This window comes from Dufourea novaeangliae, unplaced genomic scaffold, assembly GCF_001272555.1.
Source record: "Dufourea novaeangliae isolate 0120121106 unplaced genomic scaffold, ASM127255v1 scaffold146, whole genome shotgun sequence".
NCBI lineage: Eukaryota > Metazoa > Arthropoda > Insecta > Hymenoptera > Halictidae > Dufourea > Dufourea novaeangliae.
Window position 1 is genome coordinate 1,095,469 of NW_015374023.1, and position 140,803 is coordinate 1,236,271.

Below are 140,803 nucleotides of genomic sequence, written 5' to 3' on the forward strand. Positions count from 1 at the left end.
CGAAAGCATCAATTCACCTACGATATTTTTTTACAATCTAAATTCCATCTTTCAATAATACTTTCATCGTTCCTTCAGGAATCACTTCTCTTATTCCAAGTGAGCCAAGAAAGAAATTATTTACGAGAATATACCCGATAAACCAATTCCATACGACAATAGAAATACTTAAATCAATTTCGTTTTTACATTCATATTTTAAAGTCACTATAAAACACCCCCCTCCCATTAATCAGCCAAACTTTCCCCGGATTCCGAAAGCAATCGTCCCCTGAAGAAAAAAAATACCTGTACCGAATGCGACCAAAAAGTCCGCCCAGTTTCACATATACAACAAACTATCCTATTCCTCGACCCCCAATAAAAAAAAAAAAAAAGAAAGAAGCCTCCCGTACTTTTGAGCTATCCGAAGAAAGCAGCGGGGTGCAATTAAGGCAACCTTGATCATCGACTGACGCTCGGAAAAATAGTCCATCGTGCACGGTCCCTGGGGGGTGCAATTATCTTTCGACGAATTTACAAGGCCCCTCGAGGAACGTCTGGTTGGAGACCACCCCGTGGACATTTGTATGCGCGACCAGAGAGGATCGTACGGTGACCGAGGGGGCGGTGGATAGGTGGGTGGAGAGGGCGAATGGTAAGAATCCTGGCCCGGAAGAAAGCACCGTGACGGTGGTCGGATCTGTCCACAATGTAATGACTTTATGATAGGTTCGTTTCTGCCCTCCTTTTGTCCCTGCTGTCCTTTCAACAGGGGTGATGGCCCAATGGCGCAGACGATCACCCCTTGTTCATTACAATTATCGAGAACACGGAGCTCGCATTATTACAGGGAATCGTGGGGCAATTCGGTCACAATACCAAGAATCTCACTGGGTAGATTGTTAATGTATATATATAAAAAAAGGTGAAAACTGCTGATTAATTTAACGACGGGGTCGTAAACGCGCAACACAGGCTCGTGTGTTGCAGCTTTTTCGCGTAGTGTTTGGACAATGGTTTTTAGTGAGCCTCTACGGGGGGTGGGGCCGTTTTCGGTCTGTTTATTGACAGTGTTCTTTGTCGCCCTGGCTCCGAATTGGGGGGTAATAATGGCAGGACTGTTTTTTCTTCGCGATGAACGTTGTTTCGTCGGGATTACGTGTAATAGGGTTTCTTTGTGACCCTGTCAGCATGGGGACTTTGGACAGTTGGTGACGATTAGTGGACGACTGATCGGGAGACAGAGAATTTTATTGGGGCTGTGCGCGTTCATGTCGTACATTTAATATATTTTACATTATACAGAGTATTCACTTTATTGCTGTTCAACGTTTTACTCGAAAATAGTAGGTATTGGAAAAAAGGACCGAGAAAGAAGTTTTGCAGTTTTATATGACGAACATATTGGCCTAGATCAAGTTTTTGCATTTACAATATTTTATAAAATATTGAAAATATTTAGAAAGGGAGGTGATTATTAATGCACAGTGTGTTATTTCGCTTTTTAAATTATTTCAACAGTGCCTTTGTTTTCATTTCCTTATACGATCTTAAAAGTCATTCCATAGTACTTAGATAAATTCATTTTGACATAGGCTCTCATATGACAATAAAAAATAGACAGTATTCTATTAGACAAATGAAAGGTCTCCTTCGTTTCTAAAAAAATATTGCAAATTTAAAAAATTTATGGCGGTACTACGTTTCAGGAAACGTAATCAATTTATGAGTACATAACTTTCCAGTTATTTGATTTAGTCTCTCAACACACAATAAATATTTTACGGAATTTAACATTTCTGTGAAGATCCAAAAAATCTGCCTTAATTCTCATAACGACTGTTCTATCCACGAATATTTTCCTGTAAGATTTTCTTCCCCCATTCTTACCTAATATCCCACACAAAAATTTCCACTATGATGTCCCGCTACCCCCTCAGCATCCAGCCCCCATAACCCAAAAGAAATCGACGCGAGATTAATTTCCAGAAGACGTCCCGTGGTCCACTGCCCCCTCGTCGAAGGGAAGTCCATCGTTTCCCAAACGGTCCGCTCTGTGAGAAAAACTCCAACCCTCCCACGAGATCCCGTAGAAACGCGGAAGCGGAGCGTGGATTACATGGATCACAGTTAGACGGAGGCTTTCACGGAAGCGGTAATAGAAGGAACCGAAAGAAGAAGAGAATAAAAAAAAAAAAGAACGATCGAGGGGGCCAAACACGCAACTGCACCCGCCACCCTCTCGTAAGGGCAGCCTGCTGGCGAGCTGACCTAACGGGACAGCCACGGGGATAACCGCCCTCTTGCATCGGAGGGGTAGTGGATAAAAAAGCAGCCGCGATGAAGAAGAGAGAGAACAAAAAAAAACGAGAGAAGAGTCCAAACTGTGGCCTCAACCCTTCCGCATACCAAGCCTCCTTAGAAAGTACCTTTCACGCGAGATTCTACCTAAGCAACCCCCGTTTCCTATAACCCCATCCCCTCGAGAGCGTCTTTCCCCTGCCAGATTTCATGGGGTCCGTCTGCCTCACGATTTTTTTTCTTCCTGTTCTTCTTGCCAGCCACCGATGGTACCTCTGTATCACGGTTTAGCTACTCGAGAACGATTCCTGCTTGCCCCAGGTGCTGCTGGTTGGAAATTCGTCCAGCTGTTTACCTTTCCCTTGGTTTCTAGTGCACACCCTCACGGGTAACAGTGTCCATCCTAGAATCATCGTCCAAGGGGATTGGGGATCGATGTAACATTGTATCGCGATAAACCGCGGACCTGTGTCTCGATGACTAATTCGATTAAAAGCCGCGATCGTGTGTTAATTGCAACGGTCTCGGTGATCGATCTGTTTCAATACGGCCGATCCGGAGTAACGGGACGCTCGCCGGTTTTTCATCGCGGCCGGAGGCCCTCGCTTCTTGCGTGGATAGATCGTGCATTATCCTTGGTGTGTTTTATCAAGGAATTTGATTAATCCGACGTTTCTCGAACGATTTCCGTCGGACCTTCTTGCCGATCGTCGATTCTTATGCGCTGGCACGATGTAAAGGTAAAAATTCTCTTGGCGGGATGATAAATGGTCGCGATTATGGTGATCGTTGAGTCACATCGGTGACACGTGGCTTCGAAAATAGAAAAAATGTTTGGTATGCGAATAGTTAAGGGTCAAGGGGTGAATTTGGTACCATTGTTTCTGTCGAGATACTTGTCGATAGATATTAAATCGGTAGGAACAGTGTTTGGGTGAGTAATAGTTAATTTACATCGTAGAAAATAATGTGTAGAATCGATCTTGATAAACTTTGTGTCGTAAGGAACATTTGCATCCATAGATACAAAAAATACGTGTATTTTAACTCAAATGGATTTAGAGTAATTTGATAATCACGGTATTTGTGTATCAAATTATTTCAAATACATAGATCTGGACCCCAATGCCAAAATGTATTAAGTCAGACTTGTCAAACTTTACAGAAATCGAAACTGCAAAAACCTCGTTACTTTGGAACCGTTCGGTAAGAATTCAGCGAGAAACAATCGTTACGTTTGAAATATTGAATGTACGCAAGACAAGTCTTAAAATCTAGAACTGTGAGATTTAATTATATTACATTAATTCTCCTATGTATTGACACTATTTAACAAGACATGGATTTAATATCATTTTTCTACTATTACATAAAAAACTAAACGACTTGGAAAGAAATAATTTTCACCACCGAGAAGAGTTAAAAGTTTGATATGGGACCGTGTAAAATTTCATTTTTTAAAGGAAGTGGACATAATACACCTGTGAGGTCCAGAGATTCAATTCTTATCGCAGACCAAGGACAAAGTACTACAGGTACCAGTTTGTCTGTTAGAATTCTTCCAACCCACTGAACACCGACCACAGAATCGAGTACCCAGGACGCAAGGATCGCGCCCCCTTCGTCCCATTTACACCTGTTCCCCGACGCTGTAGCTATCTTCCCAAATCGACGGGCCCCGAGTATTCGTCTCACAGGTGCACTTAACGCGTTCACTCTCGGGCCCCGGTAGGGCCGACAGAAAACGCCGCGGACTTATCTGGCCGTTTATCTTCCTGTTCGTTCGTTCGTTTTCCGGTACAAGACGGAGCAGTGTCATGCAACGGCGACGCGTATAAGGCTCGTCCGTCTTTCCCGTAGCGGTCGAGGGGAACTTCTTCTCCTCCTACTCCTCTGTATCACTTTCGGTTTTAAGGAAGCATCCCGCGGCGTTCGCGCAGGAAAACGTGGTCGCCCGCGAGACTCCGTCCCTTTCACGGTGATAAGATTGGACCGACTTATCGAGGCCTCCCCCCTGGTAAATCCATTCCACCCTGTTTCATCCTACTCGCTTCTATGCCCTCCCCCTATGTTCACTTTTCTTCACCTCAGATTAGGAACGACCATTTCTGAAAATACGAGGATCAACTGTTGAGACTGACTCGTGTTACGAATGGGTCGACTTGACGAGAGTTAGGAAGAGCCTTTCAACCCTTGCTACGGTGTTCCCTATTTCTGTTTTCTTTTGCTTAGGTTAGATGATCCATTTACTCTGCCGTATGTTTATTTCTTCGACGTCTTAGCTTAGGTATGATCGAAAAATAACTTGTAAAAATGTGATGGTATTTGGATATACTTGTTTGAGGGGGAAGGATTGGTCCATGGTAGGACGTTGAGGATGGTTAATTGTTCTTATTATTTTTCAGTCTGTCGATAGGAACCATTGGTTCGTAATTCAGTTAGATTTAGGCTTCTGCGCATAAATATTCTTTCGAGATGATTATTCTAACGTGTCTGTAATTTTTCCAAAAAGACCTGTCCTATAAGGACTACTATCTAAAATAACCTTTGGTTATTTAGATCACCTATTAGTTGTATCATAAAACGTTTTAATGAATGATCTAGCATTTTGAGGGACGCATAGGATGGATAGATTATGATTCCCTTACATCTCATATTTTTTTGAGATACCAAGGTGAACTTAAGTTTCTTTCAAGGTCAATGCATATTTTTTCTAATACCGTCGCGCTGTAGGTCATAGTGATAACCTTGAAAAATCTCAAGGTCACTTCAATACCCCCAAAAAAATAAGATACAAAGAAATCAATGTCCATTATTCCACTAACGACAGTAAGTCCAAAGATTACTAGTCTAGCGTGTCAGAAATCAGCAGGAAGACAAGCATAGACACAAAAAAAAAAATGGCTGACTCTTCTAAGCCTCAGAGTAAGACCTTCTCATTCGTTCATCCCCTTTCCCCCGGCCATTTTCACGTTCCCGTCGGCTCAGACTAGAAATGGTCACTGCAGATTGCTACGAACGGATGACTGCGGCGGTTCGACTCGCTGACCCTTGAAAATATGCGGATAAGCAATGGAATCCACACGAGCATCCGAAGAACCTCGACATTTCGTGACGCATCGATGCCCGACCCTAAGCGCGCGCTCTCTTCATCGGCATGGAACCGCATCACCAGTGAACTGTGGAACGAGCTTTAACACGGGCGCCTTAATTACACGCTGTCCTGCCACCCCCTCCCACCCTTTGCTGCGTTAATCGTCGACCACTTATCTGCTCCGTTCGAAACCCAGGGGGAGGCTGTTTTGTGGAACGCGCGGTTCCGTCTGTTAACACGCGATGGACAATCTAGATTATTTTCGGGGGAAGGGTAATAGATTCTGGAGGAATGTCTGTTGTACGGGGAAAGGAATGGTGAAACGCGTCCTGCGTACAGGTGAGACATGGCTTCTACCCTCTGTAAGGGAGACTGGGGATAGTTGTCACGTTTCTTGACTGACAATTTTTTTGTCTCTAATTTTTAAGTGTTTGAAAATTTTCTTAATGGTAAGAGTGTGACAACTAGCCTCGGTCTCTCCTATATTTCAAATTTTTCACCCTTTTAGTACCATACAATTTTTCTGGGTACCATCTAGAAATATCTTAGGAACTAACGTTGTTTATAAATCAATAATTTCTCTTTAATTTCGTTGCAATGAACAAATTCATTGCGGTTAAACTTGGGAATTCTTCGTTAATCGTTATTTATGAATAGTTCGCAACGGAAGTTATTTTCAATTTGTACTTAGTTTGCGAACGCTAAATATCGTCACTTCGTGAACATCAGGTTCTATTTCGGGGTAGGTTCTGACAATGTCGTTGCCACCATTGTGCATCTTCATTTTATTACCATTCTACGCCTTCTTTTCTTTCTCCCATTGATACTTTTATCGTCGTCTGATTTATTGCTCGCAATAAAACTGCTATTATTACTCCATTTCATTTTCAGTCCCTAAAAGTCACTTGCTTCTTTACACGACTGATATGGCACCGCTGTCGGTTCACAAATAGGGGATGAAACGATCGTTCACGAAGAGGATGCTCGGTCAAAGATGACTTCGGCCAGATCGACCGTGACAATGAGCCGCCCCCTTGGTTACTGGTGGTCCATGGGGGATCGAGAGAGGAAGGATTTACACGGGTGGCCAAGTATTCCATTTAGCAGACACCGTGGCCCATTGATCCGGCGACCGAACGAACACGCGGTAGCTCCTAATGGCCCATTTCGTTTCCGTCTAGACGTCTCCGACCGCTTGATCATCGATGATGATCCGTGTATTGGAGATGAACGAAAGGGTTTCGGGGCATGAATGTACCACACTCAGATGTGATTCGAGGCTATCTTTAACTCGAGCTGTCCGGTTTTTCATACACTGGGTGATTGAATCGTGGCCTGTTACAAGTCAATATCCCAGTAACGACTGTGGATATCGTAAAAATTCGTTGGAGATTGCTTTAACAGTAGGAATAATTCATCATCTATGGCACATATAATATTAATGATATATATAAAACATTAGGGGTTGACACTGGATAATTTTAAAACGAACAATTAATATTACGGAACTTTAAGATGTACCTACTGTGATTACAAGTAAAACTTATCGAAGTATAAAGTTGTTTGGCTGGTAAATTGGAGAAATATTTTTGTTTTACTAAATTCAACCGTTATTTTATATATCGCGTTGTTTTTTTTTAATTTGTCAACGGTAGAAGAGTTATATTTGACGAAGTTGTGAAAATTCACAACAAAAGTGGTAAAAATTTCGCGGAATCGGTGCGTAAAGTGTTATTTGGTCGAACGGTTAATGGATTTAGTAAAAAAAATTGGCAGCTGTAGCTGAAAGTGTTGTCGAAAGTCCTAGATCTGTCAGTAAGAAGGCGTGCATAGCAATTAGGCAATTCATATGGCTGTTTGCATCGTATTTTGTATAAAGATATTGGCTCAAAGGCTTATAAAGTCCAATTGGTGCAAGAGTCGAAGAATTCGGGCCACACAAACCGGGAAACAGTCGAGTTATTGCATCAGAAGTTTCCTGATCGCGTAATTTCTTGTTTCGGAGACATGAATTAGTCGTCTAGATCGTGCGACTACTTCTGGACTTTTTTCTTTGAGATTATGCAAAAAATAAAGTTTACTCTAAATGATTCAAGCACTTGAGGGCATTGTCCGAAATACTATTGGTAAAATAGGGCCTCGGTAAAAAAATTTCGTCGAAAGGGTGGCTCTTGTAAAAAACTCCATGGCGATCATTAGTCAGATATTGTTTTCCACTTTTAATAAAAAGAATCCATACTTAGCATTGAAACAAACTATCACAACTCTTCAAAATAAAACTTCTTTTAAATAATTCATAATAACGGTTAAATTTGGATCACCCATTATATCTCGATGGTTCGTAACTTCGATAGTTCATATTTTAGTGTCTACAGCTAACATTTCACATACATAATTAGGAACCTGTATACTATCATCTTACAAAACCCCGTTAAAGTGTCCACTTGTGATCCTTCCCCTGTAAGCTCGATTTCATTCGAGCCTTTTTCTTCTGTATCCACGCCGGTTTTTTCTATCGCTCCTTCCCTCTCTATTTATCGAGCACGTTCGTCTCTCTCTTATTTTTTCGTTTTATTCTTTTCGTTTCACTTCCTCCCGCTCCGCGCCGCCGATCCCGCACGATTCGCATTCCATCGAGCATTTTTCGAGTCGCGCTCGAGAGATCGCGCGCGCGCGCAGTGGCCGGTTGCGTAATCGATCGCGCCGCGGCGGACACTCCGGAGATAAAATATCGGGCTTCGTTAATGGACCGAGATTGATACGCGTCGTACCGATATACCGTGAGCAATTATCGAGATTTATGATATTAATCGTTGCTCCCCCCCCCCCACCCTCACTACCCACCCCTTACCGCCGTCGGCGTTGATTTTGTGTTTTAAAAGTAAACGAACGGATCTCGAACGGTCTGCGCCGCGCAAGGGCGGACCGGATGAAATTTATTGAAATTCCGCGACATACGTGTCGACAGGTAGCGCCGTTATAATATGTTTCATTGTGGTTGCGCGAGGCCCAGCGCATAATTTCTTAGAACGATTTCTACTGTTTAAGAAAAAAAATTCTATCCAGGGAAAAAATGCAGTTCCCGGATCGGTGCATTGCAACACACTCGTCTCTTTTATTCGTGTTTACAAGCGTTGAAACGCTTGTTGACTTTCACTTTTGTTCGAGGGGGTTGTGAACCTCGCGATGAGCCGTAGGATCGTTAATACGGATCAAGATCCAGCGTGGATAATGTCGTTGGAAAGTTGCCCCCACGTTGTTGGTCCACGTCGATGTCTACCTTGCGAGAGACGGTAGCGACACTTCGGTTACGATTTAACCCTCGTTCGTCCGTCATTTTCCGAACCGTGATTTGTCCCTCGGTGACAAATTGACATGAAGAGTTTATATATTGAAGAGAGAGTAAGGTTAAATTTGTAGATTCTTTAAAATAGAAGTCATGGGTGGCTTTGTTTTCACAAGAATTTACTGACATGACAGTAATGATTGTACCAATCACTATCACCCGAATATTAAATTAAAAAACTTAACGAATCGATGAATTATGATCGACATTATTTTCTATGATTTTTATATTATCTAAAATATTACATTTTATCATGTTACTAGCTCAAATATTACAGTTATAGCCTTTTCTTTAATACCTTGCTTTCCCTTTTAATAGTAAGGATGTTTACAAAAGTGTTACTTTTTGTATCGTACGGATTTCAGTTTTAAATGCACACAGAATTTTTTTTATGTATTTTTTTTTTTATGTTATAGTCTAGGATGACATTAATTCGGTAGTTGTGAATAAATAGGTCCTTTACCCTGCAGATTGGTAACGCATAAGGGAAAGGAAGAAAATGAGAGAAAAAATTTTCTGACTCCCAAACATCGGCACGAGAACAAAGCCTAAGAAGTGTAAAAGAAATTAATGGGGTTGCAAAAGCTATTACAGTTAATGAAAAGTCGATCTAGGTAATTGAGATTTTTATCCTTTGATGATGTAATTATTATTTAAGAAAGAAACACGTATGACAAATCTTTCTTGTAAATAATTCTATATTAACCACCCGTACACTATCATCATACAAATCCGTTTAAAATCGAAGTCAGGGACAGTTAGGGGTTCTTCCCTTGTTAGAGAAAAGAAAAGGAAACCAGCAGAGTTCGTCCTTCCGCGGCAAGGACGAAAGACCGTCGTCTGATCCTTCTCCCTCTCTCTTCCCACACCACCAGCAACAACAGCCTGTCGATCGTTCGATCGCCGGTGGGCAAGGATCGTTACTTTACATCGGGAACCGAAATAAATTCGTTGTCCTTCCGCAACAACGAGAAGTCGGGTATCGATGCCAATCGGGGTACGCGCGCGAGGGTAAGCACCCCTGTAGAACAATGTAAACCTTCTCATTTCATCCTCTCTCCTCAGAAGACCAGCTCGATCTGCGACCCAGATAATCATCCCTCGATCCCCATTTTCCCCCGTCCAGGCGAGAACTTTTTCCGCTTGATTTTTTTCGGAGAAGCCACCGAGACAGAGAGTTCTATGCTCCAGCGGCACCCGATGATTCTTCGCGTTTACACGACGAAAGTATCCATTCGCTTTCACGGAGAGGTTTGGTTTACGAGCAACCCTTCGACGAACCTAAACACGGAGAGAATAGAGTCGTTAGCGGCTGTCAAACCGCGGAGATCTTGCATCATTTCACTTTTACCTGTGTCATTGGGCCGAAAGGTGCTCCTTTGCTTTTTTTTTTTTGTTCTTCTCGTCCATAGCAGTTTTCCTTTCTTCTGTGTGATTCTTTTCTTTTTTTTTTTTTTTTTGTTTTTCGGTCTTGTTCTCTCGCCACTTTCTTCGGACCGGCTACTGCGCCGGTGTTCTCGAGGGCTCGTTATCGAGCGTATCGGATCTCGCGGCGATAGAATTGACCCGAACGGCCGCCGAACCGAGTTTCCTTGCACCTGTTGCTTGGATGGAACGAACGCTGAACCGGGAGGTAAGCGTTGATGAACTTGACAGGCGTTAATTGTTAATCGATATGGTGAGAATACACGCGAGTAGGCATTCTTGTGGTTCGTGGACCTCTGAATCGAATCTCTGGGAACAATGGTTAGAATTTCAGTCGATGTATAAATTCATTGTGTGGATAAAGGGTTTCGAATGAAAAATAACAGGTAATGAAAACAGTAGTTCGCTATTTTCGATTGATTAAACGGGGATATTCCAATTTTTATAATGAAATAATATTACTACTTCAATAAGTGGACACTTGGCAAACAAGTATTTAATCTCGTTAAGTGTTTAAATGTCAGAATGACCACCTTAGATATATTGCTTTTTTTTACCATATATATTGATAATAATAACAATATATTTATTTATAAACGGGTTATCGACGCTTTGGTACAATATACAAGTACATATATGGAAGTAATTTACTACATTTTGTTAAATTTAATCAGAAGCCATTCACAGCCATTTTGAAAAAAGATTGAAGACTAGAAAGACGCTTCAAATTCACACTCTGGTACCAGTCAATGAAAAAAAAATACTAGATCATTTATTAGTGCACCAAACATATTTACCTGCAGTTAACATTTACGAAATACCGTATTAATCATCCTCTAGATAATTATTACACAAAACACCTGTGTATATATTCGGTGCGTCAATTATCCCTATGATTCGAATCATCTAGCTTCCCGAGAATACTGGTTATCGTATCTATAAATACCATTTAAATGATCAAAAAGGTCTTCCGACTGTTGCGATCAGGATTCGATCGAGTATAAGCCTCGAAGCACGATCACCCGGCCCAGGCGGTATGTACAGATCGATCGGTCCGATCGCACAGGATGCGTAACTTCCTGCATTTGTATTCCCTCCGCCTCCTCCTGCTCCACGTGCATGGACACTCGAGGGACCGAAAAACTCTGCCGGGTTCGTTTGTCGAGCCATCGCACAAGCTGCGCTCTCGTTTTTTTTTTCCCTTCATTTTTCTCTTCTTCCCCATTCTGTCTTTCTCTCTGCCGACGATCTGACCCGTTAAAAAAGCTCGTGGAAAACTGGAGATCCATTGTCGGGGAGAGAGAGCACGCAACGTGCGGCCGGTGGTGGTTAAAGGGAAGAGGGTTTTTTGGTGGGGTGTTACGGGGGCTGTAACAGGGTGGCAGTTGCACAACCGGAAGGAAATCTGTAACACAAGGATTCTGCTTCCTCCTCCACGTCATCTCGTCGTGCATCGCTCGGATGCTTCGATGAAAAACGCGTGCGTTTGATGGAAGGCGATTGCGCAATTGGGTTGATCGATGCTTCGTCAGGTTTGCATCAGATCGCGTTTAGGGGAGTTAATTAATTAATTTTTGTACGGATTAAAATGAAAGAGAAATCAGTAAAGGGTTACCATTGATGTTCTATCATGATTTTATACTTTTGACAATATAATCGTTTTAAAACTAGTTAGTTGATTCATACCTCCCTTATGGGGGGATGTTTGAGGCAGATAGTGGGAATAAAAAGGTCATTCAATTTCGTAAATATTATTGTTATAAGGAAATCCATCAATATTCGATAAATATTATAGTTATAAGGACTTAGAAACTATTTTGAAGCTAAAAAATGAAAAATTGAAAACACGATGAAATTTTTTAGAAAAAGGGTAACTCTTTTCAAGTAAAAATTACTAAAAAATATGATTTATTGAAGCAATAGAATGATAAATATACGTTTTTAACACTTTTTTTTGCACACAAGTCCTTATAACTATAACATATATGGATCTGTCGTGAAAATAAAAATTATTTCCATTCTGTTTAATTGTACTAGAAAGTATTCTCAAAATTTCAACGAGATTGGTTTACCAAATTCTTCCTAAAAATTCATTCATTTTTAGCTGATTACACCAGTCTTAATAAACATTTAATGAGATTTCGAATTTATTTCTATGCTTGATAGAAAGATACGAACAAAAGAAATTGAAAGAAATAGATCGATATTTGCAATGCAGCAATAATATGTTATATTTTGAGGAAGTACGGGATCTGGGACACACGTCGTATGAGGAGCGGACAGGAAAGTTCCTCAGTCAGCGGTTCACCCGTACTTTCTTTCGGCCCTCGGTCTTTCACCGTGCCTCCCCACCCCCTTTCCACCGATTGCATAACGAGAAATCGATCTTCGTTGCATCGATACACAGGGGGACGGCGATCAACGTGCGGCTTGCGGTGAATTGCGTAATTTCGTTTCGTCGACTCGTCTTTTCTACAACGGCCGAACGGCCCTCCTCCAATTCATTAGGCATTCCAAAAAAAATCGCATCATCTCGAGTCATTCTCTTTCCCATTATTGCGACTCTATGCCTCTTCGATACGAATAATTAATTTCCTCAACATTGACAACAACAATAGGTACATTAGTAATAGTATAGTTAATTTGATCATTCGGGACTCCAACTTTTAGAGACAATTATCTTTTACCAGGGATTATGGAAAATTGTCGCATCTATTAAATCGATAGATACTCTTGATGAAGGTGAAGATCGACCGTCTTCTCGATTTTCTTGTTACTAGAGCACGCCTCGATCGGTTTGATCTTCTACTCACTGGTTATATTATGCTCTTCGTAATATTATTTCTGTTTTATACAGGTTGTTCAATAAATAGGTACTCAGAATTTGATACTCTATCGATCTATCATACAAAAAATAGATCATTCCATTAAAAAACAATCAAGGTGATCTTGAAACCTCTGAAATGCCTACACCCACAAAAACAGCACGGACCTTATAAGATACGGCCCTTAATGCCATTTAAGTTCCACGTCTCAAAATTTTCATAAAGTGTTTAATTAATTAACCGTTAAATCATTATTCGAGGTGATCAAATTAGCTGAGAAGTCTGTGGTGGAATCTCGTTGCTAGAACGATTACAGATGATCAAAAGTTTTCATGTACATTTATCCAACCTAATTCGATTATTTCGACCATTGCGCGCCGTCCAGCGAGCGGAGGACTCCGCTCGGCGACATTTAATCGGCGTCGCGATATGTGACATTTGACGCTTCCTCGCGCATCGAATCGCGCCACGAACGGACTGCAATGAACTGTATCCCAGCCGTAACTTGCAAAATCGTCTTGAGCAACGGTTTTTTCCTTCCCTACGGTTGGTTTTTCCCTTATGCCGCGTTGACATTTGCGACTGGCTCCGGTTGCCGCGTGGTGAGTGGTGGACGTAAGTGGGACGATCGCGGACTAGAAAGGTCCGAGCTTGACGAAATTTATTCGGAAGCGAAAATTCGAATTCAGGACAAAACTTTCTTTTCTCCCAGGACGAACCTTCAATTTCCTTGCAAAAGTTCAATTAAAAAATATTATGATACTTACCGAATTCGTCTTGAAATCCTCTAACAGATAGGCTTAAAAAAGTAATAGGTGAATTTGCAAAAAAATTAAAGTTGACCTTGAAAAATCATGAAAAAACGGAAGTTGGAAAGAAATTTGTTATAATCACGTTAAAGCTTTCTTGAAACCGTGCTAATAACAGAGTAATTTCTACTGATCACGATTCGTGGTTCACCCAGTATATATTAATATTGCAAACAATATTTCCCATCGTATACTAATTTTTACAAAATTCTACAGACTTCAACACAGTTAAATTGCACCTAATCACACCTGCCTGTATTTTTCTCGAAACTGACTCGCGACACTTTCTTGCATCCATCAGCAGAATGGTCCGGTTGACCCGCATTTCCCTACGAAATTCACGAACGTTGCGTCAGGGCCCGATGATCGCAAAGAGCGTGAACCATGACGCGTTTACACGGTCGAGCGTGCGTTCGCTCGCGGGAATCGGCCAGCGATACGTTAACCGGTAAAAGCGTAAATCGCTTCGCTCGAAAACCCGTGTGTTTTCCCGTCGGCCTTGTTTCGAGTGGGATTATTATATGGGAAAACTGTTGCGCGAACGTGGCAGTCCCCGGGGGCTGTTTAGCAACGCTTTGTTAGCGGGTTGCACAATGTAGATCGTGAATCCGTTAAAATGGGAAACGAGGAAGAAGAACACACCGGAGGCAGTTCGCCTCCGGTGGACCGTGAGAATGTGTCGGCCCGAAAAAAGAGAAAAAAATGAAAGAAAAAAAGACGAAGAAGAGAGAAAAAAAAAAAGAACCACGGGATCGCTTCCTACGATGACGACGATGATTCGGGGTACAAACGAGGCCGCGGCGAACCCGAGAAGGTTTCTGGAAAAAAGGGTTGAGCCCCGTGCTCGGTTCTCCCTTCCGTCGCGTGGAACCGGTCTTTTCTTTCGGAATTCGTTAAAACCCGCTCGGAAAGCGAGGCGATAATCTCCACTTGTAAATCTTCACTTGGGTAAAATCCATCAATTTTCTGGAATAACACGAAACACTCGTAAATCGCGCGTTGTTGAATGTACGGGGTAAAATAATTAGACTGCGGATTTTGTGCACTTATGTACAGAGTGTTCGCGATAATTTGTACCATCGGTTTTTTCGTAAACAGTAAACATTAGGAAAAAACCGAAGAGGAGGCAGTTGTAGCATATTTTACTATTAATATGATAGCATGTATAAGGTTTTTGTATTTTCAATATTTTTCTAGAAATAAAGGGGACCTTAATTTTTTTTAATGGAATGCTACATATTTTTTTACATCATGTGAAAGCGGACATTAAGACGAGTTCAACTATGTAGTATAGTATGGTCTTCAGGGTCATACAAGGGCAGGTAAAATATACTACAACTGCCTCCCCTTCGGTTTTTTTCTGTTTACTGTTTACGAAAAAAACGATGGTACAAATTATCGCGAGCACCCTGTATATACTATGCAGCTCTATAAGTGTATGAAACACTACATTTGCTCTTATCTCTATAAGTCACTTTGGAAAACGGTAATTTTCCATAAAATTCCGCAGTCTATTAAAAACAAAGGGAATGTAAATCGTGGAAAGTGTTATCCGCCTGGGAGCATTGAAATTCTACTGCGTCGATCGCGCTCATCCACTCGTCGAAGTCTCCAGAGACTGTTTTCGCGTACTAATGACGTACCACTTATTAATTCGCGTTTCTTTCCAGACCACGGTATCCACGTATTCAAAAACTATTTCAATACCTTTAATAGACTATCAGAAGGTTGAAAATTCATTAAGGAAGCGCAAACGTGCAATTCGTATTTAATTATTTCTAATATGCGTGGTTGGCTAGTCGCTTATTCACCTCGTCTCGAGGTCTCCGAGCACTTTTTCGCGTACTAATCATGTACCACTTACTAAATCGCATTTCTTTTCGAGCTGTGGCATCTACGCTTTCGAAAGCTATTTTAATACGTTCGTTAGACTATTGGAAGTTGAAAAATTCTTCGAAGAAATTACGTATGTACATGTATTTAATTCAATTATTCGTAATCACGAGGATCGTATTATCGGATCATCGAACTCGAAGATTCTTATTGCCCCACTTTACTAATTGTAATTACTGGAACATGTTTCCGAATGTTGTAGGTGTCCCAATTACTGCTCCCTTAAGATTCTAGCCTAACTTCATTTAATCATTTCACGAGCTGTTTAACATAAACATCGTCTCACTTTGCAACATAATATTATTTAACATATCTTTCATTAAAGAAAAATAATTTTACACATTAAATACGAAGAATTAATTAACAATTAAAGTAATTCATTTTGTGCAATAATTATAAGTCCTTTAGTATTGTTTCGCCACCACTTCCTACTTACGTAGTCATATTTTTGACGCTCAAATTGCACTTTCTTCTTTCAACATTAATTTTTAAATACAGAGTACACACAAGTACGTGTGTTTCTTCATTTTTATGTAAATCACAGTCCCAATTTAATAATACAATTTTTTTCTACACAACTTAGTATACGTTACGTTTTTATTAAGTAAAATAAATAAAATTGTAGTATTAGGGACACTGGCAGTAATAGGGTCATTTACCCAATCGAGAAATGAATTTCGCCTCGAAAACCCCCGAAATTGTTGCATCAACGAGTACTCCATCATCCACGCAACTTCGGAGGGGGACACCCTTTCAGGACAATCCTTTCCACTTTCCCTCGTTTACAGGCGAGTTTATTCCGGCAGGAACGGAAATCCTGCGGTCAAGTGGTGAAAAGGGCTAAGACCCAAAGCGGATTATGTCGATTTTCTTGTATAACGCGGAGGATTACGCTACTCGCGCGTCTCTGTCCCACCCAACCCTTTCGGTCCGTTTCGACACTCGAGCGTTACCTGGAGCCCACCTCGGCGGGCCATAAACTTTTACTGCGTTTACTGGTCAGTGCGGTTTTTTCAGCGGAAAGAAAGGTGAAAGGGTTGTTGTTCCCATACCCCAGGTGAAAGGGAGGATTCGTGCTGCGCGTCGTTAAAGACACACGACGAAAGGGTTGCTTCGACGGAGGGTCCCGTAAAGCTGTTAAACGGCAGATTACCGTCATTCTTTTGTTATAATGGAGACCCAGAGAGCCGTTTTCGGTAGGTATACCCTTTCGGTGTGTCTATATTTCGGAGGATCTTCAAGTTTTATGGGCAGTAAGGAACAGTATTCTGATGGACTTTACTGAAATTTTAATTCATTCTCGTTACGTTTTTATTCTTTATTTTCATTTATTTTCATTTATTTTGTGCGTCAATGTTATTCGAAAATTGTTTTTCCTTCTATCTTGTGAAATATATACGGTGAGAAAAAAGGGTATTGTCACAGAGCCACTTTTCTTTAAAGTAATTTTATACATATATGTTTAATATTTGGAATAGCGTATTAGACACTGGGTTACGAAATGTTGTATTAAAAATAAAATTAAATGTAATATTTAAAATTGGTTTTTATATGTCGAGATAATATATCGAGTTTCCTAGATGCAAATGTGGCGCCATCCTCGATAGGTGTCCTGAAGCTAGTGAAGGTTATTTCGAGGTCTCGGGTGACTTACCAGCTACGAAACGGGCCAGGTAGTGGAGGGACCTGCACCATTTTCAATTCTTGGCACAGTCGGTGTTATTACCGATCGCCTCAAGAAGTAATTTGTTACATACTGTACTGTAGTTTGTTTATTTATGAAGAACAAAAATAATAATTATGATTAATGCAACTTAAATACCGAATTGTGCTGTTAAAAGACACATCATTTTCATTATTTTGTAGGTCATTTTTTTTTGTACATTTCCATGAAAACGACTTAATTCGTCTAATAAGGAAAATCTGCCATTCACTTAAATCAATTTGTATATGCGATTGATTCATAATAATTCATTTGTAAGTGGTTTATTTGAGACAGCCAGACCTGCATAGTTGCAGAAAGTGTGGCATACTCTTTGGCGCTTGTGTTCACTCCTTAACCGCATCAGGAACGAATTTATTAAGACCAGAAACATTATATCTTTCACATTATTTTTATTACCGACAATCAATTGGTAGAATGTCATTTTTTGTTGGGGAATTTCCAAGTGACGATTTAATTACAATTTTGAAATGATGCTTGAATGAAAGGGAAACTAATCGTACACATATGTATCAGTATCCCTCGAGAAGTTAACCTGAATAAACGAAAGTGTACTGATTGTGAGTCTCTTTCTCTCTGATTAACAAAATTTTCGATTAATATACTGTATAAAAATTCATCAGCTATTAATTTCATTAATTACTACGTCAGCAATTACTACTATTTAATTACTATCATATACTTTCATCCCGTCAGGTCTAGGTTATTCATAATATTCACACGAAATGTCGCGATAATTATCTCGACTGAGAAACATTATTGTTCTTATGATCAGGTGAACAGGAAAAGGAAAACGATATTCGTTACACAAATGCTTTTATTAACAAAATGCGAGGGGAGACAATAAATAATCGTGTCGCGGGAGCAAATAAATAAGCCGAGAACTGCCTAAAAAACCGCATGTGCATCCTGGCGCTCGGTGATAACAACAAAAAAACTCAATCTATACACAGCTCCGTATCAACTCCTCGTACTCGTCGTCAATCGTGCCAGTGTATCCTCCTCTCTCGAGTCGTGATAATTTCCTACTGGTTAACCACTCCACCCTCGCGTACACGGGTCGGACGAAAGCAGAATCTAAAGGTGCGTATCCATTTGTTGCGTATCAACGTATCGTATCATTGCAGCGTATCATTATAGCGTATCATTATAGCGTATCACCATACGATACATTTTCATTTGTCCACATTGGTACACAACGGTAATACGATACGAGGATACGCACCGAGTGGATACGCACCTTAAAAGTTCCGCCATCTCGTCGAGATCTCGAATCGAAAGAATTCCCACGACTTTCTACAAAACTGAATCGAATAAAATCATCCGATTTCTCGAACGAACAACACGGAACTTCTCTGCGCAAATGAGTGGTAGGCAACATCCTACAGTCTTCGATCGATCTCCTAATTCAGACCACCGATGATCGACGATCACGTGATACGGGGTTCAGTGTGTTATTTGGCGTGCGTTTCTTTGGTCGTGTCCACGTTTGGGCTTTATCTCTATTTCTCGATCGACATGGTCGTTAGAGAAAAATGAATTAATCGGGGGGTGGATGAACGTTTTGAGTGTTTGAGAGTTTTTTTTAGTAATTCGAGGAGCTGGCCGAGTTCGCTGACGACGAAGAGGACGACGAGGACGAGCCGGAATTGTAGGAGCTCGAGCTGCTACCGGGCGAGTAGTAAGAGTACGCGAGATTCTGGCCCTCCACACCGTTGGTCGGCGTCCAGACACGGGAGTACGGCCCGTTTCCGTCCCACGTCGCGGCTGGGTCGTAGCTCGACGTGCTTGAGGGCAAAGGTGCTCCGTATGCCGGCGCGGCCGGTTCCATCGACATTCCTGCGACAGGGAGTTTCACTGTTTTCACTTTTTTCTTTTCATTTAGTGAAATGGAAAAGTAGTTGCTCGTGTTTCGATCGTAGGTCGAGATTTGGTAACGAATTTGGTACCGAATCGTCGAATTGCCTTCGACGATTTTAGGGAAGGCAAGGAAATCTCCCTCTTCAATTTTTATGAAACTTTGTATGTCTGTTAAGCAGTCAAAAATAAAGGACACGTATTTTTTTTTATCCGCTGAGGCGCGACTTTAAGGGGTGAAACCACCCTTCGAAGTTTCGACCCAAAAGTACTATCTCGATAACTAGAGGAGATACATGAAAACTTCTAATGAACGAGGTTTGCGGTTTTTTATGTAGAATAATATGACGTTAACAAATTGTCCAAAATATAATTTGTTTATAATACAAAAATTTCGGATTGGAAAAACTTCGAGGGGTGGTTTCACCCCTTAAAGTCGTGTCTCAGCCGATAAAAAAAATACGTATCCCTTATTTTTAACTGCTTAACAGACATATAAAGTTTCATCGAAATCGGAGGGGGACACTTCCGTGCCTTCCCTTGTAAGATGGCGCTTTATCACGTGTGGAAGTCGCCCAAGTAATGATACCATTAACCCATTTTTTGTTATGTTGTGTACATGGAATATCTAAGTTATTTATGTTCTAATTATATCAAATTTAGTTCAATTACGAGGAACAACTGCTCGGATAATGATGTTTTCTGAACTTGGGACGAAATGGGTTAATGTCACTTTCAACTTAAATGAACGAAACGAATGATTGATCTAATATTCTGCCACATGACTTACTCTATCGGTTAATAGTATGGAACCAGAGTATATGATTGATGGAACAGTAACTCGTTATTCTTCTAGGATGTAATAAAAGTTAACATAGTAAGTTACATACACAAAGTATTTCCAATTTGACCAGTTTTAGGAATTTACTTTCATCAAATCTTTCCAGAATAATATTTTTCCCTTTCTTTAATTATCTGGAACTGGTCCCATCATTTTCGCCGGTACTGTATTATTTTATTATACCTTAAAAATGGCAGAAATTTATATTTTATGGACTCTCGTGGATAAAATCAAGCTTCTAGACTCCTTTAATATATCCAGAGCCAACACGTGTGAATGTGACGACTACTCTTAACACGAATAAAATATTTAGAGTAAAAAATCGACACTAGTACGTACCCATCGGCATCATCATTCCACCCTTCTTGAAGAACTGTACAGCGATGAACCCAATCACAAGAAGGATAGCAAGTTTCGAGAGTACCAACGCCTTCATCGCCTTCAGTCCAACGATGGCCACCAATATGGGCATCAGCGCCTTCATCTTCAGCTTCAGCAGCAACAAGAACGGCAACAACAGCTTCTTCTTCAGGATTCCACGTGCCTGGCTAGTAGCCACTTCGTTCTCCTTGAACTCTACATCCAAATCGGCCAAGCTCCTGCTGGGTCTGTACTTCAAGCTGGCATCGATGAAGGGCAGATCGATCCCATAATCGAACCGCTTCAGATACTTGAAGGTCCTAGCAACGATGGCTTCGTCGACGGTATCCAGTGATCTGGCCTCGGTATTTGTCCCAAGTCTGTCGTCCAGGTATCCAAGCACTTCGTGTTTCAAACACGTTGTCCATGAATCAGCGGCGATACACTCGTTCAGGGACTTCGAGAGGAAGTCCTGGCTGGCTAGGGAGCCTGCTGCCATCAGGATAATGGCTACCGGTATGAATGTCCTCATCCTTTCTGTCTGATCGAACCTTGGGTAACTTTCGATGGTGGCGCTGCTGCTCCTCCAGCGATGATTTGTTTCTCGGCTGACAAACGTATGAAATGAAAAAAAAGAAAACGATCGATCGTCCACCCGTTGCGTGTGCGAGCGAGCGATCGGCGATCGAACTGCGACTGACGGAGGAGTGGCCCGCCCCTTTTATTTAATTTGCCCCCCGCGAATCTATGTTATTCGGTCGCGCATGCCGGGAATTGACGATCGAAGGAAAATTATTCAAATTTCACTGGCACATAGAAGCGTGTCCTCTCCACCTTCCCTCTCGCGATGGCCCCTCCGCCCCTCCTTCTACTTCACCTTCCGCCCCCTTCCCGCCACGACTACGTGCGTGCACGCGTCCCAACAGCTTGTAGAAGCGTGTACGTACGCGGAACGATTGTCGGTCTCGTGTACACGATGGCATGCGACCGTGGCTCACGATGACCACGGGAAACGGAACTCGCCCCACGTTTCGCGCCGTCTGTCTGCTCTTACTTGGCGTGTTCGTTCTAACGCCCCGTTCTGTCCTCGTGCCGTCGCGTGTACGTATACCATCTACGATCGTTCAGTTTGGAGAATGGGTTAACCGTTCTCGTTGTACGGTCCCCGGCTGGAACGGTAACGCGTATTTGGGGACCCGGGACACTTTTGACGTCCATTCGGCTGGATTTGTTTCGATGAAGCTGTTGTAGGATTGAATTATTATTGGTCAGGCTGGTATTTTGGTCTTTTGTTGTTACTATTGGTGGTTTGTTTGGGTATCGTGATATGTATCTAGACGTTTTTGTTTAGGTCGGTGTTTGACATCCTTTTTTGGATTATGGCTTAATAGAACATATCAACGATCTCGATGCCACCTTAACTTAATGGTCGTTTACTAATTTATTAAACTAGTCGGTCGTTCGGAAGATTTGGAGCGTTTTGAGCACAGGTGTCTTCGTTACCATTTTATTGGAAAAATCGTTTGATCTGGTTTATAGGTATTATTTTATCGACATGAATTGAATGTATTTTTTGGACAAGTTAATCGTCGTTTTTTCTTTGGTTTTCTGCTTTGGAACAGTCACGAAGTAAATTTCCATTACGTTCCATCAAACTGGTAAACAAAATTACAATACTTCGACTGGATAATTTTATAGTATCTACATAATTAATTAGACTCCACCCTATCGGATGATTATTCTTTAGCTAAGACAATGTTGTATATACCTGGAACAATGAAATTACTTGAAAACCGAGAAGAAATTGAAACGAAGTCGTAAATATTCGAAGGATATAGAATGAGTGAAAATCTGCAACGACGCTTTCGAATTACACAAAACCTTCGAAACCTGTCGTCACACTAGAATTTCAACTTCATACATACAGAATATCGTGCTTACAATTCATAAAGTGTCCGGAGGAAAAGAAATGTGTTTAGGTTAAGCGTCAAACTGCAGGTCGCGACGCAAAGCAAACTGGATTTCCATTTTACAAAAGCAAGCGCGAGACAAAGCGGTACTTCCGGTCCCAAACGGAGAGCCTCGCGTCTGATCATTATCCGACGTAATCTCCTTGCAGAACCGGAATCCGTGGATTTAGCGAAAAGACAAAGCGGTACTTCCGGTCCCAAACGGAGTGCCTCGCGTCTGATCATTATCCGACGTAATCTCCTTGCAGAACCGGAATCCGTGGATTTAGCGATAGATCGGAGGGGACAAAATTTCACGTTCTGGACTTTTTTCGACGCAATGGACCGATGGCTCGAGCCCCGTCAATTGAGGAAGAGGATTCGCGACATTTAGTATTGTTATTCATTTGAGTAAGCGTTTATATACCTTTGAGCTGTTATATAAGAGTGAAAATGAAAAAAAAACTGTTTTGTATATGCAGAATTATTGTTTATTAAACATTTAACATATACATCTTATTACATGTTATTTTCTTAGTAATTTCTGAAAAATTGTGCTATATATCTTTCAGCAGAAGAAAATGATTATAACCCATTTCATTAAAACACCATATGCTGTACCAGATATATTTCAGTGGGCTTTTATCTGAATCAAGTTTTTTAAATTTCATATTAAAGTAGATAAAAAGGGCTAGTACTTGACCAAGCCGCGTTTAAAAATGTCAATATTTTACAAAATGGAGGCTGTTTGAATTTAAACTTGTAGTTTCCGACATAAACTTTTAACTTCCTTGGTTATTAAAAAAAGAAAAAATGCAGGAATCAAACATTTGCTTCGTCAAGTACTAGATTTTAGTTTCAAGAATATTCCCACAAAGTTTGATCCAAATTGGTTAAAAAATATTCTACCTATTTCTGGTACCGATTTTGACTACTGCATTTTGAGTAAACCGCTTTTAAATGACAACCATTTTCTTCTGTTGATACATAGATAGCTCAATTTTTCGAAAATTACTAAGGAAATAACATACAATAGGATGTATATGTTGAATTTTTAATAAACAATATTTCTGCATATATATACAACAAATTAAAAACTTTTTTTTGAAAGTAAGCTTCTTGTAATTTTTATTTTTATGAACTGAAAGAGCTCTGAAACGTGAAATTTCAGTTCATTTTTGGATTACGATGTAATTAACCCTTAAATCCATAGTCTTGCTATTTCTCAATATATTTCTTCATGTAACAGATATATAAACAATTACTGCATGGTGTATTCGAATATATATTGTAGTACCAAAGTGTAAAGTATCGACATACGAGAACAGATACTTCTGTCGACAAATAGGACTCGCAGAAGAAGAAAAAAAACCTGGTAGATCAAATATTCAGAAACACAAAGCCATCGATTCGCCAACATATTTACAATCTCCAACTCTGAAAGTGATAACTACGCCCACAATTCAACTTCCATTTTCCTCCACCAACAATTACTTATAGGATATATAATTATTTCAAGGATTCATCGAATTATAACAAGTGATTGCCTACCAGTCCCCAAATCGTAAGGGAATGACCAAGCCAGGTTTAAATTGCAGGTAATAATTTATTAAATAAAACATACAGAGGAGAAACGGAAGACAGGTATTTTACAAAAGTCGCAAGTTAGACGAACGGGACATGTTTCACGACTGCGCGTGTCCGGCATACGCGAGATCCTGCGCGTACTGGGACGACGGTTGGTCCTCCTCGAAGGATCTGTACTGGGCCTGGTACTCCCAGGGTCCGTGGGCGGCGAGTGGTGCCCCGTGTCCGTCAGCGGCGATTTTCTTGCACAGCTGGAAAATCGCCATCCCTACAGAGACGATGAAACTGAAGAAAGAGAGCTGAAGCGCGTTCCAGGCCTTCAGACCGAGGACACCGATCGCCAGGGGAATGAGAGTCATCGCCTTCAGGAGGACGAACACCAGAATAGGAATGACGACCTTCTTCAGCTTGGATTTACGGGCCTCTTCGACGGCGCGACCTTGGCCGAACTTGACGTCGAAGCTGAGATGATCGTCGTCGATGTTCCTGGCGCTGACCTTGACGGAGGAGTCCATCGGCAGCTTGAAGGTCACGTCGTGAGAGGACAGGTAGCTCTGCACGGTGTCCAAGAAAGAGGCCTCTCCACGAGCTGACACCTCCTCGACGGGGTACGCGTTACGAGTCACTTCCACCGTCTCGGAAACCTGCGAATAGGGAAAGTATCAGAATAAGTAACGTAACACCTGGGGATCCTCGTTCAACCTGTTGTTTTCCATTTCGATACGACTTTCGGAACAACAGACCAGGCCTAGTAAAAGTGGAACCTCAAGTTTGAACAATCTTATGATTGTCAATGTCAGACCTATTACGGTTGAAGGCCTTGATTACCTTGAAGCTGTCTTTGCGGAAGATCTGATCGAGTAGATTCAGGACCTTGAACTTCATGCAGGAGACCTCGTCGTTCTTCTGCGCGCACTCGATCTTGGTCTGGTCGACCATCTGGTCCATGCTGCTGCCTTTCCAGAGATCGTTCTTAGCCGGCTGGGCGGCCGCCAGGGCGAACAGGGCGCAGAATAGGATGAGCTTCATGGTTTCACGCGGAGATTGGTCGACTGGTGGTGCCCTTTGTGGGAAGGCTGTTGGTGGTGTGTTTGCTCGTGGACGATTGTCTGGAAACGACTGATGCCGTTGGGTTGGGCGTCCAGGCTATTTATACGAAGCCCCCGTATCGTCGGATCGTCGGCGTCTTACGTCCCCGTACGCTGAGCCACCCAAACGCGCTCGCACACCGCCCCCACTTCCGTCCGGTAGGCCACGAATTTTCTTTTCGTTCAGTATGGCGTTCGATTATCGAGGCCTCGACGCGATCGTGACGGGACTACCATATCGACCGTGGATCTGCGAAGCTGATGGGAAAGCCTTTCAGCACCTGGACGATCCGGCTCTCTGGGGGTCAGGGATGGTGTACCAGCTGCGAAACGCGATCATCTATTTTCGATATTAATGAGCGACAGTTTGCTTTCTATCAGCGGCCTGCTCACTTCCGGCTGTAATCGACCGATGGAATTTAATGTCCACGGCGATACCAGGGGACTTCGTAATTAACTTTGGACTCGTTGGACTTTACGAAGTGGATCGCGGGTGGACATGGAATCGCGTTGGAGGATAGACGTTGGGAATGGTAACAGTAAATTGAAGAATGGACATTTTCAAAAATTTGTTTCGTTTTTTAATAATATCGTAATTGGAGCAACGATCAGAAGAGGGTGATATAATCTACGAACATTTGTGAAAGCAATCTTGATGGATATCCATACTTGGAACCCTTCAGTAATTTATTGACAATTCGTTCTTCTTAGTGACTATTCGTAAAGTATCTCGAAAGCTTCAGATATTCTACGAACTACTATCTTATTTTCAAAGATCACGGTTCCTTCGGAATTCTTGTATTCTCAACTCCAGACGACAGGGTTGAAGTTGAAGATATTGTGTCTTCAACGTGTTCATTGTTATATGGACATAATAATAATAATTAGATCGTACAATACACACTCGTCTTCCACCTTATGCTCATCAGGATGCGAAGACCTTTCGAGTTAGGAAACGGGGTTCAAATTGAATATATCTATTCGGTCGTATTAAAATGCTAGTTATTCCATTGACCCCGATCAGGTTCCCAATAAAACAATCAGATCACGCAATAAGCTGGCCGAAACTTTCAAATATTCGTCCAGCTGTCTTACAGCATCGACGACAGCTAGGCGGAAGTCGCGCGGCCGCCCGAGTAAGAGTAGAAGACCCTTCATCCTTGGCACCAATGGCACCGTAACATTGGCATTGGACGCGATCGTTCATTCACACCACGAACACGGCACTTTCCACACGTCTGCTCCGTTAATGCCTGCATACTCCCCACCCCATCATCGAAATGACCGCCAGAGCCACCCTTCGCTAGCTACGGATGGCAATTTGTTTTCAACCCTCTGCGATTCGAAGTTTTTTAGGTCTTTTACTAAAGCACTTGCACATGTCTCGTGGAATTTAACGAAATTAGAATATTTTTATTGAACAATATATTTATGAAAATTTTTTAAATATTAAGGTAATATTGACGAACGACGCAGTTGTAAAATTAGAAGCAAATGTACCATAGGTGAATGTAAGGATTGACAAATACGTGTTCACCTCGATTTAGGGTTTCAATTGACCCTTCAACACCCAGTGTGTATTTTACATTTAGAAAATCATATTTTCAGGGGTTACAGATGAGGTGCACGTTTTGAGACCATTTTTGAGTTAACTTACAAAAAGGACTTAATGTTTAGTATAGATAATTTCGACTTCAAAATAACAAGGTACAACATATACATCCATCAATCCTATAATTTTGGAATAACGATTTAAGGGTCTGGGTGTTAAAGGGTTGAAAAATCTCGTTAGGAATAATCTACATTCCATTAACAACTGCTTTATTTAATAGTGCACATGAAACTAGTACGTATTTTTTTTTTATTAATAATATTAAAAATCCACTCTCATGAGGTCGTTTAAAAAATTTCTACTGTATGTATCACAAATATTCAAGGGTCGACGATACATCCTTCTCAAACATTTCTAGTGACTCATAACGATCTATTGACGTATCGTTTCATTAACATTCACCCAATTTTTACAACATAGTTGCTAGCTTCTCGATTCCAATCTAATAAAATATTTCGGAGCCAGTTTGAAAGCAATTATGGCTTTCAGCTATCTGGAGTACAGTAAACAGTCTAATTAATTTTTATTTTACATGTAAAAACAAATTTCTATAAATTCAATCGTAAAAATCTATATGTAGGAAGCAATGAAGAGCTCACGTGTTTACTGTCAAATTACTGTCAAGAATCTGTCGAAACTCGCGTAACAACCAGTTTAAAGAGCGTGCACGCAGTTAAAAGGCCCAATTTCACCCTCCGGTGACCCTAATCAAGCCGTCCACGATCGTATCTGACAGAGATTCCACGTGCCGCATCAGAAATGCTCGTTGCGTGCGAGTTTCTCGTGCGAGAATGCGCGCGTGGGGTTGCGACGAGAGACACTTTTGTCCGTTCTGCCCGACTTCCTTCTGCTCGTAACAATGAAGCAAACGGTAATTGGAATTTCGGGTCGAGTTTGCATAAACATTCAGGCCGTAGTGATTGTCGATCGGTGTCGCCTTCGGTCGCGTTACCAGAGCTCTATTTCCCCAGCGTCGCACCTTGCAGTCTGCGCTTTTCCACGTTTTTCCTCTGACACCATCGGGTCGATGAAAAAAAAACCACCTCTAGAATCAATCAGGTTCCTGAATTTTACTTATTCTAATCGGTATCGAATTCTCGACAGAGTCGGGACAGCGACTTTCGAAGGAAATTGTAGAATCGAAGGATCCACTTTTACCGTTTGAAGATTCCAAACAACGATCGACCCAATTCCTCCCCCTATTCCGTGGCCGTTGAATCCTCGAAGTCGATCGTCGAACTTTCTCGATCTCCGAGCACACGCTGGTCGGATCCTCGGCCGATTCTCGTCGCGTAGGTAAATAATAAAAAGGGAAAGCTATGCCGCGTGTTCGTTTTGGCGGAAGAAGGGAGAGGGGGTTAGAAAGATAGACAAAATTTCAGTGAGACCAGGTAAGAAATTTTATTATAAATACGACAACGCGAATAAATATTAAATAGAAAGGGTGTAGGGAGGGTTGGCGGGTGTCATCTTCGTTCAGCCTACTTCCTGTAAGCTCTGTAGGGTCCATGGGGTGCTGTGTCCCAGTGGGGAGGGTGTTCCACAGGTGGGTGACCATAGTGGACGACCTCATAGGCGACTTTAGGCTTGGTAAGTTTGAAAATCATCATCGCTCCGCTGAGGACCATCGACAGGAGACCTAAGGTGAGGGCTTTCCAGGTCTTCAGGGCGATCAGAGCGAGGGCGAGCGGTACCAGGGCTGTGGCCTTGAACTTGAGACCCAGGAGGAACGGTATCATGACCTTCTTGACGAATCCACGGCCTGAGAATACATCAGATTCATCAATTTCAGTCTATCGATCATCGTAATATTTCTATTTCCGAAGAATGAACTTTTGGAAGAACTCTCCTACCTTGACCGTTCGATGAGTCCGACAGAGGAATAGCGACACTCCTCGGCATGGTGTCCACGAGGGATCTGGGCACGATATTTGACCCTACGATGGCTTCGGGGAGTTTAGCCTCCAGCTGGTGGCTGGACAGGTAAGCGTCCAGCTTCTCCAACATCATCGACCTCAGAAGCTCTCGTCTGGCTGGATCGACGGTGTCGTACTGCGAGGGATAGTACTCTTCGATGCTGTCCTCAGGCATGTCACGAGACTTCACCACTGCTAGGTCCTCCGTGATGGCGATCCTGTCTTGCTTGACTGCGTTGCTCAGGTAGGCAAGAACCTTCGGCTTCACGCAGGACAACATCGACTCGTTGTCCACGCATCTGTAACGTTGAAATTAATTATTCTCCTCTCTGTTCAGCATTCTAATCCCTTATTTAAGGCTTTCACTGCTCGATATCATACAGTTCTTATTGTTGAGGCTTTCGGGTGTAAGCCGTGTCCTTGTGGAATTTGTTTCCCAACGATTCGCAAGGGGATCGAAGACACACTGATACCAGTATCATAAAGCTAGCTGGAATGCTTGCGAAACGGTGGGAAAACAATTCCACAGGAACACGGCTTAAACCCGAAAGCCTCAATAATAAGAACTGTATTCTAATCCCTTGTTCTTGGTCAGGTGACGTTGAGGATAGGGTATGGGTAGACGAGGGGGTCAAAAGTGCGCTTAGGTTGAATTGGGTTGGTGATGGACCAAGAAAAACAATTTATACCAATCACCAATCCTCCATCTCGACCAGGATGGTAGGTTTCTTCTCTACTGTCCTTATTTAATCACAGGCATTCCAAACACTCTCGACACAAGATTCGATTACTTTGCTACCCTACTATGTTACGTCCCTGTCAGAAAATTGGAACACTACTTATTGAGACGTCTAACCTCAACCTTAAGTAATATCATTATTGTTATCATTGTTTAATATATTTTCGTTTCAATGAAAGCATGGAGTTATAAATAAGATATCGTTGAATCTGTCGGTCTCACCTGTGATAAATATTTCGAAGGGCCTCAGCTGTGGTCTCTGATTGCTCAGCGGCAACGATGGCCGCCAGAAGGGCCACAGACGCAACGACAGCAAGGAACTTCATGGCGGGGAACCGAGCGAATTGCGTGGCTAAACACCGAATGCCGGTACGAACGAAGACAACGCGGTTTTATAGCCGATGGTAGCCACGTACGGCCGATGAATTTTGATCAGGGTACGTGTGGCCGGGCTGGAAGGAAAGAAGAAAGCCTTCATTATCTAGGGTGCCGATGTTTTCACGGCTCTCCGTCCCTCCGGACCGGATTTTCGTTTCGACATCCACACGGTTCAGGCCGCTTCCGGTTCCCGACACTCTCGACGATTTGTCGAAGGATTTTCTCGATCAGTCGTCCACGCGACCCTGACGAGGGACGTTCGACCGGTGTCGATTTATCGAGCGATTCGTAGGACACGAATCGTCGTGTGAAAACCGATCGTGGTAAAGTGAAATTGTTCACGCGACGATCGTGAGAGGAGAATAGATGAAAGTAAGAATGGTCTATGAAAGGGGAATAATAGTAGCCGTTGGAAACTTGATAGAAAGTGATTTGAAACGGGAATTTAATTTCGGCTTGCATAAAGTGTCACTGATTATATTCTGTCGGTGTAGGTGGTAGTTAAAGTGTACTTTGAGTCAACGAAGAGTCAGTTTTCACGTACCTGCGAAGCACCATGCTTCGACTGTTGATAATATAGACTTGTGATTTTATCTGGTTTACAGTATTCACGGGAATCGGATGAATTTGAATAGTTCTTGAGTACTTGCATTATATTTATTAATCCAGTTCAGTATGTCTGAGAATTTGTTACCTTTTTGGGTACTGTAATTAAAAAAATTCTATTTTGTTGTATACCTTATCGTTGACTCGTTGTATTATTTACTACTGCAGAAGAAACACACAGGATTGATTTTCTATTTTATTTGAACAATTTTCCATAAACTGTAATTGAATGTTGCATGATATATAAAGACGAATTGTCTGGGACGGATGCACAGGCCGAATGAAGGGTCACTTAGACCCGTAGTAAAATTTCTCTTGTTACGCATTGTTCAAGGAAAAATTATGCATAAAATTTTGTACATATTTTCAAGTTCATTTATTACTTTTGCATATTACTACAAGGAATACGATAATAGTCATAGATGGGTAAAACTGACCCTGCATTCAGAGTACGAGGGTTAATTAAAAAAATATGTAACGTCACCGTAGTTCCTGTTTTTACATTTATTCTGTACGAAACAATAATATACATAGAAACTTCGAGGTAGTGTTATCGAAGCAACGTTTCTCTGTACAATAAATAACATTCTCTACAATTACACGGTCTATCGTTAAATATAACAAATAACTGGGTATGGCACCCGAGAATGTAACAATAAATAATGATTATAAATAAGAAAACTCTTATATTTAACATTACATTTCTTTCTTGAGATATTATAATAATATACAATGAGAAATGAATTGGCTGTCGACATATTACGAAGATGTTGAAACATCATAACAAACTGTAACTTATTTTTCAATTTTACTACATGAAATATACACTTGTAACTTACAGAATTAGTTAACAAATGTTTCAGACGAACGAAAAGATGCGAATGCCACGTAAATCCAGCGTATATCACGTCCATTACAGAACCGACGAACCCTATTGCAGGAATTGATGCTCGTCTAATGCGGTGATGCATCGGATTCGTGTTTCAAATAATTTTTCCGACAAGGTGTCAATAAGTTACACAGTAATTGACACTTTATCGGAAAATGCTATTCAATTCGTCGAAAGAATCTCGAGACTTGAATCCACGAAGCCCATACAATTTCCAAATAATTCAGTCAAAAGCTGAAACTAAAATAGTAATCTATCCAGTTAACAAAAATTAGGGCTTCATGGATTCACCGTCGATAATCCATCGTTCGATAACGTATACTAACATTCAACAATAAATATCCTAAATAAATTATATCGATAACACAAGGCATTCGAATTAAATCGAAGAGAAAGATATTCTCTCCTTCTCATTCGATTTAACATTCTATACACTGGACAAAATCAGTATATCTCCACGAGTGCACGTTCTATACGCTCTCAAGGAACATAAAAAGGATTTCGTTCGTACCAAATATACCCTATAAAAGTTTCCGATCGCTCTATTAATTTCCAGAAATCATGTTACATTTCCACAAAATTTATTATTCGATAGAATATCCTTTTTGTATTTTTTCTCATCTACGCTGATTTTTGTAATTATAGAAATCCTGTCAAAAATAATACACTTCGCAAACAATATTAAGGGATCACCTCTGCGAACTTTAAAAACTTCCCGTATGAAATGAAAGTAGACATTACACACTATCAAAGGATTCCTTAATAATATCGATATGACCATTCTTTCCAGAGTAACAACCATTTAAACTTGGTCCCATTTTTCCTAAATTCTTCTGCGAAGTGTACAAATAATCTCCAATATCAGTGTTTCATTCCCTCCCAACAAGTCATTCTCAAAAACCACATTTATCTTCGTAAACCAAACGTTCCGTCTACATTTTTCCTACACGAGAAATCGAGTTCACTTGCGATCCCAAAGATTCTGACAGAGATGAACAGTCTATAATCGTTCAGCACCACGGAATCCCATTTATCGTCGTGTTCGGTGTATAATAATTCAGCACTCGCGGTTCTTCCTGAGTAGACAGCTTCGTTACGTGTCCAAACGGAGTGGACCACTTAAGCCGGTCGTCTCAGCGGAGACATCGACGCCTGGTTAAGAGACCTCAACGCCCGGTCAAGTGACATCGACGCCCGGTTTCTGGTCGCGCAGCTTATCGCGACGACCCTTCGTCTTGTAACCGGTGACAAAAATTTTCATCAGGTTTATTCGGTGTTTATGTGACACGGGTACATTCTCAAGCAATCACCACCGTCTTGACCCAATCTGGCAGCGTTCAGGTATCTGTGAAACTTCTGACTGGACGAGCTCTCGGTCCCAGCTTTTTTCAGTTCCTGCGGGTCCCTGTTAAAAATCAGCAAAATTTACAAACTTGTTAACGAGCCATCTGACACGGTCCTACATCAGATTCGTTCGTTCACCAATATTCGTGTCACTCTCGTCATTTAGCGCACGGCTAACAGGACGAAGTATTTCTCGTCGTTAAACGGTCTCGCGAGAGATATCGCGTTACTTCCTGGCGGAACTAACGATTTACTAAGTTCCTGGGTTAGGATCTCTCGCGATCAGCCGTTATTGTCCGGCTGGGAATGGCCGGGGGCAGAAGAGATGGAAAAAAAAAAAAGACTGGACCCGCGTGAAACGCGATTCGACGTTCCGATTCGTGTGATTTGGGGCGGTGGCCAACTTTCTCTTTGTGATCGATGTCCCAGATGATGGAAATTCGACTATATGAATATACACAGGATGAGTCGATGAGAAATACTATCTAAAATAACTCGTCACCTATTGATTGCGTCAGAAAATGTTTAAATAAATTTTGTAGCATTTTAAGGAACTCGTGGGATGGACACAATTTGATTTTTTTATATCTTATTTCTTGTTTGAGGTATCAAGGTGACCTTGGGCTTTGAATGACGAATTCAAGGACTTATAGCATGATGGTATTAAAAAACAAGATGCATTGACCTTGAAGGAACTGAAGGTCATGTTCACATAACAAAGAAGTATCGTAAAATGCTACGATATTCGTTGAAATGTTTTTTGATACAACGAATATGTAATGAGTTATTTTAGACAGTAGTTAACAGTGAATAATTTCAATTGTTAACATAACGATTAATATTAGAACTACCGACAATTAACCTGTTTTTTTAATTCATCATGTTGGTAAAAGGCAGTAGCCTGTTGAAATATATGGAAATTGATAGTTTGACGAACTTCTTCAATTATACAGGGTGTCCCACCTAACATGACCGGGTTTAGTACTATTTGAAGATAGAAATAAATGTCGGAGAAAACTATTATTTTGTTGGAAGGGCAAATACTCCGATAAACAAAAAATTTTTCCTCAAGGTTATACTTTTTCATACTATATAAATGCATAAACATCCGCAGTCTACTTACGATATTTCAATCATTCTCGTAAGAGTGAACTAACCAGACGTTTTAACAGCTTTGATCGTTCTAGCGTTGAAGATAATTCAACTATTCTCTTTAAGTGCCCAAATATTCAACGAATAAAATCCCACGGTTTGGTGATAAATAATTCCCCATCCCGGACGATCAACCGGATCGTGTCTTCCTTACCTGGAGAGTTCGTTCGAAACGAGATTGCTGTGTGGCGAGTAGACGGTCGGGTTCTTGTACATGCTGCATACGAGCCTCTCGCGGCACGGTTCCTCGAAGAATCTCAGTTGCTTGAAGATCTCCTCGAGCCTGTTCACGATCGGCCCGTAATACTCGTCCTCGTGGGACTGTCGTTGGGTCGTCACTGGTTTCGCCTCTGCTTGGCCGGCCTTCGCGGAAATTTGTCTTGTGTTCTGGGCGAAAACACCGTACGGACTTTTGACGTTGCTCGTGATCGGTAACGTTGGTGCATTCAAGCTGTTAGGGTTCATAGGAACGTTGACTATGGGATGATTGTTGACGGTGGGGCTGGATGGTTGCAGCAGTGGTCGACGATTGTTGTCGACGTAGGCAGAGTAGGCCAAGTTGTGCGCGGATAGAGGTCGTTTTTCAGGGAACGTGGGTTGAATCGGTTGAGCGTTCGGCGCGTATTGTGGAACGCCATAGGCTGCTGGATAGGCCTGTCCTGGAAACGGTGCTGGTAGCACACCTGGCGGAGTACGAATGGGAACTGTGCCGGCGCCAATGGGCACGGTTGGGTCATCTGGTTCCTCGTAGGGCTCTATACCCCATTCCTTTAGCTCCTCGATGTCTTTTCTGTATTGGATATGGGGATGAGCGTAATCGTAGGTGTCCAGATCCTCGTCCTCGTGATGGTGATGATGGTGGTTGTTGTAGTAGGTCGGGATAGGGACTGGGACTGGTACGTGATGATGATGGTGGGCGACCTGGAAGAAGGTTTAATAGAATTTTTCGAACGAACTTCTTATCAGCTTTCTGGATACGTACCTGATGATGATGATGGTGGAACTTCGTGGAGTGGGCGGAATAGTAGCTAGAGCAGAGCTTGAAGACGTGCGCGAAGGCGGGTATGAAGAAGAGCAACAGCTTCAGGAAAAGCTTCTTCGCTGTACCAATCCCGAAGAGGAACGGAATGATGAACATAAACTTGAGTTTGATCAGCTTGATAATTAGCAGCAATGCTAGGAAGCTTGTCAGCAGTTTGTTCTGTATGAACTTCCCTGAAAGAAGAAGAATTCTAGTTAGTATAGACTAACTGGATGATGAAGAATCACTAGTGCAACAAAACATCGTACTTATTTTCTTGAATATTCTGCCTTGACTCTCCAACCCACGCTGACCGAAATCTATCCTGACAAGGGCGCCATTCTCGTCGACCTCTTTGGGGCTAATTTTCACTGCTGCACCCTCGAAGAAGAATTCAGGCAGTTGGATTTCGTAGTCCCTGGTCGCCAGGAATTTCACCGCCTTCTTCCCTACAGCGTTTGTCACTTCCTCCAAGGGTGACTGTTCGTCCTCCATCCCTCTCCCTTCTTCCTCTTCACTGTTCTCGTTACATCGATCCTTGCCCGACTCTTCGACCAGATTCTCGTCCGACGAATCCTGGTCCGCCTTCCTGCGGCAGGTCCCGTAATCCAAACTGTTCCTCTTCAACGTCAGACCGTCGAACACGGTGATATTCTCCCGATCCACGAAAACATTGTCCAAATACGAATAAGCGTTCTTCTGTATACACGAGAACGTGACAGACTGATCGCAGTCCCTGAACAGCCCGTTCCACAGTTCGTTCCCGGTCTCGTTCTTCAACATACCATCCACATTGAAGATCCTCGCGTACGACTTCAGGCTCTTGAAGCTGAAGAACCCAGTTCCAGCGTTCACCATCGAACAACACACCAGAAACACCACTATCCTCGCGTACATTTTCGAGCAAAATATCAAATCACTCTTCACGATTCTCCGCACCAGTCAGGAGCTCAAAGATTCCTCGATCCACAAGATACCAGAATTAACGAACGTGTCCTAAAAACGTAGATCCGTTTCGGATCTAGACCAACTCACCCAGCACTGGGACACGACGGTGCACTTCGAAGTTTATCGAATTGACACTCGACCACGTGGATGTTCCGGTGCTTCCGTTTGCTGTCCCCACCAAATAGACGTTGACCTCGAAGACTCGATAATTTATAACGATTGTCTGTCGATCACTTGACAATATTAAATATTCTAACTGGCACAGTTCCGTGTGATCGTGGACTCCCAAAACCGATCCCATCCGACGTTCTCCGTCAGCTGGTCCGCATGCTCACGTCCTCATCCGGCTTTCTTCTCTCTCTTTCTCTCTCTCTCTGTCTCTCGAGAGACGCGCTCCGCTCGATCTCCCGCTCAAAACTAACCAACGAGGTACTCCGTTCCCGGCTACAATTCACCTGGAGCGTCAAGTGTGTCAAAGGCCCTCCTACTCCGTCCGCGAGCGGTTCCGTGGAAGGTCATTATCGTCTCCTCGCCGACTGCAACCGGCCAGCTGGCTTACACGCACGCCACTGTCGAAAAACGTGTGGCTTTGCGGCGTTCGTCGGGGAATTTTTGGAGGCTTCCTATGCACCGTGACCCGTCCGTTTCGGCAACCCCGTTTGGCTTCGATCCTGGTGAAAGCGGACGGAAAACCTGCCTGGACGACAGAGTTTATAACGTTTCGCTTCCGATTTGTTTCGATCGAGGCGATCGTGTGTAGACCGATGCGGTTTGCAGAGAGGCTTTGAGGACGAATATGTTATCGCGCGATGGAAACTCTACGACCGCAGACTTTGGCTTTTTTTACGATGATGCTGGAATGTAACGAGTGGTCTGTGGATGTTCCTGGGTTCGAGATGGTGAGATTGACTGTGAAGTATGCATGATAGTCTTTGTGATAGTCGTTTTTACGGAAGTTATTATAACGAAGGATTTTTTAATTTATTACATTACCACAAGAGACATTTAGGTTGGGGATTGTTGGGCTGATAATTTTATAAAATGTGGTTTGAAATTGTAGTTTGGGTCCATGTTTTAAAATGTTTTTTTTTCGCACGTTTTTATTGCACAAGGTTGAATTTAATTTGCGAAATCATGGGTCTGATTTGCAAGAGTTTGATTCGTAAAAGGGTGAATTTTTAGTGCAAGGACCGTGTATACATGTAAGAAGTTTCAGGAATGATGGTTGTAAATGGTTCGGTGAGAAATTGAAGAAAAGACGCGATGGCGAGACAGGTTTGTGGATCTTCGACTGTTTAAGAATGTGAGATTGACTAAAGTATGCGATAATCTTCGTGAAATTTTCATTAGACGAAGTGGGTCTCTAGTTAATCCTCATTAAAATATGAATTTGCATGAATATCCACGTTAGAATTATTGTATCTAATTGGAAGTATAGGAAGAATATAATGCAAAAATACCTAGAATGTTAGATAAATATTGATTAATCGAGATAGATCAACAATCTTGAAAATAAAGGATACGATATAGTCTCCTCGAAAAGTTAATGCTCCCCCTAAACTGTTTGAATTTAGGGAAATGATGAACGTCGTTTTTATTTTCATTTACTGGAAATTCATCAGCTACTCCATCACTTATTTTAGCAGCATCTTAACAAAGTATTGCATTAATTTATGGTTAATCATTAATATACTTTCCGAGGTTACTGTACGTCATAAATAACAGTATAAAAACAAAAGAAGCAGAAACAGGAGAGAGTAGTTTTGACTCACATTTAATATCTTCGAGGCGATGCTACTTGTCACGCGTTGAAGTCTCCAGAGATTCCCAGTATTACCGTGTTAATAACTTTCTTGCATGAAAACTAGTCACGCCATCGATTTGAACTTTTTCTCTCCATAATATATACTTCAGTCTGGATCTTCGATCTACAGCGATGCGGATGGTTTCTAAAAAAGAAATAAAACGAAACACTCTTTCCGTCTCGAGTGGAACCAACGAATAGGAAGACTGTTTTGCAGCTCATCGAACCGGTCTGTTACGATCTTGCAAGTGATCCAGCACGATCGTCGATCGATTACAGACGTGAAACATCCAGGAATTTCCGTGATCTTGGAAACAGGTCGTCGTCGACTTTCGACGAATCCGGTCCGAACGATTTCTGAATTCGCGATAAAAGAAGACGGGAGAGAAAAAAAAACAAGGAAGTGGAACACGAGAGTGAAATTCGAAACGATTCGTCGGAGAACAACGGGGCAGAAGAAGACTACCGCCCCGGAATATTAAGTAACTTCATCTAGTCGTAACTTTCTGTATCGAGGTTAATTGTCGTGAAAGACGTCGCGAGGTCTGAGATTCGCCGACAGCAAGTGGCCGATCTTCCAGCGATTTGAATGCCCCAAGAACCGTGGCTAATTGGAATCCATATCTGGAGCAACGCTGATGCCTCGAGGGATCAGAAACGACAATTCGGTGGATAATTTTGAAATCAATTTTAAAATCAATTTTAAAATCGTATTGATTCATCTCACTTCTCGAAGAGTTCTCTTTTTATTCTCTTATTTTGTTTGTACCAAGACAAAATTAAAATTTTTGTGTCATTTTTCTTACACTATGTCTCTGTATCTTTTGTACAAAGACTGGCCACTTTGATATTAAGATATACAGAGCAGAACGAAAAAAGGGTTCATAACTTTCGGGGTAGTTAGTACATGGGTGGAAAAATTAATATGTTCGAAGTTATAAACAATTTTTTGTTTCGGTTATAGCGAGTAACTTTCTCTATCGTACCGTATTGAAAAAATGAAATACTTTGTCATTTCTTCTTCTCCTGGTTAGAGGAGATTTCCTATAATTTTGATTAGTTTTCTTACGAAGAAAATCACTCGCTATAACCGAAACAAAAAATTGTTTATAATTTAGAACATATCAATTTTTCCACTCATGTTTAATAGGATTTTTTTTCGTCATTTGAAATGTTATATATTATTTAGGGAACAGGGAACATCGTTTTTGTCAACTGCTTGTTATAAAAGAGGAATATTAACATGCCACTAATAGACCATCCTTTGACCATTACGAAATAAATTTATTTTCCCGCTAATTTCGTATACCTGCTCGCTAACCATAATGTACCAGAGGAATATTTTCGGTTTGTTTCTTTGGAACCACGTCCCCACCACGAGGCCTATAAACACAAAATTCACCTTTGTCTTAATCATTCCTTGTTCGTCCCTTGGCGAAACAACATTCCCTCTAACGTGCTGAAAATATAGAAGCTTGCAGTGATTTCAATTGAAAACGGTTCGACAGTGTGTGTTCGTGGTTAAGGCTAATCGATCGGTGATATTGCAAACAAGTCTGTGTGGAATATCATCAAGAAAAAAACGACGGATGGTATAACAAATAGAAAGTTCTTTGTGTTTTACTAAACCAATTCAGGCGTTCGAATACTTTTGAACGGTACTGTACACAAAAGGACAACGAACCTGGTAAACGTTCAATTTTAACCACATGTATAATCCTCGGAACTTTATTTCAATTGTTAAACCTACCTTCCAAGAAATCTCCGTAGATATTTAGCAACCTAATGAAGCAATTACAGTCTCCATTAACGTAACATTACTTTCCAAATTTCTAACACACTTGCATGTATGTATATAACATAAATACCCTTTGCATGAAAATCTACGTTATAAGATAACTTTTTCAAAATTTCGTAAAGTGATCTAATAATTCCCGTGCGTCTGCTAGATTCTGTCCTTTTGTGCATACACTCCTGAAAAGAGGAAGTTGTTAGGAGCGTCGGAAACTTTGTTCAGCTACGAATTCTCGGACATCCACGCCTCGGGGTTTTCACTAATAGATCGTTGGTGAACGTGTTCTCATTACACGGCGTGGCGGCTCCATGGCGTTACACCGGTAACCTACATTCGCTCCGAACGAACGATAAGACGTTATCTCGTGGCTCCGGGCCTCGATTCCTCTCGATGGTCTTGCTAAACAAACGGGGAGAAATGGTTTCAGTGTCGTTTCGCGATCGGCAAAATTCGTCCTTAAAATTGGCCTCTTCCGTATGGGTCGATGACACCGCGATTGCATGATTCCGTGATACTTCGCAAGATTGAGTAGATCTTTACTGTATATTTAAATCTGTGTTTGTTCTCGTTATTGCAATTTGGGACCTTGTGGGAAAGGGAATATAAACTCACTGATAGAAACTCTTGTGAAATTGTAACTCTTATGGAATTGTAAATCTTATGAAATTAGAACTCTTATAGAATTACAACTCGTATGGAATTATAACTCTTATGGAATTACAACTCTTATGGAATTGTAACTCTTATGGAATTGTAAATCTTACGGAATTGTAACTCTTATGGAATTAGAACTCTTAAGAAATTAGAACCCTTATAGAATTACAACTCGTATGGAAGTACAACTCTTATGGAATTATAACTCTTATGGAATTATAGCTCTTAGAGGAGTATAACACTCGTGAAATTATAACTGTTGTGAAGTTGTAACTCTTGTGAAATTGTAACTCTTGTGGAATTGTAACTCTTATAGAATTGTAACTCGTATGGAATTACAACTGTTATGGAATTATAGCTCTTAGAGGAGTCTAACTCTTATGGAACTACAACTTATGGAATTTCGATTCTGAAAATTCCATCTCCCTGCATCACCAACGCCACTACATAATTTCTTCAAGGCGCTTACTTTAGTACAATATATAAATATACCAAAATTAACTCGTAAAATTTAATAAGCAAATTTCTTATACTCTCAATAACTATGTTAATGAATAGACAACTCATCATTTATCTTAAACATTTCGTTTGTTGAATAAAAACATTCCGAAAGAATGACAATTTTTTAGGGCTTCGCAATGGCAAGGCCCCACAAGGAAATAATAATCACTGGCCGTTTAGTGCAATGAGAACAGAGCGAGTGGCCAAGGTCGAACGTCATCGCGAACAATGTTCCCCCGTCGACGACAGATTCTCCCGGAAGAAACGGGCGGGTCGACGGGGGGAACTGCGAGCGGTCGATCGCGTGGCCCGTTCGGATGAATTCTATTGACCTACTATCGACTCTGACCGGTGGATAGGCAGGTAGGTTGAGGCCCGCAACCGGCTCACCGCGGCGAACGCCGAAAAGCCGATCCTTGCGTGTGTAGCCGGTCGTTCACGGAAACGAAATTTCATGCGCGAAGAGCCACCTTCGGTGTGCATCCCATCGTCCCCGGGCATTTCTCTTTTTTACCGCGGGCCCTCGATACCCATGGAGGAACAAGAGGCGCGATACGTTCTAAAACAGCCTAGAATCATCGACGTACGGAGATTGGCCGTCTCGATATAAATTAAATCATTGTTCTTATTCGATTCGCCATCGTCATTTCTACGAATGCTTGCGAGAGTTCCAACGTTCTGGGGACATTTTGCAAGGCTTTGATTTAACCCCACTTGTCTTGAAATGAAGATTATATTTCAGGAAGGTATTGTGTTTTTGAATATTTGTTTTTAGTACGTTTGGGCCTAAGATTATATTTCAGTAGGTATTATGTTTTTAAATATTTGTTTTTCGTATCCAATGTACTTGAATTTTATGTCTACTTTCTGTATATTTCCCATTCTATGAGAATAAAATATTTCAAAGTTTGAAATAATTTTATTCGAAGGATACAGACTCAAAGAATAAATGAATAAAACCGCAGGGTTGAAGGGAAATATTTAGGCTTTGCATTTCGTTGAATAAAACCATTAAATTAAACCATTATTCTTATTCAATTCACAATGGTAATTTAACAAGTTCCAATTATCAGCGGCTATATTGCGTGATCTTGAATTCAAGAAAAATATTTATTTTAATAAGTGAAATAATGTGTCGAGAGTGTAGAATAAATTATAACCGTGTTACGCTTCGGTTTTGATTAAATAGGTGATGAACGCACAATGTGTACACGCATGGTTGAGCTCCATTTCGCTCGCGTGTCTGTTCATCACTGGTTGTTTCCACTTACGCCATTATTAGTAACCGCTGTCAGTGAACTGTTTGCAAAACAATCATGGTACAATTATTGGACCAAAAACGACTAATATTTACTACAAGTAGAAATAGTAAGCAATGGCCAGACACGGTACATTTTATTTAGAAGCTTTATTAATCGTTGCTAAGTCTTGCTATTGAACCTTATTAATATCCTTATTTAGAAGCACGTGTGATCGATGAATCTTCAGATTCATGTCAAATTATGTCACTAATATACATACCTGTTGTACCTTGTTATTTTGAAGTCGAAAATATTGTTTTACAGCAACCTATTTAAATAATTTTTGTAAATTTATTTTTTACTTTTTAAGGCCCCAACATTTCTTCCAGGAAAATGAATTATTTCTCGCGATTAGTTAACTCAAAAATGGTCCCAGAACGTGCACCTCATCTGCATTTTTACACCAAAACCCCTGGAAATTTTCTTCCAAAACGAATCTTAAATCGTAAATTTCAAATTTGCAAGTACGCTAGATAATAAGACTCATATCCTCCGTTGCCATTAACCCGAATAATTCTTACTAAACCCGAATAGTTTCGTTATTATTAAAAATAGAGTAATTAGATCGCATCGATGTGATTCCGTTAGATACCCATAATCGTACCTCTATCGTCCTGGAATCAGAGATAAACACGACGTTCACCTGTTCGGGGAACCTTGAACCGTCTAATTCCGCTGGAATTCCCTATGGAAATTTCTGTCCAGTCGAATAGATTCTCACGCGCAGATAGAGAATTGATTATCGAGCGCTCGATCGGCGACACATTTAAATTCCCGTGTTTCCACATCGAGCAACGTATCCGTGTTAATAGAAGATAATGCCTGTCCGGCCAGAAATTATTAAGCGTTAACGAGTCTCGGTGTTAAACAATCTTGTGCCGAGGTACGGTTAGGCAGGTGGATGTAAACAAAAAAGAGAAATCCGAATGTCTACGAAGTAGGCGAACGATCTGTGTCAGGTTTACACGTCGAAGGTTACCGAAAACCCGTCGATTTCGTCGTCCCTCTGTGCTCGGCGGAATCGGTAGTCGAAAAAGGCGGTGGTTCGAACCGAGACGCACACAGTAATGCAAGTGGCGCGGTTGCATCGGAAAACTGGTTTGCACGTCCCCGAAGTGAACCAAGCAACTGGGACGCGTTACATATTCGGCGAGGAAAAAGATACCCGTTGATTGTCACGTACTTGAGCCAACTTCCCATAAGTGTCCGGACACAATACCTGTGTTACCGATATTGGAATGTTTAGGGGAGAGTGGGTAGGTTTGGGTCAGTTCTCAATGGATTTGTAGTAGTGATCGAAATGAAAGAGAAACAGGCTTTAAGTTTTGAGAATTATTATCAGTGAAATCGATGTTCCATCATGATTTTATTTTATTATTCCAAAGGAATCTTTAAAAATATAATGGTTCTAAAACTAGTTAATTGAACTGTATCTTCCTTATAGGTGGAGGTTTGCGTTAGATAGTGGGAATAAATGGGTCAGTACATTTGGGAATTTTTCTTTTTGAGACTTCGTTCTCGAGAGAATCGACCTTGGAAATTTATTTGAAACGAGTGCCTTCGTGGATAGGAAGTAGAAATGCAATCTTCTGGAAAATGAGGTATTAAACGAAAGAATTTTATTCTACCCTTTTTTTAGGATTCATTTTTGTATGTAGAATCTCACGTTGCTCTGTATATATTGAAATATATTGAACTGTAAACGACGAGTCAACTCGTATTCCCCGATTAATAAGCCAAGAAACCAAGGAATCAGAGGTCCGAGGTAATAGTTTGGATCGTCCATAAAGTGGCTGAAGCCAGTCGAGGCGGGAGCAAATGAGTTTGACACAGATTTTCTGAACGGAGGAAGAAGCCGTAAAATCACGCGTGTAAAAGAGAACATATAAAGAAAGGGATTTTACCAATAAAATAAGGAACAGTTTGGTTGACTGTACCCGCAGGTTTCATGCAATTCTGGCACAGTTCGATGATCGAACATTGTAGATATAACAAACACTTCGATAACGTTCAATATTATATTTATTCCCTTTGGAATTCGATCGAATAACTTTAAGGGATACTACACTATACACGATCAGGATTGTCTAACTGCATTTTTTTTGGTATCTTGTACAAAAACTTACGTTCAAAAATTCAAGAAATAATAGTCATTTTACGATTATTTAACGTTAGAGACAGTCGAAGAAAAAAATTCATACAGAGTTGATAGATGCTTTTCCAATTTTTATACAAATATTTTTTATTCTTTTACCTTCTTTTTCTATAAACGATGTATTTGTTCACGATGAATAATGGTACTAGTAGCCACAGTAACACAGTTTTTCTAATGTTTAGATGTCATTTAAAGAAGGTTCGTACTGTCGATCGTCCAGAAGCGTTCGAAATATTGTCACTAATTGTAAGTTAGCAGGTTACCATATAAACAGCTATTAACCAAAATTATCCGGAACAATAAAAAACAGGAACAAACGGAAAGTGTTTAACAATAATTGAAACTAAGTCATTGATTACCAAGTGATAGTTGCCCCTATACTGTCATTACACCCGCATTAGCGACGGAAAAATGGTCGCGTGCACGGAAGGCACAGTTTCCCCCGGTCATTAACTCATCGTGGTCTCTTCGTTTCGCGAAATAATGCAAATATACGGTGTCATCGCTCTACATTCCTACCAGTTTCCCGCTTTCGTCCTGATATTAACCCCTTGCCTTACGATTTTTTTTTACTTTCAAGCATTACTTTATCGTTAATAATTTCCCAGATACAAAAGTAAAATTTTATTCTCAGAACAAGTGCATCATTTACTCGAAATCTTAAACATTAATACCAACGAAACAGAATTTCATTTGGACTCAAAGAAAATGAATAGCATACATGTTTATTAAATCCACTTTGAAATCGTCATCACGTGTCTGACTCGATGTTACAAGGCAAGGGGTTAAAGAAGAAAAAAATTATAAAAAAACACCACGGTAATTTCCATTACGTCAACGTAAATGGCGACCGAAGGATCAGGTCGCGGCGCGTGCTACGCGCGTTTGAAAGTGAACCGATTCGCGAATCCCGTGGCGTGACACGTTCTGCCTATTTCTGGCACGCCAGGCGAAGCCCACTTTTGTTCAGCGACACGAAAACTTTCACCGATTTTCCTAGACCGCCCCCGCGACCGTTCCACCGCCGACCGATGGATCCGTTCGTCAACCTGGCCGATTAGGCCTTTGACACGGTCGTGGAACGCGGGAACTCGATTTCCATGGAATTTTATCGGTTCGAAACTGAACACTGGTTACGTAAGATGATTCTTCTTATTGTTAAACGACAGGATCAGTAAGAATTTCCTTCGACATTTCGCAAACTTAAGGGGCTATGCTAGTGTGACGGCCGTATAATAAGGCAATTTTTGGGAATTTTTTAAAGAAAAACTGTTGAGGTTATTAATTTGAATAATATATATATTTATTAAATGATATTTGTGAAGTATGCTATATTTTTATAAAGTAAAAACAATGTATTTTTTCGAAGTTACAATTCGTTTATGAAAGCATCTTAACGAAATTTCCTTTTCATGGCGGTCATAGTATAGACTCTTGTGGTTGTGTGAAATAAAATAACAAATATTTTTTTAGTTTGTATGTGTGTTGCTATAGCTCGTACCAGAATAATTTTAAAAATTTGAGGAATAAAAGGTCGGCGTCTTCCCAATCAAAAGGTTTAATTTGCTTGCATAAAAACGGCTGGTTTTTTAACCCGCAAAATTTGTAATTTTTAATATATCGTCAAACTCGTGGAACGAGCTAAAATGACACACCTGACGAACAGATATGCCAAGTTTGAACTAAATCGATCAATTAGTTTTTAAGTTATTGAAGTTAAGAAAAAAAGAGTTGTTTAAGAAAAACGCGATCAAAGTTTCAAGCACTGTTTTAGAGCATAAAAAGAGAAATGTTTCTCTTTTCTAATTGCAAAAAAGAAAAATCCGATATTCTGAAACCGTCGCACTAGCATAACCTCTTAAGAACATTTTTGAATAATTAAGGATTTAAGCGTGAATAATTTCCGAAACGTTCCTGTCGTCTCGAGGGTATCAATGCTCGAAGATGTTCGTGACGGATGGATTTGCATGAAGGAAGAAAAGTTGTACGAGCAGTTGGAAGCAAGACTTGTCCGGTCGTCCTGCTTGAAAAATCGGACTGCCGTTATTCCTTTCAAATCAGATCGCGTTGTCTCCGAAAATTCTATGCGCCATGAGTATCAAGTAGCTATGTCCCGGCAACGATGTGGGTCAAGCTATTGTGCAGGGTCGATTCTAAGACGTACAGTGAGGCACACATTTCGACGTGTGACTTAATTCCGACGTGTATACAGTTACGGCACTCAATTAAGATGTGCGTACGCGATCCATTCGTACGACAGTGTCACCTGCTCGTATATTACGGTCATCGTTAAGACAGCGGATGTTTATGTAAATTGGTAGTTTCGAACGGTAATGTACGAGAAAAACAAAATTGCAGAGAACATTGTTTGCCATACTAGGCATTACACTATATCCTTGATGTGTGTTGAACATGAAATATTTCAGAAAACAATGGCCATATGCGACTGAAAGAAATATCATTGGCATCAGAATAGGAACCTCTATTACTGTGCTAAACCTCATTCGAAAGTCAACGTTACACCTGGGAATTACTTGTCAACGCCGAGGAACCTTATAACACTCATTGAGGATTTACTGTACGACACTAGAACTAACCGATGATAAAGGTGTATTCTTTTATGTTGGATTGATAAACATAAGAAACTTTTAAAAATATAGAAATTTATTAATCGACTCGTTTAAATTTATCGAAATTTCATTGCTGTACGATTTTAAGTATCGATAATAGAATATAGTTACTCATTTCGATTGTTTTGGTAGTTCTAGCGTTAGCACATTACCTACCGGTTGCTGTGTAATAGATTTAGTAGATCTAGAATCTCTTATTAAACGGTTTAATTATAGTAACAAATTATATTCATGAGAAATAGCAAGAACTCTAATATAATAACGTGACAATTTCTTCTTTAAATGAATAGGCTTCATATCAATGAGCATTGGAATTTAAAAGACTAAGGTACCGATCAGTAAAGTGTTAATATGTTAGTGATAGTACATAAATAGTACTAAAGTTCATTGGAATCTTTATTTTTCTATGGTTTTGAAGATCAAGAAGCACTATAATACAGAATTCATAGCGATGGAACCACTCGACACCCAGGAAGCAATTAGTGTCTTTGCGATGAAGCACGAGTTCCCGTCTGTTCCGAATGGTATCCGGTGAATCAGAAATGAAATCTCAATGTGTAAAATATTCGAAGGATACGTGCTTATAACGACCCTGAACTTAATCGTGGCAAGTCGGTCGATGGCCTTGGAAGCCTAGTAGTGGTGTTCTTCAACTGGACGCTCCCCAGTCGGTAGCCATGAGTTCAATTTCACGAGTTCAAAGTTAAGGTTCATCGAAAATTTGTAAAACCCTTATTAGTTCTCCCATAGATTCACGAAATATTGTAACTTATATGCCGCAAATAATTCCCTCCTCTGTAACTTGCAAATCTTCCGTACCGTGTTCAAAGATTCATAAAGATTTCATAAGTATGATGCCGGAATTTTCATTGCCGGTGGCATACGATAGACGTGCGTAATAATTTGCAATAGTCCTCTGCCGGATTAAATCTGTTGTTATTACATGTGGATTCGGGACAATGAACGGTAGTGAAATGGCTTGCATCAGTGCACAGTTGTTGCTCGTACAATTCTCTAGCTCGGTCTAATGTTGCTCGTGCAACTGTTGAATTGAGACTGACGCTTGTCCGTGTTCCCGTGAACAAATTAGATAATATCCCCAGCAACCATGGCAGTTTCTGCAGATACTCCTACAGTCCAAGTTTAAAAGAGGTAGACAGTAGATAGTTTTTGTAGTAAGCCAGAGACTCCGTGCGGTGAGACGCGGGGTCATAGAACCCCCGATGGAGGCGCCAGTGACCATGCGTGGTGAGATCGTGGGGTCATAGAACCCCGAAACATGGGTGAAGCCACAGGGCCACGTCAACCACTCCATGTTTACTTCATATTTGGACAGGTCTCACGACCGTATATGGACAGCATTTGCTTTGACCAAGCACACTACTTGTAGCTGAAAGAATGTAGATTAATCTCCTATCAGTGGCAATAACAATAAACGACCAGAACACTGTTAAAATCACATTTATTGCCAACGGTAGACACTGTATCTCGTCATGCGTACCCCGGTTAGTTCACTTTGGACAGCTCTTACACCGTTATACGGACAGCTTTCGTTTAGATAAAGCACTCCATTTGTAGCTGAAAGTACGTAGATTAATCCGCTATTATTCATAATAACAATTAACGACCAGAACACTGTTAAAATTGCATTTAATCGCGGAGTACCACTATTTTTTTGACCGGTGGCGACACGCGTGGCAATTCGCTCAAACTGCTAGCCAAATAATACCGACAGGAGAGTGAAAATTTCTAGCGATGGAAAATTACGAATATCTGAGTAATTAAGCGCTTAAAATGAACGTCATTAGTCTCAAATTGTCCCACAGGACTGAATGCATGGACCTAATAGTGCAGAACCCCTGAATAGTAGAAGTAGTTATGCCTGTATTGCCGTAGCCCCTTATAGGGCGGCAACCCTATTTGCGACCGATTTCGATTACATTTACACCGTTGAACAGACATTATTTTTCTTCATCACGCATTAAATTTGAAGTTTAAAGAACGTAGAATAACACTCTCTAACGGCTGGGAACCAGGAATTACAAGAACATTGTTAAAATCTCAATTGTTTGCAACGGTTGACACTATCTCGCGATGCGTACCCCGTTTAGTTCACTTTAAATAGCTCTTCCAACGTTCTATGGACAAGTTACGTCTTGAGCAAGCATTCAGTTTGAAGCTAAAAGAACGTAAATTAATCTCCTGTCATTGAAAATAGCAATAAACGACCAGAACACTGTTAAAATCGCATTTAATTGCGTGATACAACTATTATCAAAAAATAGTGGTTCTCTGCGATTAAATGCGATTTTAACAGTGTTCTGGTCGTTTATTGTTATTATCAATCACAGTGGATTAATCTAAGTACTTTCAGCTACAAATTGAGTGCTTTATCTAAACGAAAGCTGTCCGTATAATGGTGTAAGAGCTGTCTAAAGTGAACTAAACGGGTTACGCATGACGAGATGCAGTGTCAACCGTTCCAAATAAATATTATTTTAACAATGTTCTTGTAATTACTGGTTCCCAGCCGTTAGAGAGTATTATTCTACGTTCTTTAAACTTCGAATTTAATGCGTGACGAAGAAAAATGATGCCCGTTCTCACAAGTACTAGTTTCTAACTTCGTTTATGAAAATACAAATTCGAAAATCTTCTCGTGCCACACATCTAGGGCAGTTCTGTTCTGAACTTACGCACAAAACGTAATTAAAATCATTTAAATAAAATAATAAAATTTCATATTTCTCATAAATACTAAGACGGGGTTGTTGTTTAATAATTTATGATAAAATACAAATTATTCATTTGTAAAGCTTCATTACAAGATCCACTAAATAATTTTCTATAACATTCAAAGTACTAGACATTTTTAGAACACTGAATCTCATATCGATTTCTAAAATAATCCTAGTTCGATGTAATATAGAACGTGGTTTTATGAGATAGATTCGAAGTTCGCAGCCATTGGCTCGATATTGTCTTCAGTTTACAGTACTTTACCGATGACGATACCGATTGCCCAGGCCTCACCACGAGGAGGTTGCTGCGAGTGGAGGCCCAAGGCAAGTAGATGGAATCACAAGTTCTACATCTACCCACCTTTCACAATAAACCTTATAAATTACTTAAATCTTAACTATATAATACTACCGATACTAAAATCCCTCGGCGGATGACTTCTTTCTTGAGCCTAAACCTATAAAAAACTAAGTTCCCTCGTCGGTTGTCTTCGTTCTTCAGCTTAGAACTAATATTATCTTAATATTCTAATTAATACGAATTAATGCTAGTAATACGAAATAACAAATTTAACGCAATGTAGTCGCTAATACTCAAACGAAAGAGATAGACGGAATGGAAAAAGTTCCATCGATCATTTCGTTTACGCACCTAATATACCAAGCCAAAAATTAATTCTACGATGAACCACGTTAAACTACAGTATGAACAAGTATCGCGATGAAAGTGTTGCCAGAACCTGGTTTAAGAAAATAGGAAAGACGGGCGCAACCTCGCAAACCCGAATCCATCTCTCACTTTCCAGGCCCTTTGGGCTGGTCACCTACGTACCAGACCCGAGCACAGGTCATGACCAAGTATGGTAGTGCAAGCGAGATCCCCTGTAAAACAGAGTCCTTTTACGGAGCAGACTCCCGACTACTCCGTAGGCGGGTACGTTGTACCCAGGCGCGCACGAGCCTTTACTCCAAATCCTACTTACCAGGCAAAGACTAAACACGTCCGATATCTGGCTTCTCAATAGAAACCAGAGGGATCGGCAAACAGTCTTAGTGCACAGGCCCACTGCCCGTACCATAATAGGTACAGACCCACTGCCCATACCCCAAGTCTGTGTAGAGAAATCAACGAGCAAAATGAATTAATAATAACTTGGTATGCACAATGGCTGATCACAATTTAAGTCTATTAATAGATAGACTAAAATTAATAATAAACGATGTGATGATGAATATGAATATAACAATGAATATCGAATTATGATTTAAGTTTAACTTACAGTAACTTAACGCAGTGGTAGACGCACGCTTTGAAGATGTAGACGTTGATCGATGTCTTCTTTCGATGGAATAACTGTTTGGAAAAATATTTTTCATTATACAATACACATAGAATACATAATATGCACAGTAAATAAATCACAGTAAATAAGAAAATAAATATCGAAGCCAATGGTTCTCGAACATCTGTAACATACAAGGGATTAGTAACAAGAGAGGGGACACAACAATATGCACAGTAAATAGATTAATAATATGCACAGTAAATAAATTAATAATATGCACAGTAAATAAATTGATGGTTGTCGAATGCCTGCAACAAACAATGGGTTAGTAACAAGAGAAAGGACGAGTATGAGACGCGCGCCCACCCTCCGCGACGGCTCACGAGAAAGTGAGGAAGCTAACGCCGTTATGTATTGGGCGTACGCAGGTTTGTTCGTGTTGAATTGTTTTTGCCGGCTTGAACGACCTTCCTCCTTGAACGACCCAAACACCAGATGGTACGGCTAGGTACAGCCTTGGTAGACAGCGTACACGGCTAGGTCAATAAACTGTGTGACGCAACGGCGTGTTGGACCGACAGAGAGCACCGATACCGCGGCACGCTTTACCGTACTCTCTCGCTCGCACACCTCCCCCCATAGACCTCCGAAATTCCTCGGCACCTGTCAACACCGACGGAGAGCACCGATACCGCGGCTCGCTCTACCGCTCTCGCTCTCTCCCGTTCGCCCGCTCCGACCATCTTCGGCATTGTTCGGTACGCGTCGACACAGACGGAGAGCACTGATACCGGCGGCTCGCTCTCCCGCTCTCGTTTATTTATGATATTCATATTCCCCAAATAAATATCATTTTTAACTAATTTGTTTAAACGACATGTTCCTTTTAAAGATTTAACTCTCCAGTATAAATTCCTAAGACCGTTATTTATTATTCATTTCATATCGTTAAGTATTCGTCAACGAGTTTGTTAAGTGTTACATTCGGCTTTTAAACTGGAGTCGTGCACACATTTTTTCCCGCCAACTCGATTAGGCGGGAACCTACGCTCTGACCTGACCAATCAGGTACTCGCAATCACCCGAAGATAGCCGAATGAACTGCTCGAGACCGGCCGAGTGTAACCGAAGTGTCATTCGTCTCGGAGAAGTGACGCACTAAGACGTAGAAGCCGTTTGCTCGTGCTAAAGTGAATGTTTGATATTTATTTTTCATCTTTATTCATATATATTGATTACTAGTACCTTCATTAGCTCTCTATCGTTACTGTCCTTCAATATTTATTTAATATAGACTAAATAATCCCAAATTAATTCGATTACTTTTCGGTTTCACTGTGTACCAATTAATATAATGTTTACGTATTTCTGACTCAATTTGTAATCTTTGCGACACACCATGAGTTCAATAATTGTTCATTTCTAACGTAACTATTCTTAACGTTGTGTATTTAGTTAAAATACATGTATATTTTCTGTTTCAGAGTTTCGGCTTGGAAGTATGCACTACCGTCCTGAGTATCGTTGAGTCCCTTCAAACGGAATTCGGCGGGAAATTGGTGAACTCTGGTAAGTTATTATAACATTTATTATAACATTCATTATAACAAAAAAGTGACACTTCATTATATATTTTTATATTGTTTTTGACCGTAAGTAAAATAGTCGCGATCTTGTGGTTTGTTTTAAGATCACATGAGAATTTTTTCAATTCATTTATTTAATTGAAGCATTCAAAATGGCTTCCTTGAATGTTAAAAAATTTAAATGACAATACTTCGAGACATTGAAATTGGATATAAATTTTTTCGGATAGAAATTTGATTAATACAAGCTGTATAGTTTATCATGCTTTGTATCAAAGTATGCGTAACTAATGCAATTTTGGTACTTGTAAGGATTTTCTGAATATGTACAAAAGCAGGATGTGGATAAAATAAAAAGCAAACATGCTTACAGCATAGTTATGTATTATGCTACAACATAATACATAAACATCATAAACTAAATAATGAGCATGTAACATTTATCAGTAATAATAATATTGAGTATAACAAATTTGTCTTGTCTTTTTGTTTTTAGTCAAACACTTAAACGGACATCCTACTGTGAAGTTCCACCAGCAATGACTATAGACCCTTCTATCATCGGGTGAGTCTTTGCATACCTTTTTTATTCCTCCAATGCCTAATCATGTCATAGGACAATTAGTCCAACATGGCACGGGCAACTGGTTGTATATATGCTAAATTTGGCTAGTACAGTGAACATGGGTATGCTATCATACCTTCGAGTAGTAATATTGATCAATTGTATTTCTTAGCTAGGGTAGGGTCTTCTTATACATAGCATTTTCTAGTACTGATACAATTAATAAACATTTTATAATTGGATAAAGCAATATTAATACTCTTAATACTCAATATGTATTCTTCAGTGCATTGTATACATGAATCTCTGTAGGCTAGAATATATTGAATACATATATGATGAATGAAATGTTAGTGGAGGAATGTGACAACCTCAGACTTCCTCTTTGTACAAACCAATATAATCACACAATGATAATATAAAATGGTATCCAATGAGAATATCATTGAATAGCTTGATCTAATTTCATATTTTGCATGATTGAAAAATTTGATACTTTGCATTAAAAGAAAGTGTTCCATACACACATTATATTAGAGATCATGTATAAGAAGACATTTTGTTAATACAAAGTTGAGTGATGGTTGTTGCAAACGAAGTGAGAACCAATGAGAACATATTAGACCGTTAGAAGAGCAGAAACTAATAATTGTTTTAGTCAGGATTTTCAGGATAATTATTCCGTGTTCGTTGTTCAAACCCTTTCACGTGCCCAGGTGCTACTTGATTGGGCGAGAGCAGCGGGCAACGATTATTTAATTTCATATATAATAACAATAACATGTATATGCGACTGGTAATGCGTTAATTTACCGTGCACGACGTATTTTCCACTTGTGTGTGTGGTTGTTAGGCAGTGGAATTGCGTCGGTTAGATTTCTATCAATTAACATTTCATGTGTAGTTGTTCCTTGGAACAATTTCTGACAACTCCGATATTCGTCGTACATATACCTTTGCTTTATATAATGCTTATAATAAAATTTCGGATATTTTTATTCCCGTGAAATCATATAGATACACTCAATATGAATGGAATATATAACACTTCATTTGTGCTAATAATACTCAGAATTCGTTTTATCGGTAACGTCGGGTATTGACACTAAAGTGGTAAGGGGGCTTCTGACGTTCTCGAAGCATGGGACAGATAATTACATTGCATGTTAGGTCTATTCTTATATCTCGTCTGTGGTGATACCAAGTCCCATAAGATGTTAGGTCTATTCTATATCTCGTCTGATTCTGCACCGCAGGTACATTTACCTGCGAACAGCGTTGGACGATTGTTCGAAAGATTGCGCCACTGCTTTGCGCCGAGATCTTTAAGAACAGAGATACAAATTATGAATAACGCCAGGGATTCCTCCGTTTCCACTAAATACATAAACACCAAGGTGTATTATATACTTTGTACCATGTTGTACAATTTGGTCGAATATTTCTTGTATGATACATTTCGCAATAACTTTAACAGCTACTCTAAATATATTAGATGGACTGAATTAATTCCAACTCATACCTTCGATTTACCGATAGGATAAATACACTAAACAAAAATGCAAACCGCTCCATTTTTATTTTCAATACGAAATTTATTTCAAACTGGTACACCACTAGGTTCTCCGAAGTAACTTCAAATACCACGCAAAGAAGTGTCGTTGGGCTCCAAATGGCTGGCACTATTACGCACATCCTTCTTCGTGTTTAGAGGAGAGACTTTTCCTACGGAAGCTTTCCATTCGTCCGCGTAAACCGGCATGCCTGCGTTCAACGCGTAATTATTTGCAATATAGTTCGCAGAAGCAACACGATTGACGCTGTTCGCGTGGTCACCAGCTAGACTTGAATTGGTATTATACTCCTGAGAAGCTGCATTCTGATATGGATCGTTATCGATGACGTAGCTATTAGACCCTGAATGAAGTAGAGGCTCCATAATGGGATTTTTTCCCACGATCCTACTATTATTATTCAAATATCTCTGCTCGTTATAGTGACTGGAGTTTAAAATCGTGGAGGTTAAACTGGAATTCATTGAAGGACTATTCCTATAGTTACGATTGTCAATTGTATTGGCAGACTTTTCTATTACGAGGGACGAGTTTGTTGGGTTGTTGACAGTACGATTGTTACTGTCATATTTCGAAGTTATGAATCGTCTACCAAAGCTGCGACCCCAGCCACCTCCATAACCGCCGCCACCACCTCCACCACCTCCACCACCTCCACCGTAACCACCTCCCCCTGATGGAGGGCCGTAACTGTTCGAAGGTGGCGCACCATAACTGTCTGATGGGCCACAACAGCCTCCACCTCCTCCACCTCCACCACCCCCACCACCTCCACCGGATTTTGTGAGCAGAACGATCTCTTTGTATTGACCTGTGGACGTTGAAGGAATAATTACTCATTTCATAAATTTACCTTGAAGCGATCTAAATTAATTTGTGATTCTAAATATTACCTCCACCTCCACCACCACCACCATGCTGGCCTCCTCCACCCTTCACGAACTTGTGCATCAACATGGCCATGGAGATCATGAGAGACATGCCCGACATCATCATACCCTTCACCGATGCTATACCTGTAAAGTCAATCCATAAGTGAGCTTGTTTATGGGTAAAAATTCTTTGAATGAATATACACCCAAATCTGTTTTTGATAAAATTGGTGCAGAAAAATATACTGTATCTATTGAAAAATAGAAGATTGGTTCCAGACCTAAAAAGTCAGTATAAATAATACAATAAACCATATGAAAATTCATGTTAAAATCTTGTCACTTCTACGTGCTTGCACTCTTTACTTCGTCGTCTTTTTGCTCCATTGTATTTAATGACTTCAAATCACGTTGGAACTTCCCATTTCTTTCCTCATTAGGATCATCTTTGAACAACGATTACCCAATGTACTGACCACTTCAAGATCTTTCATTAAAAATTGTTTCTTATAAATCGATCGTGTTAACTCAAAGCAGATCGTGTGAAAAGAGAATGAAAATTTTTGTAGGAATAGAACTGAGTGTATTATGAAAACGAAGGAGATAGTCTACCTATTATCTTCATTTTGAGCATCATTAATCCGGCCATCATCATCATCTTGCATTTACCGCCTCCACCTTTGCCGCCACCGCCACCTCCTCCTCCGCCTCCGCCCCCTTTCCCTCGTCCTGTGATAAACGTACCATTCTTAGTACGATTATTTAACCTTTATTTATTTAAGTACCTTCCTCTTTGTATACTAACCTTCGGACAGAGCAGTTTCGTCGAACATAAGATCGATCTGATTCTTTTCCCGTCTGCCGTTCCATCGTGGCAACGTGATCCTCAGGGCGAACGTGTCGAAGAAATCATTTATGCCACGCTCGATCCCGTCGTTAGTCTCGTTTCTGCTGTCATCATTTATCACCCGTGTTTTCACCAATTTTATTTCTCGACCCATCAGATATATCTCGTTCAGTTCGCCAATAGACTCCAAGAATCGACCGAAACGTTTCTTCGCGCAGACCAAAGAGAAATCAATGATACAACGGCCTATGTCTTTCGTGGGAAATTCTGGGAAGTTGTCGCTATCATCGGTCGTTGAGGAATCATTTTTCGCAGCTGGCACCACTCTGACGTCCACACGGAAACCGTTCTTTCGGAAGTCGAAGATTTGACGCTCGGAGCTGCCAGAATTAAAATTTGATATATAAAAAGGCTGATTAAGTTAAATACAGTAGACTATTGGAAAATAAAATTTTCAATTCACTGAGGTCACTATTTTTCACGTAATATAATCGTGAATGTAATAGTGTAGCGAATAGACTCTTGGTGATTTCAACACATGGTAAGCAATATCTACTCTGGAGAAATATCAATGCGTGGTAATATAAGCTTCGATTTAGAGACATCAATGCTTGGTAAGATTTGCTGAGGCAAGATATTTATGGAGATTTCAGTGTGTGGCGTGACAAGTATTTTTTTTCGATAATATACAATATTGTAACTCCGAAATATCCGACAGAGGAACATGTTTACAAAATGGGTACATGAATCAAAATGAGAATTAATCCGAAACAGGTGCACAGTACTGTTGTTTGGGGCTGGTTCCGATGAATTTGTAAGGGTCCACGTCCTTGTGATCCTCGACGACCGCGGTTTTGTCGTTCCCATGGCTCCGAACGACGCTCAGAAGCAATACAAACACGACGAACATTAGTTCACGCACCGTTTCCGACCGATCCCCGAAATTAATACCGATTCGTTGATCACTAACGACGAGAGAGAAAGATCGAGCCTCGTGTCTAGGAAGTACAAATGACTGATCTCCATCGACACGGAATCGTTTATATACAATGGGATTTATGTCATTCGTAGGATTTCTTCATCGTCTCGTCACGATTGTCATTTCGTTGCGATCCAGGGAAATATCGTAATAACAAGTTTGGGCTTACTGTGGTCGGCGTACCGCGGGAAATGAACAGGATTCAGCGTTTCGAGATATCAGGGACAAGTTGTTAACCCTGGAATCATTATATTTCTTACATTACAGTACGATATAGAATAAGTTTTTATTGCAACAAATAAATAGAATTCGATAAGTATATAATTAAAAATTGTATTTATTGTTAAAACATAAATATTATAATGAATAGGGTAAACCAACCATTGAATGACCGAATTGTCGAATGTATTTATTTAGTAACAACAATATAGCTGTTGAAATTGCAATTAGATATTTGTATATAAATAATTACTTATTCTTACCGTAATTTCCAACAAATTATTTATAAAGTTCAAAACATGTTTTCAACTTTAATATTTTTAATAAGAAGAATGCATCTTCCTGCATGTCTATTTTTGATTTTGTTTCTATGAACTTTTACGAAGAAGCGATAATAGGGTTTCGTAATTAAGGTTACAAAGTGACCATACAATTTTCGGCAGACTATAATGTAGATTAGTTTCGGGTAGATATTTGGGCCCCTTACCCTCCAACTATTATTGCCTTGATAGATAATTCTAGACGTCCCTCTAAGACGACGACCATTAGTACATCTAGGATCGACTGTCTGAAAGAAAGTCTAACACACGACGCCGTGAAGGGGACGACCTTGTTTCGTATCACTCTAATTGAGTGATACATTCAACCAGCAATTATTACCGCCACATGCAATTTCCATGTCAGAAAACCGAAGCAGAGATGTAGCCTTTACATTATACGCTATCCCCGTTCCTCCGCTCGAGAAACTTCCGAATCGATGGAAAACGACGTCTCCGTACGAACATCAGAACCAACAATTTTCACCATTGTGCCCTCATTTTCCCCTGGAAATAAACCGAAACGAACTGCAGGTTTCGCATCGGTGGCCTAATCCTCTGAAATTTCGCGTAGCTCCTCTCGAAGTAGTTCTTATCATCGACGGGCAACAGACCAAGGCTCTCACGGAGGATTTTGAAAAACGTCCTTTATTAAAACTTTACAACGTATTAAATATATAAATAACAGGGCGGAAATCATGTACATGAAACTCGAAGATAACGACCGTCCGGGGCAAGGGGCCACGGGGATTGTTCGCAATAAATACCTACGAATCTATGGGGATAACTGTTAACCGGTGATGAAACGCAGGGCGATGAAATGAGACCAGGCGAGGGTGGGGTGATGTGGGGGAGGGAGGAGGTTGGTTTAACGGATAAGAAGGAGCTAGCGAGAAGAAAGCGAGACGATAGGCGTCGAAAGGAACGGACTCGGGGAAGTATAGTGGAGGGACGGTGTGGATGGTGGCTGAATCGTGACGATTCCGTGAGGTGTTCGACAGAAGAAAGACAGAGGAAACGAAGGTGATCACGGTGAGGTAGAGACGTGCTGCTACTGGATCTCTATCGCGTGCCGTCAGCTGTGTTTCCCTGGCGGCTCCCCCGATGATAATGATGGAATGATAACAACGACGGGGGAGGAAATTTAATTCATCCGGATCGATCGACGGTCCCGCGCGTTTCCGTACTTCATGATACCCTGATGAATGGTGTCCTCTACGGCGTCCAACGATCTACCGTATCCAGAATGACCGTAACCGTGGCCATGGTGCTCCTCGGCGCTGTGGGTGTGGGAGCTTGAGTACACCGGTTTGCTGACAATCTCGTAGGTGGTCTTCTTCTCGCCGCCGCCAGCCAGGGACTTGAGACCGATGATGGCTGACAGCATGAGAGCCATCAGACCGGTCATCAGGGCTTTACCGGCGAGTAGAGCGAGGGCACCGAAGCCCACCGCGCCCAAAGTACCTTTCATCATCATCAGACCTGCCATAAGACCTCCGTAGCCACCCTTGTCCTTCTTACGTCCTGAATATCAAATAGAATGTTATTAATACGAACAATTGAATCCACGAATATTGAGAATTCTATGACAAAGCTCACCGGTTCCAACGTTCTGTCCACCACCCAGACCAAGCTGAGCCAGTGTCTCCTCGTTGAAGCTCCTAGCAGCCTCGAAAGTCCTAGGGTCGAACAGTTTGATAGAGATAGAGTGGCTGTTCAGATAGGACCCGACTTTGTGCACCAGGTAAGCGTCGAGCCTCTTCTCGACGTCATTCGGGAAATCTCTGGCCAGATTAGCTACCACTTCAGAAGCCGGCATGTTCGCCGAGCCGTTCTCCTTGATCACGGACACCCCAGGGAGAATGCTGATGTCCTCCTGCTCGGAGAGCCTGTCCAGAAACGAGACGACGTCCAGCTTCAGGCAGGTGGCACTGTAAGACTTGCCACAGTCCTTGCTGAGGGTCGAGGCCAGGCTCTCCGGCGACTCCTCGACCATCTGCTTCGAGGTGCGTCTCTCGATTTCGCAGCTGGCGTATCCGACCAGCAATAGAATCAGAATAGGGTATGCCTGACGCGTAGTAAACAGGACCGTGAATCCCTTCATGGTGAACTGGTGTCTGACAAAGATCACTTCGATCCTAAAGATACTCCTGGCCAGTGATCCTGTTCTGGGTGGTCCAAGCGGCGGCTTAACGTCGCGGAAACGTGACCTGCCTGATGCGTGTAAAGCGATGCCAAGGACTGTGTTCCTCGAAGCTGACGGACGGGACGCGTACCGTGCACTGGACATACCCTCGGATAGTTGCAGTATATATAGAGCGAGTCACCGGGTAGTCCTTTTTCCTTTTTGCCTTTCGGCCGTTCCATACATTCTCCGTAGTCGAGAGCACCGGGCAACGTGCTCTCTTCTTTGCGGACGTCGGAAGAGGAGGCGAGGGGCCCTCTCGCGCGGCCTGCCACCGCCGCCGACACGGTGAGCACGCGGCGAGAGGGAGCGTCAAATAGAGCGGAGAATTCGAATCTCTGTCGAATTTGTTGAGCAGGAAAGGCAAAAGAATAAGGAATACCAGGGGGGGGGGGTTATCGACGGTCTAATGAGAGCGAAGCCGTCGCACCTGCCCCTGCCCAGGACACAATACAACGGTGTGTCGACAGGAGGGTCCCAGGCGAATTCGCCACGCGACACACCGCGGGGGACGTAACTTTCTTCCACGACGATTTCCGTTTGCTCCAGAAACGAATCGATCGAACAGGCGCTCGTGAAACGAACGCTCGAATACGTTCACTGCTGCGTTTGTATTGTTTGCGAAACGGGGCTGGGTTCGTTTTGTTCTTCGATTTCGGGAGAATCGGGGTGGAGCACGGAGTATTAAAGGAAATGGAACCAAAGTAACGTGGATGTTTGCTTCTTTTGGGAATTAATGTTATGATTGGTGGAAAGTAGTGAATTACTGGTGGTAGATCGAATATTGGGTTTGTTGGTGCAGTTGCGTTGAATTGTGCAGGATTTAAACGGATTATTAAAATTAAATATGCGGTGAGTTAGTGTAAATTATTAACACTGTAATTATTACCACAGTACCGTGGATGTTTGCTTCTTTTGGGAATTAATGTTATGATTGGTGGAAAGTAGTGAATTACTGGTGGTAGATCGAATATTGGGTTTGTTGGTGCAGTTGCGTTGAATTGTGCAGGGTACAATCGGATTATTAATTGTGCTGAATTTCGATTTCGGTCATGGTTTGGCACAGTGATTGAGTTTGGAATTCTGAAGCCAATGGTATCTGTTTCAGCTGCATATGACCATTACTTTATGAAATATTCAATGTTTACAGCCTTCGAACACTCATCGAGGATTGACTGTACACTGCAAAGAGGTTGAAACATTTAAATACCGTTGAAAATTTTCCATAAAATTAGTATCGCGGTATAATTCAAGATAATTCAAACAGACTAAAAACAAAATAAATTCTGTCTGACTACGCACGGCCTTTTTCACTGTGGTAATCAAAGTGTCAATACTTTCAAGAAATCTGTAAGATTGCCAGAGTCTCATGAAGTATAACCTGTACTTCTATCGTTGAAATAAAATAGATCATCTTCTAGAACTCTTACCCCTCAAAGATCTACGATAATCTAACCAATCTATAAATTGATTTTCATTTAAACGCTCACTTCCGACCAATTCAATACAATGTAATAAAAATGTTCGAAGCAAAAACTACTAAGTTACATTATCACGAACGATGTCAAACACTCGAGGGATAATCTAGTTGACGAAGGATCGCGTGTCGATCGAATCTACTCATTAATTACGCTCTGCACGTTGTTCTGTACAGTGATTGACCAGTTCCGTGTCTTATCTACTCGCGTCACGATCACACGAGATCTATCATTAATTACAGATTGGCAGGTAAACGAGGAAAAATCATAGAACACTCTACAAGGCTCAGACTTTATAAAGGTGGCAATGTGTCGTTGAAATTCTCATAAATCCCTGATCGATCAATGACGAAGGTCACCGACCCCGCTGCCTGGGGAACCACTTTCGATCTCGACGACGAAATCGAGACGGACTCCTGGGACCGACAGACCACCACGAAATCTGGAATCGTGCAGGAAAAATTGTGCGAGGTTTCACGTAGACGACGACGACGGGTGGAAGACGCATTATTTCCCTCGGCTGAGCGAAACGAGACTGCGCAGGCCTACTTTAAATTAGCCCAGTTAGCTCCGGGGGAGATCGGATTTTCGCGCGCCACGCTCGAACGACGGTGCCTCAGACGGATCTGACGGCGAGAAAGTGCGCTCGGCCAATTTTCACGAACGCCTCGATGAACGTCTAACCAGGCACCTAACGTCTGGATCACGCCTTGAAAATCGCGTGACTGGTTGCGGTTTCAGTCGACTCGCCAGCGTCTCTTTCTCGATCAATCTCTGGTTCGAAATTAAATTAACCCTTCGGGGTGGAGCCTGGTGAAGTTAAAGAACGAATTTTTGGGAATTTATTGTGGAGAAAGTATTAAATCGATCTCTTTGAAAAATTGAGGATACTTTACTGTATAATTAAACGGAATACAAAAACGTTCACTGCCAATTACAAGACAACTCGTGGTTCAAACATTGAACAGAGGCTGGATTATTTAAATGCCATTAGAAATTTTTTGCGTGAAATTAATATCGCAATATAATTTAAAACAGGACAGACTGTCTTTATTAACTGCACGCATATATTTTCAACGAGTTAAGACTTTAAAATCGAAATGAAGCATGTCTGACTACGTACGGCCTTTTTCACTGTGGCAGTCATCGTGTTAATGTCTGTGGTTAATGGTTAAAATTTTTTCAATCCAATACAAAAGATAGTTGCGCTGGTTCGAGCCAAGAATCCCAAACGATAAAAAATATTTTGTGTTTTAAATACAACTATCACCTAAGCCACTGATATTTCATTATTTGCACATTTTCAGTAGCGATCCTCAATGGTAACATCGAAGAAGACAAATGTATACAGTAAAGAAGATGTTATAAATTATGATAAATACAAAATTACATGGTCGACGAATGTTGAACAGAGATTCAGATCTCGGTCCAGTAACGATTAGTTGCATTATACAAAATTATTCTTCACTTCGACCGTTTTGTTTCCTCACCTTCGTATCGCCGTGCTCGTTTATTCGGTTGTGTACTGCCGGAATTCCAGGCTACGCATTCCCCGTTCGAATTCCATTTAATTCAACTCGGTTAGCCAGCGCGCGTATGTTCGAGGAATCATAAATTCATCGACGTGCACCGCGCTTGAGGCCGTCAGGTATTTCGTACAGGCCCAGACCGATGCGCTCGCGTGCTCGGTCAGCAGGTGTGTCGGAAAAGAGCGGATTAGCCTTCTTCTACGAGAGTATCTATTTCGCGACTTGTTACTTCCTTTTACCGCAACGCCTTCCTTTCGTTAATAATCGTACGCTCTCCAACCGAGCTGCTCCTGTTTCGCGAAACGATCCAGCCCAAGAGTCGGCCAGTCGCTCGATGGAACACGTATAGAGGAACGTGGAGACCGTTCACCGTCAAATTTCCGTCCTAGGCTCACATTTCAAAATACAGGATGAGTAAATAAAAACTACTATGAAAAATTACTCATTGGCTATTAGTTGTATCAAAAAATGTTTCAATGAATTATATAGCATTTTAAGAGACGCATGGGATGGATGAAAGTTCATTTCATTATATCTTATTTTCTTTTTTAGATATCAAGGTGACCTTGAATTTTTTCAAGGTCAATATATCTTTTGTTTAATGCAATGTTGAATGAAAAGATTATTTCGGTAGTCCACAAGGTTTCTTCAAAATCTCAAGTCACTTGTTTCGATGAAATTCCTACCAATAGTAAAATGACGAGTTTTTCCGGGTGTCTCGATCGATCGGCTGCGAATCGTGCCGCGACTGAAGCGTGAATGGGTGTGTGCTCTTCTTGTTCCCATGTAACTGTTCCACGTATATACTGTTACCACCCTTCATCTATATTCGATACGTAACTCGACCGATCGTCGCCCTCGTCGATCCCCTTGAATGACCTAGCTGTGAAAAACGTCACTGACTGTCGACGTCGCACGGCCACTCGACTTTCCAAGGCTGCGAAAGCGAAAATCGAAGCGTTTCGGAGCGGACTTCATGGCCGATTTGCAATCTCTCGTAAGCGTCCTTAATTCGATCGCGGCCCGTTTTCACCGACGACCATCAACGGGGATGATATAACAAGAATGATCCTCGCCGGCTGTCGATCGGTGATTCGTGGGAACGACTGATCGAAACTTAAGGGGTCTCAAGACGTGTGATTTTGTTAAATTATTTCAGGAATTCTTTTTTAAGAACTTGATGAAAGATTTTCAGGCTGAACGTTTCTTGCGTGTATATTTATGATGTCTTAAACTATAAATAAAAATGTTGTTAGGTTGGGAATATGATCTACAGGTCGCGCTGCAGCCCATGAAAGACGACCACCTTGAAAAAAATTGCTCGATTTGTCGCCATGATTCTGGTCGTTCCGTTCATTTAAAATTAAAACAAAACTATAAGATTCTTTAATTATTCGGGCATGGCTATAGCAAATACCTGATACGGATTGAAATATTCAAGATTTTAATAATGGCAGCAATTTGAAAATTAAGTATCAACTTTTTCCAATTTTTTTGTTCGTCCTTTTTGGACTGTAAAATTACAAAAGAAATATACTTTGATTAATTCTGGTAGGGACGACAGCGACACATCTCTTGAAGATGGGTGCTCAAGACATCGTAGCAAATATTTTCCAAAACACAATTTTGAGAGAAACATGTTTAAAGTTTGCTGTGTGAATTCTTCTATAGGTTTAACAATTTCATAAATTTCGCCTTAAGATTCCAGATCCATCGTTTCAAGGCTCCAAGCAAGAAGAAAATGCCAGAAAAAGCAAATCGATTTTTTTCACCAGCTACAGTAGAAAACCACCTTAATCGTCGTCTTAAACCGGGTTAACGCGGCGCCGTGCTTTCGACTTCGTGGACACCACACGACGCATCATCGGAGAAACGTGCAGGATCGACGGAAACGATCCAGGGATCGATCCATTCAGCGGCGGTCTACGATTTTACGCGACTGTCTCTGTCTGCGCCCGCAATCAGGCCAGCCCGCGTTCCTGGGCTGGTTTCGTCGTTTTGCGTCGATTTTTGCTCCCGATCGCTTGCGGATCCGATCGAGCCCGTCATATCTACCCACGTATTACACATTCGAAACGGTGAACGTAATTGTACGGTGCTAAGCATTAGACCAGATCGCGATGATGTCCCTGGCGTCGGACCGCTTCGCGTTCACCCCATTTTTAAGCCGATAATTGACGCGTCCGCGTGAAAGTTACGTTTATCCCGACAATTCAGACGGCTTCCCCGGAACGTGGAGAGGTACCTCGTTGAAAATCGATCATTTTCCTGGCGTTACAATGTGGTGGAAGTATGTTTGATTCGGTGAATTGTGTCGCGAGGGAGTTCGGGAGGGATGTGTCTGACCATGATGGCTGATTCTACTGGGGAAGTAAGAGTACCTTAATGGGTTAGGTTTTTAGGCAGCCATTTTGTTCTGTTGATGGATATATAGTTCAATTTTTCAGGAATTACTAAGGAAATCACATAGAATAAGATGTATATGTTGAATTTTTAATTAACAATTATTTTGCATATATATTTTTATTAATTCTTAACATCAACTTAAAACCTTAATACATTTGGTTTTAAACAGTTTTTAATTCTCTATCCAAATATATGCTAAATACGTATGAAAGTTGATGTTAAAAATAATGAAAATAAAACAAATCAGACAAACAGGTGACTTTTTTCTCCGCCACTGTAATAACCGAATGTTATGTTCGAATGGGGCTTGAATACCAAAGCAATTTACAAGTCTAATCGTTACGCATTCTTCCCCACCTTTTTGTTCTCTATTATGGTGAAAATCGTATCATCTTTAATAAAGTTTCTGAAATCAGGCCTGGGGAAAGGTGTTCGCATGCTACCGTACGAATTCTCGAATATCGAGGCGTTCATGCTCGCCTGCGTACAGCCAGTTCGCGCGTCTGATATTTCCGCGACGCATCGTTCGATGCAAATATGCATTCGCAGTTTCATCGAGTCCGTGGTGGTCCGGTGAAACGAGAAAAAGAATCAGGGTGGCGACCAATCCCGGTTAGTGGCCGAGTGGCTGCGTAGACCTCGTTAATTCGAGAACGAGCATCCGTTATGCGCTGAAAATCCATCCATGGGCGTTCATATTCCTTTCCTGGACGGTCGTATCGACGGTCGAATGCCCAGAATTCCTTTCCCATACCATTCTAGGAACAAAGGGCCATCAACGATGATTGTTCACTCTGGTTCGAAAGAGTTTAACAAAACAACGAACTTAGTCCTCGTCACATGGACGTTGAATCATCGTTGAAAGGGACCGCTGATTTCCGCGGAAGCACCTTCGAAGAGGTGCCAATTTCGTTGAGAATCTACAGTCCCTTTCGATTGATACAATTTTCAGATTAAAGCAAATTTTGCCGTCAGTAGCTAATATGGGGTTCTAAATACAGAATTAAATAATAATTGTGGTAATAATAAGATTCTTCGATATACACTAGTCTATGGGTCCCTGAAATTCTCTATAGAAAGAAGACAGGCTAGAAATCTACTTCTCAAGCTGACTAGGGCTTCCTAGAGGACCCCCTTCCTATTTAATTCTATGAATACAAATTCTATATTAGAATTTAAAAGTCATTCAGAATGTCTACCAGTAACATAACATAATTGAAAATAGTAAGGAAATCAAGAAAGAAAGAATGAAACAAGATTCAGGTAGATCCTATTAAAATTTCTGAAGAAAATATTTTGTAAAACTCTGAATATTTTCTAAAGTTTATAGAACCCTAAAAGAAACCTCGATCGTCGAGGACCATCATACATCAGACTGAGCGCGAATTGACCGTTCCTCCAGCGATGCGCTGCGGCCTTTGACGGTGCTGTCCTCTCGATCGGCTTGTATATATTCGAGAGTTCTTCCCCCTCTATCTGAGAATGTCCCTCTACATGGTCACAACCGATCCCGTTACTCGATCTCCCCACCTAGAGAGGCCAGTGATCGTGAGTAGAGAGTCGGCGGAATAGTGGGGGTCCACGTGGAGGCAATGACACACTAACCTTGATCGTGAGGATCCACCTTGGCGGGAGAGGGAAACAGGACCGACCAATCGGAGTCACGGTCAACGTTCCTACCTTTCCCGTCACAGTGACCCCGTTTCCTTCCTCTTCCTATTCCCCACCATCGCCATACCAGGTTTCTCGGCTCTCCCCACCAGCGGCTGCATTCTCTCCCGCCAGGAGTTACCTTCTATTTGGGTCGCTAACCTTCTCCTCCGGCCCCTTCGAGTAACCTGCTTACCGCGCCATTATAGATTTCCAATTATTTGCTTAACGATTTTTCGGCGATCACGAAAGGGACACGTGACAGGGAACATTTGGCGATTTTGATGGACGCACCTTACGTCGGCGAGGATTTGGGAGGACTGGAAAATTAGAGGATCTTAGGGCAGGCGCGTGGAGTACCGAGAACTGAGGGATTCATTTGGACTCCCTTGGATAGTGTAAATAGATGTTAACAGTCCTCTTGAATCCCTTTGAAAGAAGTCCTGTTTGAGATGGTGAAATTGAGGAGGGTCTTTGAGGCTGTTAGGCTCAGAAGATATGATGATGTGGGACCAAATAGAATCTTCTAGTTAGTAGCTTCTACAACAGATTAGATTCCCCTAAATCTTCCACTATTGGATAAGCCAAAACGTCGATAGACTCATAAAAAGAGACATCAGCTGCCGAATTAAACTACTGTTCGTAAAAAAGTAAGCACGACGTCTTTATTCAGCACAGGAGAGACAATAAATAGAATGAGGGTATGAGGGGTGACGAATGGCGATGAATCTACAATGGCGCGTCCTGGTAAGGGTACTGTTCAGGGTTGAACTCCGGCGCCCAACCCCTGTACGGTTGGTTGACCTCTTCCTGCGACCTGTGCCAATGCTCGTGATGAACATCAGGCTTCACGATCCCATAAGTAACTCTGGCAGGATACGGCGGAGGAGGTGTCAGCAGTGACTTCAAGGCTACAGCTCCCGATAGAAGCAAGGACATCAAGCCTGCGCCGAGTCCCTTGATTCCGATCAATCCAATCAGAGTGATGACGATGGGCAGGACGATGATGGCCTTCAGTTTGAGGGCCAACAGAAGCGGCAGGATGATCTTCTTCAGCTTGGTTCGGGCTGCAACGAAAGGGAAACCTTTTAACTCGAAAATCTAACACTTCCAGCGGAACATCATCATCATCCCTGCGATGATTCACAAAACGTTGCGACGAATCGTTCACAGCTTCCTTCATGCCACCTATTAATATCATTATGTCCCTGACTTCTGTCGATGTGTGTTGTCCGCGAACACGAAGCTTTCAATGGATTAATTGTAAGTGAAATTCGTCACGGTGCATTGGTTTCGGTGGCTGGGAGGATTTTCTAGGAGCCGCTAATGGCCGTCCAGCCGCCGCGTCTACTTTCATCGACATGTGGCACTCTCGTTCAAGGTCCTTGTTCGGCGTGTTCTCGCGTCGCGCGTCCCAGAAACCCGGAATCCCGTCGACGGCCCACTTTATCCCGATCCGTTCCCCACCTCTAGTCGCAACCAAACGACGTTTTCGCGGATACGGAGGAAGTGGCACGCGTCTCCAGCGGCTTTCTACGCCCGGGACATAACATGTCCTCCCCCCCCCCCTCAACGCCGTCTGGCTCGCAGCTCGAAAACGCGCGGATAATTCGCGCGAACCGTCGTCCCGATTCGCGGAGGGACGACGAAAAAATCCGGAGGTAATTTAGACGGCTGCGAAAAGAGGCCGGAGGAAGAGGGACGGGAGACAGTTCGCTAGTCAGGCCAATCGGAACACAGACGCACCGGAAGTCCCACTTTCCGGCCAATCGTTCGCTGGCTTCGTGGCTTACTTTTACGTTATTGGAGGGACTTTAGAAAGGCGAGGTACTATAAGTTGCTGCTCGGACCGTGATCCATTCACAGGCTGATCCACGGTCGCAGAACATCGAGAAGATTTTGCGAATCCCCTAAGCTTCTAGGCTTCTAGGGGATTCTGCTGTCCTGTGGGACCTTGCAAACCATGAGTAGAATATTCTTTTTTTCAGTGTTCAGTGCTTTAGAGCATCTAGGGATTAGATGATTGACTATTCTAACGGTCTTCGGGTCGTTAGTGACCCAGTAGCTTCTTTTAGTTTGAACCTTGCTATGATCCTGGCTTTTCTGTTCGATATGGCTGTCTTTTCCGGCCATTTTGAAAGAATAGGAGGAAGAGTTTTACTGGTATGTGTGTTTCTTGTATGTCGGCAGGTGTGTTAACAGTAGAACTACCAACGATAAACGCATATCTTTTTCGATCGATCGATAAATATGGCAAACTTTATGTCTTAAATAGGTACAGATCGTTTTTAAATTATTTTTCTTCTGAGAATGTTCCTCCTTTTGTTTCTACATTCATGAAATGCTTCGAAGCAATTTTTATCTTCCCAATGATCGTGTCTGAACCTTTTCCCCTATAGCACAACGACTCAACGTACAAAGTTATGAGTAGACTGCGGATTTTTATGCAAAATAAAATTTCATAAAATCATTCGTCAAGATAAGAACAAAAGTAGGAATTTCTATCTTCGCATAAGTATGTTATTGAGTTAACAATAAAATAGAAAGGTCGTTGCAATTGATGAAAAATTTGTTTTTTATTGTATTTCACACAGCTCTGGAGTCTATGAATGCATAAAATCCGCAGTCTACTTATAATAAAGATACCAAGATTAATATGAAAAACGTCCTCGTAAGGAACCTCACCTTCCGAAGCTCCTTCAGTGAGTCCCCTAAGCTCGACCCCGACGTCCTTCTGTCCCAGAGCGCGTCCAAACATATCAGCCGGTGATCCATCGTTGGGGAAGTGGATCTGGAACCTGCGAGTCCTCAGGAATTTCTCAATTCCGCAGACCAAAGTGTCTTCGCTGGCTCTGTCAATGGCGACGTCCTGGTCGACGTCCACTTTCTCGAGCGTGAACATGTCACCGTAGATCTTGATGGTATCCCTTCGGTTCAGGTCGTCCATCGCCCTGGTCAGCCTGGTCTCCATGTTGGCCACGGTCGCCTCATCCTTAGCCGTCGCGAACACGGCGAACGACAAAACGATCAGCAATTTTCCGTTCATTGTGGTCAATACAGTTCAGTTCAGTTGATATCGCGAGGCTGAAGCGACGATTTTGACTGTTTGCCCCCTGGGGCTATTTTTCTTTTATATGTCGGACCCAGTTCGATGGTGGGGCCAGTTTGAACCATTTGGCAAGCGACGTGCAAGGACCGCGGCGTCGAGAATTTTAATTCGCTCGGTTCACCTGCGACGCGTTGCACGTCGACGTCGGTCTAGTGACGTAGCGTCTGTCGATAGAAACTAATTTTCCTTTTACCCGGGATCACTTTCGAGCGATCATGATACGTCGATTCTTGTATCGGAGCTTGGAGACTGTATCCTTGAAGAGATCATTGATCTTGGAGAACTTTGAGGATGATTTGGAAAGGGGGATTGGTAACTGATTACTTCTTTCTTCGATTAGACGAATCTTTTAGGTTAGACTGTCGTTGGCGAAACGTATTTCCTGGAAGAAATTATAAGTAATAGGTTAGACAAACAATGAAAGAAATTAAAATTAAGTAACTACCTATATTATGGTATTAGACTAATTTACAGGTAGTTATAATTGTCCAGAGAAAATAATGCTGGTATCTAAGAGTTTATCTGTCACGTCTGAAAGTTAATTAGATGTCGAGTACTTTGTAAAGGTCAAAAGGAAACGAGACCACGGGTCACCGATGGAAAGCGATAAAACCGTGACAGGTGACACAAAGCACTACCAAAACACAATGGAGTTCGTGCTTCGTGAAGAAGAAAAGGGTGAAGATCGACGGCTAGTCCTTTGTCGTTTACAATACCAAGTTTCCACAAAGAGAGGCAAAGATATTCAAAGAGAACTTCGACAATGGCGACTATGCTCGCCTGTGTCCCTTCTACATCCGTCATATTCACCAAACGGTGTGTAATTAGTGGAATACTTTATGCACTTATCTGTAAACTGCACTTGTACATGACTCAGATTTCTGTAATGAAAAGTTTAACGAAAGTTCGATTTCATTCTGCCATCATTTCATTTTATTCTTAATCCATGGAAGAAGTATATTTGCATAAACTGCCTCAGTAGGCAATTAATTCTTAACACTAGAATTACCAAGCCAGTTAAAATGTTATAACAATAGATTTTCTCAGATCTTTTGTAACTTTTATTACGACATGACATTAAAGAAATTAGTTAATTTGTAAATTAGGAAATTTTCCAAAGTTTGCCATACCTATCGATCGATCGAAAATGATATGTGTTTATCGTTGGTAGTTCTAGTGTTAAATGAGTTAGATCACTTTGATGTGGTGAAAAAAATATCGTATTTTTTTTTTAAATTATTTCTAGCAATAAGTGACGAAGATAAGTTTTTTCCATTAAAATTTTTAAATACAAATTTTTAAACAAATTTTTCTTTAAAGACAGATATAGCAGTCGAAAGTGTACCATGTCGTGTACGTGATTGCTGATGAGCAGGTCTCAGAAACAAAGCTTGAACAATGGAATATTAAACAACTCTAAGTTGTCCATCGTCCGACGTAGGATTCTTTAGACATTTTAATTTTTAACCCACTTGTGCGTAAATAAACGGTTATTTTCTCGCAAAATGTGAACATTTTATTCGAAAATTCCGTCATTTTACAACATTAGATGTGTTTAATATTCCATTGTTAAAATTTTACTCCACAAAACCTGCTCTTCAGGACTCACTGTCCAATCTTGCACACCACGGTGAACTCCTAACCTCCATAATACTTCTTAAAGAAAAATTTAAAAAATTGTCCTCTATTCTTAAACGTCGCTGTCTTTATTAAAAAATGTCGAACGTATAAAAATATTTTCTGGTCGCTTAGAAATAAATTCGCAAAAATACAGTGTATTTAGGACCTATCGGGATGGTCTGACCGTCTGATCGATGATCCAAACATGTCTATCGATCTGGCTTGCGTAAAACGGGTCCTGGAAGATCCTCGCGAAGGTGATAAATAATTCATAAAATTTATTTTTCCTCTTAACTATCTTATAGGGTTCATACTAAAACAGAGAAAGCATTAGAACCGATGAAACTTCCGTTTCGTATTATATTTCACAGAGCCCTATGATCTACAAATGCATAAAATCCGCAGTCTAGAGATAAGTTTCTGGTGAAAATTAGATTTCCATGCCTGTTCCGCGTGGCACGGAATGGCATGCAGAAGAGAAGCCGTCGTTGTGTCCCGAATCTTTCGGCGTGGCGAGGACAGAGCGAAATGGAACACGATCGTCAGGCGGGCGGGAAGGAGAACGCGAGAGAAAAGAGAGTATACGAGAGAAAGAGGCCTGGCGGGAGTGTGTGTGCAGACGTGGGTATGTCCCCTCGTGTCCGAACGGAATCGCATATGAGGCAGGGCACGGTCGGTCCGCGGCACGCGATGAAGGCGTCGATATATTCCATCGTCGCTCAAAACTAATCACGTACGACGTGTTTTCTATGCACCTTGGTGGCTCGGTGTGGGTCCGGACCGCGCATAAATAATTTCCATTAAATTAGAAATCGTGCCTGCTTTCGAACACGGGGCCAAGCTAGGGGGTATAGACAGTAGGTAGGTGTAAAGGGAGTCGGGATGTTAATTATAAATAATTTAGAGCATCTAGATGATCGAGTAGCTTCTTCTAGTTTGAACCTTGCGAGGTGAAATATGAGGAAGACTTACCTGGTATATGTCTTTCTTGTACGTCAGCAGGTGTGTTAAATGTATGTTTGAGTTTAGTATATAACTGAGGGCCGTGGCAGGGTTAATTACAAATAATTTATTATCATTACAGCAACGAGCTTGTCGAATAATTTAAATGGTTCATACACGGTCAGAGGGTATACAGTTATAACGCAAATACTAGTCTAGCAGTCGTGAGCCTAGAAGCCTGTAGGGGCGCATCGGGCTCGAGAGATATGGCCTATTCGGTCACCGATACAGACGGTGGTTATCGAGATCGTTTCGAGTTAATGTGCTTCGTTGGTGGACGGCGCCTGGGCCGAGTAAGCCATCGCATGAGCGTCCTGTTCAGCCTCGAAGCTTCTCTTGTAGTAGCCCTGCGGTTGAGCTACGGCACCAGCGGACCAACCCTGACTGCCACTGTCCGCCCATCCTGATGCTGGCTGTGCGTTCTTGCTGAAGAAACTCGCTGGGCCCGAACTGCCACCACTGGAGAGCTTCTGGAAGGCCAGGACTCCGGCCAACAGAAGAGCGATCTTGCCGACGAAGAGCGCCTTCGCGACCAGGAGACCGAGACCACCGAGGAGAATAGGGACCAGGGCGAACAGTTTCACTCCGACGACAGCGATCAAGGGCAGGATCATCTTCTTCATCTTTCCGCGACCTGAAAATGTGATGCTAGACGTTAGGAAGTGCCTTCTGGATGGGTCGATGATGTGAAGATGAACGGGAATGATTGAGTATAGGGTAGACAAATCTTTTCTTCCGACTTTTCCTTGTTATCCAAACCCTCGCGCATTATTCGGTTTAATTCGACCCAAACGAAGACTTTCACTTCTAACCAGGGACTTCTACCGAAACGAAAAATACCGGTATTTTACAGGGACATATAGTATAGTTCACGTATACAACAATAATACGATCTGTATGTAGACTTTCATTGTTTGATTTTAGCTCACCATGTGAACCCTTTAATTCAAGTGCATAGTAACGCCTCAATTTAACACGTTGACTGCCAACTACGAGATAACTCGTATTTGAAACATTGCAAAGAAGGCTGGATTATTTAAATACCATTACAATATTTTTCTGTAAAATTAATATCACAGCATAATTTAAAACAAGACAACCTACCTCTATTGACATTTTCAGCTATTTATGACTTAAAAAACGAAATAAAGCGTGTCTGGCTACGTACAGCCTTTTTCACTGTGGCAGTAAACGTGTTAAGGACCAGTGCACGAGAGTCGATCCTCTTGTCAATTTCTCCCAACAGAACTAATCGATTCTCCGAAAAACTGAAATCCCAATAGCTCGAAGCTGGAGTTCAATCGTATGAGCAGGTTCTCCGTGGCTTAGTAAATAGGTCGCCAATGTGTACGTGGAAGTAATTTCCATCCCACGAACGTCGCGGCGTTGCTCGACGAGTGTTCAGGCTCTCGGCAAACATTTCACTTCAAACATTCAACGAAGGATGTTTGCACATCGCCAGCGAATTCCTGAACTACCTGGTGAATGAACGCGTTCAGGACGAGTGTCCTTTCCTACCAAGCAACGGGGCTACGGGTGGTTCCAGGAGGAAAGGGAATCCGTAGGAAACGAGTTTATCCGGAACAGGTTGCCGGCAGGCGCGTACAGAGATATCACGAAGGTGAAAGGCTCCCCCCTGGTTTTATTCGTTCGTTACGGCCACGGTTGTTCGCCGTGACGATGCCCGTCCGGGGGACCGTCTCGCCACGGAATGAGAGGGAAACGTTACGTAATGGGCCGGGGCTATCATAGCGGATAGACGGATGAAAGTTTTACCTTCGCTGAGAGCGCGCGAGATCGAACCGTCCTCGGGCATGCTCAGCTTCAGGCTGTGCGACTTCACGAAGGACATCGCGGACTCGTAGAGCATGGTCGCTAGCTTAATCGCCCGATCAGAGGCGTCTCTAGGCAGCTCGTTCATGATGTCCATCTCGGTCTTCAGGTCTTTACCGCTGCGTTCCACTGGAATGAGTAATGGTGCACACATATTCAGATTCTGTGTCAAGTCTAATGCTCTTTCACCCGATGCGTGACCAAGACATTGGGAGGATGTTGATTTCCCCCTTGAATCGGTCACATTCGTCATTGGGAACACGAATTTTCTAATGGTTTGTCGAGATGAACTACTTGACCGTTTTGGACCAGGTGGGAACGAGGGTTGGGAGAAATTCTGCGGAGTTGCATGGTATCGAGGAGGATATTATAATAGTATAGCGGTATATTTGTTGGGTGTTTGAGCAGTCAAGAGTAAGTTATGATAGACGAACTATTAATAGTCCGAGAAATTACTGGAATTAGACACTGGAAGTGTGCTTTATATTATCTGTGGAATTCGTTGATTTTACATCACTTTTAGAACGGAACGACAGCGTGACATAACTATTAAACCAGTCTAAAATTTTCAATCCTTAAGTATTGCGGTTAAAATAAAAATTAAGCACTTTTTTTCTAGGGTATATAATTTATCCTGTTTTGGAGAAACATTATTTCTCAACGCGATTTCAGACATGGTGTACTTCGTTTTTATTTTAATCCTCCTCAAGTGTCTTATTTCATTTTTAAAACGTGCACTAAAATTTGTATTACCCTGAAGACCATAGTATCTACATGGTTGAACTCGCCTTAATGCCACCTTTCATATGATGTAAAAAAATATATATCATTCCATTTAAAAACATTCAGGTCACCTTTGTTTCTAGAAAAATATTCAAAATACAAAAACTTTAGATACGCTATCATATTACTAGTAAAATATACTACAACTGCCTCCACGTTGGTTTTTTTCTAATGTTTACCGTTTACGAAAAACACGATGGTACAAATTATCGCGAACACCCTGTAAATCCACCAAAATTACATGTCCCAACTCACTTGGCGTATCCCGTACGAATGTCACCCCATCGATGATCTCGATATTGCTGGACCTGGCAGCCCTGTCCAACGTGCTGACAGCCTTCACGAGCATGCAGCTGAACAACGAGTCCTCTTGCTCCAGGCAATCGAGGTCCCTGTTCACCTGCACGACGTTAGAGTCCGGCATCGGCACCGCCATCGCGGACCCGACCAGAAGTCCCAGAATCACTAGCTTGTTCATCTTCTCACGAATTCCTGTATATCCCACTTGGACCGAGTTTCTAGCAAGAACACAGGCTAGACGAACGGTTAGACGCACCTTCCTTGGAAAATTTTCGGGGCAAAGTGTGATCTGACCCTCCGTGGCGTCTATCTTTATAGGTGTGCACCAGCAACAGGGGACCCTCCCCAATATCCCCACCTCTCTGTGTGCTCGATGACGCGTATGACGGGGACAACAGGCGCACACAACTCGTCATCGATGTTAGGTTGTATACACACCTCACCTTCGTTGCCCACCTTCGTTTCCCCGCGGAACTTTCTTCGATAATTTTTTAAACAAACCCGCCGCTCCGACTCTTCCGTGAGTCGACGACGCTGTAGGAGCTGGGCGGACCTTAGCCTAGGCGATCCCTGATATTGGTGGACCAGCGTAGATCCACATGGATTTGGGTCATTATGGGAGGTGACCGTTTCCTGGGTGTCCGGACCTGTCTGGGATTTTTCGATGCATCTTGGAGCTGTTGCATCAGACGCTATTGGAGGAGAGGACTTGGGACACTTGTATTATTTTCATAAAGGGAATACGGATATAAGGAACAGTCCAGTGACCGTTCTTGTGGAATTGTTGTGGGTAAGACAGGCTGAACCAGGCGTTGTCACCGAAAATTGGAAAAGAGTACAGCCTTGTCGTTTACTTGTTCAATATAGTATTCCAACAATTATTATATTAACGACTTTCTGGTATCTGTAATGGACTGAAGAATATTTATGGAACCTAGGCAAGTTTAATTTTTTAAATATTACAAAATAGATTTTCTATATTAAGAAATTTTACTATTGACATGAAGTTGACTCTATCCAAAAGCTATTGTTTTTAATTTTAAAATTATTATATCATACGTGAAGTACCAAAAAAGTATTGTTTATCCTAGTGGACATTGGTAATTGACAGTGGTTCACGCACAGAACCAGGCATTGAGGTCTCCGCGAATCTGTACCAAACGTAAATTCTTTCTCGCTTGTTCGGTATGGAATTCCGAAAAAAAAGTATTATAGCAGCGACATTCTTGTGTCCCTAATAAGCCACGGAAATACTTACGAATTCTGCATAAATTCTATTTCCAACAAATTACAAGACGAAGTCTCCATATTTATGTCCACGATTCCATAGCCGGGCAGAGGCTGTCACTCTTCCGAAACTCTCTGCCCGGAAACCGCCTCCTTAATTTAAAAGTCATAACCACGTGGTTGGTCATTTGAAAGGTATTAAAGCCATCATCATTTATTCCATGGTATTCATAGCTCGCATTCCAGACAGTATCGTCGAGAATCTCCGCAGGTTTCTACCAGCTAGAAGAATTCAATGGTAGTGGGGCGCATTTTATACTGATTAATTAAGGTCCTTTGCGAATGCATTTATTTACCTGCAATAAATAAACCATACATTTGCACTCTTGGTCGTAAATAGTAGGACACTTATCGAATATGTGGTAAATGTTAAAGGACATTACGAAACTGCCGATAGACTGAAATAAATATATTGTTTAGGGGATGTTATAATAGAATCCTATGCATAACCCTATTTATTTTTTAAACGTCTTTTGATACAACCAATAGGTAACCAGGTTCGTCGGTATCCCAGAACGCTATTCCTTAGAGCATAGAATCGAAAATCACCCATGGTTGGTGCATACATTCAACGTCCACGTGCACTGAGCTGTTCACCTTGACCCAGAGACATGGTCAGCAGCCGCCTCGAACCACGGATTACATCGGCGATCTCTGATATAACACCTATTCGAACAATTTCCCTTTTTCTTGTTGTTTTTTCATAATGTTCACGGTGCGCACCTGTTTCCTTAGTTGTCACGCGAGGATCAGTATAGTTTGTATACTCACAGGAACATTGCATCGATCAGTGATCCATGTTTTTTTTCCTGGGAATCGAGAATCTACCTGTAGCTTCTGCATTTATCACTTTCACATGCACTTAGATGCATAGCAAATTATTTACAGGTGTAGAAGAATTTTCAAACACGAACTTATTTGTTCGAAATTAATCCCAATAATATTAGCTGTGCTAATAAATAACTCACTATTTCTTGGTAAATTCAGTACTCACTTCGAGAAGGCCCCCAATATTCCACCTACATTAATAAAATTTCTAGTACCTTTTCACCATCCAGGGCCGTTTCGACTGAACGAAAGATCGGCCGAGTATTTCAAGAATTTCAATTTGGCAGTAACCTCACTGCAAACATGGTGGATTATTTATTGGCACACCTAAAAAATGTCATCCTGACTGGAAAGTCAGCCGAAATAGGCTCACATCGGTGAACGTTGTTTAAATTGAATATTTTCATATGATCGTGATTCAACGACCACCAAGAAGTAGCCCACGAAGAGTCAGCCCCTCCCTCCCCCCCTGGAGCAATAAATGTACAACAATGCGTATATCTCATCGGGGACACTTGTCGAAACGGCAACCGCCTCGGAATGGCAACTGCCTTATTCGCGCGGCATGCCGTTCCATTGTCCTGCGCCGGGTCTCTTTAAATATTTAACAGTCGCGCGGGGACACTGTCATCTCTCCGTTAACGGTATACGTCGCGGCGAGGCGACGGATTTTCGCGATTAATTTTCTAGGTTACGCCCGTCCCCAACGCGCAATACTTCAAAACGTTTCAACAGCTCAAAATCTGAATTGTTCGAATTCGAATTTGGCACCAAATCAGTACCAGTGACTCCACTGATCCAATGTTCCTCTTTTATTAACAGTTTAAAGTAAGATCGATCACAACCTTCGTGCAAAACTTTTGAATAATAAAAGGATTTATTCATTGTTGCTGAGCAATTTGTTCTGCAACTTTTCATCTACATAGGAACAAATAATCATTTGTAAAAGTCTTTCGAAACATTATCGTGCTAAACCTCAAAAATATTTTATTTATCTAGACTCTAAACACATTTTTCTCTTATTTAAAATTGCCAGGTACGTCAGCAACTAAGTAAATATTATTTATAAATTTTTTCCAAGAGTGCACAGTAAAAAAGGTTCGCCAGCACTGTCGTAAAGCATTGTTTTGGACCACTGTGCGACATTTTGGTTACTTCCGATTACCTTTCGACAGTCGAATGCTCGTCTTCTCTCGTGGAGGACCGATTTATCCCGGAAACGTGAACGGGGCACGGCCGTTTGTAGAGGAATAACGACGTGAAGACAGTGAAACGTGGATGGGGAGGGGGATCCAGAATGCTAACAACGCGCGGGCGCTAAACGGAGAAACTTTTTTTTTTCGCTGCTTTCGACGATGATTCAATTCTGACTAGCGTTGCGTCTGGATTACTTTCCTCTGATTATTCCTTTCCGTGTAATTCGACTCACCATCGACACGGTTTACGGTTGTTTTGATGTAACTGGCGGGACGCGTGGGATTAATCCGGCCGCGGTCCAATAAAGTAATAACACATTCCGTGCTGTTCGTGATATGAATGTAAAAAGAGAGTGCTAGAACAGGAGAAATAAAAGAATTTCATAGGAGTTTGAGGAAAGTAAAACTGGATGTATGCTGCTGGCAATTGTGTGGTAGCGAAAGGCATGGAGAAAGAACTGATATTAACTTAATCTTGATTAAAATCGCTGAAAGAAAGGTGCAATTTTGTATTTTCTGCCAGTGATATAATAGACTGACGATTCTATACACTTATAGAATAAAGAACGTAAATATTACAATACAATTTTTTAAGGTTCTAATAATACTAATAATAATATTAATATATATTTTAACGAGAAGTACCGTTTGGTAGAAAGATAGCATAAATATAAACAAGAACACATGAATAAAAGATGGACTAAAATTGAAACTAAGAAAGTTAAAGATCTTTAGATTTTTCTGAGTTTCATGGTATCTTTACTAAAGAAAAAGTTTCTCTTGCACGTTCGTTCTTACAACTTTCAGGCCAAAACTGAAGATTTGTGTAAACAGAAATCACTAAATCACTGGACTGTAGATACAGTAAATAGGAGACTAAAACACACATACCTCGTACATACTTTTTTTATTAACAGTTTATTCCATATGAGATTAAAAGGTTAATCCCGTTTTCCCGCGTTTTTCCGAAGCAAGAGATCGCGAGTAAGCGTTTGATCGAGGGACGGATAATATTTACAGGAATTCTGGAGAACGGAGGACCTGAAGGATTCGGGTTAACGACCCAATAAACCTGTCTCGGGGACCAGTTCTAGGTTCATTTTCATCATTTCTGTACTTTCTTTCACCGTGAGAAACTACATTTCTCCGAGGCAAAATATTGCAATTTGGACACGCTGTTAGTTGTAGGGGAGAGTAGGCAGGTTTGAGTCTGTTTTCAATGAATTTGTAAAAGTGATTAACATGAAAGAGAAACACGCTTTAAAACTGAAGAATTATGATCAGCAAGGTCTTACCATCGATGTTCCATCATGATTTCATTTCATTATTTCGAAAGGATCTTTAAAAATATAATAGTTCTGAAACTTATGGGGGAAGGTTTTGGTTAAATAGTAGGAATAAATAGATCATTGAATTTTTGTATTGTTTTTGTACTAAATATAGAAAACTTTAATGTATGTATACAAGTAGTAGCGTATGTAGTAGCGTAACTTGTATGTATGTAACAAATAATAGCGACAACATTCCATTACTTATTTCTTATTTCGGTTAGCAATTTGTATTAAATTTACCATGAAAATGCATTCATATTTGCACAAGACTAAATTTGCAGAGTAATAAACTGCTTAAATTATGAATACTCCTATTAGTGCAACAAGGGTGGGAATATATTAACTGACGCAAACCTCCAACGCCCCGAACCTGTCCACTGTCTCCTCTAATTGTTGATATGAATACGGGCACGTTCACGACACGGCAATAAAAGTTCAAGGCCCGTGGCTCAGCCACGCGAGTTTATAATTCTCGGGGAATTTGAAATGAACTTTCTCTCAGCGCGATTACGTAACAAGTCCTGGTCGAAATTGAGACGGCTGAGGACATTTAATTGTACGTATTGTTCGCTCACCGATCCACGAGATAGATTAATTAACGCGAAAATATGATCACTGGAGAAATACTTTCTACGTTTTTTATTTTCTTATTTGTCCGCGAGTTTCAATCTCGATCATGGTGTTTGCCCAGGCGATTAACAGTACCACGAGCGATGCTAATTTCGGCGTTGAATTTCGCAACGCTAACTGGACGCCAGAAATAGTTCGAGGCTTATTACTCCACGGAGAAAACACTCTTCCACGGGCGAAAGTTCTTTTCTTTCTGGAATTGAATTAAAGTTCCGTTCGACATGATGACTAATTCGCATATTTATAGGGTGAACTCACCGATGAATGAACACTAAATGTAGGTAATTATATTAAAAAGAAAAAATACAGATTTCACCGATGAGTGAACTATATTAAGTAAATTAACATTTCTGACCATTGGCGCGAAAATTAATTGAATATAAAACAAAGAATTAAAAAAAATCAATATTTAATCATTTGCTTATTTTAATAATGTTTATTTACCTATTGATGCATTGACCCTATGATCCACTGTGAAAATATTTTGTTATCATCAAAATTTTGTGTCGAGTCATTCAAGAAAAAAGTACTATTTCAAGAGCAAATATTATTCACTTTTTTGGACGAAGTTCTATTCTAATCTTCTATCGTTATTCGAAACTCTTTATCCAGATAATGACTTTACCTATTCCTGGCACCATACCAGCGAGTACACGTTGAAGAAAGTAGAATGGAGGAAAGGAACGACAAAAAAAACAAAATTTTTTGGAAACAAACACGAGTCTTATTTACTTCCTTTTACGTCGTTCTCCATAATATTTATACGGTTCCGATTCCGGCGTGTCCTCCGTCATCTCGAGCATGTCCTGCCGTCTGTATTTACCGTAGGGCACGTTGACCACCTCGTAACCGCCCCCGGAATGACTCTGCGCGACCTTTTTTAGACCAACGATAGCCGCGAGTATCAGGCTCATCAGGCTCAGAACAACAGCCTTGCCGCTTAAAATCGCTAATGTCTTCAGCGCGATCGGCAAAAGGATCGATTTGATTAGCATGAACCCAACGATCAGGGGTATGAGGTATCGGTTCAGCTTCAGCTTCTTCTTCTTGCGCGCTGGAACAATGGGAATTCACTCGTGGATTACCAAGAACCTGTCTAACCAGATTCAATTTACTCGATTGGATCAGCAAACAACCGTCTGTCCACGTTTATTTATAATCTCGTGCACTGTTCGGGCCAATTTGACCCAAATTATGTCTTTAATTTTATTGTATATTCTTTATCAGAGAAACTTAATTAAATTTGACACCAATAATTATTTATTTCATGTATCTTAACATTTTCTCTGTCAGTCTATTGATATTAATTATTATTTACTAAACTGTAAATACCATCCTCCTCAAGATTTTTTTTCGACGTAGATCATATAAATCTCAATTTCTTCACTACTTTATTCAGGGAACTTTAGATGCATCCCGTGCAATAATAGCATCAAAGGTCTAAAGAAATTACGATGGATATTTAATAAGCGGTCAGATAAGGAGGAGTTTTTTGGAGCGTGGCATGTCGTGTTAATTGCGATTAATGCGATAATTCCGCCTGCGATGCGCCATTTAATTGCGAGGCATCGGAAACAAAAAGGAAGTGCTCTTTATTGGCTAGCCTCGCGAAATGAACAAGGTAATATAGAGTGAACTGGAGTGGAAAGTGCTTTATGGATTTCTTTTGTGTGTCGGGTAGCCACGTGCCGTGAACAATCAGGTATCGCGCTATAACACGCATTAGAGACAGGTATAACAAGAATCCGTAATTATACGGGCCTTTAGAGACGCGCGTCGTTCAGTGATGCAAATCCTTCGAAACGATCGGAATCAAGCAATATAAAAGTCGATAAATCTTCCCACGATTGATAGTAATTTCCTGCGCGTAAAGAAAGAAAATATAGTAATTAAGTGCACGAGGAACTAGACCACTTGCTGAAATGAAAATTTTGAATAACGAGTGAAAAATATTATTTGTTGAGTAAACATAAGAATTGTACGTAAATGTGGGCTTGGATGGTAATATTTATTCATAAATTAAATTGCGAAATTTATTCTAGTTTCTTTGAAAATTTTTACTAACACTGTTCATCTTTGTGCATTAATAATTGTTACACTACCACTGATCTGAAGTTGAACTCGAAACAGGGAGTAGATCAAATTTACTCAAAAAAATATTCAAGGGTTAATAGTAACATTCCTTCAAGCTTCCAACTGTATTCCTCAAATGGGAAATGTCACTTTTTCTAAGGTACTCTAAGGGTCCAACTTTCGTTCTATCTACCTTCGACAGAGGTGCGCGATACAGGAAGCACGTTGTCAACGACGTTCAGGATCCCATCACCGGTCCAGTCCACGGTGCTCCTGGAGTCCTCCAGCTGCAGCCACGATCTATCCTGTATCATGGTGGGCTGCGTGGTTTCCGTGGCCGTCAGCAGAGGCAGGAAGAGCAGCGGGAGCAACAGCTGCATCCTCCTGTCGCATCTGACACTGTCGTTCACCAGCTTCACGCCAGAATATCAGCGATAATTCGTGATTACTGGTTACACTTACAATAAAAAAAAAAATTTACAAACACATTACACAGACGAACCCCAAAAGAAACTCTTCGTTTAACAATAAATGAACACGTTAAGTGCCATGTCGATCGTCGATGACAGATAGTAAAATTTCGGTTCAGACTTTATCGTTCACAGATAATGAATCAGTATGAAATATGAAGGAAATAATTAATTATTTGTATCCAGTAACGTTAATAAGTGCAACGCAATGATTAACGGACGCATGTCACGCAAAGATACACTTCTACAAAATCTTATTACGTTGGTAGTCAAATAATTCCAGCACTTCCCCACCAAAAAACGTCCTTCCCACGAGATCGCGCGAAGCAGAAGTGTCACTAAAATCATCTCAGCACTTAACGTGTTATATTATATACAAGGAAAAGAAACATTGGCTAATTACGTGTACACCCAGTATATCTCGCGGCGAAAAGGCTTCTGTCGAGGATGTAAACTTCGTCGTCAAACGGATGGAACACGAGTCACACGTAGAACGAAGAGGAGGGAAGTGCACTTCGTGACCGTTCCGAGCGTAATAACAACCCAAGCCTCGGGATTGGTCCTCGACCGTTGGGAAGAGGTAAGAAAAAAGGGACACAATTGGGGAGGACTCGAATTACACGACCGACGGAACCAGCCTGTTGGCAAATCGAATGTCAACTGACATTCGTCCCAGCTCGGACCATTAGTTTATATACCTGGCGGTGATGTTTAGAGAAGGAGACCGCCATCTAACTTGGTACTGACGCGTGACGATGGATTCGCCTCGTTCATCCACCACCGTCCTCGGTCCTCGCCGATCATTGGACGTCGTCGGCCACAGGATCCAGCCCCCCCGAATTCACGTTTGTCGATCCCATCCGCAGGACAGGAAGACAGACAGAGTTCCCGTAAAAATCGTGTAGCTGGAGATCCGTCTCGATACACTGATCCCTGGTTCGTTTCACACTCGAGTAATCCATTGGACGAGTTCATCGGAGAACGCGCGCGCGGCCTCTTTACCCACGGCGCGGACCGTGTTTCGTTAGCTCGAGAGATGAACCGGGAGACGGCTGATCGAAAACGATCGCGAAAGGAAACGTCGCTGGCGATCGGTCGGACGTGGAATCAATGATGTCTACCGGTGGTTTCGTCTTCGAATCGATTTTTTTTTAGATTTGTCGAGGTCCAATTATCGGTGACGATGGAGTTCGAAGCAGAGCTGAATAAAGTGCTAGATCATTTTTTTTTTTTCATCAAATCAAAAACTTTGTCATCTAAAATTCTTTACAGAACCATTGAAATTAACTCATCTTTAACTTATCGGTACAGTCACAATGATCTCGCCCATTTTATAAGAAAGTAGCCCCTCCTCCATTTACACCCTACAATTTGTCCCATAAAGAACCATCCCGTTATCGCGGTACATGGAAAGAAAAAAAGAGAATAATTGTTACAACGCCCGGTATTGTCGTTAATTACCCAATTCATCTGCTCCAACCGAACTAACGGCTATGATCGTCGTGAACGTTTCAATTAACATTCGCGAAACGTTCCTCTAATTACCTCTGCTCACGTAACGAGCAAACGTTCATAAATCTTCTCGTTGGCACGTCGCGTTAAGCCTCGGAATAATTACGGTGAAGAGGATCGGTGTTCGTGATTCCGGCCATAAAACGTTCAACGTTCTGGCGTGTTTCCACAGAGCCGTCTACTGTAATTGGTTATTTATCAATGGCCGCCAGTTCCTCTTGGCCATCGGTCTCAGGAACTCGAGAAGAAGAGAAAAGTATTTTGTTCATTTTCTCATCGAATGTATTATTCTGACGGACTCGACCGATACTGTAACTACCTTGCTGACTGATAGTGAAATGAAGACACTCTGAATCAATTTTTACATACAAATCCATATCTGAGAAATATTAGTAAGTGACACTATTATACATAGAATTCAAGATAGTAAGCACCTACGTTTCGATTTCCACAATTCTACAAGAATTTTTAGTCACGGTTAATTCAAGGGTACCGATTTCACAATAGATTAAGTACTCGTAGTTGAACTTCAGAAATCGATTTGATGTTCTTAGGTAAAGAGAAGAACGTTCCATAGATGTCTGCAATATGAACGATCTACAAAATGATTCGTGTTAAGATCGAAGTACATTTCGAGCAGTTTCGATAGCACTCAAGCACGAAATGTAATAGTCGACAATCGGTAATTTTCTTTACAATATTGTTTTTATAGAGGCTAACGTGGCTCTGTCCCCACTGGAGCGACCGAGAGCCCAACCGTTACTTCTTTCTTCGGAAACGAAATAGCAACATCGATCATTACGACGACATGCAACCCACTGAGCAGTCGAAACAAAGAACGAAATGGGGGACTGTAATGATGATAGTGATTTAACAGGTCCCCTCAGTGTTTTCGTTCTGTACCTTCTGACCACCGTCATTGCCCCCTGTACCGTTTCACGAGCAATTATTCGCGTCCCCGTGGTTTCACGCAGGAAGCAGCGAAATTGCCCTTAGCTGCCACCGGGAACGAGACAATGCTCTTTCAGCTGGCACATGAATAAAACTGCCTGCCAGGGACATTTCGGTTCCGCGCTTCATTCATACACGAGAGATTCGTGTAATGTCGACTGTCATTTCGGTTCAGCGAGGATACCACCGAAGGATCGAACATCATATTCTTCTTGGAGTAATTTATAGTCAGACGTGTAACGCTAGAACTATACGACTAAATAATTGTCATAACTTTCTAAGATTGTTCGGAAAGTTTCATAATTATGAAGACGGCAAATACAGGGTGGGTACAAGTAAGGTCAAGGAGGTAGTACGATCCAAAATAAAACGAAAATCAAAAATAACTAAATTGCTTTTAAGATTTCGTTTTCGAGATACATACGAATTTTGGACTACCCTGTATAAATAAACGAGCTGTATACCTTCGTCAATATACATATAAATACTTACGTTTATCTTCGGTAATTCTAGTATTAAAGAGAAATTTATATTTCGTAAATTTTTAGGTCCATCTAGGTTTCCAAAATGGGCGCTAATTAGATCTGGGGGCCCGTTCTAGTTATTTTCAATTTAACTATTTAAGATTGAAAGATTACACGCAGAACATCACCTGAAAATTTTGACAATAGAAATAGTGTACTCGAACGGGACGCCGAAAAGAAAAAAATTGAGAAGTGGGTGTGCCAAAAAATATTGCGAAACTATGATCACCCTCGATTCACGTGGTCATCGAACCTCAGAAATTATTAGCGCATGTTTTATCGACTGTTCCATTGTATCCGCCTCACGCAAAGTTTATTTGCTCAGGGACAATCGGAACAGAGTCTCGAAAGTGCTGGATCGAGGGTAGAACCAGAGGATATACGCGACGATCACCGATTAACTGAGACCGGTGTAGAATACGATAAGAGGGCGGTGACTTTCCATGAACGAACGGAGGAGGTTCGATTTTGATAGAATGCGGGTGGTTCCGGGTACGGCGATAAATCGTATCGCGTGCAACGTAAAATCGTTTCTAAACCGACATCCGGGCAGGAACGGGGGCTGTGTTTTCTAACAGATCTAGAAACTTCGCGCTCGATCGTTCGAATGGAAACCGACCGACTCGGATGAAGAAAAAGATCTAATAACTGAAAAACAATCCACCTCGAGATCAGCCATATTTAATCGAATCCACTGTCGGTCGGTGGAAGATGTTTTTTCGCGGAATTTGCGAATTCCAACGTTGGCCATTATTGCACAACAAAAAATGTCGTGGCGGAAATGTCGCATTATCCGCAGGTAAAGGTGATGAAGGCACCTGAAAGTGAGTCGGAACAGAATTTTTCTGAAAAAAACAAACTAATATTAAAAAACTGTATTAATATGAGTGTATAGTATTGCGAAATAATTTTCTATAATAATTCTTTTATAATAATTTTCCTGAATACATACTTGTTTGTTCCGAGAAGAGGTTTAATTAAAAATTATTGCACAGTGGTTGGATTGCAGATGTTAGCTGGACAAACTATTTGTTTTTCTAGGAAAATGAATTACGTATTTTTTTATTCATTGGAATATTATTTCGAACAACATGTTATTTTATTTTTCATCGTTTGAAATAAGTCTTAGAAATAATTGTGAAATTGTTCTCCGAAATTATATCAGGCGACTAGGTCTAAATTTGGTTCATTGACATTTTTCTGAAGAGTAACATCCCTCCTTCCATCATCCACACCCCAGTGGAATGATTATTTTCATTCGTGATGAGCCCAAGCAAAAATCTGTCACGAATGAGCTTTTCGAATAACGGGTTCTGTTTAAAACAAATTACTGTAAAGATGTCTTAAAATAGAACTTTTTTGTTGCCTATTATTTTAAGCATTACTTCTTTCGCCAAATTTGAAATACAAAAATAACAAAATAATTCATTACTGGAAATAGCTATTATTTCAAATGAATCGATACTATTATTTATTATCAAATAACAGTATTGAAAATAAAGTCCCGAAATAAATAATTTAAAAATAGATAATTCTTAATTTAATTTCAAATAAAATTTGCCCAGTTCCGCATCTAACAATCGCTACGCCCCGCGAAATTCAAAGCATTAACAACGATCTACTTCTTCACTCCCTAATCATCGAATACCGCCACATCGAACCCCACCCATACTCAACATCGAATACTCCCACCGTTTCGTGCTTTGCTCCATCGATCCACCCAGATATCCCAGTAATCTTCGGTCTACAACGACAGTCGTCTGTTATCGTCCCGGTTGCCAGCTGCACCGTAACTCAAAAATCAGCATTTCTTCGTCATTCGTCCCATTGTAAATGCGACTGTCTCCCACCCACATCTCTCTCTCTTTTCTCCACACGCCACCCCTGCCGTCGACCCCTCCCCCCTTTGCCCCAACAGTCGTTGCCTCGTTTGCAAATGAACGACAAGGGGGAGTCCTTGCTGTACCGTTCGACAATATAACCTGACATATATATCGCCGGGTACAATTTGGATCACAGTACTTACCGTACGCATATATTGCCGGCTCGTCGCGCGGTGCTCATTTTTCACGGACTGTCGATCCACCTGGTAACTGAACCGTGGCCCGGCGTGGTACACCGTCCAGCCCCTCTCGGGTCCGCCGCGAGGAATCAAGAGCGGATCGGTTTAGTTCACGGTCGCTCGCTGCTCAGTCCGTTCCGTCCTCGGTCGAATACGTCATTTGGAAAATACGCTGGACGAATCTGATTGCCTGCAGGTGATTTATTCTTTTCGATTAATCGTTCGGTGAGCCAACGATTGACACGTGTTTGGGACAGTTGGTGCGACCGCTTCTGGATCATTTGTAAGTCTGACGGGGTCTCTCGAGTTCATTTCTTTATGGTGCTGGTAGAGCTTGAATGTGGACTGATTGATGAATGGGGTGGTGAGTTTATTTCATTGGTACATAGCGATGGTAATGGGTTCTTGTTTGTCGTCTGTTGTCCTTGGGAGGATGTCTGATCAGGCCACGTGGATCATGGTCTAGAGAGGAAGACATACTTTACTTGAAATTAATTATAATGTAGATGGTTTAATGTATTTGTGGGAAGTAGCGATTTTAAACCGGAATACAGAGCGAATTAAGTGCCTCGTATGATAGTGTGAACACATTCATTGAATAATTTCAGTGTCCACTGCAAGAGGTGTGCTGCAACAGTAGCATTCTGAGATATTAACCTTGACCCTTGATTACCTAATTAAAACTTTTATAAAAAGTAGTGAACAGTATATACATAGTATAATAAATGTATACATATTCATACATCATTCTTCAACTTTTTGTACAACTCTTGTACTGGACACCTAAACTAGTATTAATCGATATTAGGATGTACAGTAATGCTTGCTTAAGCATTCTAATTTTTTCTCAAATTAACGTCCGTTCTTATTCCCACCAGTTTCTGAAGCCGCACTCCTTATATTTTTCCCTCAAAGCACATTTTTCCTAGTTTCGAAAATGTGATGATTCTAGGATAATTAAGGCTTAATAAAGGAATCTATGAACGTATGATTATCTCGAGTCTCTTGATGGGTTAATGCAATAACTGATGAGCCAGTTGTTTATTTTTGTCAGTAACATCCAGGGGTGGGATTCGAAGAAATCATGTAACACCACCTGTCGCGATCACCTGAGGAGGAAACGAAGCGAAGCGCCCTGTAGGCGGATGTGTTTGAGTATCGTCGGGTCGGAGAACGCACGGTTGCCTCGAGGATGTAATTCGTGATCGTGGGTGATCGTGGACAGTATTCAGGTGAACCATCCAACGGGAAGATGCGATCGAGGGTGAATCTAGTCGCGATTCTGTTGACACTGAGCTGCGCGGCACGACTGCTGGAGACTGCCAAGTCCGATGTCAGACAGCAAGGTCTGACGAAAGGCGCCCATAAGGATAACGGATCCATTGGGAAGAAGATCTTCAAGGGAGCACAGAATAAGTTATCCCCGATAATTTTGGGTCCACCATTATTGGAGCACAAGACGACGAGTGCCAAGACGCAGATGAAGAAAGTCCAGGCTCTGGCGAAGGATTATCTGATCGAAAAAGGTAACAGGGAAATGAATTAGGACATAGCCGACGTTAAATCAGTATACTAGTGATTTAGAATTATAATCCTCATAAGTTTGTGTACTCTAGAAAAGGTACACTTGTCAGAATTTGAAAATGACAAAGATACTTGAATAAAAATTACCTTTCTAGTGACAAAGAATAGTCGATACCTACGGGGTCACAGAAGCCCTTCAATTAATTACAAATAAAGTTTACAAATACCTTTATTAATACAGAATCATTAGTTAAGAACGAAGTACAGATCGTCGAAGCATACTTCGTGGCGCCAGTAGTGTATCGATCCGAACGGGTTTTCAGATCGTCCACGACGAAAGAGACGGAAAATGGATCGCACGATGATGGCTCTACTGATGGCTTACAAGATGAAGTTCGTCGCCCTGGTACCGACCTTGGTCGGCGGTCTGATCCTCCTGAAGGCGACCGCTCTCCTCGCAGGATTTTTTTTCGCCCTGTTCGCCGCGGTCCTCGGGCTGAAGGTGCACTGATGGGAACGTTTTTCGCGTCGTGTTCTCTATGTGAACGTCATTGGGATCTCAAAGTGAGGCTGTCATACCGTTTTTAACTCGTGAAAGCATGGACGGAGCCACACACGGTCCCAAAGGGTATCGATCTCGAAGGGGATTTGTTTTCCGGTCTGTTCCTCGCGTGTACCAGGCGATCGAGGCGTATCCGTCCGGCGATCATCATCACGAGACCCGATTGTAACATATTATGTGTACAGTAGAGTGAAACAGTATGCGAGAATCACGGTGAATCATTAAAACATTTCTGTTCTTCCACTGTTCGATCTCTGTGCTCCCTATTTATTCGTATCGTCTACTGGCGCACGCTGGACTGCTGGCGATGCGCGAAGGCGAGAGAGAGAGACACGCTTACAAGTAAGTTCGTGACAATAAATACCATGGCGTTCAGTAATAAATATCGTTTAATCGAGCCTACGTAACTAATATATGAATATAATGTGCGAAGAGAACCGTGGATGAAACGACCTGCAAAATTCAAGGTTATTGGTGTTCTTGGTTACGATCTAGGATCTCTAGATCCATTGAGTATTGTATTTGCTGGTCGTTTCGATCATGAACGCAACTGCTTCGTCCTGGTTCCGTTAGAAACTAGCGTGCATGGAAATTCTTGGCAACGCTATTGATTCAGTTATTCGACTATGGGGTATTCAAATTTAAATTTGGCGGGCTAAATTCGAACGGAAACTGAATGGTGTATATTTGAAGTTGGTAGCTGGAACTCGATTTCGTATTTTTACATCGGAATTCGAGTTCAGCGAGCAGAATTCTGATCCATGAATTTAGAGAAAGGAAAGCTTCGTTGTATAATTCCGTTAGGGATTCGCGTGCAGGAAACTCGAAGCATCGTGATTATCCCGTCGTATAACTGGAAACCGAGTGACAGCTTAGTCGTTTCATTTGTCGCGTTATTCGAACGAATACAAGACCTTATTATTCTAACGATGATTATAACTTCTCGACAATTCCTTTCGGTGATTAAGAATCGATTTCTGAGAACAATGTATTCCATCTTCTATCAATATGTCTGTATTAACTATTACAAAACGTCAGATTTCCTGGGGGAAAATTAAAACTGACAAGGAACCGTTAAGGTTCCATCGTAGAAAACTCTAAAAAAATAATTAACCCCTAACGCAATCCAGGGTACTTTAATAACTCATCCTCTAAGACTGAAATACCAAATTGTACACGTTTTCCGGTACTTCATTCTCGAGTATTCTACGATCGATAAAGATTCTACTAGGTCGTGAAATTGGCGTATTCACTATGGATAAACAGTCTATTCAATTCAATCCCGTATGGATCGTCGTCATCGTCGATAGATCATCTCTCGATACAGCGTTTGCAAACGGAACCCAAGGACCTCCCGTAGCCTTCCCAATTCTATCTCAATGAAGATGTCTCGCCGAGTATGCCAAGTTCTGCGCGTACTTCATCGTCGCCTCCGTCGTGGAGGACATTTCAGCCGCCTCGGAAATAGTCTTCAGGCTCCTGTCCCAGCCGCCGCCGCCGCTCTGCTGCCAGCCGCCATGATCGTGGCTCTGTTTCTGGCTGAGAAGCTTCTTCAGTCCAATGATCAGTGACAGGACCAGAGCGATCTTGCTGATGATCAGCGCCTTTCCAGCCAGCAGGAACAGCACACCCAGGGCGATGGGTATCAGCGCCGCCATCTTCATGGCCATACCCATCATCATCATGCCCATCATCTTCTTCATCTTACCCCGCCCCTCCTCCATGCCCCTCTTCAGCTCGCCAGGTGTCGTTTTAGGCAAACGTATCTGAACATTGAAGCTATTCAACAACGAAGCGACACGGTCGAATAGGATCTCGTTCAAGATCTCATCCTTGCTAGCAGCATTCCTCCCGAGACTGGTCTCCAACTCCGTCACAGAGCTCTTCGGCGCCTCCTCGGTGGTTCTGATCAGCTCCAGGTTCTCCGACAACGGCAACGTGCGCATCCTGCCGAGCCTCTCGAAGAACGCGATCGCTTTCTTCTTCAGGCAAGGCGACACAGCGATGTTCCGTTGCTGACAGTCATCGTAGACCCGGTACATAGCCCTGAACCCTCTATCCACGAGGGTGTCGTCATCCTTTGCGGTGGATGTGGTCGCGTGGACCAGCGCACTGCAGGCGAACAAGAGAAACACACACTTGGCAAGAACCATTGTCTCGATCCTCTCTGTGCACTTTCCTGAGGGTATAATCCTGTTTCCTCGAGGATAGATCGGTTACGTGATCTTGGTCCACCGCGACGGAAGGAGTTCACACTTCAGAATCCTCGACTAGAGAGAACTGGCGGCAGGACCAGGTGTCCGGCCCGATATATACCATCCAGTGTGCTTCTATCCTTCCACGGACGGGGGTGAACCATCTCCCACGTAAGGAGCCTGGCAGAGAACCGCGGATGTGCCGACGGTACACGTGACAATATCCCCCCGCGCGCACACTCACCTTCTAGACCCCAGAGGCGAGAGCGACTCTAAACAACCGTCTTCTGTCCTTCGTTGGTTCACTGTGTTGGCGCTCGCTCGATCCTTTATTCCCCGTCGACAACGTCTCTCCCTCTCAGCGAGGCCACGCGGGGGGACCGTAGGATTCTCTCATAGAGGCATGTGACCCATCCTGACACAGAGACCCACTGAGCAAGCCAGAAAGGTAGAACGCCTATGCGCACCGTTCGCAGTCGTTAAAGTTTCGCTGATGCTACCAGGGGAATCGCTCTGGGAAACGCGGAGAGAGGGGAGGACAGGTGTGGAGGATGCGCCGGGAAGCATCCTATTGGCGTGCCTGGCACCGTGACCCAAGTGACCTTTCTGGTATCGTCGTGACGGTTGGAAGTAGTTTTAGGTCGTGGACGGTCCGCGTCCTTACTCTCTCGAGTACCACATCGAGTATCCCTTCCTCGTGTACTCGTATTATTACGATCTAGATCTGATCGAGTGTAAAACGATCAGGCGGTAAATGAACGATCACGATTGTCTCGGGGATTTCACGAAAATCGCTCCCGAGAGGCGGCGAGTTTCACCGTCGATCCGGTCGCTTTGTTTTCTGTGTTCAGGTCAGCATGATCGTTCTCAATCGAGTTGAAAAACGATGGATTCAATTTTCACCGGTGAAACTCGTGTTGGTCTTTTGTTTTCTTTTTTTATTCATGCAGTTTTCGTCTTCGTGGGGCGATTATTCTGCACAAGGTTTTATATTTATTACAATCTTGTCATTACACTTACTTATTAATAGACATTAATAACGGGATTTACATCTATTAATTGTCTCGAAGTTGTTGACGCCCTTAACCAAGTCCTCCTTGACTATGACATCGTTGGTGTTATTGGTTGCCAACAATTTATACATTTCCTGGTGATCCATGAATGGGACCTTAGGAGAATTCATTGGAGGTGAAGTTATAGCAATTTTTAGCCAATCCATCCGCAGTCTCATTACCCTCTATGTATCCCTGTGTGGTCCAGTATCCAATAAAACTGAATTTTGTTGTCTAAGACTTTCAGTGAATTAAATCAGTGAATTTAATAAAATTTCGATAACGTTTGCTTAGGGCAATACGAATAGTTGTTTTCGAGGGACATTCATAAGGGATACATCTCGTAGTGATAAATGCATCCGAGGATCGATCGTCGAGTCAGAGTGACGAATAAGTTTGCGAGTGATTTAGAAAAAAAGGAATTTTCGCCGCGAGGATACACGTGACGGCGCGAGGTGGATTACGTCTGGCGAAAAGTGAACAGATCTACGGTTGCAAGGAGTTCTTCTTTTTCCGAAGCCCGCCGGGTGTGTCCGTGTCGATGAAAACAAACGCGTCGACTTTGCGGATCGAATTAGCGGACTGGAACGTTCTCTTTCAAGAATTTACCATTCGTGTGAGTGTCGTGAGTACACTGCGGACGTTCATGCATTTAAAGGAAATTTTTAAGATGCAAAATCCAGTGAAATAAAGATTTTAATAAAATTTAATGACATTTAGTTGTATCAAAAATGGTGTTAATGAATTCTCTAAATATTATTTGGATTCTATTTATGTGAAAAAGTAAAAATCAACGAAATTGCTAGTTGTTCGTTTGTATTAAGTGTACAAATTAATTTGTGGTCCCCACGATCAATTATTGTCTCAAAACCGACATCATTTTTTCGGGACAGGATTTGCAAACTACCCGAAAAATGACGTAAATGTGTAGAATGTGATGGGGAATATGTTTAAGACTAGACTGTATTCCGGTTTCTTTTCGTAAATAAACAACAAATCTATAAAAAGGAAGCCACGAATTAATCTGTACACTTAATACTTTGCTGCCGTTGATACATAAACGTAACACGTTCCATGACGGACCAGTTTTTACCGTGACTTTCCATTCGCATCACGTGCGAGGTATATCTACACGTTGCGTAGCTTCATAAATTATGTTAGAATTATTCAATTCACAGCTATGCTTTCAATCAAAAATTTGTTATAAATCTGCAAACCGTAATTTCCAGAGTCTGGTAATTCTAGATGATAATATAATAAAACAATATATAACATGGTAGACCTATAATTAACTCTAGAATAAAAATGAAACATTCTAAATTTCACGAGATCCCTCAGACTCCATCTCGTCACTTAAGTACTAAATGAAATTTAATTTGCAAACAGACGAAATCCCGTAATATCAAAGTTCCATTTCAGATTCCGTGAAAGTTCTGAGAAACCTGGGGCATGAAAGGATACATTAAAACGAGTAACGTCTTCATTAACCCAAAACCAGTGAGATATTAATAATAACTACAATGGTATTTTGAGTTCATGGCCCGTATTCGTACCAGGGAATTCGAAAAAATCGTGTTACGATCCATAAATCAAAGGGGACGTGATTTTCAGTCGCGTTGCCCGCAGGCAGAAGAGTCGCCGCGGCGTATTCTTTCTGGTAAGTGAATCCATCACAACAGAATGTGTCACTGTGCCGATCTCACAATCGGGGAACGCGTTACGTTGGCTGGTATACACGCTCGATCGAGGTTAACGCATCTCTAATGCAACAAGGATGCATCCACGACGGGTTGCTCGCCTACTTCCTGATATTATCCCATACTAGTCGTGGACGGCGCGAAGTTGTTGAACAGTGTTAACGTGCGTGCCACATTCACGGCCACGCGAAGTTGTATTCACACGAGCATGCGCGCCGCGAGGCAACCGATTTCACGATGAAAAACAATACGCGCAGGAAACTGGTGTCGCGGCATACGGTGGTTCAGATCGGAATCTTGGGTTACATTTGTACAGTAAATCCTCGATGAGTGTTGGAATGATCCTCGGCAGTGAACATTAAATATTTCATAAATTAACACCTTGCCCATTCAATTTGTATTTAATAAACATTCATATAATTCGTTTTCTTTAAGTCAAAGTGAAATACTGTTTCGCTGGTATAAACAGTTAAGATTTAAAGTAAATGTTACACTCGCCATAAGAATAGAATTCTTTTGGTATCTGGGAAATTATTAACGATAATGTAATTCTTAACAAATAGTAGGGTAAGGGGTTAATGGATATATAAACAAGCATCATTGGCTTCAGAATTTCAAGATCTATCATAAACATGCTAAAATCTCATTATAAATGTCGGCGTTTTGGTTCCAGGAAGAATTTATTGTGTTAAGTAGTTTCAAAATCTTACTTTCTTCAATTAACGTTTGTGAAGGAACATAAAAAACTTTCTACCAAATGTAGGTATCAACAATCGGTTCATGAGAAAGATTTCTAGGAAAAACATACGTTCTATTTAAGACATTACTATTCAATATTAATAAAATATAATGACAAAATATAATAAAATATCAAGGACTATTGAACCTCGCTAATAACGTTGCAGTAGATGCAACGTAAAACCACTATTAAAAAAACAATTTTCAAAAACCCCCGTCTCTCGATTCAAGCTCCTTCGAAGTGACACTTTCGGTCTTCCTCATCGACATTAGCACACCTGCGTTTGAACGGCGCGCATGCCTGCGACAGGTCCCCCAGCGGAAAAGTGTTTCCCCTTACGCAATTTCAGCGGAAACCCCCCTGTGGTAAACGGAGCCGTTTCCGGCGTAATGGAAGCGTGGCAATGGGTCAAAGCGGCCGGAAAACGCGGGCTCCCATTCGCGGCTGATGCTTTTTTCTCTAGATAAGCAGCCAAGACCGCCGTTTTCTCTCCGTTATTAGATTCAGGTCACCGATCCGCGACAGGTGGCCGCGCTTTAGGTTCCGACCTAGCTCATTACCGTGACTCCGGAGCAACGAATTTATGCGCATCGGTGAACGCAGGAGCTACCGTTCGGTTTCGCTGCATCGTGGATGCGCACGCTAAATCATTATGTCGTTATTGCGCGTCCTCGTTCGCATACACGTGAAACACGTGGGAGGATGGTATCATTCGTCGACTGCTAAAGGATCCTTCTTCGAGGTGGATTTTAGGGGTCCCAATTGCTGTCACATTAAGATTGCAGCGTAATTTTATACAGGGTTTAGCAAAAGTGTAAAATGGGTCATTCGTGAGGTGATTTGGAACAAGTTTTTCCTTAGCGAAAATTTTCTCCGAGGCTTCGTTAACGAGATATTCACGATAAACCTCGAACCAATCAGAGCGCGAGTCTGCCGGCCGAGCACCTGCGGTAGCGTTCGCTACGCGCTGTGATTGGTAGGGTTCAGGTATTGGTTCAGATTTCTGGGAAAATTACGGTACGGTTTTCAATATTTCTTTTTTAATAATAAAGTTTGTACCTTTTACAGACTCCTCTAGATTATCGTCGTGCTTCTACACGATTATTGTCAGGCATCATCCTCATCACTGGTGGAACCTGTCAAGCGCATGCTTTCTTTTTCTTCTCTTCTTTTTTTCCCGAGCTTCGAGCAAAAAACGAATTTACGAGGGTCTGAAGCATTTCTCCCTATACGATTATTGTCCTGATGCTGGCCCGAGTTCAGGACGCTAATCGAGACGAGTCTGTAGAGGTTACTCGTGAGGTTGACCTTGATAATATATGTCAAAGTCAGAATCGTCGTGTGTGGATACTTTTCAGAAGTTTCTCTCAAATTGTCCACTTCCGAAACTGTTGTGAGTTTGCAGGATGATAGCACACAGACCTGTGGTAGTACATACCTCATTGATTTTAGAAATATTATAGGGGAAAAGGAAATTGGTCGATCGTGTACCGGACTGAGAGCTCGTAGCAGGGTTTTTCACTTTCCGGGAGACTGGTTTGACCAACTAACCTACCCAGGCCAGCGAGTTTTCATTTCCTGGTTCATGTAATATAAACAAAGACGGCCGCTGCGTTCTATGGCTTACGATACTAATGATTAAAGTTCATTGACACTTATAAACGACTCACTGACACTTGAAAGAACTAATTCATATCTTTATTTCGTTAATCATAACCCTGTAAATCAACATTAATTAATGGGAACGAGTCGAAATTTAAAACCGTAATAACTGGTCACGTAATTTAAATTATTTGCATTTCCAAAATTATTAAATCTTTATGCTTACTATTTTACAATCATTGGAACAAGATTGCCATGCCAGCTTTCTCGATCTACCGACATTCCAGGCTGTCAAGCGTTGCGAGGACAGGCATGTTCACCAGGTGATGTTAGGTGTCAAGCAGTTGTCGCTTCCTACATTTCGCGGTTTCCACGGTTTCGTGTTCCGTGCAGTCGGCGACCTTCGACGGCTATAATTCTGCATAGTTCGAGGCGGTTGAATCGAGGATGCTCGATCGGCCCAGTGGCACAGAAAGCCGTCGAAGAAAAAAAATACGCTGCCTTTTAGACCTTATTCTCTACTTCCCAGCGTATGGAGGAACTGGAGAGGTGGAACTAGGGGAGGCTGTTTTCAATGTATTTATTTAGTAATAACCTTAAACATAATGTGGAAATGAATCATTGTTGCGATCGTGAACATTCTTTCATACGAAATTATTTGGTTGGTTTGAAAGTAACGTTTTTGATAGTTTAACACTAACCCATAAAGTTAACTATTTTTCGAAGAAAATGCAAAACAATTTCGGAGTATTATTTTTTTTTAATCGAAAGTCTACTGTCGAGCATCAATAACAGAAATTTTTCTTACACTGTTAATATTCATGGACAATTCATTTTTACCACAGGACTGTCAAATGATGCGGTTTCTTCAAGATAAGCTCGCGATTTATCACTGCTCGTTCAGAAGTAACATTACGAAGTTTATTGAAAGATGATGTGAATAAGGATGTTGATGTTATATGATTTGCAGTAATTTGACGCAACTCGTTAACACACATAAACTTTAATAAATGTAATAAATATAATTTCTGTGTATGCGTGTGTACTAGTTGTGTTTGCTCTGTATGATAGATGTGCTCTCTTTGACCGTTGAATGTGTTCTCCGTGACTGTTCCATGCGTGAGCACTCGTTAATACGGATCACCTTGCTGTGTGTATTTTTATGATAGTGGAAATGAATCTTTTGGTTATATGTATTTTTATGATGGTGGAAATGAAGAATTCCAGTCGGTATATTTTACGTAGGTGTTGTAATGCGTGGAAAAAGAAGCGGAGCACAGCGTGTGTATTTCCTTTTCTGGGATTCCTGGAACTCACCGCGGGGTATAATGAGTCTGAAGATGTTTATGCATTTATAGCGTCCGTTAACTTGGAAAATGCAATAAAATATTAATATACTTTCATACTGTTTATTATTACTATGGTTCTAAAGCCTCGTGCAATTCAAGTATTCCTCCAAAAAATAAATGAAAAAAGAAAAATAATATATTAATTTGATATTTTCGACTGCAAAATAACAAAATATAATATACCGAGTGAATCAATGGGATATATTATCTAAAATAACTCGTTACTTATTGATTGCATCAAAAAACGTTTTAAACGAATTAGGTACCTATGTTGTACTTGAAGGGACTTATCAAATGAATACAATTCGATTTTTTATATCTTATATTTCCTAAGATATCAATGTAACCTTTGAATTTTTTTCACCTAGACACATATAATTGCATTTAAAATACTTTTTGAAACCACCAATAGTAATTTTAAATAATACATCTTATTGGCACACCCTGTACACCAGTCCCATAATTGTAAAATAAATATTTAATGATCCGGGCGTTAAAGGGTGAACGACAATTTTCAATTTTCCGCGTGCACCCGCGACTGGCCCCAATTCCTTTTGATTTCAATTGCATCGGGACCTGCCGTGCCCGTGTTTCACACTCGCTGCGCACCGCAATTACCAGCGACCGTGGACCGTGGATCCACGGAAGGTTCGCGTAACATCGTGTTAGACGGACGGCCGTAGTGCACACGCAGCAGCAGCGGGCCTGGCGTCTAAGTCCGTGGACGATCTATAATGACCGATCACGGCAAAACACACACCGGCTGGAATACCGCATTCACGCTCTGTATGCCGTAACCGTTAATTACTCCAGCCCCTATAAAAATGGCCACCGATCCACCGGGCCAGTCCGGGTCGAACATGCTTCGACGTATGTTCGTCGTTCTGCCGCTGTGCGGTGTTTTAGCGATTTGTAGCTGCACGATTATCCGTCAGGGATCGTACGTCGGTGTCAGACGACAGATCGATTGCAGGGAAAATGTCAATTCCACTGCTTGCGGAGCGAAAACAGGGGAGATCGGTACGGGACGCGATCCGGTGACGGTCAGAGAAGCGAGGACGATCGAGGGTGCGGTGTCTGGGGAAAGTGGCGACGGAGGGGTGGAAGAGGGTGAGTCGTGATGACTTTTTTTCAGGGGGTTGGAAGATCTTGTTTGTTGATTTATCCCTTGGTTGTGGCGGGTGTTCGTTTGCGGTTGGATTCTGGAGGAGATTGAGCATACAGTAAATCGTCGATTAGTGCTCGAAGGTTCTAACTGCCAAGGAGAGGTCCTCAGGTGTTCGCTGATTTTTGGATCGAGTTTGGGAAAGTGATACAGCTTGGAATTAGGAAGTAGATCATATTTGTTTCAGCTGTATACGGTCATTAGTTTGTGAAATATTTAATGTTCAGTGCTGAGGAATCTTCGAATATTCATCGCGGATTTAGTGTATTTGAGGCGGATATCTTGTGAGGAGATCGTTGAGACGGAAAGGGTCTGTGTTTGGTACTGTGGTAGGTGTGATCTGAGGGGGGTGTCAAATTGATTAGTATTGTTTTTAATACGTTAATTGGTTTGTGTGTGTATAGGTTAGTGTGTATTTTAACACTTTGCTGGCGGGGAGTTTTTTGTTTGCGAATATGCAACGTTCAGGTGTTCGAAAAATATTTAGAAATTAGTACTAACTTACATATTAGGAACATGGACCGTATTAGATACCTTCACCCTATGTAATTTCATGTCAATCAAAAGAAGTGTAATAAATATGGACTGATGTGTACAGAAATAACAAAATGGTACTTGTTAGAACTGCAAAGATAAGGGAAAATTATACTTGTGATTAGTTACTGAGAAGAATTGGTAGGTTCAGGTCAGACACCCTATGTACAAAGTTTTCTTAATTTTACTTACTATTTGTCACGTCTAATCTTAAATAAATGAGGAACACTGCGACAGAAATGGAATACAGGTGTGTAACCCATTGCTTCGGTTTTAAGTAGAATGGATGTGTCATGATCAGACCTCCTAAAAGTACTATTCTACTAGGTACATTATACTTCCGCACTAACCGTATCTGTGACACCGACCTGGGCAAATTTTATTCCAAATAAGAAAAAGAAATAAGTGTGTGAAATAATTTATTTCGGAATTTTATTTTCAATACTGTTATTCGAAAATAAAAGCAATTTCAAATAATGAATTATTTTCTTATTTTGATAAAATAACATGTTATGTCAAATAATATCATGTGAAAAGTGCCCAGGTCTACTGTCACAAAGATACAATAATACAATCATATAACAGAAAAACATGTCTTACCATTAATAATCTAATTTTAAGATGAATTGGCTAACATTGGTCAGACTTTCTGAATAGTACATAATTCCCACTAAAGATCAGCCTATTAAAATTAATCTCTGTTTCTAATGTTGGACAAGTACAAAAATTCAACAAAAATATATTACCAGCACTTTTATATTGTGTTGTTCTCGTTCTTCGGTAGAAGTCAAGATCAGATAATGCCCAGTAAAGAAACGCTCCTCTATCATTTAGAATACGGTTTCTTAGGAAACAATGCAGCATTGTTGTCCTTGTTAGCAGCTAATTATTCAATTACCAAATGATCATCATTCGTCGTTATCTTCGCAAAACGATCGCACAGGAGAGTGTTCTTTGAGCGAGAAGCACGACAACCAGTGTATCGCGTGACAAGGCATACTTTTCGTTATTCTGTGTTTACACTTCGCCACGAAACGAACGTCTGTGTACACAGAATAAGAGTTATTACCGAAGTGAATAACAAAAAGTCGTACTTATATCTTACAGTGAGCTCACGGAAGAAGAAGGGCAAAGGATACGGGAAGTTGTTGATGTACTTCCTGGGAGCAGGAAAGCTCACGATGCTGTACGTGATCATCAATACTGTCGCCGCGATCGCTGGAAAGGCTCTGGTCGTTGGTAAAGTCGCGCTCGCGATCGCCACTGCGCTTGCGTTGAAAAAATCATCTGGTACGTTGAATAATTTAAGAAAAATGATAAAAGATTGATATATTATTGTTAATATTAATAGTCGGTTCACGTATCAACGTTTTAGAATAGAAAAATTATAGAGAAATACGTATGAACTGAAAGGGACAGCTCGATGAAAAAGAATGAGATCAAATGATTTAATAATTACCAAAGTAATATTTTCTTATATTTCTGTGTACATTGCATGGCATATAAATGATTCAAAGGAACATTTTAATAACTGGAAACCGTCCAATGCGACTGTTTCATTCGTTGCTAACTTTTTTATTTTTATCGCAGTTATACAACAATAATTTCCATTATAACGTTATTATACATAATGTGACCCACTTTTTTCTTACCTTCGATCAATAAACCCTCTCGAAATATTTGTCGGAAATTAGAATCTTGTAAGCTACTATTGTCTTTGTAACAATGCTCGACGCTTGAATTTCATCAAACAAAAAAGACAAAGGACCAATAATGTCTTATTATACCGATAAGCTTTTAAATTGCACGTTCAAAGTGCCATGTCATCCATATAAGGCTAGAAGAAACTATTATACACTCACAGATATGAAACAAATACATGATACTATAATTTTATTTCGTAATTTAAAGTACGTAGCCATGTGGCAATAATGGGAACGACACGGTTAAGTAGGATTAAAAACGACCCAAATAAATACAATGAACATATTAATGCTACGAAGAATGTATCCGTGGCAATAATGAGATTTTCAAATGGATTATATGCAAATACTGTGGAATTTGTTTTGATTTGACTTGCAGAACACAAAGAGAAAGTGTCGTACGAGATAATCAAGCATCCACATCACACGTACGAACACACGCACAGCTCCAGCCTCGACTACGATCATGGAAGCTTCGGGGAGAATGATTTTGGTTACCGGAAGCGACGTGAAAATTACCGGTAGTCTTTGAAAGTACCGTCCGAGATCACCAAGGTGTCTAAGAATATATGTCTGTAGTACAAAGTATATGTATTTAAATGTGAATTATTGTCAACAAATGAGACGAATTTTGTCTGTAGGAAATAAAGTCTGAAATCGTATCTAAATATACATAAAAAATATATCATGATATGACAACATGTTCATTTTATTCCAATGTTAAGGAATAACATTAACATTAAAGCCTACAAACGTATTTAGATACGGTTTTCATATATTTAAATATATGTTCTTTAATTTCGACGAAGTTGTCTGAAAATATATTCTTATAGTGCAAATATATATCACAAATAGATATTACTGTTGAGGAATAAGATGGTCATTGAAGCTTGAAATCGTAACTAAATATTACGCCTTTTAATTTTAACGAGTGCTTAATATCACTATAATCCAAACTAAAAGTATAATCCCTTTAGTTTCCTTTAGAGTTATCTATTCCCAATTAGTACATAACTTCTGCGTCACATTACGTACATTTATTTTCAAGAATCAGAAAATAAAATGGTCTGTTTATCAACCTTTATTCCTCGGCCATGCTCAGCCGTCTTTACACAATATACATGCACAAAACACACTTCTTTATCCGTAAGAAAATATAAATAAATATTAATTTTTGGTACAATACAGCTTAGCAATCATATAAAAATGAACAATCAACTACCTTGTTGTCTAAGTTAAAGATCACGTTTCTAATTAATAATACCGCGATACATACATCACATTACTCGGATCAGTTATCCCAGTCGACCCCTAACGACAGAATTATCGTTCCACATACTTTATTTTACACGTAAAGTTAATAAAAAAAATAAATAATAAACCTCATCATGCTCCTTACGCTATATGGATCATTTTTATTATACCGAGTCGACGATTTAATGCGATAAAATTAACCTGAAATAAATTAAATCTTCCGTTCCGTTTATCTCTAACTGGATTCGTTTATTAGTTTCAAGTGGGAGGAACGCCTTCGATGGTTCGTTGCCATCCGCCACCGTAACCGCCGCCTCCACCGCCGCCGCCGCCGCCGCCGCTGAAGCTTCCATGGTGTTCCGATCCGGTCGCATAGATCACCTCGTGACCGCCGCCTCCCTGATTGGACACCAGCTTCTTCAGACCAACGATAGCACTCAGTACCAAGGCGATTTTCGCGGTAAGCAGAGCAGTGCCCGCTAGGAACGCGATTTTACCGTATGCCAACTGTGCCATCATCGCTGGAAAATGATTTTTCAATCAGAAGTTTTCCTCAAAAATTTCCTCATAGTTTCAGATAAAAGGAAACTTACCGCCCACTGCAAGAGCGCCTATCATGAGAGCACCGTAGCCTTTGTCCTTCTTCTTGCGACCTGAGGAATGAACGAAAAATCACGATTGAGTAAGTACTACACTTGAATTTTAACTAAATTAGATTGTACTATATTCTGAAGACCGAAAAGAATGATCTGTGGTGCTCTATATTCTTCAACTATTGCATTATCGATGATAATTATTAGAGGTAAAGAGAATTGCTTCGTAATCGCTCACCTTGAAAAGCATCGCCAGGAATCGTGAGTTTCACACTTCTGGATGCCAAGTACTCATGGAACTTGTCGTCCAGTTTCTCGTCCAGCGTCAATTCGGTCCCATTTTCGTCCTTAAATGATCGATCGCCACTCCTTGCGACAGCAGCTGGATCCCTGGCGATGGATATGTAATCGTTCAGCACGTACACCGAGTCGTCTTTCGCTGCTGAATCGAGGATCTCCAATGCTCTCTGCTTCAGACAGTCGAACGCGTTCTTCTCGTTCGCGCAACGGTTGAACAGCTTCGTGTATACATTTTTACCCTCCGTTAGAGCGATCAGCGCCGTCAGATGAAGGACAAGAATGAAATTCACGATCCAGTTCCTCATCATCGTGTTAGGTGAAAGATCTATGTTAACCTTTTAGCCGGCTAAATCGTCCCTCCGGCAATGTCTTTGATGGCCGGCAAGACCGACCGCTTGGAAAATACCACGAACTAATTCGAATTGCTCCGTACCTGGCTCTTTTATAAAGGTATTTCCAGGGTTCTCCCTACCATCGGTCACGTCCTTACGTTGTCCAGCTCACACCTGATCCACGCGCTGTTTAACGCCTCCTCCTATCGGGAGGAGGGATTCCTGAACCAAAACATTGTTGTACAGCCCCGTAAGTAAGTATCCCTCCGACCTGGTTGCTAACCGAAGCCGAAACCACTTCGGTTCGGCCCGCGAATGGGAATCAAAGGCCGGGCAGAAGCGAGGATCCGAAGGCCGCGACAGGATGTCCGTCCACTGCGTTTCTCGATCATCGATCGGGGGCACCGAAACAGAGACCAATTGACTTTGGATATTTTTTGTAATACGATTTTGGTAGATCTTATTTCTGTCATGAACAGTGGAGGATAATTTCAATTTTGTCACATGAAGATTTTAATTATAATTTTGGGGGACTTAATGCGCCCTGTTTCGATCATTTTTTAATTCCATTTTTATTTTCAAATACAGACGTATGTCTTGTGCCTCGAGTTTCGATCGTTTCTATTTTTTGGCATTTTCGTACCCTTTAGTCAATCTCAGTTCTATCCTGAAAAATGGAGGAAAATTCTTATATTCTAACGTGAAGGTTGTATGTATAATTTTGGGCTACCCAGTATCTCCAATCTCGATCTATTTTCTAATTCCATTTTCGTTTTCAAATACAAACATAATGTATGACGCCCCTCCAGTCTCGATCGTTTTTATTTCTCTTACTTCGACGTTTGCGTGACGAAGCAACTTGTTGCATTTTATTTCGCAGCGAAAGTCAGTGGTTGCATAAACCACATTGATGCTCGTTTTTTGTCTACCGCAGGCCCGTAGTCACGCGCGTTAAATCACCGCCGCCGCTGCGTATTAATTAATTAATGCCGCGTAGATACTGTTAATGCGACACAGATTACGGACCATGACGCGCCAGATACGAAAGATCGTCGGGGGCAGCCGGGTGCACAGGAATTATTCTGAAAAAATTGTCCACCGTCCGTGGCCGTTCGGTATCTTGAGATCCAGGGCGTTGATCCTTCGTTCCCCGACTCGGCCGTTCCCATGACCAGCAGCCAGTGATCGCGATTACCCTACTTCGCGCGTAAAGAACACCTCTAATAATATTATCTACGCAGCCTCGGTATAATTGCATAGAAATTTCTTAATGTTTAGCCTCGTGAAACCACCGAAGTAGGCATGAGTCTAGATCTTGAACATTTTCCGGAAAATGTTCAAGAGAATTCCGGAGAATGGAAATTAATTCCATTCGGTAATGTCGGTTCAAATGAATAATTTCTCGATAAATTATCACGGTACACGGTCTTCAATAGAGATTAAGAAAGAATGTAAAAAAAAAAAAAGAAAATCGAACCGTTGGAACGAATCGAACGCCACGCATGTTCGACGATGGCGAACGAACGCTGAAGACGAAACGCAAGATGATGGCCAGACAACTGGGTTTGGCAGGGGCCCATGAAACGTTGGAACGGAAAACGAGCAACTTTTACGGTCGACTGTCCTCCCCACGGCTAATGTATGCTCACCTTGATTGATACACCCTGACACAACGTGCTGGTAACACACGACGGAACGAGGAACCACGGGACCGTGGAGCCTCGCTACTATTACCATTTACGATCAGCCAGACGCATTTCCCGGACGCATTTCTACTCACTCTGCCGCGTGCGCGAGGTTCCACCTTCTTCCGCGGAAGGAACCTGTACAGTTAGACGACCGAAAGAGAGGACGTCGCGATAATGGAGTGAGACTAATGGACTCGCGGAGTGAAAACGACCGGGATAAATGGGAACGGATACGGGGAATATTCGAAATCGATAGTGACGGTGCTAGATCTGTTTTTGGAACGCAGAATGTTTCTGGGCGAGGGTTGATAGTCTTGAATGGGTCAAAATTGGGGCTTCTAGGTTACTTTAATAAGGTGTCACAGACTAGAGATGGGCAAACTAATTATCTAGATAAAAAGTTTCTAATAACGAATAAAAGATAAAAAAAAAGTATTTCGTCATTTTTGATTGTTTAGACGTGGAAATTTCAATTTTTATATTCAATTACTTAATCTCATTAACTGTTTAATCCAGTTTAAAAACCTTGATATTGTGATTTTATTTCTACGCAGGATCATAATTTTGTAGTTCTAAAAATTTGATTATTGTAAATTACGTTTGAGTTAAATTCAGGTTGCTTGAAAAATGTAAGTCAGGTCTAAATAAATTATACGAAAAAATAATTGCATCCACGATATGGCACCGTATCTTCTATGTACCACTAAATTTTGTAAAAATATTCATTTGCTGTTTAAAGAAAATAGTGGTCACGAGGATTTTCTTTTATTCCGACTGGTCGTTGACCTGACATCAGACATTCCCCCCACTTTGGGTTCAATCGCGGACCACAATGGCTATCTTTAATTCGTCCTGTATATAGGCCATTAGTCGGAACATGTGTTTTCCCGCGGAAGAGAGTAGAGAAGTGGACGGCCAATGGTAGGGAGACTTCTACATAATGGAAGCGGAACAATCGGTGACGGAAGAACGAAGTAAAGCGTGGTTGTGCACTGATTGTGAGTCTCTCCTGGAATTTCAATTTTATTCGAGAACGTAGTAGAATCAGCTTCCAAGATGTATCCTAATGAACAAATACCTTAAATCTCTATAATACATGAAGGTAAAATACTGGGTAATAATACTTCGTCTCTCACTAACGTGTGACATATCTTTGGATAGTAATAACAATCTGTTATTTTCACATTGTCACTTATATACGACTTTAGCCTACACTTTGAATTAATCACAGTTCAATTAAACGTTCATTATTCCCGTCAACTGGACTTCATCCAAACGAAGTTCTTCCCACTTCGCTTATTCTTGGCATCATCCGCGTTATCGTACACGTCCACGACTTCCCTGATCACGTGTTGAGTGTACGGCCCGAAGTCACCGGTCTGATATCCTCTGTAAGGTCGATGCTGGAAATTATGATGATCGTAATGAGGATATCCACCGATCGAAGACTCTTGGCCATACGTATGTAAGCCATTGAATCCCCCTGTCGGATAGGATGTCGTGGCTGTAGAAAATAAAGAATTCCAGCCCAGCAAACCGCTGATGAACAGAGCTATCTTGGTCAGAATCAATGCTTTCTTCGTCAGCAACAGAAGGAATCCGAATAGCAGTGGAATCAGCGAGGCTAGGTTGAACTTAAACCCTAGAAGGAAGGGCAATAGCAATTGCCTCATCACCTGTCTTCCTAAAAATAAAGGAACACGTTCGTTTCAGTTCGAATTTTTTTCCAACATCTACAAATCATTACTAAATAATAATTTTATTACTCGTTCAAAATGAAGTGAACGAAATACTATAAAATTATCGATTAAACCCCCTATGAAATATATAAGTCAACCAGACAATAAAAAGAGTCAGTGCTAGATGTTAAGTAAAGTTTCAAAATTCGGTAATAAAATAGATCGAAGAAATCGTTCGTCTACTTCACATTTCCTTCAAACGTGGCAGCTGTTTAATATTCACGAACAGGAGCATACATCTGTGAATACATATTTCAAGAAAGAAAGACACAACTATGTCGAAGTTAACATAGTTCGTTAATAAATGTCTACGAATCTAGACTCTCGATCGTATCTCGAATACCAGAGTCCCCATAAATTCTGAAACGTTCCACGAGCTAAAAGACCACCTCCGCGAGTGGCCTTGACCGTGCTGCCTGCTGGAGGTAATTCCGGAAAGCAACAGGTGGCGAACGCCTCAGCGAAGATGCGAACCCTGACGTACGCGATGGGTTCGTTTCCAGGCTGACGCGGCCAGCACACAGTTCCCTCTACATCATTAGCCTCAACTTCGATCTTAAAACGTGATATTAATGAAACCTACAACCACCAGAGAACTTCGTTCTATCAGAAACAGATCTACCTAATATTCCCAAAAATTGGAACACACAAATCGATAATCACCACGAACGAACTCACCTGGGCCAGCCTGTCTATCGGCGAATACCGTTGGCCTGTCGTTCATCACGAACTCTAGAATACCATTTCCGTTCAGCATGGGTCCAGCCCGTAGCTGGAGACCAGGATACAGGTTATCCAGATTCCACTTCAGGCTTCTACGTTCCATTAACCTGGTCGCTGCTGTCACGATACTCCCGAAATCTTTGGGATCGTAGTCCCAATCCAATAGATCCCTACCATAGCCGTCAGCCCTCTCCAGATGAGCCTCTCCGAATTCCAGATCGTCTTCCTGATTGAACGACTGTAGAGCGCTCAGAGCCCCCCTGTTAACGCATTCTAGAGTACCGAACTCTTTTCTGGTCAGGCAGCTACCGAAAGCCTCGGTGAAGCTAGCTGGATCGTCAACGTTCAACACGGGATCCTCGGTTGGCTCCATGATCACCGTGATCCCAGTGGAGACGAAGATCAATAGACAGAGGCCTCTTAGCTCCCGTTTCATACCGATCATCGGGTTGCTCAACGCCGGATGAGAATAATGCTGAGGATGATCGTCGGAGAAAGTTGATAAGGCTCTGTGTTAATTGCGCCGCGATGAAAGTTCCGCGGCAGGAAGGAGGAATGCGTAATTAAACCGATCGCTTCGCTCTGGGAACAGATAATTCGCGGTTGTATGGCAGGTGAGAGAAGGGGAATGGTTTATGGCTGCCTGGAGGGGGAACGGGGAAACGTAATTAGCCCGAAATTGAAGTTGTTTTTTTTTAAATCTATCTTAAATCTACTTTGTTCATCGTACATTCGCGGTAGTTTATGTAACTGCTGCAGCATTTCGATTCTTTCGATTTGGATTGCTATTTTGATTCAAGAGTTCTATAGGAAATTGGAGTATTTTTTTTTAAATCTACCTTTGTTTATCGTAGATTCGCGGTAGTCTATGTAACTGCTGGAGAATTTCGATTCTTTCGATTTGAATTACAGTTTTGATTCAAGCATTCTATAGGAAATTGAAGTATTTTACTTTTCTATTGGGTTGAACGGAAAGTTCTCGTGTTTCTACAGGATGTTACTGTACCATCCTGTTGCATAATTCATTGGTAGTTGTTCTTTTGTCTTCATCACCTAGTATTCTCTCACGTACTTTCGCCACAATTACTTTTTGAGCTTCCCAGTTTTTTTTTCTCTTTTTGTACATTCACCACATGAAGATTCAATCGTCTAAAGTAAATTTTCATAACATTACAATGAAACATTCCTGCACACATAATTCTACCAAATCGAGACACTTTCCTTGCTACCCCTAAATCTTATATTTCACAACGTTTTTAGGCCCGAGGTATGTCACCCACGTTTCCTATTTCCCTATCCCACTGTCACGCCACCATTCTCACCTAACAAGGCCCTTCCGCATTTTTCCTACGATCCACGAGACTCACAACCGAAGATCACACGTCCGATCATCGAGTCACCATGTCAACGGATCGCTCACGAACAGAAGAAAACCGGCCGAGTTCTGAAATGATACTGTTCATCCAGCACTCACGATCACCCGGCTATATAGGCGTCAAGGGGGCGTTCGCACACACGATGGAACAATCGGTTTCACTCGACGGAACCTTCGTAGCCAGCGAAAGTACCGTCGTCCGTCTGTACAGGTGCCTGGATACACCGGATGCACCCGAATAAGAGCGATCCATCGTCTGTGGTCCGGTGTTCCGGGTCTCGTTACCCCGTCAAAACGTCCAGGTGTCCTAGAAATGACGAAGAGAAACTCTTGCATACCCTGTCCACCATGAACAAGACTCGAAAACTAACCGATATCGATGATATACTAGGCGGCAAAAGGTCTCTCCAGGTCGTCAGTAAAAAATGTTCAAACAAAACTCACCGTCACAGACAGGTAAACACCAGCAGGCGTTAATGTGATTACTATCGGTTAACATGTTGCAGGTGAACGGAGCGAAGTGGAATGGTAGACACCGAAGTAGGATAACAAACATCGACAGAGGCGTTCGTTCATTATAAAATTAAGATTTATTTATAAATAATTGCGATAAGTTACATGGCAGACCCCCAGGCCGGGGGCGATATATAAATAATCATTGGAATTAAATCTGGTGGACCTTGTGCAGGTACTGACTACGAGTCCGAGTGCGTTCGAACCCGGGATCTCCGTGTGAGATCGCACCGAAGTGTCGACCCCTGAAGGGATACCGCACTGTGCAGGGGTGGGATCAAGGGTGCGCGACTACCACCTGATTCACTTGTTCCTAACAAAAGTCTGTCTGTTTCTGATCACCAGGTGAAAACAGTAAAAAAACAACCCCCATTGGAGGTGTCCCAGGTGATCAGTAGCGTCGAAGCTGTACAGTGTCCCATCCGTCGTCGTTAATCGTCACGGTTCGTGTCAAAGTTCGGTCACTGGTCACGTAAACGTTCGTCTTAATCAACTAAACAGGTCCCAGTTGAGTGGTCGGTCTGTCTGTCGGTCCGGTCGGTACGCCTATCCGTTTGTGCACACGGTGCGACGGTAGATGTAGAGGTCGTCCTCGAGGGATCGAGTCGCGCAGGTCCCCCCACCCCTTTATTGGTGATCGCCAGCGGTTGGACGATCACTTTGGCGAACGAAGGTAGAGAATGCAAGAAGCGCTTTGCGTGGATCTGGCCCAGGCGTCGATCTTACTCGGACGGTTTGTACGCGTTGTACGCCAAGTCCGAGCCAGCCGATCTTGCCCAGCCGTGATGATCGTGGTGTTCCTCGTGTCCGTACGAGTGGACAGGATGGGCGACTACTTCGTAGCTCTGGTGCTTGTTGGCGAACAGCTTCTGGAGCCCAATCACGGCGCTGATGATCAGAGCAAGCTTGCCGATAGCCAGAGCCTTCAGGGCCAGAAGAGCCAAAGCGCCAAGAGCGATCGGGATCAGAGCAGCGGCCTTCAGTTTCAGGAGCAACAGGATGGGCAGCAGAGACTTAACGATCCTCTTCTTCTTTCCACGAGCTGGAACGAAATCGTGATCACAGTTAGATCCATATGGTTCTAGGTAGCAAAACGTCTTGTTCAACGTTCAACGCGGGTCAAGATGTGTTACCTTCGTCGAACGAGCGGGAGACCTCTTCAGGAATGCTCAGCTCCACAGTATGGGTAGAGAGGAACTTGGCGGTTCTGTCGAAGAGAGCTTCATTGATCGCGGTCTCCTTGGCTTCGACTTCAGTCGGCAGGGTACTTTCGATGTCATTCAAGGACCTGGCGTTGTCGGCACGACTGGAAAGTAAAATCCACGCGTGAGAACCTATCCCCTCTCGCGAATCGACCTTCGTTCCATTGAATTTGAAACCATCGGCGATTTCACTTAGCAATTCAATGAAAACACCCTAATATCACTTTCTCTCTTACCTGTTCTTCGCCTCTTCAGTCTGCACGATCTTGAACCCGTCGACCACGTCGATGTCAGCGGACCTGGCCGCACGGTCGACGAAACGCAACGCCTTCAGCTTCAAGCACACCGCGAGACTCTCCTCGCTGGAGCACGACGCGTACACGTCGAGGGCCTCCTCGAGGATCGACGTCTGACCGGCTGGATCCTGGCCGGCTGGCGCGGCGATAACGGACGCGGTTAAGACCGCAACGATGACCACGTACTTGAACATATTCTCCTGCCGTGGGGCGTTGCCTCGAACGGGTTTATCACAAAGTTACAAATGAACAAAAAATAAAGAACCAACGAAAACGATGGCAATCTTCTCCGTCCACACGACCGTCCGGTGGTGGTGGTAAACTCCAAAATTCCAGGAGGGTGGCGAATTGGGCGGGGGGAACTTAATCGGCTCGCGGCACCGGTAACTCGAACTACTGCGGCGATCGTATCGACACTGACCGAAAGAATCACGATTGCTGCCTTTTATCCTCGTCGCGAAAGGGGCCCGCGTACGTTTTTGAAATTTTGATGGCCCCCACCGAACGGGCCCCGATGGACCCCCTCCTCTTTCCCCGCTGGCCGGACCGCCCGACCCCGCTGGGTTACAACCCATACGAGCTATTGGTTCTCCTCCTTGGTACTGTCTCTCGCGTCCCCGTGGTTCCTCTCTGTCGCGCGCGCGCCTCTCGTGTCCACGTTGGCTCCACACGCTAGTGTGCCGCCCGGTCCTTCCTCGGTTTTCTCTCCTCTCCGCGCATCGTGGTCCGCTCTCGCTCCCGTCCGCCAGGGACCAGCCCTGTACGTGTTGGTCACACGCACTCATGCGAACCGGGACCGTTCAGGTATGGGTCGAGGGGCGAGAGAGAGTGGAAATTGGTTGGAAGATTCTTGCCCACGCGTACAGTGCCCTTTTCCAGCCGGCGGTGATTCGGGCATCAACGGGGGAGACGAGCCGGCGCGCAGGTCAATAGTCACCTACAGAGGACACCGAGAGCGTCGGCTGGACTGCGGAATACGGGCTGCTGCAGCCGTTTCCGGTAAGAACGGACCAATACGACTGTGGAGGTCTTGCTGTGAGAATGGAACCTGGCTGTCTTTGGATTTGAGACTTGTGTGGTTTGGGTTGGTTTTAGGGAATGTTGCCATTTGTGAGACAAAGGGAATGGAAGGTTGAATTTAAACGATTAAGAGGATTTTTTTGGCGGTGGCTTTTATAAGTGATCTGTTTTAATGCGGTAGAGTTATATTTGATTGGAGACCGAGTTAAGGAGGCTAGGCTTTAGTAGTCTATAGATGGCTAATATAGAATGAGAGCTGTGCAGAAACGAGGTGTCTCGTTTCGGTCGAAGACACGTGGAGAATATTTTAAGGATCGGATATTCAAGGTCAATTATATTCATGGAGAACTGTTGACATTGAAACCGAACCCCACGGAACACCACCGTGGAGCACCGACGTTAAATTTGTATTTGATTAAAAGGACGTTTGGCTTTCGTGCTTTTTGTGGGTAATATTCTGTACGTTCAGTCGTTTATTAAAAATCACGATCAACTAACAGTTGTTTCGAGAATGATATGAAAGTTAATAAGTACAATTCCTATTAAAAGTATTTCAGGAATGTATCAGTCATTTACTGAGCATTCACACGTTTTGCACATAATAAATAATCCTTTTAAAATCACGATCACAATAAGTAATTCTTTTTATAAAAACATCAAGAAACATAAATGCAATAAATTGCTATTTCAACAGCTGTTTCGTTGTAATAAATAAATACATCTGAAACGTCCATAAATTCAACAATTCGGTCCATTTACTGGTTGGTTTGCCCTACCAACATTCCCGGAGGTTTCCCTCGAAAACCGTTCCCACAGTTTCACGCATAATTTCGCCAGTTTCCACGGTCATTTCAGCGACCAAGATATCAAGGATATCCGCGGCGGGTTTCGCTTTCAACAAGCCGTATAATACCTGGCATTATGTAGAAGATACTTCAATCTCACACGCCTCCGCAACTTTCCTCGTCACAGCCGCGGCCTATCAAACAGGATTTCGCGACGTTTTCGCTCCCGCAATGTCGGATAAATATTTCAGGGAATCACATACCCGAAATTCCTTCGTTCTTTTTCTGTCCTATAAGCGAGGGGGAGGGGCTAGATGAAATCTGGTCGTTCGATTATTCAGAACGGTCCCGTGGAGTTTTCTCGCTAACTGTAATTCGCAGTTAAGCCGCATTACCCGTAGATCTATCTCTCCTCGTCTGTTCCTTTTATCTTTCCTCGTTTTCTGTTCGTTTCTTCCTCTCCTTTCAATTTTTTTTTTTTTTTGCCTCGAACCTCCCATTCATCCCAGTCCGAGTGTCATCGGTTATTGGTCCTCCGCGACCGTATCCTCGATGAAATTAATATATTCGCGCGTGTAACCGTCCCCGCGCGGAACGTTTAACGGTTTTTCATGGAATGTCCACGCGGACGAGTTGGGCCCGCGCCAGACCCAACTCCGTGGTGGACACGGGGCCGCGCCTCTCCGCGTGACCCCGAAGACGTCTCATCGCCTAGAAAAAAAAAACACACGGTGAAAAGAAGGGAGAGAAAAAAAAATGACGGGGAGGGCAGGACGAAACGCGACGGCGGCGACGAGGAGGAATCGTTTCCGATCGTGGCCGATGCGGGGAAACGAAACGATCGCCGCCGCCGCGACTTTCTCCGCGCGTCGAAGATGGTAACACGAGGTTACCTCGAAATTCCACGCTTCCTCCGTTGTCGTTCTCCTTTACGTCTCAATTTAATTGAGACTCGTGCTCACTTCGATGAGCAGCTCTGGCTTTAGACAACTCTGATTAGTGGTTCGACGTGGACGAACCGACAGATTAGCCGATTAAAACATTGCCTTATAACATCGAGTCGGACTCGTGGTGACGATATCAAAAGGGATTCAACAATCAGAAATATTATTTGTTTTCGTTGAGTCAATGCGAAATACTAGTTTGCTGATATTTATATTTAAGTTTTAGTGTAAATGTAGAATTGCGATAAGTACAGGAAGTCCTTTTGCTTCTGGGGAATTATTGATGGTAACGTTATTCGGGAGACTGCTGACATCAAGAAAATCGTAGGGCAAGGGGTTAAGGGGTCTTGCCACTGTGAAGCCCGGAGAAATTGCCATTTTTTGGGGAATATTTCTTTTACTGAATGAATTGTTCAACATAAATGTGTCTGTTTATTAGGACAGTTATTGAGAGTATACAAATATTTTGTTTTGAAACTTTTAATAGTTTTATATATATATCGCACTGAAGTGAACGCATTCGGACAATTATGTAATGCTGGCGTAGGTGATACCAGACGAACGAAGCATCTATCGTCGGAACGAAAATTACTTTGACCACTGAAAAATAAAGAAAATGGCGAAGGTTGGAAGCCCAAATTTCGAAAGTCGGAGAATTTATTTAGACATTTTGGACTGTAAAAAGTATAAAATCAAAAAGGTATTTTATAGCCATTGATATGCTGAATAACATCAATCAGAATAATAATGAATCACAATACTCTCCACTTGTATAGGTTGCTTAGAAAAAATAATAATTTGACATTATTAGGTTGAAAATTACATTTATTCTCTTATCTATTTACCTCTTCTAAAAGCTTAATACCTGTGGTCGTCGACGGATTAAAGGAAACCTTTTTTTAACTTTCATACCTGCAATGTAAATTAATTTATATCTTCATGTAATAGGAATCGTTTTTACGAAACAAAATCGTAAATAAAGAGTTTTACGTAGATACAGATTAACGGTAAACGGCTTAGAGAGTGCGACCTGAAACATTCTTGCAGGAGGCACGAATAAGTACTATTTCATCATAAATTTATAGATAGTAGAATATATATTTATATCTCTGTAGATTCGAACTTCAACTCTGAAGTGATAATTCAGCGAGGTCGCCGTTGCTGTTCCTACCACGCGTTGAAATCGCCAGAGAGCAGCGTCTCTCTCACCGCGCGTTGAAATCACCAATGGCTGGCATCTCTCTTACCTCCGCGTCGAAATCACTGGAACACCAGTTGTCCTCACGTCCGCAGAATTTATTGCATCCTACATTTTTATTTCCACCTCCCTATTATCCTATACAATTTCTTTTATCGCTGCTTCTCCAATTTTCTGGTCGTAGTGAAAGTAAAACAACATCGAAACCAGGGGAGAAAACGAAAAATCCATCGAAGCTGCAAACCAGTTACAATACGTACACATAAATTCAACTGAAAATCCAATTACAACATACGAATGAATTTATTTCAATATAAACATTATCAATTGAGTCGTCGATTGAAACGCAACTGATGACCAAAAGAAACTTCTCGACCGCGAACGAGTTCTAGAAAATCATCTACACGTTGAAACGAAAGTGTCTGAAAGCGAACGAAACGAAAAAGAGACCAGGATAAAAAAGGAAGGAGAGAATCGCGGGGCGTTACATCCCACAGAAGACTTTCACTTTATCTCCGATACGTAGGCAGCTAACGAATCAGTGAACTTCGATTCGTTTCTTTCGTCTTCCTCCCTGTTGTTCAACGGTGGGCCCACTTCGTCCAACGACCAGGCTCATCGGCGAACCGTGTCACGAACTCGCGTGTGTGTGCGTTCGCCAGCACGTGACCACCACGATGGAATTACGAGGAGTATATACTACGTACCCACTCGAGGAGTGCTATTCTCGTGGACCAAAACGCTAATCTCGATGGGACAGCCAGGCGAGCTGTACGGGGCTCTGGTAATGGAACACTTTCCTCTCGACCGACGCCGGCGAGAGTGAACTCGACCGAGGATCGAGGTCAGGTCAAGGCCCCCACGTAGCGAAGCCAGGAGCTCCTCGATCTTCACTCCTCTTTCCTCCGTCCGACTCGAGATTTCTTCTCTGATCCTCGTTTTGGTCAAAACTTTGATAAACACGTATTTCTTCGTTCAATTTTATACTATTTCATATTTATCTTTTGTTCAATTTCTTGCAGTTCACTTGTCTTCAGGTTATATTGTTCAATAGACATCTGGACTTGTAACATTCAATAGTTTCTTATGAATTTTTATGCCCTGAATGTGGAAACGGTTTTTTGCCAGGGTCCTCAGTATTCGAAAAATTTGTAAATTTTCAACTTTGAACATTTCTTGTGTTTAAACAGTAATAGTTATTCGGTTTATTGTTGCATCCATTTATTCTGTAAACTTTCCCAGATACTATGGTATGTGTCGTTATTGCTAATGAACATTTAAACAACTCGAGAACTATAGAGAAATTCTACAAGAGATGGCTATTGAATGTTAGAAGTCTGAGAAAAAGTTAAAATTTGTTGAACGGTATTATTGTCATAACCTGGTTACTATTAGATTTTGCTCGAAAAATTCGAATAATATTTTCTCCAGAAAAAGATCGATTGTTTTCTAGAAAAAAGGTGGTTGATTTTAATTTTAACCACAATGTATAGGAATTGCAAATTTTAAGGGTTTTATAGTTATGCCACGTAGATGACGTTCATTTCCCTAATTTATCATGTTTCTTGAGCAGTTGTCATTGACAATGGTGTTCTTACAGTTGCTCGATGAGTCCGCTTATGGCAAGGAAGCCTGTATACCACACAGGTTGCGAAAGAAAGTGGTCAGAAGTGGGTCTTCCGTGATTCGCGAACGAACAGGTGCACGAACGTCTGTGTTTCGTGATTCCCTATTAATCCTGCTGTTAAATTCCACAAACCGCAAGAAACTAAAAAATCTATCACACAAATCCGTGGTTCCCTAACATTTTTCTTGTGCTTTCATTTACCATTTCCTGCTCTGCAAAATCAAAGTGACCCCGTGCAATAAAAAAAAAAAAGAAACAGATCCAGGCAACTTTCCATATACGTTGACAGCATGATTCAGCGATGCTTCCTCCTCCGTCATTTTACACTTCAAACACCTCGACTTCTTTCTCATCCGTACTATCAACATAATCCCGAAACCAAGTATCTATCGCCTAAAATAAAATAATAAAAGGGGACTCACCGAAAGAAACGGTAAATACGAAATTAAATAGTCGACGATCGATCAAAACCGTGTCGGTGGGTGTACAGTAATCTCGAATATACATATATGTATATACATACCATACGGGTTGTCACGAATTTCCCACAAGATCTACGAAACGAAAGCGGGCGTATCGGTCGTATTTCCATCGGAACGATAATTACCACTAAGCCCGGTCTGTCCCACTTGACGGCCGGTTCTGTCCTACTTTCGGATCGATCTTAACCGAATCGACGACCAAATCGCCGTGGCTAATTAGCAAGCTTATCCTTTCCACGTAGACACTTCCATCGTAGGATGATCAAAGGTATAGGACAACTTCGTGGCCATTGCGAAAAAGGAGGTGAATTATTCATAGGGCTCGTGAACGGACTTTCGGAAGTCGGAAAGGGCCCCAGATGGCGGCGTCATCTTCGGAACGGGACCACCTGACCCGAAGGTGTGTTCGAGGATCGATGAACCTCGACGCTGCGCCGGCGCGGTAGGGAGATCGATCGACGACGACCATGAGGAGGGGTGATGAGGGGACGAAACGACAGAGGGGGAGCAGAGAGACCACGCTCAGCTTTTTCTCCAGGATGGTAGAGAGTGTTAGGCGCACCTTGAAAAGGCTCTCAGCGCGGATGCTGACTGGCCTGGTCGGTCTCTGGTCGGCCTGGTTTACTTCTCGAGCCAGACGTGTGTCCGCCGTCTCGTTTGTGTATACGTGTGCATATACGTGGCGGACGCATACACGAGCAATCGAGCCTCCCAGGTTCCCAATGGCAAGTGCGTAAGGTGCCAGCGCGTTTCCAGTATGTAGGTAACGCGACTCTCTGCCTCTTCTCTGCGTCTCCTCCGGCTGAGGAAGAAGCCGGAAGTGCTCTCCTGGCCTGCATCCAGCGCTGCTCGACGCTCGAGATGCCGATCGACCCGTTCGAGATCGTTCACCGGCAAATCGACCTTTCTAATGAGGTCTCGCGTGCTCCGTTGAGCGTTACTTTCAATGGAGCTGCAAATTCTTGGGGCTAAGCTCTGATTCCCCGTGCTTCGTGTCACGGAGCATCATCTAAAGCTTGTCGCGGATTTTCACGGCGAGCTTCACACCGTTTTAATCGGTCAGGGACCGGAACTACGGTCCAAGAGTGGAAGTACCTCAGGGTTCGGATAAGAAGAAGACGATTGTGAACGGTACAAATGTTAATCTTAATATATTTGCGTATCTATAAATATACATGGCTGCGACGCAGCACCGCGAAGAACAATAATAAATAGTGAGGATGACGTGGAACGGGCGCTCGCGATGATCTTTCGATGGGGTAGGAGGATAGAGAAGGATCGATGGAGAAAGGAGGAAGATGAAGTGTCGGATCGAAGTGAGGAAGATGAAGGACGATCGAGGAGGAAAGCGACGCCCGTGCGGTGGGCGCTTCGTGAAAGCGAAGTGCAACGAGATTCTGATGTAGACTCGCGCAAGACTTTGTTTTCCTAGGGGGACGATGGCTTGTAGGCGGAGTAGGCGAGGTCGTGGCTCGATCTTGCCCATCCGCTCGATCCGTGGCCACCGGCGACCTGAACGACCTCGTGGCCGTGATCGCCGCCTCCTGACACGAGCTTCTTCAAACCGATGATAGAAGCCAATACCAAAGCCAGCTTGCTGACGATCAACGCTTTACCGGCCAGAAGGGCCAGTGCCCCGAGTGCAAGGGGCACCAAGGTACCACCGATCAACAGAGGTATGGCCAGAAGACCGCTCATATTCTTCTTCTTCTTACGACCTGGAAACGACAATACGCTTAATCAGATTCGGCCAGCGAGGCGTGAACAATGGAATAATGACTGGTATATCCGTCGAATTCCGTTGGAAAAGAGTAGGCTATACGGTCTACTGAACCGAGAAATGGATTTCGGTTGATTGGCTAGAATTAACCGGACCTGAAGACATTTTTCCCTTCGGACTTAATATTGTAAGAGATAATATTTTCGGCTGAAAAGTTTTGCACACTAAACAAAACTAAATATCGAAATGAGGCAGAAAATAAATAAATGTTTGTGTTTCTCACCTTCCTCCACGAGGCTACGTTGCAGATCCTCGACATTGGGTAATTTCAGTTTCAAGGTATGACTCTGGAAGAACTTGACGACCTTGTCGTAGATCATCGTGTTCAGCGCGTCCTCTTTGTCGTCCAGAGCCCTGGGCAAGCTAGCCTCGATCTCTTGAAGTGACTTTGAAGGTTCCTCCTCGTTCACGACAGGATCGTCGCGCACGAAGGTGACACCCTCGGCCACGTTCAGTTGGACGCTCCTGTACATCCTGTCCACCGCTGACAAGAGTCTCATTTTCAGACATGGGCTGAGCTCCTCGGCGGAGCATTCTTTGTAGACTTGGTATATCTGTCGGAGATCGCCGAAGATATTGCTGTTGGCGGGTGACCTTGCGGTCTCCTCGTCGATCGAGTTGGTCGTCGGGTTGGTCTCGGCCGACCTTGCCGAGGCCGTAGCCAGCAGCACGGCCAGGCACACGTAACGGTGGGCGAAGCGTCTCATCGTGTACGAGCTTGAATTATTCAGAAACATGAAATCAACATCCATTAAAACTGTCTTTATTAAATACCTCTACGACACCGATGAAACGTGAACTCGGTGCAAATAATCTCGTGTATACCCTCGTCCACGAATTCTTCGAGGATCCTCTAAACCAGGAAGATTACAAATGGTGGATTTCGCCATAAAATTTCTCAAATACCGAAAACCCATATTGCCCTATTTTCCAACCCCAACCATGAAAATAAGAAGGTAGAAAAGGTGCCCGAGTTGTATGGCGCATCTGAGCTCGTATGTGAAAAAATTGGTATATAAAAGGGTGGCCACCACTGCTCTAAACCCAAATTAGAGGATCCATAGTCACTTTCCAGTTACGGAATACCTACCAAAATGGATCTATATCCACGCGATCCGATCGGAATCAAGCACCTCGTCTTCGGTTCGCCTAACGTCCTCGTTCCCTCCGATTTATCCGACGATATTCGAACGATATTCAAACCACCACAACTCGTTTGTTGCCCACGCCGCGAGATGCGTGCGTACAGAGAGCACTGTAACTGGACTGTCCGTAACGGAAGCCCTGCCCTAGCTCTATATATCTGGTCAGGTGTACCTCCTGGTAGACGCTAGCGATATTCATCCCCACCGTGGGGCCCCCCTGTACAGTGGACAACCATTGTGGGAGCAATTTTCATTGCCAAGGATCAGTTGGAAGAGCTGGTATTCGCGCGACCAGAGCAGCCACGGAATTCGTTCCCTCCTATTTCCCCGTACACCCCACCAGCCCAGACCGATAAAACCGGCGAACCCGACGAATCGTTTCGCTACTCTCCAACGGACTCCCTCGTCGTACACCAATCGCTTCTAATCCAGTCTAACCGGATCACGATGACGGTCTCTCTGCATAGACGCCGTGGCTTCCGCTGCACACACGGCCACGTGCCTAGTGTTTAGATACGCGAGCTAGCAAGCGGAAGCGCGCTAGCGATCGGTGTCCTTTTGCCGTGATTTCCCCTCGTGTTATCGGTGAATCTCGATAAGCCTGAAATCGAAAGCGACCTGATGATTCCTGATCAAGTCTGTCGATCTATCTTACCTTCTTCCTAGAGTGATCGATAAGATCGAGGATCCTTTCTTCCGAGACGATCCGTGTCGATCAATTGTCCTTCTAGGGTAAACGTTTACCATTTTGGATTTATCAATCCTCGATTCTACGAATATGGTATTTACAACCGGGCATTAAGTATCACGCGTGAATGTTTCACGATCAAGTGTAAATGTATCGATTAGTCTCGAAATGAGCAAAGTGAAACCCGCCGATGCAAAGCGTACCGTTAACCGATCGCGCGCTATCAGCCGACCCGGTTAGCTTTTCCCCTTATCCACGTCGTCCCCTGGAATCCTTTTGCCGTTTCTCGTCCTGGACGCCGTCTGGTCTAGGTAACCAGGTCACCGCCAAGTGAAACCACGTTACCCGCGTAGACAAGCGTAGGCCAGAGGGTAGCAGGAGGGGGAGTTTGTAGGTGATATAGTTCTCTCGATGTTTCGCGAGCGCTGAAGCATCGAAAACCACCGAGGCAAGATCAGAAATTTCGGTATAGAGAGGGGAGGTTGGCCCTGTTCCGGTTCGATTTCTTTTCCCTCTGTCTCATCAGCCTTCCTCGATCACGATGAATCAGCGACTCGCCGAGTTCTGTCAATCAACGATGATGCCAGGACATCGCAGGAAGGATCTTAAAAAAGGTTCTTGGCTTTGTTCGCAATCAGACTTGCCGGATCTTCGGCTGCATTACCGATTTCCCGGCCGTGTGCGTGGCTGTGGAAATGATTCACACGGCGAAAGCTAGGAGAGTCTCGCGGAATCGCGTGGACCAACCTCGTCCTGTGTCCAATTTCCTAGCAAGAGGAAGAGGGGGGGGCAGAGTTTCCGGTTCGACAGGCCGCGATCTTCGACGCCGGTCATTTTCTGCATCGCGATCCATGTTGATGGTAGCCTGGTCACGCGTCACTTGCTCCCCGATGAAAACGTCGTTATTATATCTGGCCCCGACGATTCGACGTCGAGACATTAGCCGCGGAATGCAGGTTACCGACGTCCGAAGTTTCGCGTATCCGGGGCTATGCCTTGCTCGCGTACCACCTACCGGTTATCTATGCAGAGGTAATGAAGGTGTTTTGCAAAAGAATAACTCTCGGCGTGGCTTTTACGAGCTATCCGTACGACCATGGAACGGGACTGGGTCAGCAGTGACACAGGAGGATTTTTCCACGATATGGTTTACGAGGGGACGTTTTCGTGGAATGCAAAACCAATGGAATACGATTTCGAGGCAACCGAAGGCGTCACGGGAACGACGATGAGGATCGAGCTCGTTCTCGTTCGTAAAGCTTCACGGTTCGCTGCGCTCTTTGTGGTCCTCTTTTCTGTTTCCACTTGAAAATAAAGGATAGACCTTATCAGGATGTACTTTCTACGAGCTGCTGGAAGGAATCCCCGTGTTTACGCGTCGCTCATTAAAGTCGTATCTGGTTCATGTATCAATGGATACGTGTGGTTTATATATATGCTACTTTCACTCGTTTTCATAAATATCAGCCGCCACTACAGCGGCTGGTGTATACAGACAGCTCATGTGGGAGAGGATATTTTTCTTTCGTCTGTGTGGCACACGAGTGCAACGATAAAGGGTCGCATCATTTTGATTTCTTTGGGACTGGACGCCTGCCAGGCGCACGCCATCACTTTATTACAAAGAACAACGGAGGCAATAACAAATAGCACACGATGGTCGAGTAATCAAATAAATACTAAGTCGTGTTAGCCGCAGGGGAATAAATAACAAAGTCTCGGGTAGCAATGTTATACATTGTGAACGAGTATCCCGACGAGGCACTGGTTCGTGGAACAGGAAGACGATAGAAGAGGATTAGATACGAGGTACATGGAACAATGAAGAGGACGAGAAAAGAGGATTAAACAAGAGGTACATGGAACAGGAAGAGGGCAATATAACAGGAATAGGTAGGAGAGTCTAAAACGATAGGAACAATAAATTAGTGTATAAAAATAGATAGTAAGAAAGGGTTGGAGAGAGAAAGGGGGGAGAAGATCAGACATGGATGAATGCTAGAGAAACGAAAGGGAAGAACGAACGAGGACCAGGTGAAAGTAGGAATGGGGAGAAATATTTCTATCGGACGCTTCATGCTTGTGGTTGTGGTTGATGGGCGCGATAGGCCATCTCGTGAGCGTCCTGCGGCAGACTTCTAGCCCAGCCGTGTCCACTGCTGCCGCCTGAGTAACCGCCGCCATAGTCAGCGCCACCACCACCGTAACCACCGCCACCGTGGCCTTCGTCGTGGCTGACTACGTGGCTGTTGCTGTGATGGGGATGCGAGACGACCTCGTAGGTCACGTGCTTTCCGCTCGAGCTGAGCAGCTTCTTCAGTCCAATAATGGCGGAGATCACCAGGGCGATCTTACCGACCAGCAGGGCCTTTCCAGCGATCGCGGCGATCGCCCCGAGGGCCAGGGGCAACAGGGCTGCAGCCTTTAACGCCAGGGCCATCATCAGCGGGCCGAGAATTTTCTGGGCCTTCTCTGTAATCGTTTCAATTAATCGTTAGTCGAGTTGTACCCCACATGGGAACAGGATCATTCAAGGGGATCCTCTACGGTCGATAATTCAGACTCCTAGAACCGTTCAACATGAAGTGTCCAATTTACGCGAGAAGCTACTTGCTCCGCTAGTCGCCTCGTTCCAACGCATAATCCTCTTATACCTAATTTACCGCTCAAACGCGTGCACGCTTGGCGTACCATAGCCGCGATTTCTCACCGATTACGGTCCGTATAATCCATGCATGACTGTCATTTCTGACGAGGAACTGTATATGTATGAATGAGGATTTCTCACGAAGGTGCCGGTGGAACGCGCTGCAGGAACACGACCCGACCTTTCTCAGGATGATGGTGATGATGTTGTTCGCTGGGTTTACGAGGGAATCCTCGAAGTGGAATAGGCGAAGGTCAAGAAGATGTACCCCCCGCGCGCACGGGATGGAAAGTATGTCAAAAATCTCGAGATATCTCTGAGAGATCTATCGCTGTCTCTGTTCCCGTGTAAACCCTCTCCACGCGTCGCCGGAGGTGTTCTCAAGGGGAAGCGGAACCAGTTCCTCAGTGGGTCAACGTCTCGCGATCAGCTTCCCCCTCCTACCCTCCCGGGGTCGTCGTCGTCGTCGTCGTCACCGTTGAATAGAACGACGACGAACACGGTTGACACCGACTACGTGAATTCCAGTTACCAGCCCGTGAACGAGAACGTTAATTACTGCCCCGGATAATTGGGTGATTACAATGCCCCCCATGGGTCGGAAGTAGCTACATTGTTCCTGGATCATTCTGATTGTTCCTGGTTTAATTGAGACGAATAATCGTGCGAAGTAATTGAACGTCTTGGAGAACTATGGTGAGAAATTGCCGGTTGAATTGATCGGCTAATGATTCGGGGATTCGGAATTGTTTAACCTACTTCATCCTGTTATTACAGTAAATTATCGATGAGAGTCCGAAGGCTCGTTTGACAAGGAGAGATCCCGAGGTGTGACGCTGACTTTTTCATGAGATTTAGTACAGTGATAGAGCATGGAATTTTGAAGCTAACGATTTTTCTTTCAGCCACATATGGACATTAGTTTATGAACTGTTTAATGTTCAGTGTTGAGCAACCTTTAAACACTCATCGATGATTCACTGTAGTTCGAATATGGTAAAAGAAGATTCTACTTGGAAACTTGGAATAATGTTTTCAAGCTTTGGGTTTCTTTTCGGATAACGATCGAATATTTATACTCACTCTTTTTGCCACGGCTTTCGACAGCGTTGTCGGTGATGTCCTCGAAGCTGCGACCAGCAGACTCGATGGCTCCGAGGATGTCGGTGCCTTTAAGATCGACCTTGACCGTGTGTGTCCTCAGGAATCTTCCCAGTCTATCGAACAACAGCGTCTCTAAGTCGCTGGACTCGATGGACCTGCAAAAACGCAATTTTCCATTAATATTAATACTTCATGTACCACATAATACCGTCAATGTCAAAATAGAAATATGCCAGTAAAAGAAAAATATCTAGTGCACACAAGAAAAGTATTCTATCCCAGAAAATCAAAAAGATACGGTCAAACAATAATTACGACACGTGTATTCACGAGTGTTGCGAAATAAAAACCGACCTAGGCGCGCCTTCCTCGGCGTTCGATGTCTTGACCACCGTGATTCCTTCCGTGAGCGTGATATCCTCCTTGTCAGCGAGCATTTTGTCCATGTACGAGAATACTTTGTACTTGATGCAATTGATCGACTCCTTCTTCAGACAGTCGCTGTAGATGGTAGCCATCAGGTCATTCTCGGTCCCGCCGGGTTTCTCGTTCGCCGGGAGCGTGAGGGCCGCGGCAAACACCGGAAGTAGCCAAAGAACGGTCACAGTGTACTTGGTCATGTTGTCCGGTCAATCGATATCACCGGCACGGTACGATGAAACAGGTGCGAATCGATGCGCCGATACTTCCTCGTCGTTTATCCTTTGACGGTGTCCTCTATTGGCTCCACAGGCCTGTTTGTCGGCTGCCTCTGTCTGTTTTGCGGCTCGGTGAACGTGGACGCCAGGATGCGTCGATCGAACCTCGTGTGTTACATCCAAAAGAGGTTGCATTGCTTTTATACCGAAGTATCGCACGAAGGGGAGACCTCGTGAGCCACGGGCCACCGAGAGTTCGCGTTCGCTTGGTGCGCGCTCTCTCTCCGACCGCGCTCTCTCCCCTCCCCCTGTGTTGTGTCTCTGATGCTCGTCTCCTCGCCGCCTCTCTCCTATCCCTCTCCGTGTCGACGGGGTCCTCTCAGGGGTCCCTCTCTACGATGGGCCCTCCTCTCCCTTTCGGGCATCCCTCTCCTTCGTTTGAACAGGCATTATTTCGGCAGGGCAAAAAGTTCCCGCTCTAAGCGACCGCCACGGCCTAGGGAGGAAGGGGAGGGAGGGGGACGGGCCCTGAAGAGATGGGACCGACGGATGGGAAATAGGAGAGGGACGCACTTGCATTTTCTTTCTCGTTCTCCTCGTCTTCCGCTCGACGGACACCTCGTTTCCCTCTTTCTTACCGTCGCCTGCAGCAGACCTACTTCGGGCGTCCATTAAGGTCCGATGGTAGAAGGGAGACCCCCCATCCCCCCTCTCCGGCCGCAGGGGCCCGCTCCTCGAATGAGATTCAATGAGGGAAATCTACGGCTGAGGTCGTGGGGAAGGATATACAACGACGAACAGCTCCCTTGTGATTTCTCGCACGACTTCCCGCGTGTGTCTCGCGAATTGCCATGCTATTATTCACCATGAGAGTGGTTTCCCCGTGGTCCCGGGCGACACCCTTTATTTTCTTTCTTTCCTCGTTGCTTCTGCATTCGACGAGCATCGCGGCCGTAAATTCGCGAGGTCGACAACGTGTGGCCATCCGAGGCAGGGTCACGACCGACGGGAGAATTTTTCTGCGGGAGTTGTCATCGTTTTCTCCGGAAGGAAAACGTTTCTATAACCTGTTTCTTCGTTCGAGTCGTCCCGATAATACGCATTTCGCGTTGAATTACGTTCTGCTCTGCGATCGCGTGCCGATGTTTAACGCGCGGGGACTGATGCGACCTCCTCCTCAGCACGCGTTCAAATCGTCGAAATTACCGGAAATATCAATTGCTTGTAATTATGTTTCACGACTTTATTACACCGATACTGTAAGTACTATCCATTTAAATGTTGTATTCCACTGTGTTATTTACAATTCTGTACCTTAAAAATTTGAAACTTCGTACAATCTTCAACTCAATTGGAAGTGTCCACAGAGTCTTCTCAAAAGACCTCATCAAGACAACCTTTCGGAGTATTTATTTTGTGTCAACTGAATTTTACTGCATCACTAGAGTACCATAAATTGAGGTATCTTTAACTCAGTTAGAGGTTTGGTTCCAAATTCAAAAAATGATTATTTCCTATTTCCAAAATCTTTCGCCGGTATTTTTAAATGAAATACCTTCTCACATTTAACGTAACAATTTTCAATGCTGCAAATTCGAAAACGATCATTTTCCAATCGAGTCAAAGTTACCCCAACTTGAGGGTACACATAAAAAAAATAAATCCCATCAGCAAGAACCTGCGAAGGTACATTGGTGTCCGCTATAAATCGCTTGATCATTAATTGTCGCAGGCACATCGACGCGTCCAAAGGAAAAATTCGTCGGTAGATGATGGACGCGAGGATATTATCTCGTAAACGGGGTCGCTCACCCATTTACAACTGGGTCGAGCGTCGGTCGTTCAATTTCGGCTCCCCTATCTCTCTTTCCACCTGCCTCCATCTCCCCTCGATCCATTCCATTTTTTCGATCCTCCGTCTCTCTTCTGTCTGACCGCCAGATAAAGAGAAGACACGTTTCCCCCGGTCCCCTCCAAGTTTCGGGGATCAAGATCGTGGCCCGGGTCCACGAGAGCGAACGTCGCCCCGGGCGGAATCATCCACCTGACGCTTCGACGCGCGTTTTCGTGGCGCACATACCTGTGGAACAAAAGCGAAACGCTTCGTGTCGTCTCAAAATACATGTACACTTAGGAGCAAACTCGACTACCACTAGGGGAAAAATTGACGTAGAAGGGCCTTCTAGCACTTGATAAATTTATTTCAAGTACTGAAATAAATGTTAAAATGCATGGTAATTTGGCATCAATTTCAGGAAGTTCCGAATTCAAATGGTAGAAGGCCTTTTCCCTACGCAACGGTTTTCCCTGGCGGAAGCCAAGTTTGCTGATGGGTGTACACTTAGGAGCAAACTCGGGTTCCACTAGGGGAAAAAGTGACGTAGGGAAAAGGCCTTCTACCATTTGAATTCAGAAGTTCCTGAAATTTATGCCAAATTACCATGCATTTTAACATTTATTTCAGTACTTGAAATAAATTTACCAAGTGGTAGGAGGCCCATCCACTAGGGGAAACAGTGACGTAGGGAAGGACCTGCTGCTATTTGGTATCGAGAATTATTGAAATATGATTAAACATTTATTTTAGTATCTGAAATCAATTTACCAAGTGTTAGGAGGTCTATTCCCTACGCCACTTTCTTCCCTAGCGTAAGCCGAGTTTGCACGTCAGTGTACACGGTCGAACCTGAGATGCAATTTACGGGGAGGGTGAGGGGAATCATGGATGGGAAAACGGTTTCTAGCGCGGCTATCGGGGACGTTTTAGTTAGAGATCGACGCAAACCAGCAGAGGGGAATCCGAAGGTTAAAGAGCTCGCCGCCAGCAGAGAGGAGCAGACGCGGCAGGCACACTTTCGGGCCGATCAAGAAAGTCGCCGAAAGTTCGAAATGCTTCTCGAGCTCATCGAAAGTTCCGTCCGTCGGGATCGCGCACGTGTGCGCTGAAATCGACGAAGAGAGAGAACGATCGTCGTGGGGATAAACCTGTTACGGGGTACAAAGAGCCCTTTCCTGGTCGTCGAATTAGACGTTGATCAGATGGACATCGACGGGGACAAGAGACAGACCTCGGCTGAAACGCAACGAATTACGGGACGCACGATGGCACGGAATAACGGTCGGTTGGATGATTGTTTCGAAACGCGCTCGTTGAAGTTCAAGGTGTAGCCGTGAATCTGAGGCACCTCGTGATCCGGGGACAATGTCGCCGCGGTGAGAGTCACCATCCTGTCTGTGCACCTTGACTCTCTGAACGAACGGGAACGTTTACTGTTTCTTTGGATGTTCTTTCCTTTTTTTTTTTTTTTGGTAGAATTATCTGCAATCAGAATGCTAGTTATTCTGTGAGCCGATGTGCTCAGTTGACCCTCTAACGCTCAGTGTTGCAACCGATGAGATACTCATTTCAAAGGTGCGTCGATTTCTGTCGCTGGTTAATATTCTGTTAGCGAGAATCCGTAGTTCCATTCGAGTGAATTATGTCACGACGTTTTTAGTTGAGATATCCAAATATTGTATAAAAAAATGTGAAAAAAAAATAGATCTGTCCACCATGTTTCTAGATCATCCGAAGTTAATCTTAGGAACATCCTAGAGATGTTCAAAATGGACGTAGGATATTCGGGGATAAACTGAAAATGAAATGGACGTCCTCATAATTTTGAAATAACGATTTAGGGCCTGGGCGTTAAAGGGTTAAGTATTGGATGCCCTTGGACCCTCGATCCGCCAGCCAAAAACAGGTGGATCTGGGACATTTTTGACCCACATTGAAAGTTTAAATACTAGAAATCATCCAGTATCGATTATGACATTGGACCAGAAACATGGGTCAAAGGTGACCCGACTCGACAATAACCTTGAGACTTTAACCTTGTAGCAGGTCTGTTGGCCATGTTTCTTCAGATGAAATTGATTTTAAATGTAATTTCCTGTTATTACACTTAGAAATGATCTATTTATAACAGTTCTATTTCAACACGGCAATACTTACGCGGGAAACTTAGAATTCGCGGTCGTCAGTGGATTAATTAGCCATTAGAGGACGTGGTCTAAATATGGGCTGCCACTTTTACTTCAGGACTTATTACCACATCTGTCGAAGACTTTAAAGATGTAACACTTCAATGTATCTAAACCATGTTTGCTTTATGATATGGAATTAAGATGAACTTCTTTTATTTTCGAGTCGTAGTTTTGCATTACTAATGACGAAGCACCTAACGTGACTCTATACAGGGACTTGCAGATTTGTTCACAAGTTACTTTCAATTCTACCATTCGTCTATAACAAATTCCCCTGAATTTTAAATCAAAATTTACGGTTCGATATATGTTTCGCGAGTAGATTCAACCAGCCCATGTTTAGACTCCAACTATTTCGACCACTCGAAAATATTCGAGTACTCGAATGTTCTCAAGTGAACTAGTATTCGAATTTCCTCAACACAAAATGTCAATGTCGTGCGTGGGCGGTCGAATAAAAAGAAGAAAAAAAATAATAATTCGTCCGACTTCCAATCGCACGACCGGAAAAGGACGGTTCCCCGGCGATCATCCGTCGAAAGAATCCGTGTCGCGCTTTTACCAGATTTTACAGTGTTGTATACATATGTATATATCGTGATTCGAATCGCCTGGCGATCGGGCACGACGAACGGAGGGGGAAGGCGACTGTCGATGTCCACCGGTTGACATTAACCACTATCGAACCGGCTGGTATGCCGGCTAATAAGGCACTAGGAAATCCAAGCGGGCGGACAAAGTGGTAGGGAGAGTCCAAGTAACCCAGTGACGCATGAGAAACCGTCTTGGAGTCTAATCGTGACGTGAGAACCGTACCGAGATTTAGATACGAGCCGTAGAAGCCAAGCTCTCGTTCGGCCCACCGTCGCTTTAACTTTACGACTCTCTAATAATGAGATACGGACACGGTCAGCCCGCGCTATGAACGTTACGAGCACGGTGAAATTCCGCTTTTGTGAATCCAAAGAAAGCCTCTCTATTCATCCGCCAACGGATCCGTGACGACGGGGCGCAGCGCCAATTTTCATGGGCGCCTCTTTTTTATTCTACCCTCTCTGTCTGTCGGCCCAGTTTTACTTCGGGATTTTTAACGGTCGTTGCATTGTTCTGATTTTGTTTGTCCGTGTTTTCCACGACGTTAGATAGAGAAAAATTGGACGATTTATAGAACTGGTTGCTTATGGAATGAGACTTCCAGCTAAGGAGTTCTCGAACGCATCATTATGTCGTTACTACAGGAAATAATCGATGAGTGCTCGGAGACTCCTCGGAACTGACAAGAAGAGATACCCCGCTCTAACACTGACTTTTTAACACTAGAAGTACCCAACCATATTAAAATGTTATAACAATACACTTTTTTAGATCTTTTACAACTTTTATTATATGAAAGTAAAGAAATCAGTTAATTTATAAATTTGTAAATTTTCAAAAGTCGGTTATGTTTATTGACAGATAGAAATAGGTATACGTTTGTTGTCGGTAGTTTTAGTGTTAATGAGGTTTGGTGATAGAGCTTGGAATTCTGGAGCCAATGATATTTATATCAACCGCACATGGCCATTAGTTTATAAAATCGTTGGATTCCGGGTGATGGAATCTGCACGACAATTTTTAAAATAAAACTTCAACAGTAGTCATTTAACAGGTGGAAATTCTCGACCGTATATCCAAAAAATGACCTCGAGTAAATTATTAAAAAAAAAGAAAAACGTAATTAAGGACGTAGCTCTGATATTGGCGCAGATTGTTAAAACGCGTGCAACCGTAATTTCACCCGAATCATCTTCGTCATTTTCACTTCATTGTTCCTGCAGAAGGGTTAACGAGAAATTAACGAGCACGAGGGGCAAGTATTCAGGTTGCCAGAGGATTCGTGTCGACGGCTCGCGCAATAAGAGGCCCGGGTAGATAATACGACGAGACGCAACGAGACAAGTCGCCTGAATACCGTAGTCGCGATTAATGCACCGTGTCTCCCCTGCCCGCGTGACTTCGCCACCAACGAAAGTCCTCCTCTTCCTTTCGAAATAATTCCGCGGATGTTTCTTTTTCCCGCGGGATCCCTCAGCGATCCTGTCGCGGCACAGGCTGCAAGTAACGAGCCGTGACACTCGCGGTATTCCTCTCTTCTCCCCTGATTCGTTTCACCTTCGTTCCATTCGATATCGCGATAGCTTACGCGCCCGTTAATAAACATTCCCGTTTAATTCTGATTGTGCACCGTTTTTACTGTGCCAGTAATTTATCGTCAACTTTGAAAACAAAAATCAAAAGCTTAATATATATGGGGTGTGGTCATAATTACGGACGTTTTAAGCATATTACTACATGAATTTCATATTCTGAAAGTCAACATCTGGTGCTAAACAATTTCGTTTGTGTACAGGAAATTTTTTAAACAAAAAAAATTATATCTTTGTAATGTATTTAATTAAACAGAAATAGAGGTTTTTGTTAGTATTACGGAGCACTTTCAGTAGCTGAAGATGTGCCCTGTATTATTGTGTCTTTAAATGTCGGTTCTAACCTAGCTTTTGTGAGGTTGGGCTAGTTTGTTCCAAATATTGTTAAATTGTAGTATATCATTTAATTAAAAAAACAAGTAATTATGTAATAAATTTAATTGATGTAATATTACTGTAATTCACTCTTGGTTTAACGAAAATTAATTTATGGGTAAGACCCACGGAGGCTTCGTGTTACGGACAAGATTGAAAATGTTGTTTTACAGATTTTACTTAAAAGAAAAAATGAAAATATTCGTAGGTTTTCTACACAGTTTTATTATATACTACTGCGCGATGGCCCAGAAACGACGATGCAAAAATCATTTTTACTGGCAGCAGCATCATCGCCGAACGGAAGAAACCGGCAGTTTTACGCCAACCTCCTTTCCAAACCGCTTATTTTCCCTACTACATCGTGACTGCAGTAAGGACATCGGTCGCGAAAGATCAAGAATGACGAACGCGAGCCTCGCGACCTCCCGTCGTCAAACAACACACCCATCTTCGCTCCGACCGGATATGCACCTTGCCGGTGCACTTTCCCCTCGAACGGTGCGATTCTCGTTCGACACGACGATTTTCCATCTCGTCGACGGCCGAGATCGTAACACGAGGAAGTTGACCGGGCCGGTTTCGAGGCCGCGCACTTGAAATTTCGCCGGTGAAACAGCGAAAAAAGAAACCGTTTCGGAGGTTCCTGGAAGGTTGGAAAGTCGGCGAACCAAGCGCGTGATTTCTCTTTTCGCCATGGATCCGGGAGGATTTTCGACTTACGGTCGAGCCTGAATGCCTGCTATCGATCCTTCCATTTAATCGACTCACAGATTACTTACAGGCGCAAAATACATTTCGAATTGTGACGTTTTATACGGAAATCAGAAAAGATTTTTTACTGGTAGCCTGGGGCGAATACAGCTTATTGATCCTTCTATTTGTTTAATTAACTTAAAAATAGGTACTATCGTTTTGAATACAAATTTCAAATCGTGATGTTTATAAATCAATCCTGGTGGCAGGACCCTTTTATTAATCGTTTTATCTGTCTGTATAACCTAAAAATAGCTACTATCGTTTTAAATACAAATTTCGAATTGCCAACGTCTATAAGAAACTGTTGTGCACGTTGTAAGAATGTCCGAGGAGTATTTAACGATAATGGAAATACAGACTTGTAGACAGTAATCGCATAGAGTGATGGAATGTATATTATGTCGGTGATGGATGAAACGTGAATAGTGAGAAAGGAATGGCAATTAATATTATAATTTAGTACCATCTTACTGGTGACTTTAATGCTCGGGGAAGCGACCGCGGTGATTCCAACGCCTGGAAAACGAGCGCATGCGGTGACTTCGACGCGTGGACGGTCGTAACCGCGATGATTTCAGCCGCATGTTGGGCCTAATTTCGAAGAGTAAAATGGAAAATTGGTAGACTGGTGAATGGAATTAAAGCTTCTGTTATTTTTCTAAAAATTGTATTTTCACTGAAGAATCGGTGTTACAGAGCATTCAGTGAGGAGTATTTGAAAGGGAGCTTCGTTTAAACCGTACTGGACTAGATGGTCATTCAGTTGCGATGAGGGGAGCAAAGACAAAAAAAAAACAAAAAAAAACAAATGTGGTTTGTTTTAACGTTGTATCATATCGCGGGCGGACGTCGTAGCCGCGACAACGATTTCTGTTATACACTGAAAAGAACGGTATTATTACGTTGCGACTAGCCTCTGTGTTTTCATTTTTGATTCTGTATACGTCGTTTTCTCTGGTCTCGTTCTATTCGTACACGCATACCTCGACGATTTTACAATACGTATTATTTACATCGGTCCGCGGGCTAGCCCGCTTACTATTAGAACATGATAAATAAACAAATAAATATACCCTACTGATCGGAATTGGGGAGGGGTCTAGGGGATCCTCTCGAGCGATTTAGCTGACGATCGGAGACCAATTGAATGGAACATCGAGACTTATAGATCGACGAGAGAGGGAATGAAGAGAGAATAAGGAAAAGGAATGAAGAAAAGGGAGAACAGAGGAGGATAACAAGAATGGGAGAACAGTTTACATTGATGATACTCCTAGGAGATTAATGATGGTAGCCGGAATAGGCTTGGCTCTGCGCGTAGCCGTGACCATCGTCCCAGGAACCGCCAGATGACCATCCACCTGATGAAACAGGGGCGGACCATCCACTGGAGGACGATGCTGGTCCGCTGCTCCAGCCGTGATACGGAGTGACATCGTGGGATCCTTTCGACCAGAGGGACTTCAGTCCAATGAACGCAGAGATTGCGAGGGAGATCAGGGAGACGACGATGGCCTTCTTGGCGATGAAACCAGTCACGAAGTAAGCCAGGGTGGCCAGGGCTCCGATTTTCGCTTTCGCGGCGAGCAACAGCGGTAGCAGCTGCCTCAGCTGCTTCTTCTTGCCTCGGCCTAAAAGACATCGAACGTACACATTAGTTGAAATATGTCTGAGAGGAACATTATCAAGTACTTTATAAAAATCATTCGATATGATCTTAGAGTCGAGCAGACCATTACTTAACTATCTGCTACTATCTCTATCCATCCTTCAACTCCAACTTTACACTCTGTAATAATATTATCAATCTTGATAAATTAATTTACCTTCGACAACTAGATCGACAGCCTCGCGAACCTCCTCAGGTGCAGCCTCGCTGATGGCCCGAGCTGACGTACCGATTTTCTCGATGATAGGAGTGAAGTTGATCTATCGACAAGAGGTCATTATTGCATCAGAACAACCAAACGACGTGAATTGTTACGGATCAAAGACCGATAAAATTGTAAAACCAATTGTGCGTTTAATTACCCTAAGACTGCGTCCAGCAAGGAACTCTCCAGCCTCTTCGGTAACGTAATTCACAAGAGCATCCTGCCTCTCGGAGACACTGTTCGCGGTGTCGATCTCCTGATCGTAGACCAGCTCTTTGCCGGTACGCGAGGTTCGTTCCTGGCTCTTCACCAACGTAACACCACTCACGATCTCAAGACTCTCCGTGTCGAAGAGCTCCTTGGCACGCCTGTAGATGGTCTTCTGCACGCAGCCGATACTGTCCTTCTCCAGACAATTCTCGATCGTTTGACCGGCCGCGTACGCGAGCACGGCGGTGAACAGCACAACCGCGAAAAGCTTCATGATAAATTATTGTGATTCTCGTTCCACCGCAAGAATGCAAGACAGTTGAGAACTTAAAGGCACGCCGCGTGTCGATGAAAAACGTCTGTGTCTTGGAATGACGAAGGCCGGCCCTTATTCCACAAACCCGTCCCGTCGGTAGTGAAATTTCGTGTGGTCCATCGTACAATCTCTTTAGCTTATATTTGGCGGGCCCCTCCTCTACCGTCGCCTGCGTCGCCGCCCCACCGCGCCTCTTTTTTCTTCCTATTTGCCTCGCCGCCGTTGTGTCGTCACACAACACCGATGCCTCGTCGAGACGGGGCGTCTCGTGGGCCCGTGCGCGCGCGCGCTCGTTTAGTCAAGCGGCCTGACCGACGAAAGTATTCGCCCAATCGACTGCCTGGACACAGAGAGGTGTTTCTCCTTGTGTGTGACGAAAACGTCGCGTCGTGCACGCCGCCCATCGGGCCCAACGACGACCTGCGACCTGCCTACCAGGCCGGGTAAATACTGGCCCCGGGGCGAGAAATCTTCTTCGTTAGTTTGTTCCCTTTTATCTTTCGCCTAGGAAGTTTCCACGATCGTGCCCTGTTCCTTCGACATCATTGAATTCCAGGATGATCGAAATGGGCCCAATGATGATTTAGTTCGGTGACTATGAATAAGAAATCTTTTTCGTAGTTTTCTGTTCCCTTTTATTTTTCGCCTAAGAAGGTTCCACGATCGTACCCTGTTCCTTCGAGATCATTGAATTCCAAGATGATCGAAATGGGCCCAATGATGATTTAGTTCGGTGACTATGAATAAGGAATCTTCTCCATCGTTTGTATTCCCTTTTGTCTTTTGTCAAGAAGCTTCTACGTTCCTACCCTGTTCCTACGCGATCATTGAATTCCCAGATGATCGAAATGGGCCCAATGATGATTTAATTCGGTGACCATGAATAAGGAATCTTCTCCATCCCTTTATCTTTTGCCTGGGAAGTTTCCACGATCCTACCTTGTTCTTTCGTGATCATTGAATTCTGTGATAATCGAAATGGGCCCAATGATGATTCAATTCGGTGACTATGAATGAGAAATCTTCTCCATTGTTTGTGTTCCCTTCTATCCTTCGCCTAGGAAGTTTCCACGATCCTACTATAATTTATTAATATAGACATTCTGCGGTGAATCTAGAAATAAAGTACTAATGATTCATAGGTAAGTTTTACGACTGGTTCGAAAGAGGACAGACCGGAGAATCTTTTCCGGCACGACCTAGAATACCAAGATAACCTAGCCAGCGACTTAACAATTTCCTACACAAAATATATCATCAAACTCTCCTCGCCTACAAAGTTCCACAAAATCTACTATTTTCGCCCAATACATAAAAATCTAAAAGCCAACCATCGGAATTAAAAACAATCATAAAATCAAGCTGTTTAGTGTGATTAACGTCTCGAGTCTCATTCCATCCGTAAATTGCCCCATTCCCTCTGGTTCCTCTTCCCAGCGCTCTCTCCTGGAAGCGTCACGAGGCTCCTCCATTGGACAATTATCGAGGATCCTCCAATTAACGATCCCAAGGAAGAGATCGGTAAAACGTGTACAAGTGAGCAGCACTAAACGTCGCTGATAAGAACAAGGAGGGGAAGAGTGACGAACATTCCATAGAAGAGAGAAGAACCTAGCCTGGACAATTGTTCCAGACCCCTCTAGGGGTCAGTCACGAAATGTCCCATCGAATCGTGCAAGGAATCTGTTTGTTTCCGACGAAATTTCCACAGGAAACGGGCAGATACGCGTACTCTCTCCGCCGTGTGTCCGACATGAAACACGATCACCATGAATGAAAGAAAACTGGTATAGATCAGGCTCAAGCATCCCGGATCCGACCTTCATCGAGGCGTTCGTGCGCGCGCGCACCACTTTCTACTCTGACCCCGCGCGGCTCTCACGGGGCCGGCCGATAACGCCTCTTGTCGTTTTCGTTTCGTTCCTTCCGCCGTCGAAACGGTCACAAAGGAGAGTCGATAGAATTTCGGTTGCGAAATACAGCGTGTGTAGGTGCCAACCGTTGGAATTTTCGTGTGTGTGTGTGTGCGCGCGTGTGCGTGCGCGTGTGTGCGTTCGAAGCATCGAAATTCCGTCCGCGTGCAAACACGATGTGCTACCGTGACACCGTGACTCTTGTCGATAATCCGAGAACGTGGTTACGAGTGGGATTTATCGTGTGAACAACGAGATCTTTACGATTTTTTGGAATCGTAGAAATGCACGAACGACGCTTTTCGATTCTGGTTCAGTGGTGAAGAAATCTGGAGCCCTGGGCTTGGTCGGAGAAATTTTGTGGGGTTTGGTGACTGATAGGACGTTTTTTTATCGTCGCTTGATAAGTAGACTGTAGATTTTTATGGATTTATAGTGTCTCGTAAATTGGACAATTGGGTGAAACTAAAATTTTAGGGTAAAGCAACCAGTGAATCATATTTGAGATTAATAGTTGAATGTATTTATTTATTACTACAAAACAACTGTTGAAATTGCAATTACATTTATTTGTCTTGAAATTTTGATAAAAAATATTTTCATAGTTTTAAAGAAAATCATTTTAAAGTGCAAAAGTGTAAAAGTCCAGACTGCAACATTTCTGAAATATTTTTAATAAGAATTGTAATGTGTTGATAAATTATTAATAACTTTCTAGTAAACAACAATCGGTAGTTAAAACCTTTTGAAATTTACTCGGGATGGTGACTTTGATAACACAATGCCAAAGTCATGATCATCGGAGTGTGGCTGTTTCTCGAAAGCTCACCCATCGCGTCTAACAAGGCAAAAGGGCAAAAAAACTTTCCCCATTTTCCAAACTCAATTATCACGAAGATTCTCCGTTTAAGGGAAGTCGATGAATCAGTCGCGACGAAGCGTTTCGCACTTTCGTGTCGGCTGACAATCGCTTCGTAAAACGACCTCGATTCACCCCGAAACGGGAGAGACAAAAGGTCCCGACGTAACTCGGTTACCTGGGCTCGCATAATCGGCCGCGCGTGTCATCGTGGAAAAGTCTTCTGCGTCGTTCTGGGACACAATAAAAGCCGCCGCGTAATCAACGCTAATAAGCCGGAAGCTCTCACCGTGGGTTAATTCGACCATGGGGATAGAGGGGTCGGCCGTGACGACGGGACGTGAAGGGACGTCGATGAAAAGGAAATTCGCAGTGATCTTACGTCAGTGTTCATTCATCCTTTCTCGGTCGATGTCGGCCGCGCAACGCACGCCGTCTCTGTATCCTTTCGTCGATCCTTCGCTACCTACCTGACCGAGCCAGTTAAAAAGTAAAACCAAAGTTTCTCCTTTAACCGGAGGATCGAGAGACAACTAAGTGAAGCCCGTGTTACCGTGGACCACGCCCCACATCTTGGCTGGAAGGTGAAAATCACCGTGGTTTCACGAGAAATAGTGTAGCTCACGAGGATAATTGCATCGCGAAATTACAACCAACGCTCGAAAATCTGTCCTGGACATATTGGTAGACTTCTAGTAACGGCACGTACGACCCTAGTAGCACAAAAATATTGAAAAACTATCTTTTTAGCCACAATTTTTAATATGAAATAAATATTGTATACATATGCAGGAAATATAAAATACATGTTTCCAATATTAACAAGAGGTAGCCAGTTGCCTCAAATCGTAATAGTACATTCAACATGTTCAACGATATTTACAAAATATTCAAGTTGTAGCTTTGAATTTCTTTTTTTCAAATTTTTCTACTTTCTATTCATCCCAAAAATGTTAAAATCATATCCAACTGGTACGATCTTACAATAGTAGGTTGCTACAAAAGTATTACAGATTACAATAAAATCATGTGATTTAAATTACATACAAACTATCAAAGTCTGGGTACTTTTTAACGGTGGTATAGGTGTGGCTGATAGATCATGGTGAACGGATTACGTAAACTTTCCCCGTGAACGGTGGATCACTTATCTGGATCGACTTTTTGTTGCTACCGATGATGGAACATCCGATGATGATCACATAATAATCTCTCTGTTCCGCTGAGCTTGCTCGCCGCGATAAGGAATCTTAGCAAGAAAAACGCGAATATCGAGTCGGCAGCACTTTCTGACAGGTTGAAGTAAGATTTGCTACATTGATTAACCCGTCAAGTGAGGAGAATGGATCTATCCGCCGCGGCGAATCGATCTTATACGCCTTACACTTTCTGTATACAATTTAACGTCACAAAAATGGTCGTCATGTTACTTCATTTTAATAATATTATAAGCAAAAAATACACTTATTATCTTTAATTAACTTTAAAAATTGTGGACAATTCTTTTTAAGTCAAATACTTCACACTGCGGCGAGTGAACATCCTTTTTCTACTCGGACAACCGAAACAGTTAAGTTATCTTTAGGAATTTTTTCTTTAGGAATGTAATCAAATGCATTTTGTTAGTATTTATTGACCTATTTACAGATAACATAAAAAAATTGCAAAAATAATTTTATTATCATCTGCGCCATAGAAATACCTTTTTTGAGATGTCACTTCCATGCTACGAAAAAAATTAAAACAAAATATAATAAAATTATTTTTGCAATTTTTATTATTTGTAAGCAGTTCAATACATACTAACAAGATGCACTTGA

At 42.4% G+C, this 140,803-nt stretch overlaps 18 protein-coding genes across 18 annotated transcripts; 2 read left to right on the plus strand and 16 right to left on the minus strand.

Annotated features, from left to right (window-relative positions):
* Positions 1-18,983: 18,983 nt before the first annotated feature.
* On the minus strand, positions 18,984-20,988 carry LOC107189233. The gene is made up of 2 exons (XM_015577717.1): positions 20,436-20,988; positions 18,984-19,237 (listed from the first exon to the last, which is right to left on the minus strand). Exons 1-2 carry the CDS (start codon positions 20,986-20,988, stop codon positions 18,984-18,986), a joined length of 807 nt encoding a protein of 268 aa, XP_015433203.1.
* Positions 20,989-24,090: 3,102 nt separating this feature from the next.
* On the minus strand, positions 24,091-25,021 carry LOC107189221. The gene is made up of 2 exons (XM_015577706.1): positions 24,821-25,021; positions 24,091-24,636 (listed from the first exon to the last, which is right to left on the minus strand). Exons 1-2 carry the CDS (start codon positions 25,019-25,021, stop codon positions 24,091-24,093), a joined length of 747 nt encoding a protein of 248 aa, XP_015433192.1.
* A 3,152-nt stretch (positions 25,022-28,173) lies between these two features.
* LOC107189222 lies at positions 28,174-29,673 on the minus strand. The gene is made up of 3 exons (XM_015577707.1): positions 29,570-29,673; positions 28,546-28,907; positions 28,174-28,454 (listed from the first exon to the last, which is right to left on the minus strand). The coding sequence occupies exons 1-3, from the start codon at positions 29,671-29,673 to the stop codon at positions 28,174-28,176; spliced, it is 747 nt and encodes a 248-aa protein (XP_015433193.1).
* A 2,813-nt stretch (positions 29,674-32,486) lies between these two features.
* On the minus strand, positions 32,487-35,634 carry LOC107189238. Its single transcript, XM_015577721.1, has 4 exons — positions 35,007-35,634; positions 34,699-34,931; positions 33,871-34,637; positions 32,487-32,625 (listed from the first exon to the last, which is right to left on the minus strand). Exons 1-4 carry the CDS (start codon positions 35,632-35,634, stop codon positions 32,487-32,489), a joined length of 1,767 nt encoding a protein of 588 aa, XP_015433207.1.
* A 19,525-nt stretch (positions 35,635-55,159) lies between these two features.
* LOC107189159 lies at positions 55,160-57,098 on the minus strand. The gene is given in 4 exon segments (XM_015577634.1): positions 55,160-55,293; positions 55,762-55,878; positions 55,955-56,376; positions 56,782-57,098. Coding segments are annotated over 4 exon segments (990 nt in total).
* Positions 57,099-58,655: 1,557 nt separating this feature from the next.
* Positions 58,656-59,615, minus strand: LOC107189160. Its single transcript, XM_015577636.1, has 2 exons — positions 59,111-59,615; positions 58,656-59,035 (listed from the first exon to the last, which is right to left on the minus strand). Exons 1-2 carry the CDS (start codon positions 59,613-59,615, stop codon positions 58,656-58,658), a joined length of 885 nt encoding a protein of 294 aa, XP_015433122.1.
* A 7,873-nt stretch (positions 59,616-67,488) lies between these two features.
* Positions 67,489-69,805, minus strand: LOC107189161. The gene is made up of 2 exons (XM_015577637.1): positions 69,445-69,805; positions 67,489-67,826 (listed from the first exon to the last, which is right to left on the minus strand). Exons 1-2 carry the CDS (start codon positions 69,803-69,805, stop codon positions 67,489-67,491), a joined length of 699 nt encoding a protein of 232 aa, XP_015433123.1.
* Positions 69,806-72,747: 2,942 nt separating this feature from the next.
* LOC107189237 lies at positions 72,748-75,584 on the minus strand. Its single transcript, XM_015577720.1, has 3 exons — positions 75,362-75,584; positions 74,267-74,452; positions 72,748-73,124 (listed from the first exon to the last, which is right to left on the minus strand). The coding sequence occupies exons 1-3, from the start codon at positions 75,582-75,584 to the stop codon at positions 72,748-72,750; spliced, it is 786 nt and encodes a 261-aa protein (XP_015433206.1).
* A 5,822-nt stretch (positions 75,585-81,406) lies between these two features.
* LOC107189162 lies at positions 81,407-83,131 on the minus strand. Its single transcript, XM_015577638.1, has 3 exons — positions 82,952-83,131; positions 82,002-82,017; positions 81,407-81,732 (listed from the first exon to the last, which is right to left on the minus strand). The coding sequence occupies exons 1-3, from the start codon at positions 83,129-83,131 to the stop codon at positions 81,407-81,409; spliced, it is 522 nt and encodes a 173-aa protein (XP_015433124.1).
* Positions 83,132-89,522: 6,391 nt separating this feature from the next.
* On the plus strand, positions 89,523-90,305 carry LOC107189163. Its single transcript, XM_015577639.1, has 2 exons — positions 89,523-89,796; positions 90,118-90,305. Exons 1-2 carry the CDS (start codon positions 89,523-89,525, stop codon positions 90,303-90,305), a joined length of 462 nt encoding a protein of 153 aa, XP_015433125.1.
* A 1,427-nt stretch (positions 90,306-91,732) lies between these two features.
* On the minus strand, positions 91,733-93,782 carry LOC107189164. The gene is made up of 2 exons (XM_015577640.1): positions 93,593-93,782; positions 91,733-92,535 (listed from the first exon to the last, which is right to left on the minus strand). Exons 1-2 carry the CDS (start codon positions 93,780-93,782, stop codon positions 91,733-91,735), a joined length of 993 nt encoding a protein of 330 aa, XP_015433126.1.
* A 6,032-nt stretch (positions 93,783-99,814) lies between these two features.
* LOC107189165 lies at positions 99,815-102,917 on the plus strand. The gene is made up of 3 exons (XM_015577641.1): positions 99,815-100,100; positions 101,797-101,979; positions 102,772-102,917. The coding sequence occupies exons 1-3, from the start codon at positions 99,815-99,817 to the stop codon at positions 102,915-102,917; spliced, it is 615 nt and encodes a 204-aa protein (XP_015433127.1).
* A 987-nt stretch (positions 102,918-103,904) lies between these two features.
* LOC107189166 lies at positions 103,905-104,847 on the minus strand. Its single transcript, XM_015577642.1, has 3 exons — positions 104,478-104,847; positions 104,240-104,299; positions 103,905-104,167 (listed from the first exon to the last, which is right to left on the minus strand). Exons 1-3 carry the CDS (start codon positions 104,845-104,847, stop codon positions 103,905-103,907), a joined length of 693 nt encoding a protein of 230 aa, XP_015433128.1.
* A 2,968-nt stretch (positions 104,848-107,815) lies between these two features.
* Positions 107,816-109,466, minus strand: LOC107189168. Its single transcript, XM_015577643.1, has 2 exons — positions 108,977-109,466; positions 107,816-108,243 (listed from the first exon to the last, which is right to left on the minus strand). The coding sequence occupies exons 1-2, from the start codon at positions 109,464-109,466 to the stop codon at positions 107,816-107,818; spliced, it is 918 nt and encodes a 305-aa protein (XP_015433129.1).
* Positions 109,467-111,631: 2,165 nt separating this feature from the next.
* On the minus strand, positions 111,632-112,601 carry LOC107189231. Its single transcript, XM_015577715.1, has 3 exons — positions 112,348-112,601; positions 112,043-112,215; positions 111,632-111,951 (listed from the first exon to the last, which is right to left on the minus strand). The coding sequence occupies exons 1-3, from the start codon at positions 112,599-112,601 to the stop codon at positions 111,632-111,634; spliced, it is 747 nt and encodes a 248-aa protein (XP_015433201.1).
* Positions 112,602-119,891: 7,290 nt separating this feature from the next.
* LOC107189169 lies at positions 119,892-120,950 on the minus strand. The gene is made up of 2 exons (XM_015577644.1): positions 120,467-120,950; positions 119,892-120,181 (listed from the first exon to the last, which is right to left on the minus strand). Exons 1-2 carry the CDS (start codon positions 120,948-120,950, stop codon positions 119,892-119,894), a joined length of 774 nt encoding a protein of 257 aa, XP_015433130.1.
* Positions 120,951-124,150: 3,200 nt separating this feature from the next.
* LOC107189228 lies at positions 124,151-126,447 on the minus strand. The gene is made up of 3 exons (XM_015577712.1): positions 126,182-126,447; positions 125,807-125,982; positions 124,151-124,548 (listed from the first exon to the last, which is right to left on the minus strand). Exons 1-3 carry the CDS (start codon positions 126,445-126,447, stop codon positions 124,151-124,153), a joined length of 840 nt encoding a protein of 279 aa, XP_015433198.1.
* Positions 126,448-135,092: 8,645 nt separating this feature from the next.
* LOC107189239 lies at positions 135,093-136,169 on the minus strand. Its single transcript, XM_015577722.1, has 3 exons — positions 135,843-136,169; positions 135,638-135,740; positions 135,093-135,442 (listed from the first exon to the last, which is right to left on the minus strand). The coding sequence occupies exons 1-3, from the start codon at positions 136,167-136,169 to the stop codon at positions 135,093-135,095; spliced, it is 780 nt and encodes a 259-aa protein (XP_015433208.1).
* Positions 136,170-140,803: the final 4,634 nt, after the last annotated feature.

What these genes read in the sequence shown, in the direction of transcription:
- LOC107189231 (XM_015577715.1), bottom strand. Translation starts at nt 112,601, where the DNA reads ATGTTCAAGTACGTGGTCATCGTTGCGGTCTTAACCGCGTCCGTTATC. An exon ending in ACTGAAGAGGCGAAGAACAG is followed by an intron (nt 112,216 to 112,347) that starts GTAAGAGAGAAA and finishes TTTACTTTCCAG; the next exon opens with TCGTGCCGACAACGCCAGGT. An exon ending in CTCCCGCTCGTTCGACGAAG is followed by an intron (nt 111,952 to 112,042) that starts GTAACACATCTT and finishes ATTTCGTTCCAG; the next exon opens with CTCGTGGAAAGAAGAAGAGG.
- LOC107189163 (XM_015577639.1), top strand. Translation starts at nt 89,523, where the DNA reads ATGCGATCGAGGGTGAATCTAGTCGCGATTCTGTTGACACTGAGCTGC. An exon ending in GGATTATCTGATCGAAAAAG is followed by an intron (nt 89,797 to 90,117) that starts GTAACAGGGAAA and finishes ACGGGTTTTCAG; the next exon opens with ATCGTCCACGACGAAAGAGA.
- LOC107189237 (XM_015577720.1), bottom strand. Translation starts at nt 75,584, where the DNA reads ATGAACAAGCTAGTGATTCTGGGACTTCTGGTCGGGTCCGCGATGGCG. An exon ending in ATTCGTACGGGATACGCCAA is followed by an intron (nt 74,453 to 75,361) that starts GTGAGTTGGGAC and finishes TACTCATTCCAG; the next exon opens with TGGAACGCAGCGGTAAAGAC. An exon ending in CTCGCGCGCTCTCAGCGAAG is followed by an intron (nt 73,125 to 74,266) that starts GTAAAACTTTCA and finishes TCACATTTTCAG; the next exon opens with GTCGCGGAAAGATGAAGAAG.
- LOC107189160 (XM_015577636.1), bottom strand. Translation starts at nt 59,615, where the DNA reads ATGAAGGGATTCACGGTCCTGTTTACTACGCGTCAGGCATACCCTATT. An exon ending in TGGACAGAACGTTGGAACCG is followed by an intron (nt 59,036 to 59,110) that starts GTGAGCTTTGTC and finishes TTTGATATTCAG; the next exon opens with GACGTAAGAAGGACAAGGGT.
- LOC107189165 (XM_015577641.1), top strand. Translation starts at nt 99,815, where the DNA reads ATGGCCACCGATCCACCGGGCCAGTCCGGGTCGAACATGCTTCGACGT. An exon ending in CGACGGAGGGGTGGAAGAGG is followed by an intron (nt 100,101 to 101,796) that starts GTGAGTCGTGAT and finishes TATATCTTACAG; the next exon opens with TGAGCTCACGGAAGAAGAAG. An exon ending in TGCGTTGAAAAAATCATCTG is followed by an intron (nt 101,980 to 102,771) that starts GTACGTTGAATA and finishes TTTGACTTGCAG; the next exon opens with AACACAAAGAGAAAGTGTCG.
- LOC107189169 (XM_015577644.1), bottom strand. Translation starts at nt 120,950, where the DNA reads ATGAGACGCTTCGCCCACCGTTACGTGTGCCTGGCCGTGCTGCTGGCT. An exon ending in ACGTAGCCTCGTGGAGGAAG is followed by an intron (nt 120,182 to 120,466) that starts GTGAGAAACACA and finishes TGTCGTTTCCAG; the next exon opens with GTCGTAAGAAGAAGAAGAAT.
- LOC107189168 (XM_015577643.1), bottom strand. Translation starts at nt 109,466, where the DNA reads ATGATCGGTATGAAACGGGAGCTAAGAGGCCTCTGTCTATTGATCTTC. An exon ending in CGATAGACAGGCTGGCCCAG is followed by an intron (nt 108,244 to 108,976) that starts GTGAGTTCGTTC and finishes CTTTATTTTTAG; the next exon opens with GAAGACAGGTGATGAGGCAA.
- LOC107189233 (XM_015577717.1), bottom strand. Translation starts at nt 20,988, where the DNA reads ATGAGGACATTCATACCGGTAGCCATTATCCTGATGGCAGCAGGCTCC. An exon ending in TGGAATGATGATGCCGATGG is followed by an intron (nt 19,238 to 20,435) that starts GTACGTACTAGT and finishes TCCCTGTCGCAG; the next exon opens with GAATGTCGATGGAACCGGCC.
- LOC107189222 (XM_015577707.1), bottom strand. Translation starts at nt 29,673, where the DNA reads ATGAAGTTCCTTGCTGTCGTTGCGTCTGTGGCCCTTCTGGCGGCCATC. An exon ending in CTTCGAAATATTTATCACAG is followed by an intron (nt 28,908 to 29,569) that starts GTGAGACCGACA and finishes TCAACGTTACAG; the next exon opens with ATGCGTGGACAACGAGTCGA. An exon ending in GGACTCATCGAACGGTCAAG is followed by an intron (nt 28,455 to 28,545) that starts GTAGGAGAGTTC and finishes ATGTATTCTCAG; the next exon opens with GCCGTGGATTCGTCAAGAAG.
- LOC107189164 (XM_015577640.1), bottom strand. Translation starts at nt 93,782, where the DNA reads ATGAGACTGCGGATGGATTGGCTAAAAATTGCTATAACTTCACCTCCA. An exon ending in AATTAATAGATGTAAATCCC is followed by an intron (nt 92,536 to 93,592) that starts GTTATTAATGTC and finishes TTATACCCTCAG; the next exon opens with GAAAGTGCACAGAGAGGATC.
- LOC107189166 (XM_015577642.1), bottom strand. Translation starts at nt 104,847, where the DNA reads ATGATGAGGAACTGGATCGTGAATTTCATTCTTGTCCTTCATCTGACG. An exon ending in TCCTGGCGATGCTTTTCAAG is followed by an intron (nt 104,300 to 104,477) that starts GTGAGCGATTAC and finishes TTCATTCCTCAG; the next exon opens with GTCGCAAGAAGAAGGACAAA. An exon ending in AGGCGCTCTTGCAGTGGGCG is followed by an intron (nt 104,168 to 104,239) that starts GTAAGTTTCCTT and finishes ATCATTTTCCAG; the next exon opens with CGATGATGGCACAGTTGGCA.
- LOC107189228 (XM_015577712.1), bottom strand. Translation starts at nt 126,447, where the DNA reads ATGACCAAGTACACTGTGACCGTTCTTTGGCTACTTCCGGTGTTTGCC. An exon ending in GCCGAGGAAGGCGCGCCTAG is followed by an intron (nt 125,983 to 126,181) that starts GTCGGTTTTTAT and finishes GCGTTTTTGCAG; the next exon opens with GTCCATCGAGTCCAGCGACT. An exon ending in CGAAAGCCGTGGCAAAAAGA is followed by an intron (nt 124,549 to 125,806) that starts GTGAGTATAAAT and finishes AAACGATTACAG; the next exon opens with AGAAGGCCCAGAAAATTCTC.
- LOC107189239 (XM_015577722.1), bottom strand. Translation starts at nt 136,169, where the DNA reads ATGAAGCTTTTCGCGGTTGTGCTGTTCACCGCCGTGCTCGCGTACGCG. An exon ending in TTGCTGGACGCAGTCTTAGG is followed by an intron (nt 135,741 to 135,842) that starts GTAATTAAACGC and finishes TCTTGTCGATAG; the next exon opens with ATCAACTTCACTCCTATCAT. An exon ending in TGTCGATCTAGTTGTCGAAG is followed by an intron (nt 135,443 to 135,637) that starts GTAAATTAATTT and finishes GATGTCTTTTAG; the next exon opens with GCCGAGGCAAGAAGAAGCAG.
- LOC107189238 (XM_015577721.1), bottom strand. Translation starts at nt 35,634, where the DNA reads ATGTACGCGAGGATAGTGGTGTTTCTGGTGTGTTGTTCGATGGTGAAC. An exon ending in CAGAATATTCAAGAAAATAA is followed by an intron (nt 34,932 to 35,006) that starts GTACGATGTTTT and finishes TTCTTCTTTCAG; the next exon opens with GGAAGTTCATACAGAACAAA. An exon ending in TCCACCATCATCATCATCAG is followed by an intron (nt 34,638 to 34,698) that starts GTACGTATCCAG and finishes ACCTTCTTCCAG; the next exon opens with GTCGCCCACCATCATCATCA.
- LOC107189221 (XM_015577706.1), bottom strand. Translation starts at nt 25,021, where the DNA reads ATGAAGCTCATCCTATTCTGCGCCCTGTTCGCCCTGGCGGCCGCCCAG. An exon ending in TCCGCAAAGACAGCTTCAAG is followed by an intron (nt 24,637 to 24,820) that starts GTAATCAAGGCC and finishes CCCTATTCGCAG; the next exon opens with GTTTCCGAGACGGTGGAAGT.
- LOC107189161 (XM_015577637.1), bottom strand. Translation starts at nt 69,805, where the DNA reads ATGAACGGAAAATTGCTGATCGTTTTGTCGTTCGCCGTGTTCGCGACG. An exon ending in CACTGAAGGAGCTTCGGAAG is followed by an intron (nt 67,827 to 69,444) that starts GTGAGGTTCCTT and finishes CTTTCGTTGCAG; the next exon opens with CCCGAACCAAGCTGAAGAAG.
- LOC107189162 (XM_015577638.1), bottom strand. Translation starts at nt 83,131, where the DNA reads ATGCAGCTGTTGCTCCCGCTGCTCTTCCTGCCTCTGCTGACGGCCACG.